The sequence below is a fragment of the Manacus candei genome, unplaced genomic scaffold, assembly GCF_025592945.1.
Source record: "Manacus candei isolate 608988 ecotype Guabito, Panama unplaced genomic scaffold, ASM2559294v1 h1tg000056l, whole genome shotgun sequence".
Taxonomy (NCBI): domain Eukaryota; kingdom Metazoa; phylum Chordata; class Aves; order Passeriformes; family Pipridae; genus Manacus; species Manacus candei.
Genome location: NW_026138104.1, coordinates 10,287,208 through 10,431,386, shown reverse-complemented (window position 1 = coordinate 10,431,386; position 144,179 = coordinate 10,287,208). Strand labels below are relative to the sequence as shown.

The following is a 144,179-nucleotide window of genomic DNA, read 5'->3' as shown; positions in this document are numbered from 1 at the left end:
GTCCTGGATTAAATGCATACTTTTTTCAAGGCAAACTAGGACTGGTACCCATCTATGCCACTGAGACCTATGAGATGCTGATGATGTTAGAGAGGGAAGATTTTCAGAAATAGTGATGGGATTAAAGAAGTATTTTTTTCCTCTCCCATTTTTTAAAGAATTTGGAGAATTATATCTGGTCTGGATACTTGATCACCAATTTTATTAACAGAGAGAAATTTAAATGAGATTTTAATATCACATGCAGAGTAACTATTCTGCAGAGCCATGACTGGGTAGAGGTCTGGTGGATGAGGTAAGAGGGACTAAAGGACACACAGGGCTTCAAATCTACAATGTCTTTAATAACCTTTTACGGGCTGATCTGCCAAAGTGCAATGACCAATGAACCATGTGCTTCAACTTCCTTGCTCTCAGCTCCCAACCCTCTTCTTATATCCTAAGCCTCACATACTCTTCAAGGTAGATCTTTAATCCCATATCATCGAACCACACTCAAAGGAAAGCAGTGCTCTATCACCCCTGCCTGCTGCCTGTTAAGTGCTTGGCCAGCACAAGGGGCACATGGAAAATTCTGATTTTACTCACATTATGCTATGTAAGTTCCAGCTGCTGCAAAGGGCACTGTTTGCCATTTCAAAGGACATAAACCCTAATGAAAAATTTATTATATATCCTCCCCCTTCAGCTGGTGACAAGTCTAATGCTTTCTGGGAGTTCAAAAAATGGAGACTATACCAACTGAAGAACCCATTTCATTATTTTTCCACCCAAGTACAAACCCTGTCTTCACAGCTGTAATGAAGGAAGGAAGCATTCTTTGCCAGGAATGGTAATACTATGGTTTCTGAAAGAGATGAGTATGGACAAATCAGAACACAATTATTCAAGAGGCGTGGGATTCACCAAAGCAGTTGTACTATTCTATTTTTTCTCTGTATTTTGGTAATCTCTTATAATTTTCTACAAACCATAGGAAAACAACAAGGTTGTTGATGTCTAGTGAAGAAGACAAATTTAGAGTACCACAGTCAAAAGGATTAATAGCTTTTAAGATTAATCCATGTCTTCTAAATATAAGAAATAAACGGGGTTTCATAAATTGTTCTCACTGTTCCTTTGTCTTTGCCCATGTTATTCACCACTTTGGTAGGCACCATGACAGAGAAATCAAATTCTAGAGAATTTGATAACTGGAGTGATGCAATAGAAATCATTGTGGCAACTCTGCGACAAAGAGAAAAACTGCATCCCATCATCACTACAAAAGAAAAGAGGATAAGGCATTGTGAGTGGAGGAGAGAGCAGATAAACAAGGAGAGGCAAAATCATACAAATCATGGAATGCAAAACCAATGATCTCTAAAGTTGTGAAGGCATTTAAGGAAGAATTAAATATTATGGGGCAAGAAAGGTTTTATTAGTAGCTATACTTCTTTTGAACTGCTTGAGATGCCTGCTGGACATTGGGAAAGCAACAAATGTATCAGGAAAAACCATTACAGGGCTAGATAGACAGGGTAGAGCTATATAAAAGCTGAAAAGTGACCACCTTCGTGAATGAAATATGGATGAGACGGAAGTTTACTTAGGATGACACAAGCTCTTTAGATGTTGCCAAAAAGTGATTAGTACCTGTCTCATCTCTTACCTGATTTTCTTTTCTTTACTCAGCCACTCCTTAGTGTGCTAAATCAGCACTTTAGCACCAAAGCTTCCTAATAACCACTAAGAACTGCTGCTTTCCCACATACTAACTCCATGTCGTAAGACCTGGCAAACATCCAGACTAGAAAGAAAAAAAAAAAACAGAAGGAAGACTTTTACTAAACAACTAGAAAACTTGGTGAAATCTCTCTACTATATCCTGTGGCCAGCACGGTAAATAAGGTTGGTGAAAATGTGACTGAGGAGATGGAAAAAATTACGTGAATTGCACTATGAAAATACTTGTGCATGCACACACTCCCCCCACGTCCCCTCACTCCCTTCACCTAGGGCAGCACTTACCCATTTATGGGAAGATTAGAAGTCAGGATGGTGAGTCTGTGTGAGATGAGCAGGAACTTCACATGAAAGGTTAATTTTGAAGCACAGTTGTCCCACCCTCTCACCCATCATGAATGATGCATTTACCACTGCCAGAGGCATTTCTTCAGCATACAAAAAAAAAAGCACTTTCGGCCTAGCAGTTTCAGACTGAACTCTGAAAATCAGCTCTGTTCTGTCTATCTCATGTACTGTCACCAACAATAAATATGAGAACTGAGAAATTTCTGTGGATAAAAGAACTAGAAAAAGGGTTGGATTCCTCTCCTCCAGCATTATTTCTGCAGAGCTTATAAAGTAGAGAGAAACAAAATATAATTTTGCCAACAGACTTCAGACATGAATTTGAGTATCAGCATATGTCAAATTTGCTGATTAAAAAGCTGTGTATGGTCATCTTTCTAAACAGAATGACACCTAAAAAATAAATATGAATTTTATAATCACTTAGTGTGTGTGTGTGTGTGTGTATGTGTAGTGACTGTGAAAACACAGTTTACTTCAACAGTCAAAACCTCCAATGATTTTTGATGCATGAACTGGACAAAAAGATATAGCCAAGAGTAATTTTTCAGAACAATAGTGGGAGGCAATCCCATCTTAAACTGATTCTGTCTTTAATTTTCACTGGTTGATAAAAGTGTGACAAGCTTGGGTAGTTAGCTGCAAGAATTAATAAACAAGAAGAAAGGCAAGATGGCAGCTCTGTTGAACTAGAGTAAGTAGAGTGGTAGCTATAGAGTGGTGTCCCTCACCTGCTTGTTCCACATTTGTTTTCTGACATTTAGAAGTGAGGGATCTTAGTTCTGATTCCTGATTCTGAAAGAGTTCCTGCAGAAATCACAGCCTTTTCTGCCCGGTTCTACTATGTTCCCAAAATTATCTCTTCCACTTTGCCACTTCTTTCCTGACTACTTTTCTCGTTTCCTTCCGTGAATAAAGCATCTTCTTCTTGAATTGAAGACAGTCACTCTTCTTGCCTTCAGCTCTGGCTCCCACATCAAACAGATTGACTGCAAAAGGAAAGTCTGCTAAAAATCCATTGTCTAGATGTAGATACTAAGATACAATCCAGTGGTAAGTTTAATAAGGGTTATAAATGATGAAAAGCAACTGAGAATAGAGATTTATGATAAGATATTTCAGACAATGTATGCTGGATGATTTTAATAGTTAAAAATATAAACAAGGTCCAAAAGTGTATTCTGTCTTCAAGGAGAATTGGATGCTTTAGGTAGCGAGCAGACAAATTTTTTTGCATGAATTTGCACAAATTAGCTGAAATAAACATCTAAAACGTGACATTATTCCCAGAGCTTGCTTTTGCTTTTAATTAATCTATCACTATCAGAAATAATTAAATATGATCTTGGTGATTGGGAACAAACTAGAAGGTTTTCAGGTTTTATGCATTTCCAGTTAAAAAGTAAAACAAAATTGATCTTTGGAATTCTATTTTTGCCAAGAAGTTAATATGTATCAGAAACAGAAGCAGAAATATCCTTAACATACATTTCATCTGTCTAGTTCATATAAAATCCTAAACTTGATTGAGACAAGAGATACATTCCACATCATATTTTTTCCTGCAATGAAAAGAAACTTTTGAATTTTGTAACTGGATGAGAGCTTCAAATAATCTAGTTGGACTCCAACGGTATCTTAGGGCACTGAGATCCATCCACTAACCTTCAATCAGTTATTGAGTTCCTCAAGCTGAGCTGACTCGACACAGTCTGTTGGTAGAGACTTAAAAGGTATTTATATTATTTAAAATATAATTGTATAAGCTGTTTGAACCATACCATTTTTTTAATTTTAATTACACTTCTATAGTGTCAAGCAGTGTTTCTGGACTTCATAAGTCATCTTAATAGCCTTTATTTACAGAGTGTGTTACAAGCCATAAAGAACTTTGTTTGAGGTAGATATATCTGACAGATTAATCACTCTTTTGTCCTACAAATTGACTTGCAAATTTGGAATAAAATTGACCTGGAATGCACCTTAAATTCTCAGAAGTTATGTGCTATATTTTCCCAGCACATTGCAAATTAAAATGAGAAGAGCACTTGTGTTTGCCTTAGGCACACTGAATGTCAACAAGTGCTGTCAACTGATGAATCTCAGAATTTAATTCTTTAAAGTGCAGGAGGAAGCAGTTTTAATTCACTTCTCCACAAACACCTGGTTTAAAGATTTATTCAAATATGTAATGTTCTTTTACGACCAAATCAAGATCACTTTTGCTCTGCTGGAGCAATTTTGATGGTTAATTACACCTTTATCCAGATATAGCTTCCTTGTAAGGCTCAGGTTTGCCAATTCCTTTTGCTTAACATGCTTTTATTCCTGGGAAAGACTGGAGATCTAAAGGAGCTGTAAATCATAAAAGAATTTGTAGAGGTTTATTGCACAGATCATAAAGGGAAAGAAACATGGTTAGTGAACTAACAAACACAAATTCCTTACATAAATTACTTTAAAAAATACACTGGTCCTTACTGAGGAACTTTACCAAACTTATTTGTTAGATAAAGAAAATGTATTTGATTTACATGAGCATACTAGGCTTAAGCATCAAACAGAAGGATTCACTTTTTATGATAACTGAGACACCATTTTTTCTCATTACAATATATTACTTTTAAACAGAGTCTTTTATCCTAAGTGTCAAAAAATGTATGTTGCAGACATTACATAACAACAGAGAAGGCAGCAAATATATTCCCAATTAGCAAAGAAAGAACATCCTGTAATTATGACAAAATGGGAAATTCACCAGGATGTTTGGTCTCTGCCCTGGTCTCATGAGACCGCATCTTTAAACACAAATCCTCAGGACTGCTGTTTTGACACATCTTGGCGCCAGCAGAGATAACACACTGCCCTCTTTGAGCACACTGCTTCGTTAAAACAGCAATCAACAGAAATAGGCTTTCTGACACAATTACGTTTAAAACATTTTATTGAAAACACAGACAAACAGAGCTGTAGATATATATCTATATATACCTCATATGCTAGATGATGTGGAGCAGCACTGCACCTTCTACAGACTGAGCCTATATCTTGGCTTTTCCAGACAACTATTTCCACATTTGCTGGTAGGTAGGGATGTGTAATTGTTGCTGCCCTGCATAAGACAGCACAGTCCTGCAGCATTTTTAATCACAGCGGAAAAATAAACTTGTTACAACATGACCTCAATTTAGAAGACTTAGATTACCTCATAAGAATAACTAGGCATAGAAATATTTTTCGTATTACTGTGTGAAAAGAACCTATAGATGAAACTAGATTATTAGGTAATTCTTTTGTCATGTGGAGCAGTTTTGAAGTTGTGTTTGCCTTGCACATCTATCGTAAGTGAAAACACAGCATTGAAATCCCTGAACTGAGAAGTCTTGAAAATGGGGGATGCTTGATTACAGATGGTCCCTGTTAAAATTCATAATATTTCCCCCTTTTTTTAATGAAAAAAGAAGACTTTTAAGGGAAGGACACTGCTATTTTGAGTCTTTCTGCCCTACTAAAATTTACTAATTTAAGAGAAAGGCTCCTCATTTTTTTTCTATTTTTTTTTTAATTAACTTCAAGGCTTTTTGAAAAATTTCCAGTACAAGTCATGATTTCTGTTAGGAAACTGACTGACTTTAGCCAAGCTGTGAGTCTGTACTTTGTTCCAATCTGAAAGTTCATGCCTGGATGTAAGAGGCACAGTTATAAAGTCATGAGACTCTTGGAAATCTCTATAAAAATGGTTCACCTGATGATTTTTGTCTAGACAGAGTCAGTAAGTTTTGACTGATTAAAATTAGATCCACTGTAATAAATTAGTAAAACTTGTAATAAACTAAGCCTGAAAAAACTACTGTGCAGACTTTGTTTTTGTAAATTGGGATGAAGAGGTTGTGAGAGACACCATCCCTGGGGATGACACCAAGAGCCGTGGGCGGCCATGTGCTCTGATCCCACTCGTCAGCTTCCAGCTCCAAGAGACATGCAGGCAATGAGGATCACAGGAACTTTAGCAAACACTGGCAGCTCCCTGACGTCTCTGAACACCTCACAGATGTGGATTTTTTCCTTTTCTGAGCTGGGAAAAGAAACGAAAACAAAAAAAAAATCTCCAAATATCATAGGTTTCTATCTCAACTGCCACTTGAAGCCTTTACTTCACTCTCACTCTCTCGGTTTTCTGTAGCTCATACAGAGCTTGGCTCTCCCCAGCACTGCCCTGCTCAGAGTTCTGCTGGTGGCAGAGCCATGTTGCAATATCTCTCCAAAGACCAGACACGGCTCTTCCTGCCATGACATTGTGATATAATTGACATGGCGACATAGTTGACATGGTGGTGTGGTTGGTCGGAGCTTGGACTCAGTAATCTCAGAGGTCTTTTCCAACCTAGTTGATTTTGTGATTCAGTAATTCTGTGTGGCTGCTCTATGTGGAGGGAACCGGTGCGGCGCCAGGTTGCCCAGGGAAGTGGTGGAATCACCATCCCTGGAGGTGTTTAAGAGGCGTCTGGATCTGGCGCTGGGTGATGCGGTTCAGTGGTTAGTGGTTAGTGGGTGGACGGCTGGACTGGACGATCTTAAAGGTCTCTTCCAACCTTGATGGTTCTACAATGCTGTGATTCTCTAATTCTATGGCTCTATAATGCTATAATTCCACGGTTCTACGATACCAGCCGCAGGCTCACACGGAAAGAGGCCGCGGGCGGTGCCGCCGCAGCCCCGCCCGCCTGAGGGAGCCCCGCCCCTGTCGCCCGCCCCCGGCGGCCCCGTGGGCAGCGCCCCCGCCAGCCCGGGGGCAGCGCCGCGCCTGCGCATAAGGCGGGGCGGGCGCTGCGGAGGGTGACGTCACCTTGACACACACCCCCGGCGGGGCGGGGCGGGAACCGCGGCCGCACCGCCATGGCCGGGGCCATGTTGGGGAGGAAGTGAGCGCGGGAGGCGGCGGCGGCGGCCAGGAAGGAGCCCTTCCCTTTTCCCTCCTGCCGGGGCGGGCGCGGGCTTCCCGGCCACGGCGGCTTGCGAGACCCCCCCGGCGCGGCGGTGCGGCTGCAAGCAGCGGGCGGCGGCGGAGCTGAGCGCCCCGGAGGCGGCGGTGGCCTAAGATGGCGGACCCGGCGGAGTGTAACATCAAAGTGATGTGTCGCTTCAGGCCCCTCAACGAGTCCGAAGTGGCCCGCGGCGACAAGTACATCGCCAAGTTCCAGGGCGAGGATACCGTCGTCATTGCGGTGAGGGGCCGGCCCGGACTGGAGCGGCGGGAGGCGCCGCGGGCGAGAGAGGGAGGGGGTGTCAGGGGTCGGCGGGGTCAGACGCCGCGGGGATGGGCGCGGTGTGAGGCGGGAGGGCCCCCGGGCGGGGACGCCTCGGGAAGGGGGACGGGCTTTTCGGGGTCTGTGGGGGAAGGGGAGGAGGGCAGGCAGAGCTGCGGGCGGGATGGGCTGGTCGGGGTGTGGGCACGGCCGGGCGAGGCGCGGCGGGGGCTGAGGGCCGTGGGGCTGCCGGGACACGGAGGGGGGGCGGGTCGGGAGACCTTTGACAAAGGCTCCGGCGAGACGCCGAGGGACGAGGTGCGGAGTGAAGGCGGGTCCCGCAGTGAGTCCGCCGGCCGGGCTGTCCGGGGATATGTGACCGCTAAATCCCGCTCCAAATGCCCGCGTGGGAGCTGCCGGCGGGTAATGGTCTGCGGAGAGTTTTGGGGAAGAAATGCAGCACAACCGTGCAGGCTCCAGCGCGTTGCTGCTTGCGATCTGTATCCGTCAGCTAACAACTTCTTGTTGTTGTTAAATCAGAATAAACAGACTATTTGCCTTACTTCAGGGTTGTAAATGTGTTTTAACTGAAGTCTCCTTGCAAGGTACGAGACCTGTTATAAAACAATCTGGATATTGCAGAGAAAAAGATAATCCTCTGCTTTTTGTTCACTGGGTCATATTTAGCTACAAAGTGGAACTGGAATATAAAAATAAAGTACAGTAGTTTATTGTCTCGTTTGGTTGGTGTTGGATAAACACACATTACTCCTTATGCTTGTTTTATTTTTGTTAACTTTTTTGTTTTCATGTAAATATTTTTTCTTGAGAGAGACAGTGCTGGTTCTGCATTGCTGAAAGTAATTTAAATGCCAGTTATCTGTCTTCAAATTTTGATGTTTTTTCTGTTTTTTTGAGGCTGTCATTAATAACTTTTTTGCAAACTATCTGAAATTGCAGGAGGTGATCTAATAAAATACTTTTTTTTTAATGAGTTAGTAAATACTAGTGCTTTGGTCTGTTAATATTCAGAAGAATTTGTCAATAAAATATGGAATTCTTTGAGTCTGGAGCAACAAGAATGATAGCATGCTTTTGAAATGAGGTAATTTGGGCTTATTTCAGCTGGCAAGTTACTATCTTGGAGTATATCTCTTCTTCCTGAGGTTGTACAGGTAAACAGAGTAAGGAACGAATCCTGGAAAATGGAAAATTTAACTAGAGCGAATGATCTCATTCTATCAGTGAATGCCCATTCATTGTGACACTGCATAATCTGCTAAAACTCATGGTTTAGTTTAGAAACCTTGATGTTTTCTAGCTTAAAAAATAAATTTTCCACATTTTCTTTCATTAGTCCTAGTATGAATAAAAGCTTATATTTTTAAAATACTCTTTAAGTACACTTTAAAGTTATCTGAAATGTAAATTGTGCCAAGGTGGTACTATGTCTGAGTAGAACAGTCTGATGGTGTGCTCCTGAGGGATCACATGAGGCTTTCTGCTCAGGGTTAATGTTTATTGTTGCCAGCTCTACTTTGGTGATTTCTGCATTGGTAAAAATCACAGCAAAAGATTCCCCAATGGTCCTGGGTCCAGTACATGCTCTGTCTGACTTAGGGGAAAAAATGCCCTGAAGTTATTAGGTTGGGTAGCAGTGACAGTATTTTTGTCCTGTTTCACAAAATCTTACTGAAGTATTGATAATCTGTGATTTTGTTTTTATAGTGGTGGTTATAGGACAAGGTCAATGTTCTCAGAATCATGACTTAATTCTCCAAAACTGTTGAGACAGTTACTTTAACTTGGGTTTGCTTGGTTTGGTTTTTTTTTAGCAAGCTAACTTTTTACAAATTTAGGGACCTTCTAACCTGAGTCTGTAGCCAGCCAGGCTTGTGTTTCTGTGTTGCAGAATTGCCCAAGAGAGGATAGTAGCAGAAACAGTCCTCATGAAACAGTTTCTAAAAACGCTCCCTGATAAGCTTTGTTTGGTTACTTCAGCTGTTTCATTTCTGCCCTTATTGGCTGCCTGTTGAACAGTAATTAAGTCACTTCTGGTTTTTTTATGGCTGCTTTCCTCAGCTTCCTGGAGGACTTGCACCTTCTGTGTTGTCTGGGTCTGGAACAGTGAAGGCTGCTTTAATAATACTTGGGAGTTGCCTGTAATGGTAGATGGGAGGTGAAAACTGGGAGGCAGCGGAAGCAGGGCTTATCCCAGACTGCAGATTTGATTCCTCTGGAGGAGGGTGTGGAGGAAAATCAGTGACTAGAACCAAACCCTCCTCCTTTCTGTCATCTCTGAGCTAGCTATCCTCCCTTCTAGTCCTAGCTTCTATGTAATTAGTGTCATTGTTATCTTTCTGGACAAGTGAGTCATTTTGATTTGTGTTAGATAAAATACTTGTTTAATTGTCACTAGTGTGTAACAGCAATTTGAGGGGACATATGGTGTTGGTCTGTTTTAAAGAGCAGACTCTGAAACAAAGTATTGTTTTTCCATAGGATGAAACTTTTTTCACCAGTAAAGAACTTTTAAATTATTAATTCAAGGTGGCTTTTTTCCATATTAATGGAAAAGTCTATCAAATACTTTTTCCTGGTGATTCTTCCTGTTAATGAAATATAAGGATTTTGTTAAAATAGATAGTAGGGTGACTCATAATGAGTATATGACTTTGATGTTAAACATTAGAAATGTACCTGTATACAAAAATTGATAGCAATTTGCTCATGGGTTTCAGGCTTTTGAGTAAGATGTAACAGAGAGGAATAGCAATCTGATATAGGATTATGTACTTTATTTTTTCAAATATAAAACTACTTGCAACTGAGTAGCTTTATAGTTTTGCATAGCACCTCTATAAATCTTTAAAAACATCTCTACCTAGTCTTGCTCATCTTAAAACTGCCCCAAAGGTAAACTACTGAATACTCAGGGATTTCTGACTGAGGTCTAAACCAAAACCAGTACTATCCAGTGGCTGAAGTGGTGAGGTGCTATGGGCGTTCACAAAAATGGGCAGTATGCCTCTGTTGTCCAAATGTGTTTAGTAGTGATCACAGTATATTCCTTATTTCTATGATTTTTAAGAAAGAATCGTGGCTACCTGTCTGTATTTTCATATTTGTTTAGAGTGCTGATTTTTTTTTTAATGTAAAATGTAACCCCTGTGATCCTGGAAAGAACTTGAGACAATTAGATTTCTTTTTCATGGTCTTTAAAACTAGTGTTGGATCATAAATGAGAGCAAGGCCAGGTTTAAGTTATGTTAGAAGCAGGTAATGAAGATTACTTGCTACTACTGCAGCTTTTGGCAGCAGATTTTTCAAAAGGGAAATGTAAACTATGTGTTGCTGAAGGCTGTGCTGGACTGTTTAAATACAAGAAGCAAGATGCCTTCTTAAAGCAGCTTTTTAGTTACTATTATTTGCTGACATGAAGGAAAGCACTGTTTTGTTAGAGACACGCAGATAAAACTTCTTCATGTCTACAGGGCAACCTTAATCATGAAGGAGAAATTGCAGTCTGTAGCTGAAATAATACTGTTCTTCCAGAGTTATTCTCTAATTTTTTTCTAACTTTATTCCATTAAGTGGTGAATAATAAAGATGCTTTTCAGATGATACTGGTATGATGATTTAACAGAAAGCAAATATTTGATGTTACCTTTATCTGTAAAGGGAGAACTCTTCTCCCTGACTGCTGTGCCACTTGCTTAGAAACACCTCACTCATACTTGTTTGTTTTTTTGTTTTGGTTTTTTTTTGTTGTTCTGAAATTCAGTGACCATTTTTATGCCAGGAGTGCTTGCTTTCTCTTTAGAAAAAACTTTTTACTAAGGCAAAGTTTGGCTGAAACTCTTGTTCCAAAATTATTCCCTATACTGATGCTGGAAATTGAGTTTCTAGTCACAGTATTTTAAATAAAATCACATTTTAGTCATTCTGTAACAGTAAATAACTGCTGTAAAAGTTGATATTTGAGTTGCGATATATGCGCAGAAATAAGGAAAATAGGACAAAGAGAGCTGAGATCCACTAACTCTTCTTTATCAGCTGCACTTCTGTGTGCATGGAGCTAGGACAAGAAGAAAATCCTCTTTCCTTATCCTAAAAATAAAACACTAATTTGTAACTGTGCCTTTTCCCCCCTCTGCAGTGTTGGACTCAGGTATGTCAAAGCAGCAATACCTGAGCTTAGTAACGGGAAGAACTGAGTCAGGTATTTGGCATCATACTTTCCAGAAGTTATTCCATGTGGGATTATTCTTTTAATGTATTTTGCGCTGACAGGGAGAACATTCTCTGATAAAGACACAGAACTTAAAGGGAAAGTAGGCCCATTATAATGTGCTACTTCAGCCTTTCACTGAGAATAAGCTGACATGGGTGGGTATGACATGGGTTTAACTGTCCATTCCAGCAAAAAGCAGTGAAGGGCTGCAGATATATTGTGGTAAAAAAATATGCTACTGATTTTTTTCAAGTAAATTTTCACTGCTGACTTACTTTTTATGCATTAATATCTGAAGCTAAGGTGAACTCAGGTATTCTTAGGAATAACCAGTTCTGTAGTTTATGGGAAGTTGCAATAGCAATATGAAGGTTTTTACAATTTCTTCTATGGAGATAAGTTCAAGTATTTATTTCTCTGACTTTTGAGGTAAGATTTCAGTGTAGTTGTGATTGCAGATTTTTCCATGGTGCTCATTGAAGGTATTGACTTAAAAACTTTTCCAAAGAAACTCATGCATGCTTCAAATTTTGTATAATTTAGGTGGGTTAAGCATCCTTTTATGAGTATAATGGGTAACTAGTCTTCAAGATAATTGTGGAACTGTGTACTTCTGCATAAGCCCTTTATTAAGATTCAGTTTAACTCCTGCTAAATCCTGTTGGCAAATGTACTTTTTTGAGGGCTGTTAGAACACTTGCAAAGTTTTTACTGTGAGACCACACCCCTTCAGTACAGGCAGCTGTAGGAGCTGAAGTTGTCTTGTGGTTGACTATTGACAGAAGAAATGCTAGGCAAGGAGCTAACTTATTTGCAGAGAGGAAGTCAGAAGCTCTGCTTGTTTGCTTGGTATTTTATGTGTTGCTTATAGGTCACGTGTTAAATTGGTAATAGAATTCGAGCAACACCTGCTGAAAAATTCTGGAGTATGTCAAAGCAGCCTCATAGCATGGTAGTGACACTGCTACTGTGCCTGTTGTGGACTCCATGTGGTAATGTTGCTTGGACCTTTTGTGTCTTCAGGTCATCATTAGATTTGATTGTTTACTGCTTGGGGAAGAAAAGGCATCTGGTATAGAAAAAATATCTGGCACTTTAATCTTTCTTGATTAATCTCTTAAAGGTAATGAGGAGGCTTTCTAGGGCATGGTAATCTGTGTAATACTGTTTTGGCTTTGTTTACAGCAGAAAGTAGACTGTAAAGAGAAGTGATAAGACATAGCATTGCAGATGTCAAAGATGTGAAATCATGCTGAGTGAGTGTAATTTGTATTCTTAGAACATAATCATCCTGGAACCTGCTTGTCTAAACCTACTTGGTTAGATACTGATTCGGTGATGATGGAACAGAGACGTGTCTAGTATGGATTTTCATAGGTGTGATAAAAGTACTGTGACCTGGGAGGGAAATATGTAATGGCATTTTTGAGTGCTTTGAGGTTGTATTGTGGCTTCATCTAGGAACCTGTAATACTGAGGGCACATAAACATACACTTTCCACCTGCAAGGGATAGAGAAGTGACAAGTGAAAACAGTACTCCTTGTGAGGATACTTTTGGCCAGAATTGTTAAATTTTGTGGCTATTTTTGTAGCAGTTGTTAACTTGGAGGAAATTGGAGTTTGCCATGTGCCTAACAGCTTTCACTGTATAAATAAACTAGATCAATTAAAGGCATTACTGCCTGAGCAAAGTTCTTGCAGCTTGATTTCCTGTATTTACTAATCCACGGCATTCATCATATGTGCTATTCTTTATATTTACATTCTGTAAAACAAAAGAGACTGTGTGATTGTATGAGATACTGTAATTGGACTCTGTTCTCTTATGAAAGCATTTTAGTGGCAATTGGAGAGTAGATAGTCTAAAAGTATTCTGTGTCTGCAGATTGCTCTCAAATTAGTAACATTTTTCTTTAACACAGAAAAAGAATAGTTCAATTCAGTCAACCTTTGCTTGGCAGAAGAATTAAAAGCAAAACAAACCCCTCTAAATGTTGTTTAAAAATGTAGAGAAGGGAAGCTTTTTTTAGAACCTGCTGCAAATACCTGTAGATTGCAGGATGGTTGCAGATTAGTGCAGGTTATGCTTACAGTTCCTTCTTCCTGCTCTTTGGCATCAGAAATATTCCGTAGTAATATATAAATGTCTATACATTCAAACACATACTATGCAAAATAATGTTTACATTTTAATGTACTTTTCCATTCCCATTGTTGTCATGCTTTGCTGGCAACAGCAAAGATCAGATATGTTAGGATCTATTGGAAATAGTGGGTGTTGTTAACAGTTGCTCCATAGACTGTCAGAGATTGTATCCAGGAACTTTCCCTAATTCTTCTGAAATCAATGTAATTGAAATAATTTTCATCTATATACTTTCTGGAGCAATAATTTGAAGGAGGATTTAAATCTGACAAGCACAAACACACAAATTTCTAATGCCGTGTGGATTGTTTATAGTTACATTGGACACTATCGCTTTTCTCACTATGTTTTTCCAATGTGCAATGGTAAATATGATGCTCCAAAATGGAATTATTTCAGTGCATATCAATATGCCCACTTGAGCATGAAACAGATCTGATTAATGTTTTGTGATGTAGCTGATTGATATCTGTGAAATTGGAGGTTTTTTTAAGCTACAGCTTCTAATGAGAAAATGTGTAGCTGGTGTCATCCTTTCTACAGTGACTTCCTTTTTGTGTTCTCAGTCTTCATTTTCTTACCTCAGGGTTACTAGAAATTGTTAGTTGTTTGTCTCCTGGTGTATGTGATGGCCTCAATTCTACCTGTAGAACAGAGGGATTTGAGATGTATTTGAAGCTGAAATGAGTAATCGAGTTTTGTGCTTTCCCTGCTGTGAAACAAGTGTTCTGACAAACTTCAGCACCTTAGGGATAGTTTCTGCCTACCGAGTCTTGTGGTTTCTTGAACTTATTTATACAGTGAACACTTAATTGTTATTTTCCAAGAGGGAGCTCCTCCATCTGAATTCAAGACCTCTGCACAGATAAATAGGTGTTGAATTTAAAAAAGCTTTGTTTGGTGTGGTGCTAGACGTTATTAAAGACAAATGGAAGGTCAGGCTGGGGAAGGGAAATGTGCTGGGCGGATGAAAGATGGAAGCTATACTTGTTCCTTTGCCAGAGAGTCAGTTCCAGAATATCCTTGGGGGAGGATGATAATGAATTAAATTTAGGCAAAAGGAACGCTTCACTGTTGCAGGGAGTTTAACAATGGTAACTGACCTAGGTCCTTTGTAAACTTTGCCCGTCTGCTTGTCTGCCTACAAAGTCAAGCTCTGAAAGTGCTACAAAAATTTGAACTTTGTAAGATATAATAGTCTTTTTAAGAGCATAATAGTTCGTATCCTAATGGACTGCCAGCTCCTTAGAACTGTTATGAAAATCTCTTTTTTTTAAAAAAAAGCAATATCCAACATTCCTCTCAAAATTCTGTCAGAGCTTCCTGACCACATAGCCTTTTCCAAAAGAAGTCTTTGTGAAAGGTTCCCTTCCTTCAACATGGACTTTTCTTCTGTTTGGGGGGCTTTATTTTAAGGATGTAGTGTATAGCAAAATATTTCTTGTGTTAAACGTTTCTTTTTGGTGTTTTTTGACAAATATTACCAAGATAGATGCTCTGTGTCATGGGGTATAAACTGTTTTTAATAGTTTGGGTTTACCATAATAAACCTGCCACCACAGTAGAAGAGAAGAAGGCGTTCTTGGATGTACAGACCAGGCATTGACTAACCTTGTAAATCAAGTACCTTGAGGTCATGTGGCAGAGTAGTTTTGGAGAGCTATTTAGGTAACACTTTGAAACCAAATGTATTTAATTCAAGGCCTTACTTGTAAGCAAGTGCATGAAGATTTTAGGCAACACTGTATAAGCTGATTTCCTTGTTACAGTCTTCATGTGCTTAAAATAGAAGATTGGGCTGAGACAGTATAGGATGTTTCTAAACTATATGAACAAACACCTTCCAGTTCCACTTACAGCATTTTAATGACTCTTCTATCTCTTTTTATTTTTTTTGCAGTCCAAGCCATATATATTTGACCGTGTATTCCAGTCAAACACATCACAGGAACAAGTATACAATGACTGTGCTAAAAAGATTGTCAAAGGTGAGGTGGAAGAGCAGCTTTACCATAAGAAAATGTCTCATGTTTGTGTGGGTTTCAGTGTTGAAAACTGATACTTCTATTGCTGCCTTTTATCTTCTGTGTGTTTAATAAGTGCCAACATGGATTGTAGCAGTATAAAATTATCCTGTAGTTGAGCTAATAAATCCTGTCAATACTTAACCTACCATTTCAGTCAATTGCAACACTTGATAATGTTTACCTGCTATGTTTTGGGTTGGGTTTTTTTTTTTACAGTTCTGTGCAATAATTGTTTAAAACAATTTGTCTGAAATTAATCAAAATAACGCTTATTAATAGGTTTGAGGTGTGTTGTCCATCTGTCCCCAAAAAAATTTATTGGTGGAAAACATCCTACATAAGATTGTTTGCAGGAATATAAGTGGAAATGAAACTTGTGAAATATGAGTTTTTGCTGTGCATATCAGGGTGTACAGTTTCTCCAAAACTGAATTGTCAGAATTGACCTAGTACGTTTAAAAAATCAAGACTTATCACAAAGAAGGATACACCACAGTAAGTTCCTCTAGTAAGTAACTAACTAGTTTCTTGCAAATAAAATTGATTCATTTCCTGGGGACATCAATAATCATTGACACAACTTTCAAAATGGCTTTACAAAGTCTTGTCAGAAACACCTGAAATATCAACTGCTAGTGACAGGAGAATATGTGGTAAATGTAGGGGGGGGTTGATCATTAGAATCATGGATTGCTGTGGAAAATCCATGCTGCTACAAGTATTGAACCCTTTAATGAGTTATTGGTAATCAGGATTAGATAAAAAGTCTGTTCTTTAAAAACTGGAACTGAACTAAGAATTTTAATGCTGCCCCTTTTCTTACTGTAAAACTCTGATTTCTGTGTGGCATTTCCAGGCTGTGCTACATCAAGTGGCAAATGAACTCTGGTGGGGGGACAAATCGATTTACAGGTCTGATGGAATGGCAAAGACCTCCCCATTGGGAGTATCTTATACCTGTTTTTGGAAAATAAAAGTTTGCTTGCAAGATGTGATTCTACAGTAACTGCCTCATGAACAAGCCAACCCACCAGCCCATCACCTCTCAATCTAAAACTTTGGCTCAGTTCATTCATCATTTGGAAGAGAAGCCTAAGAATAAGATGCTTGACACTTAGGGCATAGCTCATTTTCATCACAACTGGACAATTAAACTTTCCTGAGGGTTGAAAATATGATGGCATTCTCATGGTTTCTTCTTCCAAGATATCAAAGACTATCTGTTCAGCCTGGCAATTGTATCAATTTCCTTTTTGTCCCTGACTGTGAATTCCTGATTTTTCTGGTTGAAGAAACAGGTGCTTCTAATGCAGGAAACTTCTAAGACAGTTGATGATGGCATAATTCATTAAAAGGGATAGGGAGAAACACGTTCCTTCCCCCAAACTCTAGCACAGGGTTCCCAAACATTGAGTGATTTAACTTGCTGGATGTTTTAGGAACTGCCTGCTTGCACTCTATTTAATTTGACTTATCTTTAGAAGAAGGAAATGAATGCTAATGAAAATACTCCTTCCTTTTAGATGTACTCGAGGGATACAATGGAACAATCTTTGCTTATGGGCAGACATCATCTGGAAAGACACACACTATGGAAGTAAGAAATACTAAAACAATTTTCTCTTAATGTCTCTGTCACATCTCTGCGTTGCAAAGTCTTACCTTTCTAGAAATAAGATGTCTGCTTGTTTTCTTCTCGCAATTTTAATTTTCTTTCCCTTTCCATTACATTTTTATACTCCATTATTGTTTTTAGGACTGAGAATGGCTATTAGTGTATTTTTTTCAGCCCTCAGTAGCAGGATGAGAAATGCAAGAATGATGTTAGTAACATATTTTCACTTGTAGTAGTTTGGCAGTGTTCTGAGGCTGTTCTTTACACTTCTGGCAAATGCTGGGGCTAAATGGATGGTCAAGACTGTCCTTTATAGACAGAATAAGTGCATCATATCCACCAGCACTTTAATGTGTTAACTGGAACCAGTTGCCTTGCCTTTGTATACTGTTTGTAATGTTGCATTCAGTATGAATGTTTAATTTTATTGTATCTTTTTCTAATAAGGGGAAGCTTCACGACCCAGATGGAATGGGCATTATTCCAAGAATAGTGCAAGATATTTTTAATTATATTTACTCCATGGATGAGAATCTTGAGTTTCATATTAAGGTAAACTGGATTTTTACTTATTCATTCTGTATTAAAACTGGAAGGTAATCTGTGGGTAAATGGATATTCTGTATCTGTTTCAAATGCCTGTAATTTGGAAACATGATAACCTGATTGTTTCTGAAGTAACTAGTTCTCCTTAGAGAAGAATTATGTTAAGAGTTTAATTTTGTTTCCGTTGAACATTGATGGTAGCTGTCCTGATAACCTGTGGCAGTGCTGATAGTGTTTGAAGCTTTTGATCAAATGTGTTTTTTCTTTAAGGTGTATTTAGTTCAGCTATAAGAACTTGAGCTGGATGTGGTGTTATGTGGGAGGTCATAGTAATCATACTGGATCCTTGTGATCAAAAAGCAAAGCATTTTTGCTTTTTGGTGATGTATCTCTTTTTCCTTTTCTTACTTCTAGGTGTCATATTTTGAAATATACTTGGATAAAATAAGGGACCTTTTGGATGGTAAGCCTTTTATTTGTATTGAACATAGAAAGTAAATTGTTTTGGAGAGAGCTATTAAAAAAAAAAACAAACCCTTATGATACTTAAGTATTTGTTATACTAATAGCCTATACATGGTAAGGGTACATCAAAACACGAAAGCATGGAGCTTATCCTTATAATATTACTAAAACTGCAGTAGTGGTGGTTTCTTGTATATTAAGTTTTTATGAAGTGTTGCTGAGAGGTAACATTTATGACTTGTCCATGCATTGTACACAGTGCATTCATTCATTTTGCAATTAAATCATTTGTGCCTTAGGGTTGCAACTTTTTCTCTTCCAGTTTCAAAGACCAATCTTTCTGTTCATGAGGACAAAAATAGAGTTCCCTATGTAAAGGTGAGCATCAGTCTGATACGTCTCCATCTTGCACTCCTAATACATCATTTACTTTTGGATTGTTGGTGTGATGTTATTTTACAACCCCTCTTTCCCCCCCACCTTTTGTTTTCCAAAGGGTTGCACAGAGCGTTTTGTATGTAGTCCAGAAGAAGTTATGGATACTATAGATGAAGGAAAATCAAATCGACATGTAGCAGTTACAAGTAAGCATTATCTTTTGTTTCCTTTTAGTGCTTTATTGAGTTGCTTCTGGTATGGAAGTACAAAAATAGTATGGAAGTATGGAAGACAAAAGTAGTTAGCTAAACAGTTCAGGTTTCTGAAAGGGTCTGGCATAAGCAGTTTCAACGTGTCTTTCCAAAACAAGTATTTCAATTAATTTTTTGTTAGATGATTGCTTAGACTTGGATTGAAAAGAGAAAGTAAGTGGTCAGTGAGGAGCTCTGAATCACTGGAGAAAAACATGTAGTTCTGCTTTAGTAACAGTGCAAAATCCCAGTTTGGGGAATCTATTTCAATTAACCTGGAAATCTGTAAGTGAGGCACTGTGGCTCACTGGCAGTTTGACCATTCTGTCACATATTCCAAGAGCAGCTGGTCAGAATGTATATTCAGATGTGCTGCAAACTTAAGCAGCATCCCAATGTCCCAAGACTTTTGGCAGTAGCATGCAACTGAGTTGCAAGGAGCCCTGTCACGGGTCTCCAAATTCCCACCAGTACAGGATTAGGAACTGACAGAGGGGTTGAAAAAAGACAAGGAAAGATGAGGTGCGTGCAAAACAATACTTGAGTTCTTCGCAACCAAGGTGACTGCCAGAAATGTCTGAGAGCCAAATCGAGAGTGAGTTTTACAGTGTTCCTGTGTCTAGTTCTTTATTCAGAAAAAGAATATAGAGTCATTAAGAAATAAAAGGTTTTCCTTCTCATTTCTTTGGTTAAAGATCAAAATTAGAAATATGATGTTCCTTTTAAGGAATGATTCAGCCTTGCACTCGTTGCTCCTCCCAGGTAGTAAGGTGGGGACCACACTAAGTAAAGGAGAAGTAGCAGAAATTTGGATAGAAGGGTATTATTCTGTGTTGAGCTGCTTCTGTGGCATCAGTATGCCAGTCCTTCTAGGTGTGTGAGGGATTTATAGTTAAAAGGAAGAAGAAGTAGACAGACATTCTCATTCAGATTGCAGTCTGCTTAAATTTTGTTACTGAATTAAAATAATTCTTTGAGTTCAACAAGTCTTGTTTGGTCTGCATGTTTCATGGCAGAGGGGGCAGTACAAGAAAGGGCTGAAAGGCCATCTAGTTCAAATTATCACAAAAGGATAAAATGTCATACACTGGAAGTCTGTGAAAAGCATTCTGATATCAAAACCTAAAAATGCTTTCAGTTCTAATAAAGTAAATTGGAAGTGTGAACTCCATAGTTGACAGGCCAGCAAACCTGATCGGTGAGCTTGTGGGGTATTAATAGAAGCTCAAGGGAAACTGGATCTTTTGTTACTTAATTAGATGATGCCGTTGGTTTTGCTGCCTCTAGTTCTATTGTCATTGAGGGATTACACTATACAGTTGCATTAACTTTTTCTCTCTCACTGCACTGTGGGAAGGTGCTGTTTTAAGTGAGTTTGGTTGTGCAAATCTTTTTGACAGTGTGTGTATTTTGAATTATAGATATGAATGAACACAGCTCCCGAAGCCATAGTATTTTTCTTATTAATGTAAAACAAGAGAATACTCAAACAGAACAGAAACTAAGTGGAAAACTTTACCTTGTGGACTTGGCAGGTAGTGAGAAGGTAATTATAAGTTTCTTTTTCTACTCTGAAAAGCTTTTTTTCTTTTCAATCAAGTATTTTACATTAGTGTAATACTGATTATTCAATTGTCATCTCTGAGGTGTTAATTTTGACTTTAAAATGTGGTTTCTGAGTCCTAGGCTGAGTTGGCTGTTAGATACTAACACTTTAAGCTGATCTGCATTTCTGCAGTGAGAGTTTGTAAATATGGACTAGGGTGGGGAAATAGGGTAGAGTTGAATTTTGGTATCTGAGAGCACAAAAAACGTCTACAGGTGTGTGGGTTAGTCAGGTACTGGAATAAAGAGTTCTATAGGTGTGGAATATCTGAATTTTCTCATATAGAGATACCAAGTTTCTTAACTTGAAATTCTGATTAACACTGGTTAAAATGACGGCTTGCTTTCCTATGTGAGTGGCTTAAAGCATGGAAAGAAATATGTACTGTAATTACCCTTTCAAGAGTTGGATTTTTGACATTCTTTTCATCTTTGCTTCTGGGTTTATCCCTGTCTTTGTCTTCAGTTTTTTTCATTTGTTTCTGCTGGCTGTTGTCTTTCCTTACATCACTGTTCTATGACCTTATTGTTGTCTCTGATCCTGTGTTTATTCTGAAACATCCTTCTTTAATTATAGTCTTTTTTGCCTTTTAAGGACTGGGTTGCAGATCTCTTTTCTCTGTAGTTCCTTTCACTGTTTATTTCAAACTTTACTTTTGTGTGTTTCCCCAGTCTTTTTGAAATACGTGAAGTTGCCAATGTCATGTCTTGAGTTGATTTAAACACAGGGAAATAGAATTGTTTAGTTGTAGTCATGATCACAGCCTGGTGAAAATAGTAAAGGGGAGGTTATAGAACTGTTAGTCAAATTATGGCCTTGAGGCAGAAGAGCTAAAGTAAATAGAATAGTGTCAGGTTAGATTTTTTTTCACATTTCTAGTGGTATCTGCTTAAGTTCCTAGATCACTCATGTAGGTCAGATTCAGACTCTGAAATCTATTCTCATAAATTTCTGCTAATGAAGACTGTTATGTTTTCCAGGGGTAGTGGTGGTATGTGGTTTGGGTTTTGTAGTTTGTTTTTTATGGTTTGCTTTTTTGGGGGATATAGTGGTGGTTTAGTTTTAAGGGTAACCTCATAATGCTGTTTTACTTTTAAGGAATTCAGTCTTTTTGACAAACTTCAAACTACTTTTGAAGTTGTTCATTTGACAGGAGTTTTTAACTGTAGGTTTATCTTCTATAAAGAGGCCTCCTTTGCAAGGAGAAAATTCACTTCAGTGTAAAATATCAGGAACATCTTCAAACACTGACTTTTGAATGAGAAATTGATAATGAATCAGGGAAAGAGTATGAGAAAGAGTTTACTTATTCTAATGCAACTTACTTATGAGCATTTCTTAAAGTCAGGGAGACTGACTTAAAACTCAAGTAATTTTTCCACTTTTATCTTAAACACAAAAGATGTTTTTTGAAGATGCATTTAATAATGCACTGAAATATTGTATAGGTTAGTAAAACTGGAGCAGAAGGTGCTGTCCTGGATGAGGCCAAGAACATCAACAAGTCTTTGTCTGCTCTTGGAAATGTTATCTCGGCACTGGCTGAAAGCAGTGTAAGTGTCCTCTTTTGTACTTTTATACTTGAAGGTTAAAGGTTTGCATCTTTGAATATGATATTACACAGAAATTCCTACCAATCTCTGTGATATACCTGGAGTCTTTTAAACTACTCCAGTTGCATCAGTGCATTGGAGATGGCCATTGGTCTTGTACTGTGTTGACAGTGAAGATTAATAAGTTACATTTAATGCTGAGGGATCCAAACATCATACTGAAAGTCTTCCTGGGCTCTAAAAGTTGCCAAACATAGAAGTACAATTTTGTCATCCTGTGCATCTTCAGTCCTACTATTTATGAATTAAAGTAGGATTTGATGTCTAATGAAGTTACACCTAGCAAAAGCATAACTCACATTTCAACAAATTAAATGTGTCTGAGAAACCATGACTGATCATTTAACCATTTTCTTGGTAGACGTATGTTCCATATCGTGATAGCAAAATGACCAGAATCCTTCAAGATTCACTAGGGGGTAATTGCAGAACCACTATTGTTATTTGCTGTTCTCCATCTTCTTACAATGAATCTGAAACTAAATCTACTCTTCTGTTTGGCCAAAGGTGAGTAAATGACTTATTAGAAATAAATGCAGAATGAGAAATAAGCAAGTTACTCCATTAAGATTCCTCAACCAAATTAATTAGAATGTTTACTTTCTTTCTGTCATTTTTTGTTGTATTTATGGCTAAGTGTTGTGATCTACCTTATCTCATATTATATAAAAATCCTTAAATTGGGCAGGATCCTCAAGACTGCATTTCCAGGAGGACAGCATATAGTTTGGTTCAAAATGTGGTTTAATATATAATTTTGGAGGGTAATAAGTACCTTTTTTTTTTTTTCCCCTAAGTGGAAGAGGAAGGAAGGAGTTCACTCCTGTTAAGTTGAATCTTTTATTTACCAGGGGAGCCTGTCCTCATCTAGCATTCCAGTAACATTTGAGTTAATACTTGTAAATTCCTGTGTCATTTGTAACTGAATTTTTAAGTACCCATTTCACATTTGGTGTTCTGTTAGGTAGCTCTTTGTCATTCTACTGTTAATGTTACCTTGTTATACTCCAGTTTCTGACCACTTGATTGAATCACTGCATTTTCTGGAGCACATTACAAAAGCAGTCAGTGTTTTGCTAGTCCATCTGATCTTTGATGTTAGTGTACCTCTTCTACTCTAGTTCAAAAAGATAGTTTTGTACTGGTTTTCTCTGATAAGCTTTGTATTTTGGAAAGTAGACTAGATGAATTCAGAAGTTCTTAGAAATCTGGCAGAATATGAATAGTTAGTGAGTGTGGAGTAATCACTGCATTCTGCAACAGTGAAGGTTTTTGGTCTTCTTTTAGAAGGTAGGAAGTCTTTTCTCTTTAGTATTTATTGAATGAGCTGCTGGAAAGTGTCTTCTGGCTGCAGCTGTGTAGTTTCACTGCCTTGTGCTCTTGACTTCTTCAGGAGTTAACAGAGTACACTTCTGTCTCAACCACCATAGTTACTCCAGTATAGTGATTCAACCTTCTAGGGTTTTTCAAATTTATGCTGAAACCCTCAGCTGTAGTAACTGAAGGCTATGTAAATATCTCATGACCCAGTAAAAATATCCTGTGTCTTTTGCACTAAGACTTTGCAGAAAGATACTTACAGGGATTGTACTGTGGGGCTGGAGAAATGTTTGACTGCCATTAAGCTTTTTTCCTGTTCTGATCTCTTGGGGTGGGGTGTTTGGTAGCAGGAGACTATACAGGAAAACTACTGATATAAGTGATGTAGGGCACTAAAGTCAAAACCAGACATTAACTTCATGGATATGTTATTTGTGCCTGTAGTTTTGTCTCCAAAACTAATTGGCTAATTGGATGGGGTTCACCTGACTGAGTGTAGATAATCCCATCTGAAATTATCTAATTGGCTTGTAACACCTTTTTGGTTAGTGGAGATCTAGTAACTGGATTTTTTTGGTTGAAATGAGCTGTTTGTTAGGTAGGCCAGTTGGTTTGCACCCTAGAAGTATTATGCTCTCCGTTGTACAGCTAGATGTGAATACTATCCTTTGTTCAAAGTTGTGCACAACTATCCTGACCTGAATTCTTTCAGGTGAAGGTATGCAGCCGAATTTTTCCAACTCAATCAGCTTGAGATTTTTCAGCCTTCTCAAAGTTTGTTGTGTTGCTCTGTCCATTAACAGTTGTATCAATTGAATTGAAAGAATAGTGACTTGACAGGGAGTAGAAATAAACTTTTGGAAGAGGTGGGAATGTTTACACTTTCACCAGTGATCCGTGGAAATTTTATTTAATAACCTTTGATTCCTCTCTTTAAAAATGAAGCTTCAGAGGTTTTTGCCTTTTCTGTGTAGAGCGAAGACCATTAAGAACACAGTTTGTGTCAACGTGGAGCTCACAGCAGAACAGTGGAAGAAAAAGTACGAGAAGGAAAAGGAGAAAAACAAGACTCTGCGTAACACCATCCAGTGGCTGGAGAACGAACTCAACAGGTGGCGGAATGGTGAGAAACAATTGGATTTTTATTATGCAAACTTTGGTCAAGACAACAGACACTGAATAAGTCCTAAGGATACCAAAAATAGCTAGGGGCGCTATGCAAGACAGTATTAAGAATATTAAATCTAGGATATTAAGTTGACTTTTGAACTTCATGCTTTTCACTTTATTGCAACTGAAACAACTTCCAGTAATCTCGTAATGGCAAAAAGGTCTGAAAGTCTATTCATATTAGATTGTTCAATACTTGGTTTACTAGTAGAGCTAGAGTTACATTGTAAAATTCTTATTTTGGGAGAGAAAAAACTGCTTTTAATTGTAAGTGCAGAAACTGAGTTAAATGTTTCCTCTAGTTTGATTTTCTAATTCAAATCAATATCATAGGATCCTACCCTCATTTAAAACTCAAACATGCTAATAGGCAAAAAAACCACCCAAAACTGCTGACAGTGCAGGATATATGCCTGTTCATTCTTCCTGAATAATTAACTTCTTATCAATTGAAGTTTCTGCAAAATGCAAGTTAATAATGAAGCCATAAATTCAGGAAAAGAGTAACATAGGTCATAATTACAGGTGTATTCTGGAGTTTGGCAGCTATAGAAGATGATTTTGCAATCTTGTAGCCAACTGCACCACATCCTAATATAAATCTGAAAAAAATGGGTTCACTGAAATAAGTTTAGTAGGATGTGGGTGGGTTTTTTTGTTTTTTGAGGTGGTTTTTTTATTCTTTCATAGAGATAGTATGAGACCACACCCGAAATGTTAAGTACAGTTCTTTCAGAATATTGACACGAGATACTGGAGTGTTGGAAAGAGCCTGTGCTTTCCAAGGACTTCATAAAATGTTTTGAACAAAGCACTAAGGAATTTAGTTTAAAGAAGTGCCTCGATTAGCATGTGATATTTTTTTCTATGTGAAGTTAGTGTTCTCATCAGAAAAAACTTTATGAACATAAAAGATAAAACGGTAACTGAAAAAGTATTTTAAAGAAGCAAAGCAGTTTAAAAGTAAATATGGCTACCTAGCAGAACAGACTACCAAGGCAAAGAAAGGATTTTCTGTCTTCTGGGCAACTTCAGTGACTTTCTAGAAGATAAAGTTTGATGTAGCTCATAGCAGAGTAACTGGGTGAAATATAATGTTTTGTGGTAAGCGGGAAATAGTTTGGATGATCTAGGTCTGGTGTTTTGTTTGTTTGTTTGGGGGTTTTGGTTTTGTTTGTTTGGTTGGTTTGGTTTGTTTTTTTGTTTTTGCCAAGTAATCACATGAAGTCAATTGCTTATTAACTGTGGAGCAATACTGTTAGTAGGAAATATGTAATACTTCTCAAGGCTAACTTTGTAGAAGACACTTTATGGCTGACTGTACTAAAACTAAGTGTATTCTTTAAGGGGAGACTGTGCCAGTTGATGAACAGTTTGACAAGGAGAAGGCCAACCTGGAAGCTTTTGCAGTGGACAAGGATATTACTGTTATTAATGATAAACCAGCTACCACAATTGGAGTAACTGGCAATTTCACTGATGCTGAGAGAAGGAAATGTGAGGAAGAAATTGCCAAACTATATAAACAACTGGATGATAAGGTATGGTATTCTTATTTAATGTAAGACCTCTTGAAATTATATCTTGAACCATATTATTGTGTAATATTTAATTTGCCAGTATTCATTTCTTAGTTATACTTGTTTAAGTATTTGCTGAGAGTGCCTACTCTTAGTTCTGATTAAGAGAAATCAAAGTTGCCTTATCTGGTACTAAGTGAGTATCGTTTCTTAGTTGGAAAATAATGAGTAAGTGGGATAAAGAGTAATTTGAAGACAGCAATTTTTCCTTTGAGTGTTATGCTATTTTATTTGAATATAATATCAAATTTAAGCAGTAATATATTCGAAGAGAAAAAAATCTTTTAATTAAATCTTAATTGTTTCTTGAAAGTTAGAACAACTTGAAGAAGAGTTGCAAAAGCACAGGTATAAAACTTTTGTCTTGGAAGCATGGTGTGTTACATGTACATACCAGGTTAAGAGCTTACTGGATCAGGCAGTGAAATAAAAAGGATTTTTTTTTTACTTCAATTGCTTTCAGTTGTGTAATTGTCTCAGAATAGGGAAAAGTTAGATGCCAAACATCTGATGTCTCTTAGATTATTTTTTTCTGAGTGGTATTTGTCAATTTAATGAACACAGTCTTATTTCAACTGCAGGATGAAGAAATTAATCAGCAGAGCCAATTAGTAGAAAAACTGAAGACACAGATGTTGGATCAGGAAGAGGTGAGTTTTGCTCTTGCATCTTTATTTTTGTTTGTCTTTTCTTTAAAGAAACTGGAGGTGTTCTGAATGGGTCACAGTGACCAGGGAGAACGGCAGCTTAACTGCTGCACAGTAGTTCTCTTTTGTGCCTTATCTAAATGCTCTGCCTATTCATTCCTCCCACCTACACTGTACTAATCACTAAGCTTAAACCAGTTTGCTTGAATCTTAAGTATCCGTGAAGATTGAAAGAATTGAAGTATTTTATGCAAAGACAGCAGCAGTTGTTTTCCCCATGTAAAGTCAACAGTTTGTCAAAACTGAAGGTAACTTGATTTACTCTAAGAAATCTGTTGTAAGGTTTACTTTTGGTCACTTGCTGTACAGAGAGAGAAGGGAGAGGAGGGAAATGAAAAAGGAAGTATCTGTGTTTATTTCAGACCATACTTTCCAGAATACTCAAAACAATTTGTATGCACATGTTGCCAGAGATGTAACTTAATTAAATGGGGACAGATGCCTATTAATAATGAAAATGTTAATTTCATTTAGCCAAGATATTAGAAAAAATATTTCTCTACAGCACAAAGATTTAAAAAATAGTGATCCTTGTGTACATGGTAGGAAGGAAGTGGGTTGAGAACTCAGGAAGTTGAAGCTACTGTTTAATCTTATTTAAATAAATAAATTGGATTCTTTAGCAGCTGTATGCTTTGACTAGTTGTTCTTCAGCAGCTAATGGTATTAAAATACTGGAAGTTTAGTCCCTAGCCTGCTGACAATTTAATGAGTAGTGTTCACTGGCTTTTCTGAGAACTTGCTATATTCCATGTGCATTTCCAGTTGCTGTCCCTATGTGTCTTGATTTGTAATCACTTCCATTTTGAAGATACTGTAAAAGCTAAAAAACTGTGAATATAGACAGTAAATTTAATTATTCATTCTCACTGTATCTTTCCTTGGCATCCTTATTGCATGATGCAGTACCTTAAAAATGTAGATGTAAGCTATTTTAGTAGCTAAAAGCAGTAATAAAATTCAAGTTATACATGGAATTTTGTTCATGATTATTTGTTTTTGCAATTTTATTAAATCTCTGTTAATGTTTCAGCTTCTAGCATCAACCAGACGGGACCAAGACAACCTACAAGCAGAGTTGAATCGCCTTCAGGCTGAAAATGATGCCTCTAAAGAGGAAGTGAAAGAGGTGTTACAAGCCCTTGAAGAATTAGCTGTCAATTATGATCAGAAGTCTCAGGAAGTAGAAGACAAAGCAAAGGAATACGAACTGCTTAGTGATGAACTCAATCAAAAATCGGTATGAAATTGGGATAAGAAACTACTGACAGTCTTCAATGTGACTTGACCTTGTTAGCTCTTGTCTTTTTAGTGTCTGTGGTGTTTTACTACCTGAAGAGTGTTCAGAAATATCCTAGATGTCACAAGTTAACACTTTGACATGCTGGTGATCTGATTCAGTTTTTTTTGTCTTCCTGGTGCAGTTGGGGTAATCCTGACTTAAAAATCTGCTTCTTCCAACCTCAAAGTTGCAGTGAGCATGCTGCAGCTTTTCTGGAAAGGAATGTGTATTTGCCTGCTGTATTTATGGCATGTGAAATAATTTACCTTTATGCCTTGAAAAATAAGCAGTTCTGTTTACTTTCTGAAAGGAGTAGTTAAGAACACTGAGGAGATATTCCAGAGGATAGCCCTGGTTAAAATACAGATGCAGCATCAGCCCACAGGGTTAATACCATACACCTCCTTACATACCTGCAAAGTTTCTGAACTGACTGATAGTTAGTTGGCAGACTTCAGTCAGTTTTAGACAGTTAATACTCCCTTACTATCCTAAAATTCTAAGTACTGGAAAGAATCAGCATGTTTGCTAGCATTGCAGACAGTATGTGGTGGCACAACTCCCGTTCTTCTCTTGAAGATGAAATTTGAGTGTGTCTGGGTCTTCTAGTGAATGTGTCTTTCAATTTTCAGTTAGTAAGATTTGACTTGATAGAAAACTGACTCTAAGGTTGAAGTTCACAAGATCACGAAACTTCTCTTTAAATTTCTAAGTGTTCTGAGCTGAGTAATCTGTGTTGGTAACTTCATTACCTGAAGGTTGGCTAAAAGTCAGAGAATCTTTGGTCGTCTTATGAGCAGCATTTAAAATTTGGTGGAGTAGGCTTGCTCTGTGTATGTATGATACTGAAGTGTGTGTTTAGGTTTTTTGTTTGCATCTCAGACTTACTGAAAAACTACTCTAGATTGTGTTGTGTATGAACTCTAGTGGATGCAGTTTTTTGCTTTGCAAATAGGAAAGAGTTACGAGCTCTGCAGGCAAATAAATTGTTTTCCTTTACCAAAATATGGTGAAAAGTGTTTGGACTTGCTGTCCATGTACCTTTTTTCTGTAAACACAATTCTCTGCAATATCTAATTGTATATAACTCTGAATGCTGTCTAACAATGTGGACACTAATTTTATTGCAGAGTTGGAAGATTATATTTTGTGAGCTAAAGGTCTCTGTCCGCAGTACTTTTTAGTTCTTTTGGAAGAAATGCTGTCACTCTGTAAATAGTGTGAAACTAGTTCCAAAAGCAAGAGTGTGTTTTGTTTATTAAAGGGTAACTTTTTTTACTGTAGGTCACTTTAGCCAGTATAGATGCAGAGCTTCAGAAACTTAAAGAAATGACCAACCATCAGAAGAAACGAGCAACAGAAATGATGGCCTCCTTACTGAAAGATCTTGCAGAGATAGGAATTGCAGTAGGAAACAATGATGTCAAGGTAAGGATTTATCAGTGCTTTCTTTAATGCCATGTATTAAACACATTCATTGTGGATAGGTGGGGTCATTTTCTTAGTGTGGTAAAAATTACCACCATAGGAAGTCTTACATATATTAATAATTTGGGCATAAGCTTATCCATTCCTTATACTGTGACTTAATTGGGTCCCAGACAGAATTTGATTATGCAAAGCCAAGGAAGAGCAGGCAAGATATTTTTCTGAAGCAGTGTTCTGCTCTTGTAAAACTGCTGTGTGAAGTGGTCTTAATCAACAGCGTTGTCTTAGAAATGTAATACTGACCTACAGTGACAATCAGGATGATACTTAAATAAAAAATGGAATGAGGAAATGAAATGAAAGAGAAATCTAGAGGATCACTGCAGGGCCAGAATGGAAACAGTATTAGAAATCAGTAGTGAACTGTATTTCCCTCTTCAGGCAACTCATTACCTTAGCACAAACCTCTAAATCATCTCTCAGAAAACTTAAACACCAAAATGTTAGGAGTGGGTTTTCTTTTAAGATCTGTGATTATCTGTTGAGGTGGGGGATGTGTTCTGGGCATTAAGTTGCTCCAGTGCACCTTTAGTTCCATTCTGTTATCTGAGCTTTCTACATGTACCATTTTACACTTTTCAGCAGCCCGAGGGAACTGGCATGATAGATGAAGAATTCACAGTTGCAAGACTGTACATTAGCAAAATGAAATCAGAAGTAAAAACAATGGTAAAACGATGCAAACAGTTAGAAGGCACACAAGCTGAGAGCAATAAGAAAATGGAAGAAAACGAAAAGGAGTTGGCTGCCTGCCAGCTCCGGATCTCACAGGTAAATGTTCCTCTGCAGTATACTTCCTAAATGTTCTTTAAAAATTAAATTCATTAACCTATGAGGGGAAAAAAAGTTGCAGTTTCTTTTTGACTCCTAACAAAGCACATTGTGAGTGAACAGCGACAGGATTCAGCTTTTTCCTCTTTTCAGTTTGGATGCTTCTGAGTAGTTCTGAGTGTGACAGGATGTCAGAATTTCTGCACTCTATCTGTAACCTGATAATGCTTTTGCAGCACTTGTATTAAATACTAGAATCCCTGTTTTCTTCATCACCAGATCCTTTACAAATACAAGTCTTACAGAAGCAGTGGCTAGTGAGCACTTTGCCTGCTAATGCTTCCAGTTGGAAGTGGGAGAGGTAATAATAGCACAGTAAAATTACAGGAGGCTTGTGTAGCAGGTTAAATTTACTTCTAATGCAAGCAAGGCCATTTTATTGTGATTATTAGAAAAGATCAGTAATGTGACCCCTAACACTTCTGAAAATTGTGATCCACATACGCAGTTTTACATTCCTGTATTATGTTTTACATATGGATGATCATCTTTTTTTAAATCAGGAGATGCAGATTTCAGTGCAATCTTTTAAATACAGTGGGCCTCTGATAGTATTTAACATTCAAAACATCTCTTCTCCCAGCCAAAAATATATTTCTTTCCAATCCAGAATAAAGATGTTATTTTATAGGCTATGTTGCAGATCTACTTGAGTAGTCATATTCTTCTTAGAGTTTTTAGTTGGTACCATTTTTGTTTTGAGATGAGGTTACTTCTTGTTTAAAAAGAAGTATGAATCATTTATGCAGATGTAATTCCATGATACCTGGTTCCAAAGTAAATGAATCTTTTCATCCCACAAGCACGAAGCCAAGATCAAGTCCTTGACTGAATATCTTCAGAACGTGGAACAGAAGAAGAGGCAGCTGGAAGAATCTGTGGATTCCCTTAATGAAGAATTAGTTCAACTCCGAGCACAGGGTAGGACTTGCTTCCCTACACCCCACCCACCACCCTCACCATTTTAAGTATATAGTGATAAATAGGGATTTTCTTTGTTTAGATTGAAGGGTAGAGCTATAGAAAGGCTTTTTCCTACTCAACATGGAGAGTTAATCAATGCAAAAACATATTTGTTGTTTGAAAGAACTGCTATGGAGAGGATTAAATTGAGGATGTTACTGATTTAATTGATCTTTGTGGTGGGAGGGGTCTTTTTCCAAATTTTAAGGTCTTGCCAAGGGAAGGGGAAATTAACTCCATCATCCATAGCATTGCCTAGTTGCCTGGCTGAAATGTGTTTTCTCTGTCCCTACTAGAAAAGGTCCATGAGATGGAGAAAGAGCACTTAAATAAAGTTCAGACTGCAAATGAAGTCAAGGTAAGTTAAATTCATTGTCTAAACTAAAAAAAACAAACCAACCCAGATCCCCCACAAAGTGAAGTCTGGTGGCAATTCAAAGCATTTAATACATTGTTTTTTTTCCTAATAGCAAGCTGTGGAGCAGCAAATTCAGAGCCATCGTGAGACACATCAGAAACAAATCAGTAGCCTAAGAGATGAAGTTGATGCAAAGGAGAAGCTTATCACTGAACTTCAAGAGTAAGTGATTGCCATTATTTTAGTAGTGCCAAATGCTTCTGGACTGTGTGAGTACAGAAGCAAAATACAGTGTGAAGGAAGTGGCAAGGGTTTCCTCCAGCAATGTCTTTCTGTCTTGTGTTGTTACTGAATGTGTTGTCTGACAGTTTCACCTGATAAAATATTTACTTTCTGTCTTCAGCCAAAACCAGAAGATGATGCTTGAACAGGAACGTCTTAGAGTTGAGCATGAGAAGTTGAAAGCGACTGATCAGGAAAAAAGTAGAAAACTGCATGAACTTACGTAAGTGATGATGCATAAAACAAATGTGTGTGGCAACACTTATTCTATAAACTAGTGACCTGATATGATGAAATGGCTCTTGCTGTATAGGATGCCTATTAAAGAGAGGGATTCCAGGGCCTTCTTGAACTTAACTTTTTTAAAACCTTTGCATTGCCTGAATATTTAAAATTGGAAGTAACATTATAAAAGATATGAAGGCCACAACTATTTTTTGTTAATATGCTAAGGATTGGAGTAATTAACTTTTCAATTTGCAGATAAGTGTTGTATGATCAAAGACTGGAAGAGGCTTGTAACAGTTCCTTTATTCTTTTTTTGTTTCTTATGCATTTAAGTAGTTTGGTGGTTCTAACTGGCTTATTCTTAAAATGAAACAGTTGCATGCTTCATTGATTAATTGCATGGCAAATGACAGACCAGAAACAATGCAGATTTTTTTTTTTTAATTTAGAGTTATATAAGATGCCTGCAACTACTTTTCCAGAGAGGTCTTGAAAATGGATAGGATGCTGAGATATTGTTTAGAATTTTTTTATTACTTCAGATGTTTATTCATTTAACAGTGAGCTAGCAGTGGAACTGGCTGAGCGAGGAGATATTTTAAGAGGAAAAGAAGCTTTTTGGCTACTTAATAGAAACACTTCATTTTTGTGCAGTCCCTGGTGTTTCTATTCCAACCTTGAGTCATAAAACGAGAAATCCACATTTCGTGTTCTGTCATCTTAGTAACTGCAGTGTCTTATAGTTCTGAGAGAGAACATTTTTACTTGTGTAGAAAATGCTTTCATGTTGCCTGGGAAGACAGCAGCTCTGTACAGTGATAATCACTAGGTTACATACCTTTACACTGAGATTGTTGTTTATGATGCTGGCTTTGGCAAACATGCTGAGAGTTAAAACAAAACAAAGAAAAAATCCTTATCTGTCACATGATACTTACCATCTCTGCTGGTCAGAGCTGAGAACATTTTTAGGATAAGATCTCCCCAAATATTCACTCTGACTCTGAGAGTCTTGTCTTTTGTTATTATAGAAACTTTTATGCATCTGAATGTACTTGTTTGTATTTCTTCAATATTAAAAGTACTTCCCTCTTTTCCTCTTGCAACTCTTGCACTCCCAATCCATCCCATACGGATTTCTGAGCGTGATACCATCCATTGGTTACATCTTTAATTTAAGACTTCAGCTGAAATATGTTGTTTGTACCAGACAGTGTTTATTACCCTAGTTTCCTAAAACATTAAAGTTTCCAGTTTTGCTGGGATGTTTAGGATGACTTTATTGTCTTTCAGGGTCATGCAGGACAGACGGGAACAAGCACGACAAGATTTAAAGGGTTTGGAAGAGACTGTGGTAAGATACTCAGAATAAATTCCAAAGCAAATATCAATACTTGCCTTTTTTTTTTTTTTTCTTTCAGAGTTTGTTCGGGTTGTTTTGTTAACTTCTTATCCTTAACTGTAGGCAAAAGAACTTCAGACTCTTCACAATCTTCGGAAGCTGTTTGTTCAAGATCTGGCTACTAGAGTGAAAAAGGTAATGTGGTGCTGTAGTCAAACTTGTTGTTTCTGAGAACGCTGCATAACTTTCAGTTTAGAGCTAAATTAGGAATTGATGTTTATGCAGTGTAATTTTCTGGCTCAATTCTAATATGCAAGTTCAGATTTATACTCAGCCTCCTTTCTCCCTCCCCATGTTACTGCAGAGTGCCGAGATTGACTCAGATGATACAGGAGGCAGTGCTGCACAAAAACAGAAGATTTCCTTCCTTGAGAATAATCTTGAACAGCTTACAAAGGTTCACAAGCAGGTACAGTGCTTTTAAATTGAAGAATATCCAAGTTAGCACTTTTTTCACAGTATATCAGTCTCTGGGATTCTTGCCTGTCTCTTATGGAAGAAGGATGTAGAAGTACCTATGTTGGGTAGCAGGTTCTTCCACAGTAGCTGATTTTTCAAATAACAGTCTTATTGTCACTGAAGTATAGATTTACTAAAAGCTTAAGCAAAGTTAATATAGGAGTCCTACTGCTTTGCCTGTTTAGGGGTGGGAGGGTATTTAGTTAGCTCTCCCTATGAAGAGAGGGAGGTGCCAAGAAAACAATCAATTCTGGTTTTGTAGCTGGTACGTGATAATGCTGATCTTCGCTGTGAACTTCCTAAACTGGAGAAGCGACTTAGAGCTACAGCTGAAAGAGTTAAAGCTTTGGAGTCTGCACTGAAGGAAGCCAAAGAGAACGCTTCTCGTGATCGCAAGCGGTATCAGCAAGAAGTCGATCGTATAAAGGAGGCTGTGAGATCCAAGAACATGGCCAGAAGAGGACATTCTGCGCAAATTGGTTAGTAAAGAATCCCTTGTCCCCCAAAGCTTCATCTGTCCCCTTTTTTTCTTTTAACCTTTGTGCATATGTGGATCTTTCGGCCCTCACTGGAACTGCATGTGTGAACATGATGTACTTTCTACCATGAGTTACATTTCAGTTAATAGACCATAAGTGTGTGTAAGTTGTGCAGTGTGGTTGTTTGGCTTTTTATTTATTTTGAACGGCTCTGGGAAAGGCTTACCAACCTAGAATTCTAACCTGAATGTGTGTTGCATTTCCTAGAACAAAACAATACACTGAATGTGAGTCTTAATCTGTTGGAATGGAATTGGAATGATCTAATTTCTAAGACTGAGGAGGTATTTCAAGACAAGGAGAAAGATTAACCTGTAGAAACAACAACAAAATTGTCTTGATCTTTTGGAGGAGAGGGGCAGATGGAAACCTACAACATCCTAAGATCCTTAATTACCTTTTCAGTTCTTTGTTCCAAAATGTACAGTAGTCCACCACCCTCTCTAGGGACAAATACTGGAGAAGCAGAAAGGGGTAGCAAGGTGGTGGCAAGACAGTCATATTCCCTGGGTCCTCCACCTGCCATTACACTGTTAGATGCTGAGGAGCAAGAGAGTGTGTGACCTGTGGAGGACTTAACTGCATATTACATTTTAATTGTAAAACTGAAGGACTTCAGTAATCAATACCCTTCTCTTAAATGCTAATACAACTGAAATGAGTGTTGCAGTTAAATTTTGCTCGTATTCTGTAGGTCTGCAAAGAGCTGTTGCAAAATAGTTATAATTTTTTTCTTGGTCACACGAAGTGGCAGCTTGCAGACAGGTGCTTTTCTGTCTTACCTTTCTCTCGAGTGGTCTCCAAGAAAAGAAACAGAATTCTCTAGTGAGCTTACCAGAGGTACACAGCCTCTTTTGCATAAATGTCTAGATGGACTAGTCATGTACTGTAGATCAGCTTCCTATAAGGCAGAAATCAAGAAGTGTTTCTCTGATGCAGCTGCTACCTGCAGGTGCTTTATATCCCCTCTTGCCTGCTGAAACTTTAAATGCTTCTGTTTAGTATTACAGAACTTTGTAAAGTCATACCATTGTGCATGCTCTGTCAAGAGCTAAGTGCAAAACTGATTGAAAATACAGTTTATTAAGTGTATGCAGCTTGTGAATGACCTGTCAAAACTGCTGCGTTTTCACTTCAGTTATAGAGCAAATTTTATTTTTATGTGGTGGTAGGTTGACAAAGCAGTGTTATCTGTGGAGTAATTGGTATGCAGAACCACTTGCAGAGCAGAGTAGCTACTGACTTACCAATCAAACAGCTGTGGGAAGTACAGCCAGGTGTATAATGATTCCTTTCAGGAGCATAACCCTTGTGAGACCCTCTAGCATTGTGTCTTATTTGAGTTCTTATTGCCAAAAAGCAGAACTTTCACAGGGTAATACATTAGATGGAGCAGATAATTCATATGAATTTTTATCAGAAGCTTTGTGAGCTTTAATTCTAGTAGGAGCAACAAAAGCAAAACCTTTTCTATTTTCCAGGGCTTGTTGCAGTTGACACTAATCTGTTAGGTTCTCAGAATACCATCCCCTAAAGTTGTTTTCATATTCAAAGTGCATTCAATTGCACTTTGTGCAATTTGTGTGGATAATGTAAAATAAAATATCAGTAAATTTGAATAATCCAATGTACAATTGTGATGTACATATTTGTAAGCCATGTTTTTTTCCATGCAGCTAAGCCTATCCGTCCTGGCCAGCATCCAGCAGCTTCTCCGACTCATCCAAGTGCAATTCGTGGTGGAGGTGCGTTCACTCAGAACAGCCAGCCAGTTGTGCTGCGTGGAGGGGGACGGCAAGACAAAGTGTAAGTTTGTCTTGTAGGATTTTTTTAAATGTGTGATCAAACTACTTTGTACTAGGTTTATTGCAGTTTCATTTTGTGGCATAAAGTCACTTGGATAGTCAGATTAACTTCTCTTTTTTATAGAATTTTATAGTTAGTGGAACAGTATGCATGTCCATCTGATGAAGGATGCTGATGCTTTTCTTATAAAACTGGTGTTTGTTGTAAAGTGGTAGTTCTGGGGTTGTTCTGCTGGAATAGAACAAAACGTGAAAACAATCAGTTGGAGATAGTTACCAGTCACAGACAATACCTATTGTTAGGGAAAGGAGTGGACATATAAATTCTTTTGGCTTGCTATTATCTTTCTAAATATGGTTTCTTCAGGAAAACATTCAGTGATGAAGTAAAAATGACCCTATTCTTATATGTTATTTATTTGATTTTCTTACTGCTTCATGTGTCAGCGATTTGGAATTATATAACAGAAGAACTCATGTCTTCATCCAGTAAACTTAAAATGTTAGCCTAGCTAAAATGCAGTTACAGTAATTGAAATTAATATATACACTTATTAATCTCCAAAGTATCACTTCTTAATGTGCAGATCTCTAATCTCCAACGTAATTACACAGTGTGGTACTTGATATGCTGAAGTTGCTTTACAGAGTCACATATTTTTAGTTAATGTCTGCTCTATAGTTGGTCTGTTGCTCAGCTAACAGTAATGCTTCACTCTTCATTGTCATCTTCCCTTTTGAACGTGTCTATAAATGTCTTCTAGACATTCCCTTAGTTAAGGTTATCGGCATCTTCAGTTTGAAAGTACACCTAAAATGATTGTGGGGTGCTTGAATCCTGGGTGCTCCTATTCTGAAGGGCTCCAGAACAGCTTATGTTAAACTTGTTTCTATTAGTTTCTTTTTATTAGCTGATTGACTTTCCAAAGCTTTCTCTCCAATTTAGAGAAAATTAGGCTGTAGTACTAGTCAGGGTACCTGGTTCTGTTCAGTAATGTCTCTTAATAAGTACGAGGTTGAAGTGATGGGTACTTTAACTTTGAATAACACCTTGAATGACCAAGGAGCTGGCAGTTCATGGACTCTTGATCATTAACATGTTGAGAGTAATCTTTAGATAGCTACTTTGACTACAAAGGCAATCTAGCTCAACTGTCCAATGTAGAGACATTTAAAGGTATGATTGACCCAATTTATTTTAGTTGTCCTTATTACCATGAGTTTGCACATGCTCTGATGTTGCCTAGAATGCAAACTGAAAAGAACCTATTTAGTCTCATAGTTCAAGCTTTAGAAGACCAGATATAATCAGCGATAAATAGTTAAAATAGGAATTTGCATCTTGCTGTGAACAAGAGCTTTCACTGTTGCTCCTGGAGAATATAAATATGAGACTTGGCACTTTGACTTTTGGACTATGTGTAGGTAAATCATGAAGGAATGCAAAATGGCTAAGGTTTGTCTAGAATGTGTTTTTAACAAACAAACCAAAACATTCCCATGTAATATGCTCACATAATCAGTTGCAAAGCTTTCCTGTAATTCTGCTGATGTCATCATGTCCCCTATTGTGGTAGAGACGAGTAGAGTTTAGCACTTAAAGACGGGAGATTTGTAATTCATTTCTACTTTCCTATCTTATTCTTAGAGGAACCTGTCTCTTATGGAAGCAAAGGAACAAAACTTTTTGAACTTATTTTACTATTAAATATAAACTTGTTCTGAGCTTGAGAATACTCTGGTGGCCAGGATCATTTTTCTCTGTAGTAATGACTATACTTTTTTTGAGGATTAATACAGATTATAAGCACATGAACTTCTGATTAGAGAAGAACTTTGGGTAGAGTTGGAACACAACATACTGTTTAACTTTTGGAGACCACTATTTAACGAATTATTCTGGACACATTAAAGAAATACAGAGATGATAAATTAAAATCATTAATGCCAAATGATGTCTTAATTCCCATTCCATCTTTCCAAAATAGCAAAATCAAACCTTTGCAATAACTGGTGGGTGATATCCATGCAGTTGTCACTAGCCTGAAAAAGCAGCAACAGTCATGGAAAATGGAACTGGGTTATGAGTGGTTTCTCTCTGTAATGTTTACTCCATTAATGCCATCAAGATTGCACACCCAGTTGGTTTGTCATGCTGTAAATGCTTTGTGTTGAGAGATTCCTTATTTTAAAGTAAGTGTTTTATTAGCACTTATCTGAGTAGTCTAAGAACTGGGCTCTTAAATCTATGTAAATAGTGATATGGTCTACTGTAAATATAAGTCACTTGGCATTTTTGGCTTAACACTGTGATTTTTCTCATTTACAGTTGCTGAAAAGTAAATGCGGCGTGAGAAGTATCCGATATTGTGTAGAGGGAGTCATTCCATGACAATAATCTCTCCATTTGGGGACTGTAGGATTATTTTCTGAAAATGTATAAATTATACCTGGCCTGTACAGCTCTTCCCCCTTCTACAAATTCTGCTAACTGATTCCCAAAAAAAAAAAACTAGAGTGCAATTTTGGCGTCTTGAAAAATGACATGTTACTTAAAGTGTAGCTCTGCTTATTACACAGTTTGTCTTTCATGTCTTAAATTTAGTCTGCACTGTGCCAAGCTGAATGTATGTTGAGAAAATCTTAGTTCCAATTTTCTGGCTTAATTTGTGTACATCTTATTGTCTTAGGGAATGTGCAACAGTGTTTAAGTATACTTTCATTTTTACCACTTCACATAACACTACATGTCCCACTGAACTAGGGCGGCACTCTACATCACAGTTTTCTTTTGGAATGCTACACAGAGCATTGGAACTAAATCTATTTGTACAGTGTAAGAATACTGAAGTGCTTACGACAACTGCCACGAGGCACTGCGATCGTACACCACAGATCTCAAGAGTTCAGTATGAACACGGCTGTAAAACTGTTATCTGATTAAATGCCCGGTTATCGGGTGACTTAGAATTAAATATTGTACAGTAATAAGAGTAAACCTAAGTTTACAAAAAAGACTCTGGCAATGGATTATCCCATCTGTCCTGTTCCTGATTCTGCACACAGTACAGTCTGGTGGAGTGAAAACATTCTGCTTCATTATGATGAGCCTGTCTGTCCATTTGTCTGTATCTGTGACGGTTCACTTTCGCTGTTTGTAATAGCGAAATGGGCGCAATCTAAAATGTAACTTTATATTCCACTACATACAGTACTGGAATTTTTGGCTAAAATTTTAATTTTCAGTTAGAAAAATCTTTTTCAGCAACAGGCTAACGAATTCAGATACGTTAATAGAGGACACAACTTTTTAAAACTGGTGTATCTGGATATCCCAGAGACACGTTTAAAATAATAATAAAATAAAGTGCTACCCTGAATTGTATTTGTAATCCATTTGTAAGTAGGTATATGAAATGTCCAAAGTAGTAGTTGTTGAATATTTTTCTTCTCTTTGCAATAAAGTCCTGTAAAGTGGCTAACAAAATGAAACATGGGTTTTTTTGTTTTGTTTTGAGCTCCAGTACTCCCACTGAGCTGAATCCAGGGTTTAAAATTTTATAGTGTAATTTGCTTAACTTATTCATAGGGTTTAGCCACTATAATTTTTAGAACAGCCTTCTTCTATATAGAAACTGGCTACCAGGTCTTTGAGAGAGAAGGAACTTAATGTTACTGGAAGAATTCGGTGAGCTTTCCTGACCTGGTTGGTGGTACCACTTTTTGTTCTGGCTTGAATTTTTTTGCTGGGTATTCATTGGTTATTGTGGAAACAGTAGAAACTCTGCGACTGTTCAGACAGCAAATCACTTTCAACTTTTATATTTTAAATAGGCAAAATATTTATATTTTGATGGATTATAGTCAAATTTTAGACCTTAAACCACTTTTTTCTATTTCTACAGTAGTCTGAATTTTTAATAGTTTGATTTTTAAAAGTTGAGTGTATCAGTTGGAAATCTCACTGTTTTGGAGTTTTCAGCTTTTGAGACGGTTTTGTTCATTAGGGCTGCCAAACACTCCAAACTTACAGTTGTTTTAGAGCACGATTGAAGACAGCATACTGAGCAAAGAAAAATAAAGGAACAGCAAACTATTTTGAATTAAATTTCTCATAATGGAAACAGCACTGTCCATTATTTTTCTCAATGTTAACTACAGGTTTTCAGACCTTCATTTGTCAATGTGCAATCATAAAAACAAAACAACGCACTGAAATGAAGCAGGATTTTTTTCTCATGCCTGTGAGTGGGGGTTTCATTCCTGTAGGTAATTGTCATGGGTTTTGGTGCTGAAAATTGCTGTGTTTAAAAAATTAGATTAAATAGTAACTAGTGTGTAGCTCAGTGTACATCACCTTTTTATATTTAAACTTTTTTTTTTTATTTGAAACCTTTTATGACGTTTACCAAGAACTGCCTCTTAAAATGTAAAAAAATTAAAGAAACAAACACACAACTTTCTTTGCTTTCTGATTTGGCTGTCATGGGTCAGCCAGACAGAACAGTTACTGTATTTTGTAAATTAAAATATTCAGTCTATATGGGGAATGTTCAACACTGCTATTTCAACTTGCAGTCTTTGAATGGTTCTTATTTTTATGTTCCTCTAGATCATATTTTTAAAAGATGGTTTAGGATAGGAACTTGGTGAAATAATATTTATTTCTGGTGAACAACTAAATTATTTACATAACTTAAATGCTGACTCACTACTGTGTGTAACTCTAAATTTGACATGAGGACAAGTCTACCTGTGGAATATGATTTAACTTCAGTACACGTAAGATGCATTAAAACAATTGGTTTGGGGAAGACGCCATATAGTTTTAACTTACCTGCATGCTGTAAATGTATTTGTGTTTAAATAAAGAGAAGAAAAATCTTTGAACTTCTTTGTGCATTTATTCTATTTATTATCTCTACACCTGTTTCTTACATTGTCTCCATATAATGCTTTTCACTTCATAGGTTTCATGACCACTTTTGTCTTTGTAAATTGTGATCACTTGATGTCTCTTAACCTCATATCTGTGTTAGTTAATACAAGTAAGCTTTCCCCCACACAAATATCAATATTTAAATCTTAGTCATCAGAAGACTGTTCACAATAGAAAAAGAGACACAAGCCAAAAAATCCCAAACCAAAGAACAGGAAAAAAAAACCCTGATTGATGCTTATGGAAGTGTTAGACATCAGTTACAGCCATGGTCTATCAGACTTTGCACCCCTCTAGTCTGGGATTACTTTGATTTTCCCAAAGATACACTTGCTATGTAGTTGATTTTTTAATGGCTTCTCTTTGTTGTGGATGTTTTGGTTTGTGGTTGGTTTGGGTGGGGGTTTTTTGTTGTGTTTTTTTTTTGGGGGGGGGTGAGGTTTTTTGTTGGTTTTTTTTAATATCAACTGGTATATCCTGTTAATGGAAGATGGCTCAGTCACAGCAGTGCAGTGCTGACTTTTGAGTGGATTTGTGTCTGCTAGGAGATGACCAACTGAGATGTTTTTAATTGCAGACAATGACTAAGGGATGATCAAAAGGAAAGTAAATGTCCTTTCACGTTGAAGTTTCTGGGGAGCAATGTATGATCCAAAATTACCTCTGAAATTAAGAAAAAATATTATTACATCTCTTGACAGGGAAAAGGTGTGGTTACCTGCACCGACAAAACTGATACGGAATTCATTGACAGACCAAGTTTGTTCCATTGGCTGGCCTGAGCGGCTTCACTGTTGAATGCACCAAGACCTTGTAACACCAATTCAGGAAGCATCAAAATACATCACTCTGTCTAACATGTGCTATGTGCAAAACTGTCACTTAAGTACGTATAAAGTACGTAATAGAACCTCACTAATTAACACAGAAATCACATCTGGAAGATGATTACTGAAGACTGATGGGTATGTCAGAATTTTTGCCCGGGGGGTTTCGAGCTGATGAATCTTTTTGAGTCCCCTACAGGACTGTTCATCGTTTTATCTTTAAGCACTCCTTGCTGGGGGGAATGACGTGGGACTGGGCAGGGAGGGTAATTTGAGCTGCTGCCTCCTTTTAATGTTCCATTGTGAAAGCTGAAGGTGCGGAGGGTATCATTCAGCTCAGCTGTCCAGTATAATGGACAGAGGAAAAATTAGGTGAAGGAAAATACAGTACAAAAGAAAAGAACCTATTTAAATTTGAAAAGGAAGTAAGAGGCTGATGACTTTAAAGTGGAAAGATAGGGGTGTTTCAGGAGCACGTTTCAGTAGCGCACTCCCTGTTGTGGAACAGAGCTCAGTCCATCGAATGGCTTCTCCTACAGTACCAAGGCAAGAGTTGTTCTGTACCTGCAGGAAGTAACAGCAGTGGGAGAGCAGCATAACCCACATTCTCTGCGTTCCTAAATCCACAAAACTAGGCGTGGAAATGACTCAGAGGTGCCCCCAGGCGTGTGTTAAGGAGCTGTTTCCACGGCTTCTATTGCGAGGAACAAATGCATGAGAACTGTCCTGTAAGTCAACTAAATTGTCTCCTGCAGTTGGAGACAAATACACTTCACGGCTGATAACACCATATTGAAGATACTTGTGAAACCACTTGCTGTTTTAGTGGATTCTTGACATGGCTTTTGTCAGGAAATTAAAAGGTTAGAAGTAAATTAACTCAGCAAAGTGTAAATGTCGGTGTTATCCTGTCTGCTTATCTCCTTCATCAACAGGTCCAATTCTCATCAGCCAGGGGGTTTTGTGCTGCCGAGACAGACGTTTTACATGATCACCCAGCATCCTATAAGCAAGTGGGTGTTGGCAGAGTATTTCGTGCTGATCTTCTCCTGAGAGGGTGTAAATGATTGTTTAAACGATTTTACTGTAGGAAATACCTTTCAGCAGAAACCATGACAGAACTCAATCTGCTGCCCAGGAAAGCTCGTTTCAACCACTGCGGGGCCTCTCTGTGTGTGGTGCCGGCTGCCTTGTGACTGTGGTGTCCAGGGCCTGGTTTGCAGAGGGGGCTGCAGCAGGGTGACCCCCCCTTCCTGCTGCTGATGGAAGAGGGAAGCTCCTTTGGGAGAGGGTGTCCTCTCACACGTGCACTGGGGGCTGTGCCCTGTCGGGTTCCCTCATCCTGGTGGGTTGTCCTGCAGAGGCAACACAGCTCCCTCTGTTCACGCCGCTAAGAAGGGAGTCCTGGTTCTGCCACTGCCACCCTCTGCCCCTTCAGCCTGGAGGGCTCCCCTCTGCCCCCCTGGGGACCTGGGCTTGAGTGCTGGGGAAAGGGACAAGCTGCCTGCTTTTCCTGAAAGAAATTGATATTGCTGCTCCTACGGGTCTGCTTTCCTCTGGAACATGAGGCTGTGTGCTCAGGGCCATGCAACAGGAGATGAGCTGAGCCACGAGTCTCGAGTGGAAAGAACACAGGCCAGGCTGTGGTGGAGTAATAAAAGTTTCGAGTTTGGTGTGTGACACTTTCTAGATCTGAGATTCAGCTTATAATAACATGATGAGTTCTTCCCCTGCCATGGCTGAGCTCATCCTCGCTGCCCAGTAAAGCCCCGTTGTGTCAGTGAGCCCACAAGGATGTGATGAAGCATGAGACACACTTGTCATCTCACTGCTCAGGGCAGTAAAAACGGAATTCCCATCTGGGGTTAAAGTTCCAGCTGGTGAGTGACAGCCAGCACTAACCTGGCTGTGGGCACTGTATCGACCCGAGACCTCACGGCCACGAGAGAGCACGGGGAAAGATGGGGCCTCGTGCGCTGGGAACCGCCGATCCAGAGATCCCTGCTCCCTCTGTTCTTCCTTTGGTCTGGAATCCCGGTTTGGCAGCCTGGGTCAGTTCGGGATCCGGTGCCCGTTCAGCGCCAGGGGGCGCGCGGGGGATCCCCTGTGGATGCCTTGGGATCGCGTTTGATTCCCGGCGTTCGGCAACGCGACGGTCGCTCGGATCGCCCGCTGTCACCAACCCGGGGCTCCCGGGCACCGCTGCGCCCCTGCCTGTGTTCCCGTGTCCCGCTGCCACGCCAAGAGCCACGTGTTCCCACAGCTGGCGATGCAGCTCCTTCCCGCCGAGCTGCACAGGATTGCATCCCGACATTAAAATACTGAGGAAAGCTGCGCGTTATGTTTCAGAGCAGGTACCAGAATATTCTCCTAGGCATTTCCCACTCTTTATTTAAACCTTTTTTTCTTTTTTCCTCAAGAAAATACTTTGAAATTTCACAAAAATTTATTTCTTTATTTGAACTGCAAAATAATGGTATAAGATGGAGAAAGTCAGACCTGTGCAGTGGGTGAATCATTATCAAATCAACTCGTAGGTGAAGCTTGAGACATTTTTGTATTTTTCTCTCATTTCCAGCTGACTTGTCTCCACTGATCCACAGACACTTGAGCAGCACGTGAGAGGTGGGAAGAGTCATTCCTGATGAGAAATGGATATTTTCCCCCCACAGTCATTATTGTAGAGGACTGTCAGTTTCCCTTGGCAGCCTGTAACAATGGGCTTGCTCTGTAATAAATGCAGATAGCATTAAATTAATGTTTCATTCCCATGGTGACAAACACTGGCATCCAGTTCCAGGGCAGGATAATTCAGTGACAATACGGCAGCAAACAAGTACTTTGCCTGTTACAGGCTAATCAGAGATGCAGTGTTCAGATTGGACTCAGAGCATCCACATAGCTTGGAGTGAGTTTATTAACCTGGTCACATGCTGGTGAAAATGAGCTGTGGACTGGGAAATGAGAGAAAATGCATTAAAAAAATAAAAACACACAAAAAAAGGTACCAAGATGCATAAAAATAAGCAATTTTAATAAAAAATTTCCTTCTATTCTTCATCCAACTGGAACCTGCACAGGTGTTGTCAGGGGAGGAGAACTGTATGCACACCTGACTGTGGGAGTGTAAGCACAAGTGGAGATGAAGAAGCAGATCCTTGGTTCATATGCTTTTCTGATAAAACTGGTAGAAATTGGGCTATCAGCCTCGAGAATGGTGGAGTTTGGCTTTGTCATGTTCTCGGGCAGAGTTTGGCAACCTAGGACAAGGCAAGGTGACCCAGAAATGTTTGGAAAATATTGCATGAAAGAGCTGTAGCAAACAAGAGCAGATACCCACCACAGAGAGACTCCAAGGGCTGGTGAAGCCTGAAGGATGAAGAGTCCCCCAGCACCCTGCCATGCTGCTGGGAAGGGACCTGCTGGCCCTCGGGCAAGACCTGAGTCTGAGGCTCCTCTCTCAGCTTCTCCTCTGCTCCCTTTGTCCCCCCCTGCTGATGCATAGCTAGTGGGCCTTCATTAGGGCCAACAGTGGATGCATCTTTCTTTTGAAGTTGTAATACATATGGGAAGAGCTCCAGAGGGAACAAGATGCTGAGTTTTTTGAGACAAGAAGAAGAGATTTTGCAAGGACAGGAAATTCAGCCTTCACTATTACAACGTGCCCCGGGGTTTTGTTCTGCACATCAGCAGTTCTGCAGGAGGGAAAGGACCAGCGTCAGCCTGGTAAAACACAGGGTTCCCCTTTCACTTGTGCTCAGCTTTCTGGGCTGTGTGTTTCTGAAAAGGCTGTTTTGCTGCATGTGTTCTCACGGAGAGCAATGCTTCAGTTAGTGCTTGGGATAAAATCTTACGGGTGCTAGTTGCTTTTTACTTTTCATCAGATTAGTTATTTAAAAGCTTTTCATTCATGTCCCCTAGAATTAGTCTGAAGATTCTCATCACACTTGTTTTTTTATTAATGAAAGCTCTTGGAGACACATCTGGCATGTTTTATTGATGATAATCTCATGGCTGGAAGCTCATTTTTGGTAGCTATAGCAACAGAACTTTTTTTTCAAATGTCAACACAACTCCACAAAAAGTAGAGTAAGGGGGAGCAGATCATGTAAATTACTAGACAGCTAATAACTCCTTTTTCTGTAACCAATTCTGAGATTTCTAATTCGATACAGTGAATAATGGATAGCAACAAAATCATTTGACAACTACATCTGCTGTGGAAGCTCTTGAAAGCAAATAGCATGGATGCACATGGTGTCTCAGGAGTCCTTTTTGGTGGTTGTCCATTGCTCCCATCCTGCTGGGTTGCAGGGATCACAGGTGGCTGGGGGCACATACCCTGGAGGAGCAGCACCATGGAGCACATATTTGCAGCCCTCCCTCTGCTGCCTGGACAGGCAGAGGTCTCAAACACTGCCACAGCAGCAGGGCTCACTCCTGCTCCCAGGGGGAAGAGGCACTCCCAAAATGTGCCTGAGGGTTAAGACAAAATGATATAGACTGAAATGGTAACTCTATAAGTGTACTCTGATGCCTAAAGACCCCTGTGGGGCTGGCACCACCAAGCTGTACTTATCAGAAATTTTCTCAGGTGTGCCTACTCAGGCACAAGCCTCCTCTGAACCAGGGGACATTCAGGTAACCTGGCCTGTGTTGTGGGATGGCTCTTCCCTCTGCTTCCAGCTCCGGTGTTTGGCTCTGAGAGCATTCAGAGCCATGTTTCTTCATCCTGCCTAATAGCAGCATCCTGCTTACACTTGAAAATGATGGTGCTGGGACAGCCAAATGAAGTGGTGGGTGGATGCTGTTGCCTCCCTTGCTTTCCCTTAGGGCTTTCCAGCAAGGCAAGTGGAGAACCACCCTCAGCCTCCAGCCAGAGCAGAAATTCAGATCCAGCTCTAGCTGGCTGACTTGTCCAAGTCTGCAAGAAACTACATACAGAGATAAACAGTATTTCTAAAAAATTTCTAGACATTCAAACTTTGACATCATCTTTTCAGAGACTAAAAAAAAAGTAGCCCTTTGGAAGTGCTAGTCTGCTCAGTCCTGAGAAAATTGCAGAGGGCGAAGGGCAGGCTCCTTCCCTGGGGGCCCCAACTGCTGCCCAGGTAGGGGCTGGAAACTGTTCCCATCAGCTCTGTGGTTGGTGGGCAGAGCAAAACACTTTGGTGTCCTTAATGTGTTCCCCCAGTTGGTGATTGCATTCCTCAAGTCCCACTCCTAGTGTGGGAGGTCTCCCTGGGCCACACAGCCTCAGGCAGAACTGAGGTTCTTGGCAGCACTCTACAAAGGGCCAACATTAATATTAATAATAATATTATTATTACTATTATTAAAATCAAGCGTGCGGCTGGCTGGCAAGTCATCATCTGGGGGCTCTGCTGCTCCAAATACCACCTCTGTGACCCCCACTTCTGTGCAGTCCTTCTCCCTGCAGCCCCACCAGCAATTCAACACAAGGCTTTCCCTGCATATGCCCTTTCCAGCCCAGAAACTGCATAGATCACCCTCTCAAAAATCAGCGTGGGTTGGGTTTGAATTTTTTTTTTTAATCATCTTTCCTGGGCTGTGTTAAATCTCCATCCACCCCAGCAGCTGGCTGAGGACGGGTCTAAGTGGCCACTTACACCCGGATGCAGCCCCGGCATTCTTTCCCTGTGCAGATGATGCAGCCGCTCATGCATGTTAATCCCAGCACCAGGTCACTGAGCGGGAACAAGGCGAGGATTGTTCCTCTGGAGTCTGAGAGAAGGCAGGAACACAAGGCATGGTGGAGGGGAGAGAAAAGACACACCACCCCATCCCGGACAGCGGCAGAGCTGTGTTTCTGTTGTGCTGTGGGTGATACCCAGGGCCGGTTGCTGGAAGCGGTGCTGGAAGAGATGCTGCTGAATTAAAGTTGGCGCGGGTTGGCGCTGACTTGGTGAGACATGTTTCCCCTGAGCTGCACCCACAGAGCACCCTGGGAAAGGAGATAACCATCGGGAAAATATGCAGCTACGGTGCTGGCAGGGATTTGACACAGCAAAATACTTCTGCCGTTATCGGTTTCTGCTGGTTAAAATGCAACTCCGTGCCGGGGCAGGTCTCCCGCTGCTTTAGCAGTTAGAAATTTGGGGAGGTGAGGCCAGTGGGAAGGACCAATTTGCCACATGGTTAACTATGGGCTCCCTGAGGTTTTGCTTCCAGTTCAGTAGGTCAAGTGCATCACTGTGAAGGGTTTGAAATTTTATATGGCAAGAGAAAAAACAGAAGAGTAAAGGTACACCCTTAAGAGCAGGTAAAACCAATGTGCCTGGAGAGAATTTCAAAGACAAAATGACCCATGTGGTTGGGGAAAGTCAAGGGGACTTCTTCAGGAAAGTGAGTGTTGTGTTACACTGGAAAGACATAAAGGTGTATAGAGCTTCTCTTTCCTCAATTGAATTTTCCCCCTGCCTTTACATGTCCCGAATGCTATCCCAGGAAAAGTCTTTCACCTTAAGCAAATGTTTTATTGTATTAGCATGAGACCCTCTAACAGAGCAGAGATGGAAGTTTGCCTGGTGCTGCTGCTAGCAGAGGGCAGCATCATTGACAGGATCATCAACAGAAAATTGAGTGTCCACTGGAAGTTTTGAACTTGTACAGACCTCAGATATTTTAGAAAAGATTAATGAGGCCAACTTTTATTTTAATTCCTGTTGTATCCTTATAGCTGTGTGAGTTACACACCACCCACCCGCATCTAAGAGGAGCCTCAGACAACATAATAACCCAATGTTTAGGTGTATCACAGCAACCTGCCCTCACCCTGTAAGGATCTACTTCTATTATCTCCTGCTTTTCTACACTTGCAGACATCAAAGTCCCTACATGTCTGTCACCTCCCAGGACACCACAGCCAGGGAGAGGGGAGGTGCTGATCCCTCTCACACTCAGATTAGGTCTTGGTGGCAGGGAATGTGCTGCAGGACATGTTTCAGTGTTTGGTATTCAATACTTATAGGAGTGAGGATGGGAAAGGGCTTTTCAACCTCTGCTGATGAGTGGTGACCTCTAGGCCAGAGACTCATGCTGACTTGACCCAAGAAATATTTACGGATTCTGTACCAAAAGGGAGAACTTGCAGCAGTGGAGCTGAGAGGGCAACAAGGGCTTGCAACACCTCTGGGAGGAGGAAGGGGCTGGACCAGGGTTTCCCACATCTTGGCTGACTAGTTTAACCACAAAAAAAAATACTAAACCAGTTGGTGAAAGTAACAGCAATGAAACCTGAACCCAGCACCTAAATGAACCAAAACAGAAAGTAATGACTCATGTATGGGTCTACACAGAGGATTCCCTACTCCCGCTTCCCATATACCTTCAAAGAGCTCAAAAACCTCCTCTCTCTTTCAATTTGTTTATTTTTTTTTTGAAGATGAGCTTATAAAGAATATCTGCAAAGTGTTTCAGCCCTCATGGGAAGCAGTGCTGGGCTCTACCCTGCTCAGCAGCTATTCCAGTGTCTGCCCAGGGCATGCTGCACTCCCTGTGCTGGCTTTTCATCTTGTGGGTAGGAACCTACTTCTTCTGCATCCCTCATGTAGTTGGGATGTTATGAATGCTATTAAAAAAATTAAATATCACAGGGCACTATTGCAGCCTAAATCATCTCTGTAGCTCTAGTCTGTGTTTGTAGCTAGTCGTGTGTAATGATTGTAGCAGAACTGTTTTCTAGGCTTGGAGCCTCTAAACGCCAGACAGGGAAGGAGAGCAGGGCCGTGCATTTAGCTGAGGAGTTAGATTTGTTTTCTGTATATGTTACTGATATGATCATTTGTATTTGACTCAGCATTCACTTAATGCACAGGCATTAACAAACACTCATTAAAGTCAGATAGAAGCTGACTACTGTCTAATACACCAAATACCTCAGGCTACTCATAGCACTACAAAAAGGTTACAGTATTTATTCAGGTGCATATATACATATATATATATATACACACAGATGTATACATATGTACATGTATGTACACAAAGATGTGTGTAAATACATGCATGTATATGTATGTTTGGATTTCTTATTCCTCAAGACAGTTATGTTCTGCTGATCCTTCAATACCGAGACATCCTTGTGGATGCTCTCTGGTTGAAATGACCTCACTCAGTTTGTGCTGTGAGTGTGGGGCGAGGCAGGGCCGTTCTCACTGATCATGCAGCCCCAACCCACACAGCCTGAAGTCAGCAGCAGCCCCACCAGTGCCTGGGGAGGCCATGGCTGGAGTTCCTCCCACTCCAGGGAGCAGAGCAGCTGAGAATGAGCATCCCTCCACATGGCAGGAAGGGAGCAGCTACTCTGCCCCAGCAGGGCATTAACTACATAAAACAACTTGGTACAGATTGGGCCTACTACTATTTATATGTCCGCTTCCACGGCAGAGTCTGAGTTGGCAACAATCCTGCATGGTGGGCTCCTTGCTGCCCACTCCACGGAGCAGAGTGAACATTCACCAAGTAGCACACATGGTGCTGGAAATGCAGTGTGTCTTTCTAATGCTGTGGTCACACCAGAAGTGCTGGCAGCAGCAAGGCAGTGGCTGCTCCATTGAGGGGGCACCTCGCTGTCAGGTACCAGCAGTGGCTGCTGCCACTTCTGCACCAGGAGGGTGGTAGGAAGCTTCTTGCTATCACCTCTCTTTCTGCACGAGCATCCCCAGAGCATCAGTAAAGATCTTGTTCTGTACTCCGATTCACTTGGAAAAAGATATGTCACTAAATACTGACTCACTCTGCAGAGACTAATACTTTCCAAACAGCTGCATGTCTCTCCTACCCTCTGAAATATTCTTGTGGGGGAGTGACGTGGAATATGTTCCTCTCTGAAATATGATTTTCATTTGATGTGTGTGCTAATGCGTGTGCAATACTGTCAGTGAGATTACCCCAGACCGTCACGTGTTGGAGACTCTGTACAGTTTGTTTTCTCTGACTCTTACTGCTGAACATTTTAATTTTTTTTTTAAATGAAAAACCAACATATAAATATTGGGAAAGTCTTGCTTCAGATAGAGAAAACAGCTCCTATGGGAAAACCATTTTTATTGTTCTTGGTTTATGAAACACTTCACAGAGGTCAGACTTCTTTTCTGTATAAAGATCACACATGGGGGTACAGAATGATTTTTTGAGTCTGACAGTATATTAGCAGTAGAGGTAGCATATATGTTATTAATTAAGCATTAAATAATTAATGTTAATAACTAAGATGCTGATGGAAGGGCTGGGGTGGTAGGGCTGTGTTCAGACTAAAGCTCCTTGCTCCTAGTGTGCCTCTTAAACTGCTCTGAAGCAGGTGTACATGACATCTTGCCTCTGCCTGTGTGATTCAGCTGTCCTAGCTGAGCTCTGTCCTGGCCCTCCCTATCTTACCTTGCAAAGGACAGCAGGCTTTTTCCCAAAGGAAAGGGTATATTAAAAAGAAAAAACCAAAACCAAAACCGAAAACAGTCCCCAGACATCAGGAAAGGGCATTGTGCTTTGAAGGAAGCCAGCCTGCTCACCCGCTCCCTGGTGACTCACGTCCTTGGTGGCTCTGAGCAGCAGCCATGGCATGAACCGGAACCAGGATGTTGATGGATACCAGGGACAGCTGTGGGCATGTTTAGACTAAATGGGAAGTTTGGGTCTTGGGTAGCAAGGCCGTGGCACACATTGCCATTTCTGCCCCAAAACAGGCTTGCACCAGACTCAACACAGGTGCTTGGGGATACTGTGCTTGCTTTGCAGGCACTTTTTGAGCACCTCTGGCTGTTTGTGACAGTGTCCAGAGTGTCACCTGTGCTGGAGCCATCACCTGTAATTGCTGGATGATTCAGTACCTTCAGAGGTGCAGGAGGCAGGTGACGGAGGTGTTTAGCAGGGAGGAGCCACGGCAGTGCTGCCCCAAGGAGCAGTGACTCAGTGGAGCGTGCTGCCAGCCCTGAGGCACCCGGCTGGCACTGAGCTGCCCCATGGCAGGCATGGGTGTGCGCCAGCTGCCACACTGCTTCCTGGAAGGAGCCTCTGCTGCTGCTCCACTTTAAAAGTTATGAAATTAGCTTGTTTGGAAAAGTATTATTTACAGTCGCATTTCACCTGATAAACCTCTGAGTTGGGTGTGATGCCAGAAAAGGTCTGAGGTCAACAAGCCAGGGAGTCAAAATCCACTCTTTCCACTTGATGGAAGAGTGCATGAATTTCACCCTCACACCATGACTTGGGAATGTACCTCCAGCTGGTCCTCAGCCTTTTACTGGCACTACTTGCCTAAGATTCATTGCAGTTTTATACTTCTTGAATGACTGGCTTGGGTAGAGCAAAATATGTTCCTACCAACACTGTGTGTGTGAACAGGATGAAGTATAGAAACACTCATCAGGACAATAGTAATTAGTTGCAGCTTCTGATTCAAAATGCATAATTAATGCTGTGTCACATACTGAGTATCAGTCATGCACTGAGACGGTTGTGATGGCAATTATAAATTCCTGAGTTTTAAGGCCATTACTGTGTCAAAAATCCTACTCAACTTGTACAAATTGTCTAGGCAGTATCAATCCTTTGTGCACCATCCAGCAGAGAGGCTGCTTGCACCTCACAGTAACCCTATTGCAACCCCACCTCTGAAGAAATGGCAGTTCCTCTGTCCTGGAGCACATTTCTGGGTAATAAAAGAAGCCTGAGCCCAAGTGAGAAGCCAGCTCTCTCCTTGCAAAAAACAGTCAGTGAATATTGAAGTCCTTCTGCTCACCTTTCTTTGCCTAAAGTCTCCTCCTATGCAAACTCCAAGAGCTTTGTCCCTCCTGCATGAGCTTCTTCCCTTCCACAGAGTGTGGGGAGTGGTTGTGCAGCTCATGGTTCCATCAAAGAGCAGGGGCACAATGATGGCAACACCTGAGAAGCACTTCCCTCCACCACAGTCACCACCAGGTTATATGAATTGCACACACCACACTGATGGTGTCTCTCCCTGACAGCACCTGGGAGGAGACTTGTCACCTGTCCTATGAATAGGGAGCATGGAGAACCCCCAGGTTCTGTGCTCTGATGTGCTGGAGGGACTCAAAGATTAAAAGCTTCACAAAACCATGTTTTCTTGCTCTAAACATGCCAGTTTTACAAGTGCCAGCAGCCTTTACCTGCCACCTACTGGTTTGGGGAACAGCTCTCAGACTTGTGCATGCCATCAGAGATGTGTGAACAAAACTGAGCTGTGCCTGTTCAACAATGCTGTCACTGAAAACTCCGGGATATGCAGCTTGTCCATGTGTATCCTACCTCCAATGCTGGATGTCCTACACATCCAAAATACCTGTCCAAGGTCTGAGACACCTTTGCAATGACTAATCTCAGGAGCTACCTACCAATAACATCTGCTGTTGCAAAAGACATCCTGGGCTGATGCCACCATGTTTGTCCTCTGGTCCTGTTGAAGGCTTCTGACGTCACAGAGGCACTGCCAGACACGTTTAATCTGGGGATTCAACCTAATATTTCACAGTATTGGGGTTTTCTCAGTCATGGTGAATGTTGGGGCATTTTCACGGTCATCTCTGAATACAGGGAAAGGATGGACCAGCTGCCCTACTGAACAAAGGGGGGACAAAGAAGTGGTGTCCCCACTGAGGCTGAAATTTAAAGTCACATTGCTTATAATATGCTAAGGCATTTAATAAAAGAGGGAGCTCGGTGCTGGTGCAGACAGCACAGCATGTCCTGTGCCTGTCAGAGGGAGGAGGCGGAGGGGATTAGTGATCTCCCCAGAGTCCCCATTAACATCTCTCCAATTCTTTCTCCTTGATTTTCTAGAAAGAAAACTTGCTTTTGCATCAAGTGCCTCCTTCTTCTATACCCCAAAATCCTCATGGCCTGTTACTGTTTTTCCTAAAGCATTTTGAACTAAATGCTGCTTTCAAGCCTGTCCTGAAGCCCTGCTGGTGCTGCTGGATCATCTGTTTTAGCCTTCCACCCCTTAATGGTCCTTTTACAATATTTATGGTTCACACTTTCAATAATGTGAGATTAATCCAACTCAGTACCTTTTTCACATAGTAATTGTAATTAAATCTCTGAATCCTGATGAAATATTGACCAGCTTCTACCAGCTGCTACAGTGGTAGGGCTGGATCCACAGACCACTGATTTCCTTAATTTTGTGGAAACCATACAGGACTCAATAAGAATTAAATATTATTTTTGCTGTAGCCTTTCCACAGGTCACTAAACCGATGCCTGTACTAACCAGACTGACATTATTATTCTGAACAGGGAGGCAGCCCCATCCCAGCATTATGAACCGGTTTGAGAAAATTACTGATTTTTTTCAGTTTAGCAGCTGAACCAAAATGTTACTAAAAGAAACAAAGAGGTAATTATCAGAGTGAGCAGTACATAAAATTTGCAGGTGTTTCTTTTAGCTAAAAAAAGCCTTGTCCACAAAACCTATCCTGTCTGATCCAAGGCAAAACACTTTCTTTCCTTGTATTTATTTAAAAAAAAAAAAAAAAAAAAAGAAAGAAAAAAGAGAGACTCCATACACAGATTTCTTCCTACACATTCAAGATGCCAGCCAGCACCACGCTGACAAATCCTCCCTCAGAAAGCAGCTGTGCCCCCACTGCACTGGGTGAATGACAAGGCTCTGCCAGGATGTCATGCTGACCCAAAACGTTGCTGCTGTGTCCAATTGACCAACAAATAATGTCTTGTTCAGGGGTGCTTTCCTGAATAGCCGGGTAATCGCTATTCCTCGGCTAAATGGTCCCTAATGGGTGAGGTTTCCTTTGGAGTGGATGTCTCTGATGCCTGCGGGTGAGGGTTTTTCAGTGGTGCAAACTGAAAGAGCCTCCGAGGGAGTGAGGCCAAGAGCATCCTGCAGAATCCTCGCTCTGTACTGGGGAAAATTGTCACCAACAATTAATCATGGTTTTGTTTGTTTGTTATTTTTCCCTACAAATAACTATTTGGGTCAATATTTTACAGTTTTTGGATAACTGAATTTCTTTCAGGGGAGAATTTGCAATTTCCTTCTAATTAACTGCTGAGATCTACCTCAGCAGTTAATTATTATTGGCAGCTCTGAGGATCCTTTGGGCAGGTGGAGACAGTGTGGAAGAGACAGAAGTGAGACAAAATATTTTCCAAGCAAAGATATAATTAGGGATTAGACAGACTGATCCTACTGCACAGAATAATTAGGAGATTATGGCGTGGCATTGGCTGGGATTAGAGTTGACAGAAAAATCTCTACCCTGCTATATAAAACCTTCCAGATTTTGAACTGGAAACCTGTTAAAAAAAGTCCTGACTGCCTTAAACCTGTGTCCTGCTGCTGCTAAGGCTTGCATGTTGAGGAATGAATGGAACCTTGTATGGTCTCCTGGGCAGAGGTGAAGAAACTCCTGACGGGAGGTGACCACCAGCTCTGTCTGCTGCTTCTCCTTCCCTGCATGGAAACCGGTCCCAGCTGAGCCTCCTCTGGTGTCCCCAGCACCGCCTCAGCCAAATCTTTCTTCGACCACCTTCCAGGTGTTGGCACCACGAGGCAGTGGGGTTGAAGGCCCCCTGCTTCTGCTCTGGCTTCTAGACAGGGTTCTGTTGGGATCCCCCCTAGTGTTTTGGGAAGAGGCTTCAAGTGCACCTGTCACCTCCCTAGCCCTGGGCATCACATGGGAGGACAGAACCACCCTCTTACACAGTAAGGGGGGCCAAGGAAGGCACCCTGTGGGCTGGTGGGCAAGGAACGAGAGAGAGAAACCAGCCTGTGCACAGCCCCGGTGTCGCAGTGGTCTGCATCAGCCAAGCCAGACCCTAAATCAAATGAACATGAATAAAACTGTGAGAATCAGCTAAATGGATCACATTGCCTTGTCTCCTACTCTAAAGCATTTCTAAAATCAGTAACTCAAAAAAAATAATAATTAAACTATACCTCTAAATGAAGCAGTAGCAGGATAGGCTTGGTGTGCTTTTGGTACATTAGTTGATTAGTTCTTGTTAAAATTCAATAAAACACTCCAGTGAAGCATCCCCCAAAACAAGCAATAAGACCAATGCTGCCATCCAACAGTAGTATTTTTTGTGGTGCCCAGAGATGTAGATTCCCTGAGGAGAAGAGGGAAGTGGAGAACTGTAGTGGCCCCCTGAAGCTCTGAGCACTTTGCCATGGGTTCGTCATGCTCTGTGGTTGCAGCATCAAGGCTGTCCAGTTCAAACAGCATCTTCTTCTCTCTACCACCTTTTTTTTTAATTTTATATAGTATTAATTCTTCAGCACTGGAGCCACCTTTTTACTATGTTGTATTTACTACCAGCTACTCATGGCAGTGTAAATTGTAAATGTGAACATCTCTGAGTACTTAATTTCCCTCATTATATTCACCAGCACAGGAGGTGGATAATAAAATAATAACTTCATCCTCTGGTCAATTAACATGAGTAAATCTGGGTATGAGGTACATGTGACAAAAGCCCAGTGTGAGAAGGTTCTTCAAGCCTCTGTGGATCCATTTTTTGGTTTTCTTTCTGATGTTCAAAAATCAATATATAGTAAAATTTCAACAGCCTTCACAAGAAGATTTTAACCAAATCAAAGACTCTTTTACTTTTGGGAGCATTGATTTTAACAAGGTCAGTTGTCTTTCTCTTGCTGTGCAATCACAGAATGAAAAATTGCGGAATTTACAGAAAATAGAGAGTCATCAGCACATCATCTTGTCAGACTTGTCAGATTTGTCTGGAGACAAATGACTGTCAGATTTCCTCAGCCTAGGAAGTTAATCTGAACACTATCTGTCATCTAGTAATTGTGTTAAACTTCCCAATACTCACATCAAGCCAAATATTCAGGACACTAAAATGAAGATTAAACATTGATTTTAATCAGAAATTATTCCAGAGCAAATGCTTGGATTCTTAAACCTTTTAAGATATTATTTTGTATTGTTTGCAATTTTATCCAGCATATGAACTAAATCGTTGTGACATACCATAGGCTTGTCTAGTAAATGTAATTGTCTCTCCTCTACATTGTATTTTCCTTGGCCAAGATTATTACCCTCTGGAGTACTTCACTTAGCCTTTTTGCTGCCTGACAAGCTAATTAAAAAGGCACTTAAAGTTGCAAATAAAGAAGTAAAAGAAGATTTAGAACTATAAAAGTAATCTGTATGCTTCTATAAAAGCACCTATCTGGGGGATATTAAATTACTACAATGTACAGTCAGGAATAAAAGATAACACAGTAAATTGGAGCTGTAATTTCATCTCCCATTAAGAGATTAATTAATTTTCTTTTGACAATGACAGCAATTGAACTTCGACATAAGGACACATGATATGAAATCATAAAAGCTTGTTTTAAAAGTGTGTATTGACAGTCATCTGTCTGAGATCCTACAGAATACAGTATATTTTTCCCCCATGTTTGGCCCAGCAGGACCATTAGGTGTTTTGTCATAGGCTAAAGAAAGTTTCAGGAGCTCCTGAAATCGGAATGCATCTCTATTTCCAGAGTGGGTTTTTTGGTTTTGCAAGATGTTGAAGATTTTACTGCCTAAAATACCTGCTTTCTTAGGGGAATTTTAAACGTGAGTCTTCTCACTTGTGCTTGAGATCAATTCACCCTTGGGAGAAAGAAGACTTCTTGTATGTCTAACAAAATGGCCTGAAAAGATCTGTGTTTAAAGCAAGCCTACCAACCTGCCTGACAGCCCAGTTTTGAGGAATAATCCTGTTGCTTGGGGTTCCCCCAGAGCCCCAGGGGCAGCTGGGTCCCCAACACTCCCAAAGATGCCACTTGTACTACAGTGAGGACAACATCGTGCACTGAATTTAGGGGGCCTGACCTTATTTCTGGATGAGTTTCCCTGGCAGTGCCCCCTGGTTTTCCAGCAGATGGCAATAACCCATAATGGGTCAGGAGGAGGGGGGGGGGCCTGCACAGAGTCGGGGCAGGAGCCCTCCCAGCAGCCCTGCCAAATCCCTGCGGTGTGGGGAGAGGGGAAAAGCAGGGAAGAGAGAGCAAGCCAATGAATAATAGATTACTAAGATTTAGCCAGCAAGAAAGTGCATACACAGGAGAGGGGAAGAGTGCATAATTCATCTATAATTGCTCGGGGGGGGATTTTAAATAAAGAAGAGGGACGGGTTGCACATTCCTTTTGTTTCTTCTTTAAGTTTTCCAGCAGTAGAAATGTGTTTTTATTCACCTGTTTTGGCCTTAGGGCTCAAAGGTGACCCAGCTACCATCCTGCCATCTGTCAGGTGATGTGGCTGGTCACACATGGGATACCAAGGCGTGACTGAAGCATGACCTAAAAATGACTGTAGGCACAAAGTGGTGAGCGTAGTGTATGCACCTTTAAAAAGACTGGGACAAAATTCTGATAGCATCTTGTCAGTGGCTATATCACAGCTCCCTGGAGGAATTCCTACCTTGTGATTCATCCTGCTCATTTTGCAAACCATAGAATTTATGTGGGATTGGCTTTTGTCACACCTGTTTAACTTTCTTGTGTTTCTGCAAAATAAACAAGGAAACAGGAGAGAATAACACTGGTTGACTAACCTGGAGTCTATAAAGGATGTTTCCTAGGGAATTGAGCATGTTTGTATCTGAAAGTGATGATTTTATGTGACAACTTACACCCTGCATTTGTCAAGATTAAACACTTCAAAATTCTTATTTTTTTTATGGAAAGTCACATAAACATAAGCCCATAGTCTCAGCTCAGGGCTCTGTTTGTGCCAATATCCTGTCTCTGAATGTTAAAAAAATTCAAGCTCTTCTGGAGAAATAACAAATGAGACAACATGCCCTGGTTTCCTATTCACTGTGGGGAGGAACAAAAGGCTAGTGTCTGCTGTAAAACCTGAGTATTTGTGACTGCTCACAGCTACCTGTGAAAAATGCCTTTTGTTTTCTCATCTTGCTGCACTCCTGGCCTCAGTGAAAGACTTTGACAATAAGTTCCATGTTCTAGTTTGTGTGAAAACCTTTCTCGATTTCTGCTTTGTAACATTTCGGTATCATTGAATGTTCCCTTCTTTTTTCTTTTCTTTTTATGAAAAAGTTCACTTAGAATCTTTTGATCTGATTTGTCCTTGCCATGATGATATATTTTGTTCTTAAAGGATGTCCTTGTACTGGTCTCTTCCAAAGATGAATGTTTTCGATGTCTTTAAAAAAAAAGGTGTAATAAAATGGGAATAATGGGTAATGCCCACTCGTGAAATATGCAGAAAAATACAGAACTACTCTTACAAGAGAAGACAACTCTTCAAATTTCATGTCTCCCTTGCCCTCTTTCAAGAAGAAAATGCAAAGGCTGAGGAAGGCAATTGTTTTGGGTGGGTATGTGATTACAAGAACAATAGTTGAAGACCTGTAACTGTTAAATATTAGTGACTGTTTATTATTTCCCCACTACTGTATCAGCGGATTTATTTTAACTTCTGCTGCCATGACAGCTTCTCAGCCTCCACAACAACCTGTTTCATGCTTGTTCTTGAATTACTGTGCATCCAGCACCTAACAAGACACTCAATTTGTGGCATGCATGGAGTATGTGGTCCAGATTACCAGCTCTGTGTTTATGTTTCTATTCTATTAAGATGATGCAGGGAGGTGAGCACCAGCACATCATTTACTGCCGGATGGACTGGCACAGAAAACTGCACTTTGAGAGACCTGCTCAAAAGTAACTGTCTCGCCCTTTATTTTCTGACCAAGAGTCAGAACTTTTAAGGATAACTTGAGGTTATAATAGCACAAAACAATGTCCATTAAACAGGAGTGGAAACGGATTATGTATTCTCCATTCAATGGTAAAATCACAACAAATATGGCCTCATTCATTCAAAAAGATTCAGATTTGATCTGAATTCATTTGAACGATGCTGCCTAGGGAGAGCAAAGGAAAAGGGATGTCACTGCATTCCCATCACAGAGCTGGGGGGAGGGAGGTGCCTCTCTTTGAACATTCACACTTGGCATGAAAAATGCAGGTTCGGTGTCTGCTTGAAGGGATTTAAGCCCCCTCTACCGCCGCTTTCTCAGTCCTTCACCGCTAATCGCCACACCATTAAGTATTCTGGGGTGCCTGCAATCCTGTTGCTGCTGTTCCACTTAGCATTAATAATTAAATCTTCACTGCAGAGGGACTGAGCTTCAAATATCTTCCATCCTCAAGGAGTGCTCCAGGCTGAGAGGCATTCACACCCTTTGTTGAAACTGCTTATATATTTTCCACACACCAAAACTGTGGCAGTCAGAGGAACTGAAGGTGGCCCATTTAGAGTGACTTTTATGGTTAGGATGCTAATCTGGAAGAGATTATAAACATGATTTTAAATCCAGTTTCTGCTTAATTTGAACTAAACTACAAGGTCTTTGTTTTGCTATAAAAACTATCACATCTAAATTTGTTTTGACCAAAGTTGGGACCTGTTTTTAATTTTGCTTTTCCACCCCCCGCCCTCCCTTGCTTTTTTTGTCTCAGCAGGAAGCCTGAGAACTCTCCCTCCCTTTTCATTAATTGCTCCCTTTTCATTAATTTCATAATGCTAACAAAACTCTGAGCCAGTGAACATCTCTCATTTGGCTTTGGAGTTTATTCATCCCTAAGGTAGGAGCTATTATTTCATAATTGGAAGCACCTTCTAGGGACTCTTTTATCAGTAGTTTAATAGATACTTACAGCTCTGCCACTACTTCCTCGGGAATCTGCCTTGGTGTTAACAGATTTTATCTTGGCTCAGCTGTTTGCAACTGCTCTGGGGCCCCTCCCTTCCAGGACATAGTTTCATCCTGACCGAAACCAGCATCCTACACAGCATCACTCTGTCATTGGGGCGGACAGGTGCTGCATCATATTTCTTCCCACTCTGCAGGAAGAGATCATGACCTCAGTTATGTAAAACAGCGGATGGAGCGAATATATTATGTACTGGTAATGTCATGACCTAGTATACACAAGGCTTCTAGACTTTCTAATTAGGGACTGAGCTAATTAGAACTGGCTAAAATGCCCATATACTGCACAGGCTTTTATTTTATGGCCTTCAAAAGAGCTATAAGCCTCTAAAAATTCAGCATCTATTAAATTGAAACCTGACTTTTCAAATGAAGTCTGTGATTACATGAATCAAGGATTTTGGTGAAAATAAAAAGAGTTTGGGGATTGGCTTAATGACTTTGATAAGGGTAGGATGTTTCCATGAACACTTTAGGGAGTGCCAGCTCAGTGAATGGTGGAAAAGGCAGTAGACAACAACTATGGCAAAGAGGTGCAAAACAATGTCACAGCTAACACAGTCTTTGATTTCTCCCTTTCTTTATCACAGAGCAACTGTAAGGTCAACCTGTGATCTACCAGAAACGTTCCAGGGGATCCTTCATGTCAGTCTGGGGGGTAAACCTATGCTGGTCCAGCCAAAATACAAAAAAAATTCCATTCTTTCTAATCAATCTTCTATTTTACTATTTAAAAACCACATGCAAATAACAAAGACCCATCCAATCCCTTTTTATCACTTTCTTCCATGGTTGCCTTTCTAGTGAAAAGCTGGAATGACTCATTTCTGGCTAGAAGCAGGTGAGACAGCAGAACTAACAGCAGCATTGACTGTGTCACCTATGGCATTATTGCTACGCCAGTCTTCAAGCAATGAAATACTTTACAAGGGTTTCTTTTTGATTTTCAATGGAAAACAATTGGCCAAACAAAGAGCAAGGAAAACCAGTAGAGAACCTTGCAGGAAAGCAAACATAAGACAAAATGTGGACTTGGATTCTTGAGGATATCTCTGTTTGAAGAAGGAGTGACATGATTGGAAAGGGTTTGGGCTCTGAACTCCAGTGACTCCTTGGGAATGGCTACAATATACTGAAATTACTAAGAACTCTGAGCCAGCACATAGTTTCCTTCATACCAGCCCACTCAGAAACTTGAAATAACTTTTTTGTCAGAAGCAAAACACAGAAATGAAAGATAGAAATACAGCTTGTCATGGAAATGTCATGACCTTCTACCTGACTCTGCAGTAGCTATTAGGATACGAGGATTGGGTTTTTTTCCCTTCATGAAGCAGAATTAAATAGAGAAGAGTTGGTGCAGGGGCTATAATGGAACCAAGGAACCGGAGAAGGAAGAACAAAAGGTGACGTCTGTACTAGTCAATTAAACATGGTGACAGGCACTGGAACTTGATCATCTATACTGTGAAATTATTTGAGCAGTCCTCCCCATGGCTTTGGTCAGAGAGCAGCTTGCTGTCTCCCACATATGTCCTGCAATGGGACCTTTCCCAATAAGTAGTTTAGATGTGAACATCTGATTTTGAAGAGGAAGAGCTCTATGACTGGGCTGGTTGGCCTCCCTGTCTGAGAAATGCTCAGGCCTGCTTAACTCATTGGTTTAGGCATAGCCTTAGAGAATTCAGGGACCTTCACTTCCTTCTTTCTTGGACATAGCAACCAAATCACATATTTTGTCTAAATGTATCTAACAGCATCTTGAAATAAGTTAAGATTTTTTCTGATTTTAGTATTCTCTCTGAAGCCATTCAAAATCTACACTCTACTGTTGACGAGGAGTTAAAAAAAAAAGGGTCTCTTCCATGCTGAATGATAAAAAGAGTATTTTTAACCCTTGCTACCACTGGCTACCCTAGTTATTATTTCTATTATAGGTAGAAGGCACCTCCTAATTTCCAACTCAGGTCTATTCACAGCTCAAATAGGAGAGCCACCCTGCACATACAGTACTTTGTGTGGGAGCAGGTTACCCAGTCACATAGACAGCCCTGGACACTAAAGCTGTGTCTGCACTAGTAAACAGAACTGGCTAAGACTGTCCTCTGGCCACAGTGAACTGGCAGCATCTGTCAGCTACACTCTTCCATCCTCAAAACCAGGGTGGACGTATCCAAAAAGCCTGATGGGAACAGTCTCTGGCGTGTGCTAATTCTCAAACTGCTTGAACATGAACTTATTTGGTTTGGCCAAAACCATGTGCCAAAAATATGTCAGGGAGCATGATAACAGTTTAACATGGTGGGTGGCCCAGTTTGTTTACCAGCACGGCCGCAGTCTTAGACTGTCATCTGTGAGAATGTTTACCAAGTTGATTATCACAGTTATCAGATGAAATATTTTTATGAATCACTGGGATCCCTAAAGCGAAATCTCTTCCACCAGGATTGCTCTCTAGCTCAGTTTTCTTCAAGACCAACACCATGGTGACCAAGCAACACCATTTCAGAGAAAATAGCACGCCTATATAAGAAAAGGTTTCAGAGAAAAACTGAAATATAACACGAGTGTCTATTTTTCTGGTGATAGGCAGGATTAAATTAATTTCGGGCAGCTGAAAATTAAAATCTAAGTCACTCTTTTTTTCCCCCATGAATGTGTCTAATTCTTTTTGAACATTTACCAATTCCAGTGATAGAGATTTCCACTGTTTAAGTACCTGAACAGACTCTAGAGTGCAATTGCTCTGACCAGAAATGGGAGCCTACTTTAAAATGAGATTAATTACTCTCCAGACTCCTTTTACTGTAACAAATAGAACTCCACTGAGTCTGAAGGGAGCTTAGACACCTATCTTTGATGCAGATACACACTAACAGACACTCAAAAAACCTTGGGCAGGATGAACCTCTCCCCTGACTCTTTGTTATGCCTGTTAAGCTGAGGTGAACCCCACCCAGTCTATCAATTTTTGCTGTTCCTCATAAAAAATATTCAATATTAACCAGACAACCTCACGTAACTTCACTTTAACTGCCCACTGGGAACTTCACTGGACATTGAGAAGCCTCTGGGGTTGCATGGATCTAGAAACTTGCAGTATGAGTTGGAGCTTCCAGTTTCAGAGCACACATCAGCAAGCGGGTTGTTTACCAAGTCATGCTGGGCCCTTGCACTGGAGCAGATTCTGAACTTGTGTGATTTGGGGAACCAGAAACTCCCTCTTGTATCTTCCTTAAGCCTGAATTTGGAGCAGTACAATAAAATGAACTTAAAAATGAAAAAAATTTAACACGCAAGGTTTTGTTAAATTTTTTTTTGCACAGCTATGTGACATCTTTATTCTGCTTATCAGTGGTTCATAGACATATTTCCTTCCTTTCCACTGGACAAAAAATAATGTATTTAGAAATGAAAGACACTGATGCAGGACTCTCCTTAATTTTCAAGGTATAAATGGACATTTACATAATGCTTTTTTGAATATCAGCATTTTTCATTATAGCTTTATGCCAGGAAAGAGATGTCATTATTTAATGGATTAATTGTGCCTTTTGTATGTTTTGCCTGGTAGCTCAGACCATGATGAAATCAAGACACAACTGGCTGTGCAGAGCTGACTAAGATTTAGCTTAGGCAAAGGTCTTAAGTCAAGGTAGCACAAAGAAAATGTCCCACTTCAGCCACTGTCAGCTTTAGCTATTCTGTCAGGAACTTATCCACTACTGTTCTCCACTTTTAATTCTGTGCTGTGACTCAGAGGTATATTTTTGTGCTCAACATAGAAGTGATATAGTTTGGAACACCATGCTCAAGGAGACATAAACAGTTTAACTTCACAGGTAAGCAGTGAGCCAGGTCCTGGCAAGAGTAGAATTAAAGGATCAGTTTTACCAAAACAAACCCCGCTTTGTTCTTTAGTAATGCTGACAATCAGATAGTTGTAAAAAACTGTCCTTTACTTGCAAACTGAGACTGCTAATACAAACAATAGGCATGTTTGAATTTTTGTCACAGTTTCCACTGGATGATGTGAGAGAGATGTAAATGCTGAACACCATAAAAGCCATGTGGCTAATGAACAGAGCAAAGTAAAAAAAACATGTGTTGGACACTGTCCACTCTGGTTAATACGATTTGCAAAAATAATCTGCTGGCAAAATGGAAAAATTTTACAAATTCCTTGCTGATTTTTCACAGTAAAACAAGTAATTTTCTCTGAACTGTGGATAAAAGTTCCTCCTTAAGGCAGAGAACATTGCTTTGTAGTGTCATGGTGAAAGGAGTTCTTTGCCGAACTTCAGAGGAATCTGGGTTCCTTTTTCTATGTTCTTTACTTTAGTTGTTCCCTTGTCAATTGATTTTCCATATAATGCACAGTTATATAAATAAAAATGGCTCATCTGTTAGTTGAGTCAGGAGATGGAGAGTAAATTGTCAAGTTCATGCAAAAAGCCCACAGCATCTGCACTTTGTGAAAAAGTGCTTTTGTAGTACTGAGAAAGAACAGAAAGGAGGGATTGATTGTATGTCTATGTGTAGGTGGTAAAAGTATTTTTAGATAGAGGTGAGAGGCTGGAAGCTGTAACAAAACCCGAGAGTAGGAGCAGAGTAGACAGGAGATGCCACAGGTAATGTGCTTTATATCAGGCAAATTGAGCCATTTAATAAAATAAATTTTTAAACAGTATTAGAAGTAAAATAAAAATATTTTCTATTTATATCAGAACTATTTGCTGAATTAAGTGCATTTGTCTAAATTCAGAATGGTTTCTCTAGTGCATATCACTGCTGAGATTATAGGATCAAATAGAGAAAAAGTCTCTAAAAAGGAATGAAAACCCAGGGAAATATCAAATGAACAAGGTGGATATTTGCAGTATCTGCCTTTTAGATGTGACAAAGCTTCTTGTATTTGCTTTCTCGGTCACTTCCGAAAGAAAGAATCAACATAGTTCATAATGAGATTAGTCTGTTTGGTGAGGAGGGGTGGCAAACAATGAATAAACAACCTGGGTTTAACACTGATCACGTTTTAAGCAGCACATTTCTGCTGGTTACCTAACATCAGTCCTGGCACTATGAGTAATAGGATAGCAACAGGCACTCTCAGATATGCGTTTCAAATTAATTAAAACATGACACACATCTAGAATTACTGAACTGAGGCATAAAATAATGGACAGCTGAACTTGCAGAGATTTGAAACAGAATCAGAAGAAAAAGAACAGAAAAAAAAGTAACATGGGAATTTGCCCTTCAAAATTAGTAGCTCATCTTTTTAGCCATATGACCCTGGTACTTCAGAACTTTGAATCTAATGAAAGAAAGTAACATTTCTATGTCTAATTCAAACACCAGAAATGGATTTTTCCAAGACCGGATTTTCAGAACTATGAAGATTGTTTTCTATGGATTTGTGTTTTATGATAGATTGTAAGTATCAACTTTTTCTCCAGAATTGCAGCATTTACAATGTCACTTTCTTATGTGGCTTCTTCACCTTTGTATGGCTGATTGCTTTAACAGAATGCGTGGGACCCTACCTGCCTTTAGGACAACTCCTTTTGGCAAACATAATTAAATTTGGACAAAGGCTTTGACAGTCTGGCCTAACAGAACAGACAGGCACAGTTCAAACTCTGACTTTTTGTAAGGAATCTGTTTATAAATACAGAGATTGATGTCATTGTGTGGAAGTTATTATACAGAACATTCAGAATACAACAGATACATGAACTGTAATTTCTACCATAGCTTGCATATGCTACACAAAGCAATGACCGGTGGCAATGTTTCAATCTGAGATTTGTGGGGTCAATACATGTACTGGATGTTTCCAATTAACATATGCATATAGTCCCATCTGAGGTGTCAGTATGACAGCACTCCTGCATCTCCAAGAGAAAAAAGTCACAGTGAATAGAGGTTGTGAACTCCAGCTCCTTCTGCTGCAGTGAAATGATGGAGAAATCCTTCAAAGGCAGAAAACATAACAGATGCTAAAATTGGAACCTGGACTGGACAGTTTATGTGTAATGTGGAATCTTTCATGACTGCACTTGGGCAGGGACTCAAAATTACATATCTTCTGGCACCTTTGGCTCTATTATGCATGTTGATATTGTGTGGGACCATTGGTTCAACATTGACTCAGAGGGAAGAGTGCCTCAGACTGAATCACTAATGCCATATCCTGCAGCACTCTAGTAAAGCCTTGGCAGTAAGGAAGGATAATTACAGTGTGGTTACTATGACTGATTTTTGAGATGCTTTTATATATACCTGAGGCATGTCAGTAGGTAAAATGCAGTCAGCTTGCTCAGAAATAATCAAATGTCCCAAGTATATTATTCTTTACTGCAAAACTGGACATACAGATAGAATCCTACTAGACAAAACCCCTACCCTGAATTACTCTATATCTTTTTCATGTATATATAATTTACAAAAGTGTAAGTATGAATACAAAACTACTGTCCTTCTACATGTTCCTTTTGCCTTTTAATGATAAATAAACATCCATATACAAGATGTTATTTCCCTTACAATAGAAATGCTGGTCTCCAGTTTGTTCTTGAAGACTGTGAATAACTGCTGAAGGAGTAGGTGTGACAGTGGTATCAGCCTCACGACATCAACAGAATTTTAATAATGTTTTCTTGTAAACAGACAGCCCAGAGTCAAATGATTCTTGGTGTGTCAAGGAGACATTCTCAAAAGTATTCAGGCTAAGATACACAGAAGCAAAACTATAAGGTATGTGCAGTGTTTACTACTTGTCTTACATGTTTGTCATATAACACTTGCTATGAGACATCAAGAAAATATCGATAGTGCAAATTCAGTATGAATTGAGGTTCAATATGAAAATAAGTCCACATGTTCAATTATGCCTATTGATGTTATTTTTTATCTTTTCCTCAATAAGAGTCTGTTTCTCTCTGTCTCTTGCTGGAATTCATCTGGTTTCTTGCCATTGCCTTTCCTTCCGTCAGCAAACCTGTTCTTTCCACCTTCTGATGATTTTACTGTCTCCTTCCTTCTTCCGTGTGTTAAAATAACCAAAGAAAAAGTCAGGCCAGCATTAGCCTTCATTAGATTAATGGAGTACAGACAGTTTACAGTCTCCATGCCATTGTTTCAGGATGTTTGCAGATTCATTCAGATACTGCTGTATCAGTTACAGTCAGTTCATGCTTTCAAGGTTATCTTTGCAACCAAGAGAACTGGACACCATTTTTTAAAGGAGAAAGATAAGATTACTCATAATTTCAAAATGCTGTGAAGGCCACCTAAATATTCCCAAACAATGTGTGAATACTTTTAACAGCAAGAGACAACAAGTAAGTTGTAACTGACAAGGACTAATTATTTATTTTATTATTTATTTTATTGCTCAAAAAATATAATTTCTTCAGTTATCCATTATTAAACACTGAGATCGACCCTTACTTGCAGAGAGGAAGGGGTGCAGTTTTTGTTTTCCATCTGCTGTTCTCACTGGGGACAGAAAGGCCGAGATGTTTCACACCAGCGTGTGAATTAGATGATGATGGTATCACTGCAGCGGCCGCATTGGGTGGGTTTAGGGGGGTGCAGTAGGACGGACGGCGGGACGGACGGAACGCCCAGCGCGATCCCCAATTTCGGGGTCCGGGGCCCCGCCGCCGCCACACCCCCCGAGGCCACACCCCCGCTCGGTCCCGCCCCGGCACGTGACGCGGAGCGGTGACGCCGCCGTGCCCGGAGCCGACACTCGGCGGGGCTGCGGCGGGAGCGGAGCGGGAACCGGAGTGACCGCAGGCGGAGCGGGGCCCGGGGCGGCAGGTGAGCGGTGGTGCCGCGCCGCTCGGCCCGGCGCGGGGAGGAGGAGAACGGGGAGCGGGGGAGCGGGGAGGAGCGCGGGGCCGCCGGCGGGACGATCGGGCAGGGCTGGGTGGCCCCGCGGTGGCACCTCCGCGCCCGGGCCGGCGCAGGGCGGCCGCCCCCGGTGCGGTGCCGCCCTCCCGGCCAGTCCCGGGGCGCCGGCGGGAGCGCCCCCCGCGCCCGGCGCCCCGCGAGGGGTCCGGGCGGCGCCGCCCCGCAGTGCCCCCGGCGGCGGCAGCGGCTCCGCTCCGCGGGCGGCGCCGGGAGGCAGCTCCGCACCTGGGCAGTGCCGGCGGGCCCGCCGTGCCCGGGGCAGCCGGGCAGGGCCGCCCGAGCCGCCGTGTGCGGGCGGCCTCGCTCACCTGCGGGAGACAAAGGGAGGCAGCGGCGGCCCCGCGGCCCTTCCCGGGCGCCCCCGCCGGGCCGGGGGGGTCTGGCGCCCTTGTGTGAACTTGAGCGCGGCACCTCGGGCGGGTCGGTGCGGGTGTGCCGCGCTATTTGTGGCCGGCCCTCGGAGTCAACAACTTAACAAAAGCCCACAGAGCCAGCGGGGCCGGGAGGGAGCTCGTGGAGGTGCGGGGTGCTGCAGCCCGGATGGAAAGTTGTCCTGACAGTTGTTTGAAATGCATCGCTTGTTCAATATCTGAGTCACGGGGAATTATTAAATGCTTACTTATTATGCCGTTAGTGTTTAGGGACGTGTGAGCTCCCGGAAGGTAGTTTACTCCCAGGTACTGCTTGATTTCTTAGTATGTTAGTAATCTCTGAGAAAACAGTGAAGGGCTAAGCTTGTTTTCATAAAGCTTGCAAGTTGTCTGTGTTTTGGTTATATATGTTGTTTCCATTTGCATGTTTGCATCTATTTTTATACAACTTTTGCATGCTGTAGATGAACACTTTGCAGGTGGTGGTTCTTACAGGCACCGGTGAAGGCTGGTCTGCATGAAAATACTGGCTGAGGAGTCAGGTGTGCTCGACAAGGAGTGGTGCCCCTTGGGAAGAAAGGTATGAATAGGGTTGGATTCTGACAAGGTTATTGTAGGACCAGTCTCCCAGGCAGTGGCAGTGCAGAGTACAGCCTGAACCCTTAGGAAAACTGCCCAGGGAGAAGCAGAACCATGGAATCTATTGAGCTGTAGCCAGGGTATCTCATCTGGCCTGAACTGTTAAGAATTTATCTTAAATTAGCCTCTGTAATTGAGTTTATTTCTGTATCAGCACTGTGGAAGGGTTCATTTCAGCAGTGGGTGAAGTTTGATGCTGAAAATGGAAAAAGATTACACAAGTCAACTGCTGCTGCTTTATAGGACACTGTGAACAAGGTCACACAAAGAAACTTAAGGCAATGAGTTAATAGTGGCGTTTTTAACAACTTATCTTCTTGTATTATAAAGTAAGTAACAATTCCATAGCCACAGTGAGTAAGGGGTTTTTTTTCCCCAGAGGAAAATAAAAGAAATATCACAAAGTATTTTTAGTATTTCTCAAGTCAGTTACCTGGTTCTGGAAGATTAGAAGAAAATACTCTGTGCCTGATAATCTCAAGAGAGAGGTATGAAATACTTATTGCTTAAATCCTGATTTTTTTGGGGATGGTGGGGAGTCTTGAGTTCTAGGATAATGCTGAAGTTAGGAGTGATCATATCTAATACAATATATGAGCCTACTGTATATATATCATATATGATCATACTTACAAGACTGTGTCTTACGTAAGCGGTCTTGAAGGAAACACGGTCTTGTGTTTCAAGGTAATTGAGTGAGCATCATTCTGCAGTTAAGACTGGATGCTGTAGGGAGGTGAGGGTGCTGCTGCAGGGTTTGGGTTGCCCTAGGAAAGGCTCACCTCAGAGCAGCTCTACAGCTCTCTGAACCCTACCTGTCTGAGGGTGGCTGAAGCTGTCACATCGGGTCTGGATAAACACGGTGTCGTTTAGTGGGGACACACGAAGTCTAGCTAGAGGCAAATGTTTGCATGCAGAATCCCTGGTGCTACGCGTGCACCCGCCTGTGGGGAGAGCTGCCCCCGGGCCCTGAGTGCGGAGCGGGCTGTGCCATCCCGGGAGGAGCGGAGCTGCTCGGGCTGTGCCATCCCGGGAGGAGCGGAGCTGCTCGGGCTGTGCCATCCCGGGAGGAGCGGAGCTGATCGGGCTGTGCCATCCCGGGAGGAGCGGAGCTGATCGGGCTGTGCCGCCCAGGGCAGGGGCGCGGCGGCGCCCGCGGGCGGAGTGCTGGGGGAGAGGGAGGAGCTGACCTCTCGAACACCGAGGGTTGCCAGCCTTACTCAGCCTTAGCTGAGTAAGACGTGGGAACATTTCCATCGGCAGTCGGAGTCCGAAGGGATCTGTGCCTCGAGTGAAAGACCTGCTCGCCTATCGCTTCCCGAACGTGGCCAGGCTGCAGCACCCGTGCGTGTCATCACCCGTGCCCTCTCCCGCGGGACAGGGTGAATGCTCCATGAAAGAAGTGGTTCATGTTTCCACATGGGGATGTGGCCCACCTTAGCTACCCTGTAGTGATTGGGTTTTTCCTCATTAGAAGAAAAGTGAGGCTTGAGGCTGTTTTTTGGTGTTCATGAATAAGTTTTCTTAGGTCTTCATTGCTAGTGAGACCTTTTGTTATTATTAACCTCTTAATCAGATATTGAGACTGTATTTGAGGTATTAAAGCTTACAGTAAATGATTTTTCATACTTATTGTCCTCTAATTAGGGTTCTTCAACCTTCTTTACTAAATTGGGTGCCATCAGCATTACAGGTAATTGTAAAGTTAAAAAAATGCAGTGAGGTTACAAGGTCTGACCAGCCATATCACTTCAGTTGTTGATTAGTAACACAATGAAGTCAGTACTCCAAATGTCAATATTGTGCATTCACACCTGCTTCATTGTGAACCCCTCATAGGGGAGGTCTGATCAAGGCTTCCGTGGCTCTTCAGTCTGTGTTCTCTGAGACAGCTTCATGAAAGGACATTACAATTAGCCATCCTCTGCGCTGCACACAGAGTACATGTGACACAACAGCTGCATTAAAAAAATTCAAGCAAAATAAAAATTAATGCATTTGAATTAAATCAAGGCCATGGTATTTGTTTGCAGACCTACAGGGTTAATTTCCCACCTATACCATAGGTATCTCTTTCTTTTGTGTTGTGGAGGAGAATTAGAGCCTTTCTTGATCCTGATGATGTGATCTCTTTGTATAACTGCTTTGGTGTTCTGGCCAAACACAGAACAGAGCCCGTCTCTTTTTGATCGGATGTTCAACGTTACCAAATGTTTGCTATTGACTTGATAATTTTGCAGCTTGGATGAAAGAACAAAATTTCTGCTGTTTATTTTTGTTGTTTCTTTTTGTTGTTGTTGTTTTGGAAAGGGATGAGACTGCAAAACTGACTTCAGAAGTGGATAGAACTATTTTTGTAGCGGTTCTGTTTTATTTAACTAGTATTTCTTAAAATTTTGTGGTTTTTTAAACATAAAATGCAACTTGTTGAATCTCTCTGTCTTGAAAAAATTTTATGCGTGCATTCTCAATTAATAATCATTTGGAACTGACAGAAGAGAAATGAAAAATTCAAGCTTTTAAACACTTGTTAGCCCTGTGGGAAATTGGAGGCTTATGTTCTGTTTTTGGTTTCTGTGTGGGAGAAAGGGCAAGGACCCATTCACTGTTTCTCTATATTTCAACTTTTGAGGTAGCAGAGCTTTGAGGTAGACTGCAACTCGGTAAGACTTGCATTTTTCTGGCATATGACCTGGAAGCCATGAAAGGTGTTGGTAACAACTTTGAAGAAGTGTTGCAAGAAGTCTGGTTTAGTAACAAGAAAAAAATAACACTTGCATGGCAGAGCTTCCAAAACTAGGAACAGAGTGGGAATGGCTGCAATTTGTTCATGTTTACCTCCTGCTATTGTTGCTAAACAACTACAGAGCTGCACTTAAAAATATCTATTTATGTAGAGCAGCAGGTAAGCAAGTTGTTTTGTACCGAGGCTGCAAATAGACTGTAATAATATGAATGTCAACGTACCATTTTATGGTAGAGAGTAAACACCAGAATCCTGGCATTCTTTTCTACTGCTTTGTGTTCCTGTTGTCAGCTTTGTTGAATATGGTACCATCATTCCTTCTGCCAAGTCCTCGATAAAATTGTAAATCTGGCTTTGTGATTCCATTTAGAGTCCTGTAAGTGATGGTCGCTTTCTAGTTACCTGTGGGAAATGCTTTCTGGAAGTAAAAGATGATGGATACAAGAGAGAGAAAGACATAGATTAAAGATGGGCACTTCTGTCTTGGCATCATACTTTAGCTTTTTACCTTCTACTTTTTCTCCTAAGTTATGTGGCAAATGTATTTTTTTCGAGGCTCAGATCAAATAACAGAAGTGGCAAAAGAAAACTGAAGAACTCTCAGTGGTTTCTGCTTTAGCTCTCCCCAGAAGTTCTTTTTTGTTATTTCTGTCTGTAGTACTGTTTAGGAACTGAGTTCACTCTGCATGTGTGTGCCTGCATAGAATTGCATTAGTTCCCCTCTGTGGCAGGGTAAATGCTACAAATCTCATCATAAAGTCTTAACTTGCAGAGCTACAAGTTTCTACATAACTTTTTTTATTCATTAAGCATGGATTTAAAAATGAAAAGATGTGTTTGTTAATCTTTATAAGATTAAATGTGGCAGCATTTTACTTGAATTTTCCTATGTTCTATGTGAATGCTGGAGGTCTTTCCGTTTACTTTCATGCGTTGTTTTTCAAGATTAAAAATCACATCTTTCATGTTAATTTACTGTGTTTTGTTCAGTGTAAGTTGGCAAGACTGATGCTTATCCACTCATGAATTCTGACATTAATGCTACATGATTAAATAGAGAGAACTTGTAATTCATGGGTGCGGATGCAGTTGTCTGGATTATAAGGTGCTGAAAGTACTTTTAAAAATTTTCATGTATTATTATCCTTTCATTTATTATCCATTTTGGTTTTGGTTCATAGTCCTTTTTTATTACTGTCGAGGTTTTTGTTTGCATTTTCACTTTTAACCCTTAAATCTTTGGTTAGATCAGGTTTTCTATGAGTTAAATATCACAAAAAGCTCTCTTAAGAGCAAACTTAATATACAGAATTTAAACCAATGAAACCAAAATATTTGGGAAATGATTCTGGGTGTTGCAGTTATAGTAGCAATTTAGATAAATGAATAAGAAAAAGTGATTATACCACTTGTTTAAAAGGCAACATGACCTGCAGCCTTAGGCAGCGTGGGTCACGCAGCCCCCGGTTGTCTCCTGCTCCAGTGAGAAGATGAGGAGGCTCTCTGGGGCCTGCAACACGTGTGGGTCAGGGATTGCCAGTACATTCTGAACCTAGTGACTGGGGTGTAGCATTGCAGGAAAATTGAAGGGATTCTGTAAGGAATGCTGAGCACTCTGAAGGGAGTCCTGAACTGAAAGAGGAATCAAAATAAGGGAATAATAGTCTTCTTTTGACTGTTTTGATTAAAATCAGTGTAGTAACACAGTTTCGTGAAGAAATTAAGCCTGTGTGTGAGCAAGAGATTGACTCAGACCAGTCCTCCCACCAAACCTCTGATGATCAATCAACCTTCTTTAGTAAAAGAAATAACAAGCCATTTGATAGCAGAAGACTTGTGTGAGTAGGAGAGTTAAATCGGTGGCTGCTGTTCTACTGATTTTTCTGTTTCATCACCAGGAGAGATATCTGAAAATACTGCAGTTTTCCATCAATTAATTAGTCTAAGGTTGACATAGGCAGGATTATTTTTGAAATTATTTTCTCCTGTAGTTCTCTTAAACAATCACTTTATTGCATATACGCTTTTTCTCTTACAGCTCTGATTATTAACGGGAAAATAATACTGGAACAGAATGTTGCTTACCTTTTGCCTGAAAAGGTGAAATCTTTTCAAACAGAAATGGCTGATAAGGGTGGAAAGATCCTTCCAGGACAATTGTACATTCAAGTGGAGTACGACTATGAGTACGAGGCCAAGGACAAGAAAATTGTGATTAAGCAAGGGGAGAAATACATCTTAGTGAAAAAAACTAATGATGATTGGTGGCAGGTCAAAAGAGATGAAAATTCCAAACCCTTTTATGTGCCAGCACAGTACGTGAAGGAAATACCCCGAAAAGCACTGATGCCACCTGTTAAGCAGGCAAGCATGCTGCCAAATAACACTTTGAAGTTGACACATGGATTACAGAGATCGACAGAAAATGTGAATAAGTCACCAGAGCTTTCTAGTTTTGGAAAATCTCCAGTTCAAGTGTCTTGCTTAGTTCGAGATGCCAATCAAAATCTGGGACCGAACAATACCCCTGGTCAAACTCTTGGTTTGAGTCTGGACCTTACCCAAAACAATGGAAAACTTAACAACGAGTTGCAATCTCCCAAGGTTTCCAATCAGTTTAGAACCATCTCCATGGGTCATTTCCCATGCCCAGAGTTCTTGGAAATAGAGAAGACCAGCTTTTTGCATGAACAATCTTGTGATTCAGCAGGAGAAGGCTCAGAAAAAATTCACCAGGATTCAGAGTCTGGAGATGAACTCAGTAGTAGCTCCACAGAACAAGCACAGGTAAGCCAAAAAATGGCCCCTGTATGTGATTTGTTTTCTCTCATTATTGCCGTAATTGCTTGCTACTGTTTTGAGATTTATTGCTAATAAATTCAGATGAAGTAAAAATGTCTTCTCTCAGCATGGACTTGTTATTGGAATCTGAACAGTTGATGAGTATAGCTCTAGTACTGTGCTTTGGGAATTCCATTTACATTATACAGTGATTGAAAGTTACAGAAACGCTATTGTTCTTTCTTTATTAAGATTGTTTTGATATGACACTGAATTTGGGTTATATTTTCTTTCAGAGGAAGGGAGCCTACTGCTGTAACTCCTCACTACTTGGCTTGTTGAAATAACAGTGCTAGTTACTGTTAATTTTTCCTAAGTGTGTATAGACAGCATAAGAGCTGTAAATTAATTTATGAGTGGGTTTAATAGTTTTAAAATGTTACACTTAAGATTTTCATGGAGTTTAATTTCTGGCTTGATTATTTTATTTGTAGACTTTTTTAATGAGTCAGCCCTGCCAATTCCGCTTCTCACAACTTTACTCTAGATTAAAACTCAAAACATGCGAGTTTGTTAATTAGTATGGAAGAATCTCAGGAATGGTGTACTCCTACTTCAGGCTAAAACTGAGCATTGATGGCCTTTGTCCTTAGTAAAGCAGTTTCTCTCAGTCTTTATTGTTTTTTTAACAGGCCTACCCCACCCCCACCAAAAGATTAGAACTGACTTAATCAGGTCACTTCTGGTACTGGTAACCAAGTTAATTAGTGTGTTGTAATCCAGGTTTGTTCTTAAACCAGTGATGTATGTGTACATACACATAATTATATATGTGTGTGTGTATGTAGATAATTCCCCCACCTCACATCTGCCTCCCCCATCTTTCTGTAGGGAGATGTTAAATTATTTTAAGTTTTTTTTAAATGCTCCCTGGTCTTGAACTTTCTTACTCTGTGGTGTGGAACTGTTGTTGAAACTGTTGTTGCTTGGGTAAAACTGATTTGGTTAAATTCCACTTGGCGGCATGTATTCAGAGTACCAGAGCATCTCAAGTCAAACTTGATGCTAACTTTAGAAATTGAAAATCATTGAGAGCTGTGAATCAGTACTTCACTGATAAGACACAAGACAAATCTGCTTAGGAATGAGTCAGTGCAGGAAGATCTTAAAGATAGAAGATTTATTAGGTGATTTATGTAGTCTTGAACTGTATGAGCTCATATATATATATTTATTGAAATACTCAGAATCATTGGTTTTTCAATATCCTACTATATTCTTGGCCTCATTCTTGAAATTCAGAGTTTGTCTAGTTATGGGACAATACGCCTCTAATATTGGATATTTCATGATAATTTTATTTTAACTTCACTCCCCTGCCCCCAGATAAGGAATAAATAGGATTGCTGAATTTAATTTCTTTTCTTCAATAATGTCTTTTGTATGAATGAATATACCAATTGTATACCAATGAGCTTTCTTGCACTTTCTTTACAGCACTGTCCTAGCTCAGTGTAGTTGATATGAGCCAGTTGGAATGATAGAATGATAATTAGATATTTATTTTAGAAGCATGTGTTGGCCTGTTGACTGCCATAGTAATCGATTGCCAAACAGATTATGAGAATATTAAGGAATGCTTAGAAAGTATATCCTACTTTAAATAGTTTACCACATTAAAATTTGTATTGCATGTTAGGACAGTTCCTTCTTCTGTGTTGATATAATTTGATGCATTTCCTTCTCTAAAGTAGATGGAATTAATATTACATGGGTGTCTTTTGTGAATAATAAATATATGGCCTGCTGCTCAGTTTTCACTGGACTTTGTGCCTGTTGGTGCAGTGACACTTAATCTTTTCACCTTTCTCCCCTCTCCCACCCTGCCTCACTGTACTCAACGCTACAACCAATTTATAAGTTTGGATTTAAACGGGGCAGCAATGCACATACTGTAGACTTCACTGGGTTATGGAAAGTCTGAAGAGGGGAGTTTTCACAGTGCTTAAAAATAAATGCTAAAAATGCCGGATTTGGGCTGTGGAAAACTTGTGGCAGTTTCTGACTGATGTTGCTGAAGAACTTGCCATTACTGCAGTCTAGGGCAAGGAGAGCGCGGGTGCTCGCTGTGCCTTGCAGTTCGTCTTATTTTGTAACTTAATCTCATTGTGCGTAATCACAAGCTCTTTAAATACAATGAAAATGTTTGACATTTAGTAGCCGTGGGGATTAAAGCAGTGGTAGCACTGATGTCACCGTTAGCTCAGTCTAAATATTCGGAGTGCCAGGCTTCTCGCTGGAACAGCCTGGCGGTTTTTTAGAATTCTTTCAATAATGAGCATTGTTTAGTAGAAATCAGCTGTGCAGAAATTAATGGCTCAGAAAGCTGTTTTTATTACTCTTAGTCTGTAGTGAGAACATCAAGTTCCCGGCTTTCACGCATAAACAGGATTTCACTTCACAAGACTTGACTGTGCTTCTCCCTCCCCTGCCTGCTGTAGAGTTCAGTTTTATGCAGTCTGCATTATAATAAACTCTAAGCTACAGGTGTTTTCTCTTAAATTTGTAAGATTAGAAGCTAGAATGACCTTACCAATAATACCTTTGTGTGGGTAATTTTTTGGGGGATATCGAGGTGATAGTATTCAGCTTTAGCCCAACCTTCAGTGTGTTTTCAGAGGAATGCTTCTGTTATGAGATTCTTCTAAGAGGTGGTTACATTATTCCCAGAAGATGATCCTCCTTCTCCTTTGCAGTAATGAAGTGCAGGTTCTGCAACTGTACAGTCTTGAGCTCATGGGCATGCTGGCTGTGGAAATCCTGGAAAATCCAGAGCCTCCAAAGTACTGCATAAAAGAAAGATTTTTTTTTTTTTTTTTAGCAGATGAGATATATGAAATGAAGGATAGAGAGGTGGCAGTGTGAGCAGAAGTATTTGCTAATGGAGATGTGGCACAGGATCTGGGTAAGAGAAACCTCAGGACTGGGAAATGAACATTCTTCACGTTTTATGCAAAGGAATTCCCACTGTTGGGTGCAACTGTGGTGCATAAGGCATTGTAAGAGTCATGTTAGTTTATGGACTAGGAAGGCTGGAGGTAATTAGAGGAAGTAGGGCTTGACAGGAAACAAGTTTCAATTTAACCAGATTTAAATCTCTGGTGGAGACAGTAACTGCTGGTAGAATTGGAACTGAATGAAATGGTTCTGGAGCGAATGCACAGCTGGGTGTAAGAATCACTGTCATGATGGTGTCACTTGAAGGTGTGAGAATCCATGCAATTCAATAAAATTTTAGGAAACTGTTGTCAGGTGTGATGTGCTGATCCCCTGGGAAGGTCAAAAATACTCAGAGATGCTGGGATTGTAAGGGGAAAAGAAAATTTTGCAAGAGGAATTCTTTAGCAGATATGGATAGTACTTGAAAGGAGCAGATGGGAGGTCCCAGCAATATGCAGTAGAAGGAGAGACCTCAGTAATTGTTCTGAAGAAAAAAAGAAATTACATGTTCAGGCATGCCTAAACAGGCAGGAAAAGACGAAGCAAAAGTAGAAGACATTTAAAGTGGTCTTGAAATCAGCCTTGGGCAGAGTTTGCAGGTAAAATCTAATAATAAGTTTTGAGAGAGAAGGTGTGCAGACAGGGAGAGAGTTGGGTAAGTTCAGAGATCATGTCCAGGACATTTAGGTGTTATCTTTGAGGATAATACTTTGGAATAAAGTTGTTACAGAAAGAAATTAGAGTCTGCTTTCAGCAATGCTAATACATGACCTATGGGAAATAACTTTATGTCTGATCAGTCACAGGAGACAGAGTATATATTTAAGAGTAAATACATGCCCGGTCTTAATGTTACTTTTTATGCTTATTAAAAGTTACTTTTAGTAGCAGGCTGGTTTTAATCATTATAAATATAGACAGTGACCTATTTGCAAAGATTGTTCTGTCTTTCATCCTCTTTAGTAATTGACTATTGCATAAACTGTGAAGCACTAAAGGGGATTATCACTAGGATGACTGTTTTGCTTTAATTCTGAATAGTAAAGATCTTAAAGGGCTCTTCCTGTCTTACCTTTGCAGTTTCTGTGGGATTGCTGTAACTTTTTAGTCAAGAAAACAAAATATTTTGTGTTTCTGTAGCTGTCAGAGCAGATCTTCTGGAGACATTGGCATTCTTGGCTTTGTCACTTAGTTTAAGGACTGGTGGCAAATGATTAGTGTTAGGCTGCCTTGCTGGTCAAATATTAAACCTCTAAAATAAATGGCTATCACTGTTTTGTGTGGCCCAGAATTAGTTTGCTTCAATGATAGGAAATTTCATGCTGTTTTTTTCTTCATTCACTTGTTCAAGGGATAAATAATTTGACGGTATCAAGGAAGCATACAAGAACTTTTTTCTTAATAAAACTGAGCATATTTGCAGATTCATGGTGTCATGTATAATGTAATATTTTGAATTATGCTTTAAGTACCATCCTTTAATCTCTTAACTCCCTAAAATCAGTATTTGTTATTCTAATGGTGCTAAATGCTGAAATAAGACTATTATAATGAGGTGAAGAATAACTTTCAATGACAAGGAACTAAAAGCTTTATAGTTTGAGTTTTATAAAACATTAATTTAATTATTTTTTTTTTTGTAATTACAGTAACTGCTGCCGGAACTTTGTAAACAGCTTGAAATGTTTGCTGAGTTACATGAGTAACTCAAAAGTTCTAGGCAGATGACATTAAGGACTACTTTTCCTGGCTGGCTTTGTGTTTCTTTGTTGGTTTTTTTTTTTTTTTTTTTCCTACCTAGTGTCAGCAGGTCTGGATAGTTTCACTTTACAGTGGTGCTGTTTGTGATCAGCTTGGTCTCAGTATTTTTAATATGTAAGTCAGATAGCAGATAGTTGTCCCTCTCAGTCTGAGTGAGTAATTCTGAATTTAGATGCCCTAAAATGAGAAGCCACCCTGTCCCACGAACACTGCTTACAGCCCGTATCCCATATACCCCTCTGAACGTCCCTGCTGCAAATCAGATTGACCTTCTTTAAAAAAGCCCAACAAACACAAGTATTACCTGTGTCAGGCAGTTGTCAAAAAATCGTGAACTGTGAGACAGGTTGGTTTTAATTGTTCTAATGCTGGTGTTTGAATGCTCAGCTGAGTAAGGTACAGATCTGCTTGTTACATGCAGTTTCGTGTTGAGCTTTTAGAATTGAAACAAACATCTAGAGCACGATTAAAATTCTGCAAGTGCCAACACAGTCTTTTGACTTTTCACCCCTATTTCATGCAGAAAACGATAAAGTGGAACTTCCAAGACTTCAACTTATATGAATAAACTTCTGCCTTTCATCCTGCTAGAATTACTTACCAGCTCAAGTGAAGCTCAAGCTGCAGTACCTAAGGAATAAGGGTCATAATATGGAATTGATTTTTCTCTTTTTATCTAGAAAAGTGTAATTTTGAGTGTGCAATATGAGTCTTGGTGCCTGCTGTCCCACCTGCCTTTTCTTTTGAATTAGTGCAAAGTGCCAGACTCAGCAGGGTGAGGACAGAATCTTTACAGGTGGTGGAGTAAACGCTTAAACAGAAAAGTGGCCCTAGGAAAAGGAATGGGTGTTTTGTCTTGCTGCTTACTAAATTGAAAGCAGCTGGAGATACTGGGGACTTGCTTGTTCTCCCTTGGCAGTGCTTCTGTCATTTTAAGTTGGGAACCTGCAGACATAGAAAAGACTTTGTAGTAGATAAAACTCTGTTTGAGGCTGTTAGGGAATATTTGATCATATCTTGCTCTCACGCATAACTCTGGACATAAACAACTGCATTTGGTATGTCTTTACCTAGTTGTGATCTAGGCAGTTGTTTAATATTGCAGTGCTTGCCTATGGAACAAATGTGCTGTTATTCTGTAGAATCCTAAAGAAAGTGTCATTTGTTTCACAGCAGCGTGACAAAACGGTGGGGAACGTATGACTCGGTAGAACAAAATACAGAACACTTTTTTCCTTTTTTTTAGGCAACTCTCTGGAATAATAGACATTAGTGCTTAAAAAAAAGAAAGTAAAATCTATGCATATCTAGTATCCAAACAGCTGATATTTCTCTGACGTGCCCTACCAGGTATGTTTGATTTAAAAATGATTGAGAGAAATGGGTTTTGTCTTTATGTGGAGTTTGTTCTAATGATAAGAACAATACTTTTGGCCAAAGCAGTCTTTTAGGATAGTATGAACTGAAGATTTTCAGATCACTTTTGCGATGGTGAGTAACTGGACAACGTACTGTTAGATTACATGTATCAATTTTGAATTTAGCCTATCTTAATATGGCTTCTGAGCTAGTTCTTGGGAAAGACAGTAGATTTCTAGTGGATTTTAGTTCTATTGTAGTAGATTCTTTTATGAAAGTGCTAGGTTAGTGCAGAGAAGCAATCAAATAAGCATGGAGAATGTCAGTAGTAGGAAATGGAGCAAAACAGAAATGCAGCATGCTAATTCAATGGTATTTCTGAATTCTAAATAGCATGCAGTTGCCAGCTTCTCTCATCTTGAAAAGGAGATAATAGTGCTGAAAATAGTGTTGAAGGGGTGAAAAGTAGGAGCAGAGACATGGAATAGTTCTCTGAAGGCTTCATAAAAACCTTCTGTGATAGTCAGTACACATTTAGTGCTGCATACAGAGGACTCCCAATTTTTAAGTTGTTAATGTGCTTATTGTTGCTGACATGGCTGAGAGATTGTTGAGAACTAAAGCAACCTTAATTTTGGTATTTTTTCCTTTCAACGTTTTTTATCTGCTTGTCTTGTCTTTGTAAATTCTTTTGACAGAGATTTGGAGCTTGTGTACAATGATGCTGTGAAGACTGGCATAGGTGTTCAGAGTCTATATTTTAATTCATTCTAGTTCTCTATCTGATAAAAGTTTTGTAAATGAAAGCTAGAAGTTGAAGAGCTGTCTGAGTTAAGGTTATTGCTTATGTTGGGTTTTGATGTTACATTATCTGTCTTCAACTTCTGTTTGTAATCAAAATCATGATTAGAAACTTACTGGCTCCTGTTTTGAATCTGAAATTATATATTGCATTTTGAATTTAATTAACATAGTTTTAATTGTTCCCTTTTTTAATGGTTTACCTAGGACTTCTGGATGATCTTCAGATTATCTAGTTAAATTAAGCAACTTCCCTGTGTTTTGTTTAAACACAGTGCTGAAGAGCAGAGTTTTATGTATGATTTCTGGACATGTCTAGTGTACACAGTTGCCATCTTTTGTTTTTTGTGGATTATTGTTCAGTTGAGTCACTTTACTGCTCTAGTCACCACCTGAAGCAAATACAAATATTTACCTCAGTACAGCAGTGAGGTGGTGGTGCTGGCCTATGTGATGTTGTGATGAGCATGTCCATTGCCCTTTATTGCAACTTGAGCAGTCATAGTCTGGTGCAAAGTCAGCAAATCTGATGGACTGACTTTTTAGTGTCATTGATGTGATGGGACACACATGCAACAAATATGCTTATGTAAAGACATACTGTAATAAAATGTTGTGTCTGATAAAACCAAAAATACAGTTAACAAACTTTCTACACTCTCAACTGCTTGTTCAACATATCCAGGAGTATTGTATACACTTTTCTTTTCCAGAGGCCTTGAAAGATTGCCAGGACATTGTCTAGAAATTATTCATGCTACAACAGAAACTCTATAGTATTGCACTTAGCCATTGTTTATCTTTTAAGTATTTAGAAGAAGTTTTATCCTGCCTTAAAGTGTTGTAACACTAAATATGAGGTTCTTGAGCAACTTTGATTTGACTGCTTTTCCTGTTGAAATTGAATAAAGGTGCTTTCCCCTTGCCACTGATGATCTATCAACATGCTTGGCACTATCCATATCAATTCTTGGTTATCTACATCCAATTGAAAAAGCTAATAGATGTTAACATGTCATGTCATAATATGTCATGCATAGTGCTTTAGACATAGGGAACTATATATGTGCATGTGTATATATGTATATACATATATTCTCTACATACAATTATATATATGAGATACAAAAAAAATCAGGGGTTGTTGTTCTGTTTCTTGATAGCACTTTGATCTTGAGATGCACATCATACAATGTGGCTACCAACTTTAAGCTCCTTCATGAAAACCCCATGAGATGTACTCATCAGTACTCTCTTCTGTCCTCCAAGTAAGTCCATTTGTCCTGGCTGTGACTTTGTTCTTATCATCCCTCCCAGGTGCTGCACTCTAACTTTCAGTGGCATTTTCACGCTACCCTGAGGCTCTGTACTTTTCATACTGCATGTAATGTGTTACTCCTTCCTGCTCACGCCCCCGGGCTTTGCCAGAGGATGGCATCGCCTCCTCCCAGGCCAGCTTTTCACAGCCAGGCTCTGTGGCTGCCTTGCTTTAGGCAGGGAGCTGAATACTGAGCGCTTCAGAAGAGGCAGTGTGGCCCTGCCTGTGGCCCAGTGGTCACACAGCATTGTCCTCCCGACCCTTTGCTCATCTCTCATTCACTCACTGAGCTCATCTGCTCGCGCTTGTGCCCGTGGCAGCTCCTAAACCATCGCCCAGTGCAGCCTTCTCAGTAACAAGCTCCAGCCTTCAGCTCCACTTGCTTTCCTTCCTCTTGCCTTTGCCAACCTGAAGGTCATGTGACTGCCTGAGAAGACACAACATACAGGATGAGGGAAGTAAAACTTCAGATACTTTTTCCTGTTATTTTTTCGTACTTCAATCTCAGAGACACCTGTCTCTGTTTCCCAAGGTTGAGAGCACTTGTTCCTATAGCAGGTTGTGGGTTGTGATGCACCAAGGTGTAAGTTTTAATTTTTGTTTACTTTTCAGTTAATTATATATATAAAAACTACATGTGCTTGGGCTTGGGGTTTTGGTTTGTTTTTTTTTTTTTTCCTTTGGTTCTTTTATGGAAAAACAGAAAAACCCAAATCCCAAGTGCTGAGGTAAAGATCTAGCTCTAAACTCTTTTATTATTTTCTTCTTATGTAAATCTTCTTACGTAAAGCCTCAGCAGATTGTGTCCAAACTTAAGGTGTGATGATACCCTGTACAGCATTTGTGGGGGCTGTAAGACAGTGCTTTCTAGCTGCTGCAGGTCTTTGGTATGCTCTTTATTAAAACAACTGAAGAGAACGCTGTGGGGTAAGATGATACTACACTGACAAATTCTTTGCAGTTGATTTTCTGAGGAAAGTTTTTGACTGTAGCGTGAAGAGCTACATTTAAATTCTGTGCCTAGAGGTGGTCTCAGGAATTCTAGATGCTTATCCTGCTCTCACATCATCTTCTCACAGTGGCTTCTTACTCTCTGTCCAGAAACTGCTGCTTTGCTTCTCAAAGTATTATGTTTAACAGCGATTTGAGTGCCAAGCCAGGCCTCTGCGTTGTCCTTGGTATGGCTGGATCTGGGCTTGAGTACAGCCTCAAACTGTAAAGTAAATAAAATTCCACAAATACTAAGTCTTTTTGTGTCTTCTTAACTGTCATCTGAAACAAAAATTGCTGGTTTAATGTCTAATTTCATTGAGGTAAAGTGGTAGTTGCAGACTTACTTTGTTTTAACATCTTTTTTAATGTTGAAACATGAAATAAAGTGACAGAGGGATACTTATTTGCTTTGGAAACTGAATTGCAGAAATAGCTGTTCTTAAAAATGAAAGACATTCTTGCTAGTGTAAGGAAAATAAAGGGGAAGAAAAAGTGGAGAAATGCATGGCTGAGTGTTTCATGCTTTCTTCCCTGAAACTGGGTGCCAACAAACTGTCTGCAAGTAGAGAGAAACAGACTGAGAAATACAGCCAAAGAACAAATACTTTTTTTAGTTGTAGGGGGGAAAAAGAGATGAAACCTGGTTGAGATTCCCATAACAGTTTTATTGCTTGCTTAGTTCTGCTGCAAGCAGTACGAATAGCCTATGGCTGAGTATTTCTGGGGTTATGAGATGTCTTCAAATGTACAACGGTGTACTTACTTGCCTTCAACATTTAAAAAAACTCTCAGAAGTGATCTTCAGATATCTCTAACTTCTTGAAGTTATGCACAGTAGGTTGGATGTATTTCTAAAAATATTCATCCTACTATTCGATATACTTTTGTAAAACAGGATCCTAGTGTTAGAAGTAGAGTTATTGTAGCCTATTTTAACTCAGTTAAAAGTTGAAAATTAAAAAAAAACTCAGAAGCACCATGGCATAATTATGTACAGGCTTTTCTCTGCGTGGTCTTAAACAGCTACTAAGGAAAATATTCCTACTTTACTCAAAATTTGAAACACCTCTTATATAAATATATAAATGTGATGTATATAAATATGCCAACTGCTGACACTTACTTTGTTCACTGTATTATGTTTTTTAAGGCATAATTTTAAACTGAAGTCTTGATTTAGTGTTCTCTGTATGTCTTCTCTGGCATGAGACTTGGCTTTCTACTTTATCCTTCATTAACAGACAAAAATGTTACACATGATGTAATAGTAGATCTTCTTTGTCCTAAGTCATTAAAATACATGAGTTTGAGGTGGTTCAAGCAGCCCTAACAAAACTTGAAAATTTTGCTTGTGTGCTGGAGCATATATATTGTGGAGACAATGTCTTGTGAATTTAGAATTACTTGTGACATTTTGTCTTAATTCTTTATATCTCTTTTCCCTCCAGTCTAAGTGATAGATGCTAATATATGTGGGATTTTTATGGTTTATTTAGAAACTTCAACATGCAAACTAAACAACTGATGGAGGTATGTGTACTGGAGGTGACAATACGTAAAGAGCCTGTTAAAAGCCCAACTTGTAAAGGGAATTTAATTTTAAAATATTTGTCCAGTGGAACTGTGAACTTCATTTCCATAAGTGCCAAAATCAGAAGTAATTTTTTTTCCTGGTCAGAGGAGTTTTCAACACAAAACACATGTGAAGTATTGGAAAAACAACAAGTACATTAATTTTAATGTCAGGCATGTTTTCCATCTATTGCTTTTTGCCTTAAGGTTTGATTGCTTCAGGGAGGCCGGTGAATGTCCCATTCCAATGTACTGGGAGACAGTGAGGATGTCAAAGAAATGCAGTGTCCTAAAATACCAAAGACTCCTTTGAAAATGAAATTGTAATCTCTTCTCTAAGTTTTTATACAGTGACTGTCTTGCACCTTGTACAAAATCTTGCTGTCTGTCACGGAACCCACTAATTATATTCAGTGTTACACAGTAAACATGTGAGAAGATACTGGATCTGAATGCAGATTTAAGAAAGGATAATCTAGTACAGGGACTGGTGGTTTGTAAAGACAGGAAGGTTTAATGTGTTGACTGTTGGTTGAAAGCTGCCAGGTGAAAATGAGTTTTGATTTTAAAATAATGAAATTTTAGATATCTATTTTAATAATGAGCTAAATGAATAAGTGGGAGCATGACATCTAATTTTAATTTAACAATTTAAAAGATTACTTGTTAACTGAAATTATGTTTATATATGTTAAAAATGATGAATAGTGTGTGAAAATGTCTTTTTTATCATCTGTAATCTTCACTGTTTCTCAAGCAAAGATTTATGTGGAGAAAGAAGCGTATGAAAACAAGCTGCCAAAACCATCAATCAGCTTCTTGGTCCAAATAATTTGTTGGGGGAATCTTCTCATAAGAGCATATTATGCTAAGAATCTCATTAAGGGCATACTTTGTGACAAGTGACTTTTTTTTTTAATTGATATTTGTAATTTCTTGCTGCTGCTAGATGCATTTTGTCATGGTATGCCAGCTAGTACGGCCAAAAGCTCTGTGCTGCCATGGCAAAAGGTGGCATAAAACTTCAGTTTCGGCTCAGAAGGGATGAATCCATATTTTAAAATGTGAAGTAGGTGTTCTTGGCGGAGGTTAGCTGTTTAACATCTCGCTGTGTTCCTCTGAGGGGATTGATGGCTGCAAGGGTCATCTTGAAGCTTGAGGCTTCACTGTAGGTTTGTTACCACTGCTGCACTGTTGCTGTGCCAGATTGCTTGCCCGTCCTCTAATCCCCTATTTCAATGGCAATCTAAAAAGCACGGCTATAACACTTCCAGTAAGTGTTATTTAGAAGATACAGCTAATCACCCTCTCTACTCAATCGCTGCTCTTGTGAAGACAAAAGCATGTGGAGTAATCTTAGCCTAAAGCCTATTCAGGTATTTAAATTTTCCCAATAAGCTTTATGTTTTTAATATAACTGTTGTACTAGATGTGAGTGAACAGCAAAATCTTAACAGTCAACAGGAAGAATAAGCTCTATTAATTGACAGCTGTGCTGTAGAAAACTCTCTGGGCAGTGCACTGATCAGCTTTCAGCACTGTTACTCTACAGACCCTCATGGGACCTGGAACCCGGAGCTCCTACAATGTCTGCAGTTGCTATAATACACCTTTTGAGAGGAGCTCAAAGGAAATGTTGCTAGAAAACAGCATAGAAGTCAATGACAAAATATTCTTGTATACAGTAATTTTAAATACATTTGTTTTTCTGGTTGTTCTATTCATGGCAAATTAATTGTTTTTCCTGAAATAGAAATGCTTTAAATGTCACTTGTTTGTGATACTCTGTTTTAGCTAAATCATCAAACAACACAACGGATATCTAAAGGTGTGTCGTTTACTGATGACCACTGTAGAAAAATAACATGCCCTTTGCCCTAGTATATGTTTCTCTTGGAGATCCCCAGAAATTTCAGCTTCCATTCAACCTGTGTTTTCTGAAGATGAGCAGCTGCTTTCTGTCAGCTTTCAAGAACAGCTTCATGTGCTCGACTTTACTATATGCTCTAGGGTAGAGATTTTTAAAACATACATGTCCTTAAAAGCATTTTTTTTTCCAATAGCTTGGCAGATAGTGCTGCCATACTTTATTATACTTGTAGTTTCAATGAGAATGTTCTCTAAAGGCTGGTGGCTCCAGCTGATCCGCTGAATGCTGAGCACAGAATTATAATTCAGCAGCGTGGGGGAGGGCTGCACTTGCAGTGGCGAGCACAGGGCACTGCTGACTGCCTGTTGCTTAATCAGCATGAAACTATTAGCAAATTCTTGCTATCTCAGCTATAATGTACTGCTAATAGGTCTGCTTTATTGCATAGGACAGTCAAAAAAGCCTGGAATGTTTTAGTAATTTTGAGTAGCATAACATTCCTCTTAATGAAGTTTGACAGCATTTTCTGAACTCCCTCATGCTGTATAACGAGTACCATAAATGCATTCCTGTGTACTAAGTGCTGATAACTTGTGTCTTTTCCTAATGCAAGTCTTCTTACGTGAAAGCTTTTGACATAATTTTAAATTCTAACGTTTTATATAAATTAGATTCCTGACAACAAAAACATCTGTATAATTAGTTCATTTAAACGTACTCTCTAAATTTTGTCAAAAGTTTTACATTTGTCAGAAGACTCTGTAAGGCTTATTTCAGTTGAAAAATGTCACAGAACTTGTTTGTTTGAGGTTTTTAAATTTAGATTACCTTTCAGCCCTGATATTTTAGAATGTGCTTTGTAATCTGGAGTACACAGTGCGCAGGGGATGTGCGTGGGGTGTGTGCTACTGTGGCCTCTTTTGCTGGGATCATCAGGAGTAAGTTTCAGAGAGGACTGGTGTCAGGTATCCAAATCTGACTTTTTCTTTTGCCTCTCTGCCTTTTGTTTTAGGAGCAGTATTTTTTTTTTAATGGCAGTTTAATAACTTCTTCATTTACTGATAAATCAGAATGGATCTTTGATATCTGGGGCTTGGGATGATTTTCAGTTTTAGTTGTCAGCAGTGAAAAATGGTGTTGCGTGGCAGAAAGACAATTCAATTATGTCAGTTTATTGTGCTTTTAGTAAGTTGTGAATTTGTCTTTATAATCATGGGAAAAGTGGGAAGGGTCACTGTTTTCCTGTTTCCCAGTTTGGTACTGGGCAGTCTGCACAGACAGTCTGCATGGTGGGCTGGGATGTGAGAGAGATCTCAGTTTCCTATTTTTATTGCAGGGTCTGGTTTGCTTACAGCTGCTCTCACTCATTTCTCTCTTACATCTGAGAGTCTTATCTCGTTCCCGGAGCCAGAATTCAAGAGGAGTTTTTACAGTCTTAATCCAGCACTGCTGCTCATAGTCAGAACGGCTCTAGCTTGGCTACGGTGCCATCCCTGGGAAGACATAAAGATATGATCTTTATGGTCAGTGCATCTTTAGCAGACCTTGTCTGGATTGATCTCACTGTGACAGCAGACCTTTGGAGACAGAGTCTATTTCAAATATCAAAATACTTGACTCCCTCCCCACACACACCACCTCCTCTTTTCTGGCAGGCTGTACCTCTTTGTTTCAGCTCTTCATAAGAGGTCTTTCATCCTCAGGACCTGCAAACAAGCAGGGGGATTTCTGTTAAACATTTAATTACAGTAGTTGTTGATACTTGTCTGTAGGAATGAAATCCACACAGAAAGCTGGAGTAAGGCTTTTTTTGTGTGTCTGTGTCCCCTGTTACTTACACAGTTGACTTCTACATCAAACACAGCATTATATATTGAATAGATAGTACCAAGCCTTTGAATTGTTTAGTCGTCCATGCAGGGTATAAGGGACCATTGGAACGTGTTCTGACACCTGTTTTGTAACACATACCAGTGGACTTAATGCAGTAATTTTCTGTGTGAAACCTGTAACTGTTATGTTTAAGAAAGACTGTTGAAGGAACAGAGATACTCAGATCTAGTTTTGGCTTTTGTGGGTGGATGGCTGTGCTGAGCTTTCGGGGGAATTGTTGAGGAGCCCATCTATTATTATTCTTTGAATCTGTGGCACACACCACTTCTCCTTCCCCCCCTCCTTTTTTTTTTTACCTAAGTTTCTAGACCATGACACCCTGCCTTAGTCCCTTCCCAAATTCTTTTATTGAAGATATAATAGACATGCTGTATGTAGTATGCATGGATGCTATTTTGTGGTTCTTTCTCAGTTACTGTAGCATACAATCCACAGATTTTTTTTTTATCCTAATGGCCACATAGAAATTATATTTGAACTCCAAAAATTACAACTAACTGCTTCTGAATAGGTAAATATTGAATTTTAGATTGCACTGCAGTTACTCAGAAGTGCAAAGAAGTTATGCAAAAGCCCCAAAGCCCAGTTCACTTAGTTTGCAAGACCCCTATTTTGTATTACAAAATGCAACTTGTTTCATCATTTGCTTATTTGCAACTTCTCAAGGAAGACAAGTGACTTGAAAATTTCCTGTCAGTGCTGCAGCTGTATAAGTGAACCAGGGGGAAATGACCACAGGTGCCAGTAAAACTGCTCTTCATTAAATGTGTGGTTTGCCAGCTCATAACAGTTTGGGGTTATTTTTGCAAATTGTACCTGGAAATTAAGTTACTAGCTCTGATTCTGAGGGCTGTGAAGTGATAATTCACAGTCAAAGCACAAGCATTTCTATTTGTCTGGCACATTTCAGAATATTGCTTTGGGTGACTTAAGTTCTGTGCTGGAAAGCTTCTTAGTATAGAGGTGATTTCACTGCCTTTGTGATCATCTCTGAAGACAGAAGTGGATTTGTCCACTGTTGAACTTTCTTGCTCTGAAAAAAATGTATGTATTATTATAAAAAACATATGTATTAATCCCAGGAAGTATAGCACTATGTATATTTTCTTTGTTTTGCATATTACTGATTTTTTTGGGGGTTAACCACCTCGATGAACAGGACAGGAGCCACTAGAGGGTCAATGTGATTGAGAATGGTGGCATGTCCTTATTTTTTCTGAAATCTGAGAAGCTTGATTCTCCAAATTTCATCCCTCAGATTTGTGGGGATGTCTGAAATTGGAAGAATGAGTGGACCTGGTGGAAATTTCTTGCTTTATCCATGTCAGTTTTGCTACAGGTTGAAGAAAATTGTCCTCAGATTTTTTCTTTTTGGGAAAGGTACGTGAGGGGAGGGGAGAAAAAAATCTCCCCTTCCCTTACTGCTATGTTTTTATAACACTTCTGGGTTGTAACTTATTTTGAGTGTTGATATACCCTGGTGGTTTGCAGAGGAGAGGAGAATATAGCATCTTTTCTTGCTTAAATTAAGATATTCCCACCATTCCTAACCCAGATTTTTCTACTAAAATTAATGTCAGTAATATTTTTTTAATTTTTTCAAGAAGTGACAATAAGCACTCTGAGTAATGCACTGTTCCTATTTTTCTTGAAAACAAAAATTGACAGACAGTGCAGCATGTAGTCCTTTGCCTCCATATGTTTTCCATTCCATCTCATTTGATGACACTATGGCAAAAGTATCCCTTTTCCTTCTAGTTCTGTAAGGTTATATACTAGATGCAGACTGATGGGCAGTTTTCTTTGCTTGTGGAAGCCCTTCAGCATTGCCAGAATTGGTGAGTGCCCTCACTGGTAAGCACTCTCACTCTAGTCTGTGCCACAGCTGAATTCCCTAGATGGGCTTATTTTGCAGTTACCTTGGTTTGTGTGTTTCCTGAAATAGTCATAATGAGTAATGCTTATCATCAGGTTTTATCAGCCATCAGTGGTGTGTCAGCCATGTATGGTACCCTTTTTCTTGTGGTTGGAAGGAAGGGTTTGTGTGGCTGTGAGGAAAACGTTTTATTTTTTAGTACATATGTAAAGTGTTGCATGTGTTAAATTTTGTGTTGAAATAGTTTTTCTCAAAATGCTAACAGAGTTCAAAATTTTCATTCCAAGTGGGGGACTTAAGCTAGTAAGCCAAATGATCTTTCTCTCTTCGCCTTTCATCCTACTGCTGTGTTCAGTACTCTGAGGTGACAGGAATAGCTGTCCTTGTTCATCTTAAGAATCTTTGTTATTCTCTGCATGAGTTACTTGGGTTGCATGAGGCCTCTTTAGCTTCAGGTATGTTCTTTAATGCTCCAGTCATTATGGTACCATATTGCTCGTTCTTACAGACTGTTAATTTTTCATGAGAAAAACCAAGGATTTAAACCCAACCTTTCTGTTGAGCATACTTGTACAACAAATCAGCTTCTTACTATACACTTTTAATAGCTTCTCCATTTGTTTCTAACTTCAAATGTGAATGTGCTGCCTTTCAGGATTAAGGATACAAATGTGTGACATTGTGAGAGTAAGAAAAATAGAGAACAACCCATTGTGGTTCTTTCTCACTGCATAGAGACGGGAGCAAGAGTGCCAAAAGTGCTGTTGAAAGGTGTGGACTAAACTGCACTTAAACTTTCAAGGAAAGTTCCCTGTTTTACTGATCAGGCTGTTGCAAAGTTTAATTCCTTGTTTGCTCTGTATCTTAGTATTTTTTTTTTCAATTTAGCCTTTTTTGCCCTGTCCCTGGGAGAAATAGACAATTATTTACTTGTTATTGTTTCTATAACTGATTCTGTTTTAGATACTTGAAGATAATTCCTTCTCTCAGCCACCTTTGGAATTTATTTATGCACCTAAATCTCCTTAAGAGCTGACAAAGACGTTCTGAAAGAAAAGGTCCTGTTCTCCTGTCACCTTAGTCAGTCAGACACTTAAAAGGTGTCACTGGCTGACCTTGCAGTGACCTACAAATACCTAAGGAGTCTAAATATGGGGTTTTTTGGTTGTTTGTGGGGGTTTTGTTTGTTTTGTTTTTAAAGTCTCAATGGGGTTAATATATTGCCATTTCCCTTTCTTCCCTTTCTTCCGACAGTTTGCTGTAGGGTCACATTGGCATCACAGGGGCAGAGGGCAAGAGAGATGGGACTGCTCCTTTTGATGGCTGGTGGCCAGTAGACCAGCTTAGCTAGACATAAAAAACACGTCAATAACCTTTCATTTTCTGAAACAGATAAAATTTGTGGTTTCTCTTGTTTACTAAACCTGGAGTTGTTGCCTGAGTCCATTGAACTATGTGCTTTATTAATCTGGTGACATGAACTGAATTAGCAAAAGCATTTGCTGAACTTCTGGTCTGGTATAAGCAGAAGTGTCAGTGTGGCTTCTGCCTTTCTGCACAAAAGAAATTCTTTGCTTGTGTGCATGGGTAGTTAGGGTAACTAACTCATTTAAAATGGCAAGTTACTGTTCTCTTGGCTTCCCTTTCTACTAAGATGAACAAACCAGTTTTTCCAAAAGGAAAAGGAGAAAAAAAGTTTTTTATTTTGTTTTTTTTTTAATAGTAGATATTCTGATGTGTTAAAAAGGATAGCTGTGATAAATTTGCCTGAAATTAAAAACATGGACTTTGTTTGTACAGACTTAAGAACATCCTGAGATTCTTATTTCCTTAACTCAAGTTTGTTTTATATTAGAGTATGAATACATTACTTGATGAACAGGTTTTATCATATTTTTTTTTTTACTTTGGGTGTGTAATTTGATTTTTGGTTTGTAAAGGTCTAGAGTTAGCATGACAGCATATAAAATGTAATTCTTCAAATCATATATTTTGAAGTTGTATAGCCAGTCGGGATCCCTAAAACACACTCTTCAGGTGTTTTTCTCTGTTTCTAAATTGGGCAGTGTTGAAACTTGTTTCTCAGATTGTTAATGTAATATTTACGGAAGTTAACGTGAATAGCTGCAGCTACACTGGCTATTTTCTGGAGTTTATTCCTGAGGGGGACATTCTAATCAAGGAAATTACCCAATGGAGATTTGGGGTGCATGAGTAGTGTAGTACCTTGTGAATGGTAGTTGCAAGTAATAACTCAGGGAATGCTCGGAAAGGCAGATGGAGAGGGGGCAGCGAGGTAGAAAGTGACTGGGTGTTCAGGAAAGGATGGAGTCTACCAGTTACATGACAGAATATATTACTTTTAATATATTAGTAAGGCAAACCAACAGATACCATTCCAGTGTCTGGTTTGATACTGTACCACAGTTGCTTCCCACACCAGTTAACTGATCTTCACTGGGATTTGCCACCTTAATTCCATTATGTATTTCCAGTATCCCAGTAAGTTTGCTCATACTTTAGCATTGCTTGCACTGTTTGAATACCGGTGGTGTTCTGCAGCTGCATATGTTATTAAAAACTTCTAAGTACTGCAGTTCATAAGCTCAAGGAGATATTTTGAAATTATTCTAACACCTAACAAAAGAATACTAACATAACAAATGCTTGCAGAATTTGCTGCCACAAGCAACATTTAGCGAAGCAGAGTTTTACACAAGTGAAATTTGCTGTTACAGCAGAGTAAAAGGACAGCAGCTGTAAATTGTGTGGGAGTTCTGCATTTTCTTGTCAAGTATTTGGAATTAAATACCCTTTCTAACAGAACACAGATTTGATGACTGCTCTGTTTTAGAACGGTCTATTGAAAATTGTTATTTTCTCTATTTTTGAAAAAAACCTTCAACTATATATTGTGCAAGTGAGCCATTAATATACACATATATAGTTTTAAAATTCTTTATGGCTCTGGCTTTTTCCTTCTCTTTCAAATAGTAGAATATTACAATTTTTCTTCTACTGAACAACCTCCATGGTAGTAGTTAGACTTCATTCTGTTTCTCAAGTGGTTCTCAAGCTGTCTTTTTAGGGTTTTGAGCTTGCTCAGTAGTACAACTTAAGTAACTTTTGAGTAACTTGGGAATTTTATCAGAGGTGATGTTTACTTTCCCATCTGTACTTTTCATGGGCTCCTGGCTTTACACTGCTTTGTGTAAGCACTGGACCTTCAAAAGTACACTTAAAGGCTATGAGATCTGTACTTTTGAAAATGTAAAGTGTAGAAAAAATTGCTATTCAGTTTGAAGTGACTATAATGGAAACTTTTCCACAACCTTTAAGCTATTATGAGTTCAAATAACAGCATTCTACACTCCCTTCCCACAGTAATATTTTGTAGGAGCTAACGTTTTAGATATGCTGTGGTCCTACATGGAGACAACATAGAAGTATTCCATGAAGATGTTAGTAATCTGTCTTTAAAAATACTTTGACATCTCTGAGGCAAATGAGATGTACATTAAAGCAGTTAAAACAGTAAATGGCTTGATAAGCGAGGGCTCCCCACTACTTCTGAAACTTTAAGAGATTATTCTGCTGTAACAGTTCTAGAACAACTGAAGAGCATGCTGTGCTCTTGTGATACTTCCTGTCTGAAAAGCAGTATCTATTGGCATATTACAGGACAACTTCCCAATGGAGAAAGCAAGCTAGGCTTTTCTTATGTTTTCTTAGTGTGCTGTCTTGGTTTTTATAGCAAATTATCCTTGAGAGACATCACAAATTATTCCCAACAGCTTTATTCTTCACAAATCTGCACTCAAAAACGTACTACAGGTTTCACAGAGCTGACGAATTGTCAGCAGTTGAACTAAAATGCAGAATAAACTTGTTGTTTCTGCTGGCGTTGTTGAAACATCCTTATTAGAGAACCAACCTGAAATGAACTTCCATGAAAGTGGAGGAAAACTAAATGTGTAAATCTCCTTCTGCATGGCACATCCAGATTCAAGATGCTGACTAAATTTCTGATTTAGACTTCAAATACTACATTATGTGTGTTGAAAGTATCAGTGTTTTATCTGGTGAAGTGGACAGGGTGAAAAAGGAGGGAAGGAAGTTTGCTGTCTGACTTTTCAACATTGTTAAATTTGGCCACTCTTTCCAAATCAGGGTAAGCTTGCTGTGTAAGCGTGTATGACGTAAAGTGTTTCATATGGTATTGAAATTTTCTACTATAGGAAAAGCAGCTTTGTCTATATCCTTGGACAAAAGCTTTTTCATGGAAGGGAGAAGCTAGATTGTGCAAGTGGCAAAGTACAAGTAGGGTAAACACTGTCATCTTTGTGCATGTTTTACAAAGGATCCCATTGTAAGGTCTTATTTCCGTTTTTTAAAATATTTGACATCACTGTTGCAATCCTTCAATATACTTTCTTTTATTGCTATAAATTTCCGAAGTTCCTATGTAATAGTTTGCTCATGCAGTGAACAACTGCAGAAATGTGAATGGGAAATCTGCACAGCATGCAGGAAAAAAGGTTTTCCATCAACTTTGTTTGATCGGTCACTTACAATGAATGACCTGGGAGTGGTCCCTGGTACTCTGAGGCTCAGCCAAGTGCTTCCTCCTGTGGCAGGCTGTGTGGTACCAGAGAGCCCTCCTGCTGCTGCAGCCAGTTTCCATTTCTGTTCCCAAGTGCTTGTAAATGTGCCAGAAGCAGCCACCTCTTGGCTTTTTGTGCTGCAGGATTTTATAGTACAATTAAATAAATCATTGTCTTGACTAGTATGAAAATAAGTCACTTCTTTTGGGTTACTGAGGAAAGGGAATGTATTTAGTTTGAGAGGCTTTTTGCTATGCATTTAGGTATTGATAAGGCCTTACAGCAGCACTAGAAAAAGATTTTATATTTTTGTCAACCTTGTTTTGTTTTTTTTTGTTTTTTTTTTTGGTTTTTTTTTTTTTTTTTGTGTATGTCTTATGAGAGAGCTAAAACAGAAGGGAACTCAAATGGCTGAAATAACACCAGCACATTCTGGCAGACTCTCATGCCCTATGTACTAAGACTTTTTGTTTCATAATCTGGTTTCATAAACCAAAATATTAATAGAGGTATATATAAAAATTAATTGTATGCAGCTATTTCCAGTAATAGAAGGGGTAATATCTCAGTCTATAATTCAGTGCAAGCCAAATGCAAAATTTACTGAAAGATAAAAGTAGCGAAGGTGAATCAGATGCTTAATTGTTTCCAGGCTGATGGAAATTTACTGGCTAACCATTAAAAAAAATTACTTGGAGTCTATCTGCTTAGTTTTTAAATGGGACACTTAGAAAATTTAACTGTTGAATGGCCGTTATTAGGCAGATATATTTGAATTACTTGTATGGGATGATTTTAGTTCTGTATTGTTTTATAATGTCATATTTTTGCTTACCACTTTATAATGGCAAATCAACTGAACACCACAAGAATTTCAATGCTGTTAAATAACATTTGCATTGCTAGAGCTTATATGAAATTTATAGTCAACTATTAACAGGCTTATATTTACTGTCATTGTTTTATGTGTTCCTTAGACTTACAGAGTGAATTATCCAGCTAAAGTTGGAGAAGGTTAGTGCATAAAAAATTGTTTGGGTTCCCATTTCAATTTGACTTGTTAAATTAGCTTGCTGTTGTCACTTCTGAGGCAGTAGAGGACTTGCTGAAAAATCTTCCTCATGGATTTTTGGGTATTACAATAAACGTTAAATATGCCTGTATCTGTTAGAAAGAAAATAGAGTCCAGAACATGTTTGTAAAAACATAAGCCAAGGGCAGAAAAGGAAGGAGAAGATGAGCTAATTATTCCAGCTGAAGATGTCACTTTGTGAAAATGAAACTGTAGAGTTTTTGAGATTTCTTTTGTATCACTTCTGTTGAATAAAGCTGGTATTGAAGTCCCAGGGCTTCGTAAAAGGACAGCGGCAATTCCTTGGCAAGAAGCTCAGTTGTTGAGGGAACTCGGATGCTTCATTCCCTGGCTCGGGATGCTGAGGGATGTGCCTGTTCTCCTTTCTTCAGCTTGCTGCTGCGAAGAGACAGTATTCCCTTGCTCTCCTTCAGTATAATGCTCTTCTTTCGAATGAGTATGGACAATCTGTTACTCGTAACTTCATAAAGAGTATTGAGATTTACCTTTAAATAAGCCAAAAGCATTTTCAGGTGCTGGTTAGGGAAGACATCTATACTTCTCTTTTTCTCCCAGAACTGAAGACTTACCCTGCTTAAGTCCACTGAATTTTTTTTTTTTTTAGTTTACTTTAATTTTGAATGCTTAAATAAATACTGCCATCTGAAAAAAGCCATTTGTATAAGGTAACATTAAAATTTAAGGTAACCTCTGTGAAGCTGATAAGCATTTTGGTAACGAAAAGTATGTTTTGAAGAAGGTTTGCTTTTCATTGCACTGAGCTCAGGTTTTCAGAGGCCTGATAGCATATCTGTGGCCTTTGTTGAAAATGTTGACTGTTCATTCATGAATGATTAACAGGTTGTTTTATTTAAAGGCACGTATCTGCTTCCTACTGTGCCAGTAGAAAATCTGTGTTCTGAAAATGCTCTGTGTGCAGTCTCTGTTTGAAGAATGCTGTGTGTTGATCCCAGAAACTTTGTCCTGCTTGCATGAAACTCTTTTACTTATCAATTTGCGAGGATTTAGTGCTAGCAGACTTTTCTGAGAGACCGAAGTTAAACGTGGCAGATTTCTATAGTATAATAATACAGAGCATTGCTGAGCTCTGGGAGAGGTCCTTATGTTCTTGAAGTTGCCAGATTGCTTAATGGGGTGTACAACTTTCATTCGTGTTGTAGTGTCATAGAAGTATTTCTGTTTTCTAATTTTTCTTTATCACTTTTCTAGCAAGAGTGCTTCACTGTTCTTAGAAGAAAGCAACATGAAAAAGTCTGAAATCCATACCAAATAGCAAATGAATGTTGAAATGTTTGGAGTATAAGTCATTTTGTGTGTGCGTGCATGGGCACGTTGAAGGACGTGTTCTTGTGATTCTGATAGTGAGAAGACAAAGAATCTCTTTTGGCAGATTTAATTCCATGTTTATGAGCATTCAGAGTTTGTTAGTGCAAAAAAGAACCTCGGGGGGTGAAGTTCTAGCTGGAAGTCTTGCTTAGTGTTTAGCATATATTTAAGTTTCCCTTAACTGCGTATGTCTGGTTTTGGGAAAACAGCCATGGAAGTGGTCAGAAACTATTTTGATCTAGGTAATGCTTTGTCTATTTGGATTTATATATTGGCAGTGAGTAATGGTTTAGGTAAATGAAAGGAATACAGTTAAATTAATCCACTTTTTGGCTTGGAACTATTAAATGTTTTTGCAGAACACAGTCTTGAACTCAAAAAATGGTCATCCGAAAGGAAAGGGGGAGGTGATGCAGGGCCCTGGAGCTCTACAGGGACATCTACTGGGACCTGCCTCTCCAGGACTCCCTTCCAAACGTGGGGAGGTGGGGGCGAGGGGGAGATTGACCTTCCTGCCAACACTGGCATAGAAAGTACACTAAAGTTAATTTCAGAAAACTTCGAACTTTCTAAAAGCTATTTTTCTTATCAATAAATAAGAAATTCTTGACAAAATTGGCCTTGATAAGGTTGGGTGCTGTTGAACTGAGCGTAATTGTAGACACAACAACAAATCTCATCACATGGCTTGACGTATGAGGAAGTATTGTTGTGTGCTACGTGGTTATTTAAAATAGTTCCTGATAAAGTTGTATCTCTCAAAATGTACTTAAACTATGTGTTGTTTTCAGATTGGTGGTTTTGCTTTTTTTTTTTTTTTAAATTCTTTGCTGAAAGGAGTAACTTCCAAGGGCCTTTCAAAAATCTTGCAATTCTCCCTTAAAAGTCTGTCAGAAGAGAGAACAATAGGGAATGAAAGTAGCTGGAGGATTGACTGGATTGTCTTGTTGCTTAGGACAAAAATTCTGACTTTTCCTTGAAAATCAGAAGTTGGTATATTGAGTTTGGAAGCACTAAGCATTCAGAAGAAAATCCCTTATTATACTTTCATATCATGTTACTGTTTTAAACATCACTAATATGCTGCTGGAGTCGTGTGGCAGTACACTGGCTGTGAGCTCCCAGGATTGGCTTAGCACATCCACATCCTGCAATTTCATCTGGAGTTGTGCTGGTTGTGTTCCTATGTGCTACTTGAGAAAACGTTCCTAAAACTATACCAAGCATTCTGTGTCACAGCCTATATAGAAAACACTTTTATTAATACACAGAACTGTTCTTTTAATGATGGCATCCAATTAAAACAAAAAAAGCAACTGGCAAGTGCGGTCCAGACAGAAAGCCTTCTTTTTGTCTTTTGTGGAAGAGGAGTTTCAGGAGGAGGTGAGAGTTGTGCAAGCCACCAGCCTCCCACTGCAGCAGCCAGGGTGCTTAGAGGTGCCACTTCCTTGAAACAGGGGAAGCAGCGGAAGGTTTGTGTGCTCCGTGGTGCAGGTGTGTGGTGTCATTTCAATGACAAGCCCTGTGGTTGTGTGGCAGGATGATTTACACGGGAAATGCAGCTCTGCAGGCTATTGGGAAACCAGAGCAGGAACTGCAGTCTTGCATGAGGAGACATCTAGGTTTCTGCCCCAGCATCCTGGGAAATCGAGGATCGTCCCTGAAGGATGATGCTTTGTTCATAGTAGCGCTCTTTATGCTGTCAGTGCTCTCAAGATCAACTCTACCAAAGGCAGCCATTCTACCCTCCTCACATAAAAAAAAAAAAAAAAAAAAAAAAAACAAGAAAAAAAAAGGCAGGCATGTGTGACCTGGATAGTAGAAAAATAGTCTTTTACTGTTCATCAAGTTTTTTAACAGATTTTTCGTTTGAATTAGGTAGAGGAGGGTACTAATTAGTTTTGGGTCTCTGTTTTTGCCAGTGCTGCATTTTTTTTTTTTTTTAAGCACTTGTGGTTTGCCTTAAATGTACTGTACTTGCTATATCTAGTAAGCTGTGTTTTCTCTTTTAAAGGCATGCAAAACAAGTCCATACCCGTTATAATCTCATTAAGTTCCTCTCTAGCTGTTTCCCCCTTTGGTTGTGGATATTGCCCATATTTGGTTCTAGCTGTGGTGCAATCAGTTTATATCTGATTGTGTGGTATGATAAGCTGTCTTGCCTGAGCAAACCCTGATAATTTATGATTAGATGTGGCCTAGATTAGCATCTTATGATTTTAATGTTTAAAAGTATTTTATAAAAGATCTTTTATAATGCATTAGCAACAAGAGGCACAAGGACTTGCCTACAGCAAAGCTTCTCAATTCAAACCAAGGGGATGGTATGAATTATATAGTTTGTTCCTTTAGAGTGCCTAAATAATGTGCCCCAAAGTACGGAGATGCTATTGCATTACCAAGAAACTCTTCAATTTGGTTTAATAATTATCTGCTTTCACGATTTTATAATCACAGCTCTTGTGAAAACACATGCTCTTGAATTCTGAATTGCATGTTTGTATTATACTTTAAAATTTGAACATCTGAAACTTTATTTCTCTCCTAAGCACCTTAGTGGCTTATTTAAAAGTACTCATGGTTTCAGAAAGTGCTGTGGACTTCTAACCATGATTTCTGCTGGCTGTTATGTTATAAAGTTATTTATTAATGAGAAATTGTCAATGTAGGTATTTGTTGTTCTTCTTTTGTGCATGTATATCAGGTGGGTAAGAACATCCACTTAATTTCTACAAGAAGAGAGCAGTAATCAAAACATTTGGTAGTGTTGCCTAAAATATTTTTAAATAAGCATCTGTTTGGAAAGGCATACAGGTAAACTGTCCAGGTGTTTTTCAGAGTTTCTTAGTCACAACATTGCGCTCATCTTTCCAGCTGAGCTTCCTGTTTAGATCGTGCTGAGAAAATAAAAGTGCTACTTAACATTCACCATCATTTTATTAGCAGTGAGGAGGAAAGGTTGAGGAACAATCTTTGCCTAACAAGTGGCATCTGAGAAATGCTACGTTTTTAGTTTTTTTTGAACAAGATCACTTTACTTACAGTTTCTAAGCAATACTTGAACTGTAAAGCTGAAGTTTTCCAGCAAGGCAAGCATACAATTTTTTGATGATGACTCCAGTGTATTTCAAATCCACTTTAAGACATAATTATCAGCTGTCATCTGGAAAAATGCTGAGAAATTGGTTCAGCATTAAGTAAAGAGAACTTGTGATATCTACCTTAGAATTAACAATCTAATGTTCTCCCGCCCCAGCATCTTGTGGCTGTTCTTTGTGCTTTTGTACTTAACAACAAAAAGAGGAGTTTGTTGGTTTGTTTTGCTGCTGTATTCTGATTTGTAAGGGAGCATTCAAAAATTCATTTGCTCTTTAACAGTACATTTCTTCTCTCAATAGCCAACTACTCCACCAAGCCAAGGGAGGCCTGATTCACCAGTTTATGCTAATTTACAAGAACTGAAAATATCTCAGTCTGCACTTCCACCACTACCTACAAGTGCTCCGGTCCAAATAAATGGGGAATGGGAAACCCATAAAGATACGACAGGACGCTGTTATTACTACAACAGAGGATCACAGGAGCGAACCTGGAAACCTCCGCGGTGGGCCCGAGATGCAAGCATTAATAAAGGGGATTCCCAGAGCCATGCAGATCATGAGGTAGTTCCTTCTGAGATCACAAGCTTGAGATTGTAATGCATATGAATGCTCTTTTGTTGTGGAATTTGGTATCTCTGAGTTTCAAGGTGTCAAGGAGTGTCTTAGTTTCTCTTTTTTGTTATGTGTCTTGGTATGAAGTAGTCAACAGTTTCACTCTTCAGTTACTTTTGTGTACAAGAATGTGTACATGAACTGTGTACAAGAGTACTAAGTTGTAAAAATGCCTGTAAAAACAGCTCCTCAGCAGGTATTGCAGGTTTTGACTAGATTATCTTCAGACCATAAACATCTTTTTTAGATATATCAATGGATTTCTTTTCATTATATAAACATTTTGCTTTTGGGAAAGCTTTACTGCCAACCTTGCTTAAGAGAGCTGAAGCTTACTGTGAAGTTATTTGTGTTAAAAGATAATTTGGGATAATATTTGAGGTGTCAATTTATTCTGTGCAGCCAGTTGGTAGGGAAAGCCAGACAGTGATGTCTGTTTATCTGAACTGCAATGGTTCAGATTAAGCAAAGGAATAGTTGTGAGATGTATATTACTATTTAAATATGCTTAAAATAGTGGTCTTGTGTTCAAACAGTACTTAGGTTAACCAGTTTCCTGATTGAAAGAAAAAGCAAATACTTCTCAAGAAATCTTCTACACACTTCATTTTTATATACCCTTTTCAAATATATATAGTTTAAGTGGATTTTTTTCCTGGGCCAATATATTTATATAAACTATATATAGCATATATAGTTTATATATATATGTATCTCCCAATTGTGGACTGATCAAAAGTTTTTGGTTGCTGGAAGCCTGTCGTAGAAGTCTACCCCTGGAACAGTAGTAACAGAAACAGGAGAGAAAGAGAAAAAGGAAACCTTTCATTGCCTTTGGCAATGGTCTTCATAGCAGCCACGACATCCTCAAGCATTTAAATAGCCAAATTCTCTTGCCACAGGCTAATTGCAGCAACAGATAAACAGGTGAAATGTTGGTGCCTTTCCCTTTGATATCTCTGGTGATGGTCTGTTAATTTATCATTGACTGTCCTTTTGCTGGATAAGATTCTGATTTTAGTCTGGATAAGGTGATTACTTTTTTGAGTAGTAATTCTCCTTGTAGTAAATGTAACTGGTTTTCTCATTGCCATCATTCTTCCTTCTTTTCATGGAAGGTCTTGTAAGAATTCTTTCTCCCTTCCCATCTGCAAGTGATTCCTTTGATTCTTCCTCATACCTCTGTACCATGACTTCATCACATGGTTGCGTCTACAGAATGCTTGATTTTGTTAATTATTTTTTTTTATTGCCCATAACATCTTTCAGCTCAATTCTTCTGTTTATTTGTGATGCTTGAGGTATCACAGATTGGCCTTCAGACCGTTATATCTATCAAGTTTTCAGTCTCTGTGAGACCAGTGGATGATAATACATGTTTTGATTTTTAACTAGACACTAATTTGTATTTCCAGTAGCATAAGCTCCTTAAGTAATTTGTGTCTTGAATGGATTATCAAAGTTTGAGTCTAGGAAGATATGTGTTGCAAAGTCATCTCAATCCACTTACCAGCAGTCATGTGTTGATTTTGAAGCTGGGTTTTTTGTTTGTTTTTTTGGTTTTTTTTAGATCTCCTTTCCTCCCACTTACCTTTTCTGTTCTGCATTTGAGATTGTACATCACACTCCACTGTTTGTGTTCCTTTTTGTTTTTGACCAAAACTTAAGATTTGGTCAAAAGTACTTAAAAAAACAGAGTAAAGGTTGAGATCCAAGCCTAAGCTACAGTAAAATATAGGGCATCCCAAATTTTGTCTGATTGTGAAGAATTAGAGCAAATATGTCCAAATAATTAGTAAAACTAGATTTAATTTATTATAATAAAGTTAAGTTGTTTTTTACACTAGTCTGAGTTAGGCTCATTTAGTGATAAAAGAGCACATGCAGGAAGGTAAAATCCTAGTTGTATCTTTACTGGTTTGTCCTCAGAGGAGCTTGTATCATATTAGGTAGCAAAATGTCAAGGTGATGTAAAAATGAGAACTTTGAATGATCACATATTCTAATATATGTGTAATATGTTAGAACATGAAATAGTTTGTAGTCAGTCTTAGAACTTTATGGTTAGGAAATTGAATTTTATTGGCTAATTAAGAAGGGACAGAATTGCACCTAATTTGTCAAAGAAGTTGGTAACAGACATGGCACAAACAGTTGTAGCTTATGACAGTTTTATGGTTGTTATATGTTATATGGATGGGGTGTGGGAAAGCAGTGAAGTCCTATCGACAGGGCCTCTAGGAAAATGTATAAGATTTTGGAATTGCAGATGAAATGTATTAGAGGTAGTGACTTTCTAATATATTTGAGGAAGGAGTGTTTAACAGTAACTGGGAGAAATTTGTCAAGCGAAGTGATTTAATTAAGTTGGACTGTAAAAGGAATGAGAATGTCACCATATCAGAGAAAGGCAAACCTCTAATACCCAGCTAGGAGACCATAACGTGAAGCAGACATCAATAAATTACCCAACAAGCTGTAGAAAAGCAAAGGAATTTCATTTAAATTCAAAACTACATTTAAAACATATGACCAAGGTGCAATTTCATTCCTTGGTTTTTTTTTCCAAAACAAACAAATGGGAATATAGGGATGCTAGCTTCTTTAGTTAGTGTTCTTTATTATTTTCACTTTTAGAAGTAGTAGTGACTTTAAAAATTAGACTAGTTAAGTGATAGAAGAGAGACAGTAATTGTTCCTATTAAATGCATGGTGATGAACTGGTCACCACCCCCAAGAATTTTCCATGTAAATGGAAAAGAGCAAAGAAGTGATAATGTGGGGGACCTTTTCAGTAATTCCCTTTAGTGTCACAGCAAGTTTCTTACAAGGTGAAAGGTTGGGCAATTGTCTGCTTAAGATGGCTTTATTTAAGTGTGGTGTAGTATAGTTGGGGATGGGACTCTGGGGAAAAAAGCATGGATCATACTTAAAAAGCAAAAGCATATAGGCAATTAATACAGAAAAAGTGTTGAAAGTGAAATTGAAAGCTGTTGAATGTGGTTTGGCCAGCATTCTCTAACCCCTGTCGATGCAGCTCTAGCAGTTGTTCCTGCTAGCTGAGCGACAAGGAATGCCTTGGCTTGGCAAGCTTTGTAACAGCTCAGGAATTCTGTTGAACTTTAGATCTGCAAAGGTACAGGACATGAGTTAAACCTTGAAGCATCTAAATATCATTGTATGGATGCCTTACAGATAGACACATTAACAGTCATTCTTTCTGAACAGCAGTGATTTTTGTAGGAGAATTTTTGTTTTTAGGTCTTCTGTTTAGTTTTACATGTGTAGGGTGTTTCTTCAGTATCAGGAGTTGCTCGAAGAGGCAAATACAAGTGCAATATCTTATTACAATCCCAGCTGATAGTAATAATAAAAATGTCCAAAGTCTACTACTTTAACCATATGTCAGTGCAATTAATATTTAACCATTAAAACAAGGTAAACAAAATACATGTATACAATATCATTCATTCACCTTTGAGCCTGCCCAGTGGATTTTTTAGGTGAGACGAAGCATGCGCAGAACTGGATCCACCCTTTAACCCTAAGGTTCATCTGCCAGGGCCAAGTGAGCTTGGATGGTGGCAGCGAGATCCTTAGGACATAGGTTTAATTAGAGTGACCTTCTCTTAGATGGATGGCCTTACAGGGCTAAGCGAGCTCCATCTACCTGGGTTTGGAATTAGAGTTGTCTTTCTCCTAGGATGACTGCCAGAAGGCTAGCGAGCTCATTCTACCCATATATACAATATAGTTATCTTATAAAACAGTAGTTCAAGTGGGGCCAATATCAGCAACTCCTCAGTCTTAATTCTGCAAGTATAAAAATGGGACTGAAGACTCCCCATAGTGGTTAGAAATTGGCACATCAGAATTTCTCATTATCCCCCGTGCAAGAGAGGTAGCGTTGGTTAATCCATAGTTTACATGCTCACATTCTGTAACTGTGGAGGACACTTAAATTTTTTCATGTTCCTTTATTAATGATCTGAAAATTTCCTATGGGTTTTGCTGTGCTTGTTAAGCTGGCTCGTGTCAGTGGAGGGAGTTTGTCACACAAGTGGTAAGGTACTCAGAAAAGTAACACCAAAAACCTGTGTAGTAATGATTTGGAAATGTCACTAAATGTGTAGTCTCTAAACCCACTGACTTTTAAAAACCATTTCTGATAACTGAATATTTTTTTGTAAGATTTAAGTTTTTAGGAGAGGTTTTTTCCTATTTAAAACTGAAATCCTGTTGTTCTCCTGCAGTCCTCTCCTTACAGTTTTTCTCAAAACTCTTATGCTAGTGTTACTGAACAGTAGTCAGTATTTTACTGCTGTAGTTTCTGAGTAGCAGGATGTTCCCTCTGAAGTGTTAATGCCTCCTGCCAGCTGAGGATCCAAGACACTGTGAAAGGCAATCTACATTGAATTCCTCAGGAGACCATGGCATAGAGATATTATGGGAGATGAAAACAAAGAGATTTTTTTTTGATGCACGGAATGGATGCTTAGACTAAGACTACAATACATTAGCAAGGAGACGAACAAGGTTTACAGGGAACAGAAATTATTTGACGTGTGTGCAAAATCTTTTTTCTGTATTGCACACGTCAAACTTGTTCCACACGTTATAATTCACTTCTATCTTCAGAGAATAAATTTTGCATCTCAACTAGCTATGTCTGGTAGAAAGCCTTGCTTTTGCATTGCTCTTTGTCACAGGTGTAAGAGTTGAAAAAAGGACAGTGGAAATTCCTGGTATTTTAGGATGAATGGCTCAAGTACTGTGAAGTGTGGGGGCATAAAAAGGTGCAACTGGAGTTTCAAGTTGTCCTTAATGATAATTGTGTTTCCAAATGTATTTGAAAAACAAGAAAGGATTTAGGTATGAAAGTTGTGATATTCCAGAAAACCAAGTTAGCAGGTATCCCAGGTTTTTTGAGGCAATGCAGATTACTAAAGCCAACTCTCTTCATCATTCAGTAATGTTAATTTGTAGGAATAAGATTTAGATAAGCAAAGAACCCTGGAGTTTAAATTTGAGTAGATGAAACTCGGTATAGTGGAAATAAAAAAAAAGATGGATCAGTATAAACCAGTTGTTCTGAATATACTTTGAATTGTCTGTACTGTGAAAATGCATCTCATTCTCTGATGTAAGATATAAAATGTGAACTCCCTGAATTCATTACTATTCTCTTTCTAGTCAAATAATCTTTGATCTTTCAGATTTTAAAGCACTTTCATTCTCAAAACTGCCTTATATGTTTCTGACTACTTGTAGCATCTTTCATCAGAAGAAAACGACCACAGTTCTTGTTACAGCCAGTCAGATAGTCAGTATGGTTCTCCTCCAAAGGGTTGGTCAGAAGAGTTGGATGAACATGGTCAAACCCTATATACCAATGACTATACTAATGAAAAGGTACTTTTTCTTTCTTCTCATCACGTGTTCTAAATCTTTTCCACTAGTTCACTTCTAGAAATGAAATCTGCATTTCCAAAAGTGAAAAACATTCCTCAGGAGTATCTCCTTTTGTTTTCTTAAATATGCATGAAACTTTAGCAACTGAACTGACTTTTTTTTGTATGTATGTTCTTTGCTATCTAAAAAGTTTTCTTATTTCCAGTTGCGTATTAGATGTTATTAAATGAACATATTATGTATAGTAGTTGTAATTTCCACCCTCCCCCATCCTCCTGGTTGTACTTCAAGAATGAACTTCTTGCTGTCCTTTCAGAGCTGCTCTTGTCTACATAGACCTTCCAGTCAGGATGGTTTTGAACTGAATATAATATAATACAACTTTATCAGTTTCATGATTTCCTTTATCAGATATTTCCGATACTGCTTTCAGATTTAGACAAACTTTGTAATTAAACTACAGCCTTATCAGCATATTTGTGCTCTATTCTTATTGTCTAATTGCTACAGACAACTTACTGTTATTCTGGGCATGTCATAAGAAGTTCTCCCACATAGGATAACGAACAGTAGTTGCCTATATTTGCAAAGCAGTCCATTTTTCTAATTGTTGACTGAAGTTGCATTTTGTTTTTAATCGTATTATAGCACCACCTCTTCTCCAGTTGAAGTATGCAAGTTTTATTTGCAAGAAGTTTTTAAATAATTGAGTTTTATCTCAATTTTTGAATTTTATTCTGTTTAATCTGTTTCTGATAAACATCTGTAGAGAGCATATCTCTGTTTTAGCAAATATGCTGACATTTTTTTAAATTGCACTGGGATTGATAGAGAACAGTGTTTCTTATCACATTTTATTGGAAGATGATTTTGTGAAACTTGCTTGAGCCAAGAGCCTTGCTGTGAGTGTTTCTGTGCGTATTTTTCTGCAATATTCTTGTAGATTTTTGCTCATCACAATTCTTTCCTTTCTGCATGACCAGTCCCAGTTGTCATGGGTTTACCTCTTTGATTGTAGGAGTTGCTTGTAGAGGTTACAGGAATTATATTGTCTTCGTGTTTTATCAAGGAACTGCATCTCATGTTCCCATTAATGTTTTTTAAAAGTTGTTCAACAAATATCTCTTAAATTATCAGCAGTTGCTGGCTGAGCTTCTTGTAATTTTATGTATAAGATTCTGACACGAATGTGATGGAAAGATTGTGCCTCCTTAAATTGAGAACGTAATGGTGATGAGAATGATATATGCCATCTTAAAAGAATATCTGTTTATCACAATCTCTTGTATGATATTGCAGGACTGTTTTCTGAGGAGTTACAGAAAGAAAAGATATTAATGAACCCAATTCAGGATGTTGTTCTCATTGCAATCTAACCTTGGTTAATTAATGTAGGTTGTGCATTAGACACTGCTGAAGTGGATGGCACTTTATTAAAAATTAACTTTAAATCTCAGGTCTCAGAGATTTTGTTTCAACTGTCACTCTGATTACATTTTGTATCATCACATTTCTTTCTGCAGTGGATAAAACATGCAGATGAACAAGGTAGACCATACTACTACAGTGCTGATGGTTCCCGATCAGAATGGGAGTTACCTAAGGTGAGTGACCTAAAAAAGAAACTTTAACAACTTGGGGCTTTCCCCTCCTCCTGAATACATGTTCTATGGGGCCTTTAATGGGACTTATTCACCACAAGAGGACTTAAATATTGCACTTTGTTGTTTATTGCGTTTTTGTGTAATTTTTGATGGTGAAGAGGAAAAAATATACTCGAGGACATGAAAAATGGATGTATGTAATTATTCAGATGTCAAAGGAGATCTTGTATCTCTGCTGAACTGAGCTTTTCATGCAAGGCTGCAGAATAATATCTGTGATTTTGCTGTGATAAGGAAACCTTTATAGGAAAAAAGAAATTTTTTTTGCTGAAAAATGTCCCTGAGAAACTGGTCTATTTTTAGTAGCCTTCTAAATGCTTGTAAGACAACTGTTGAAAAACAAAAGTTTCAGCAGAGTTCTGTGGTATCTTTGAGGATGACACAGTTCCACAAGATTGTGTTCTGGTATTTATTAATTTTGTAATGAAAATAGAAATTTACAGGGAAGTGACAGATCTAGGGACACTTGGTAGTCTGAAGGTGTACCTAACACTATTTCATTCTCATTTTCACTTTGTAAAACTATAGGGCAATTGTCATAATGATATTGTTGTATACATCTTTTCTCCTATTAGGATGCTTGTTCAATGCTACATAGTAAGGTGTGACCAGTAAAAAAATCGTGTTTCACATGGACTTGTGTGCATAAGTGTATGAAGGAGCATGTTTCTTCATTATTGTTTTATCAGTACAAAAATCAGTGTCCTAAGTCACTTTCACTTTTAAAGGAGCAACCTTAATAGATAGTGCTTTCATAATATTTGTGAGAAAACATTTACATTAAAGTTTATGAGTGAAGTTAAATACTGAGCTGTTTTGTTATGTTAGTAGAAGAATTTGTATCTGAGTCACTGAAGAGTTGAGTTGGGTTTGGGAATTCTCCTGTGTTAGTCTGAGGGTAGATAACTTAAATTTTGTAACATGCATAAATGTAACAATATAATCTGTACCTATTGTTTTATAAGATATGTAGCTATTGCTTTATTATCAGATTTATTAGACGTCTGAAAATCTGATAGACCAGGTTTCACCAGAAGCAATTATTGGTTCAGTATATATAAATGAAGTTAATTTTGGGGAAAAATATCTTGGGTACTTCTTTCTATGACTTCTGTAATGCAGAATGTTTTGACTTGGAAGAAACTGGTTTTCATTAAAATGGATTGCGTTTGGATTTGAGCTAAATAGCAAATTGCCTTTAATCCAACTAGAATAAGTCACAAAGATAATCTAGTACTGTTACCTGTGTCTTATTAGGATTTATTCTAGTATTTATTAGTGCATGCTATTTTAGTGATTCTAAAAAAATCTGAGTTCTGTTGTATTAACAGCCACCTCCAGAATTAAACATAACCTTTGTTTTGGAATTAGTGATCTGATATGCTTTAGTTCTTGTTTATATGAAAGTCATCACATATTACTGTTACAAATTTTCCTTGAAAATTATTTCTTATTATTCATGTGGGCAGAATGTACTTTTTAATTCCTTCTTGAAACTAGAAAATCTTGACTGGCAGCAAATGTGAGGTTAACAGAAGAAAATGAGCGGTTGACTCTTGGATTCATGATCCAAGAGCCTGTGTATTTCCAGAAATCCTTAGATTTTAACTTTAAATGCTGTGGAATAGATTAAATATTTCAACAAAAGATTTTGGCTAGTTTATATAGCTATATATTTGGAGATGTTATTCCTGTAAGTAATTAAGTGTGATTGAAGATTAGTCTCAAAGATCTTGCTGAAGCTGGCTCTAAACGTACTTAGAACAAATGAATTGGAAAGACAGTGCAGACCACAAAACTGCTTTGAAGAAAAATAATCTATATTGAAAACTCTCATGAGTAATGAAAGAAAACCATAGAAACACTTTGGTGTTATAACACTTGCTTAAATGAAAAGTAAGTTACTGAGAAAAAAACCCTACTCTTGGTCAGTTTTAGATCCCAGTGTATTTAGCTCAAATATTGCCTTCCAAAACTTGTGAAATAAAGTGATGGAATAGCAGGTCATGTAGTGCTGTTAAACCAGAAAAAGAAGATAATCCTTTTGTTAGATGGTTCTTAATAATCTGAACTTCTTTAGAACTAAAAATGGTTCAGAGGTTTCTGGAAATAGCACACTAGCTGAGCTAATACTGTGACATTAAAAATCTTCATGGTAATAGCATTAACTGTAAATGTGCACATGCTCGGGAATAACACAGTATTCTTGTACGTGTGTTAAAAATTATGAGGGTATATGTTGGGAAGGGAGGGCAGTTACAAAACAAATTACTTTAGACAGTCTCACAGAAAGCCCTCCAGTCATGTGAATTTAAATAACATCTAGGAATAGCTGAATGCCCCTGGCTGAAACTGATGTTTCAGATGGAGTAGCTTTGACAACTGCTGCAAAGTCTATTAAGGCTCATGATGAGTGTGACCCAGCTTTCTGTAGTGGAAGAGAAGAACATAGTGAATTAATCTTTAAAATGGGTAATAATATTTTAACCATGGTCTCTACTACATCTTACAAAAGACTTTGAGTTTTCTGCTATGCAGCATTCTGTTGGTTTTTGCCAGTTATTAGAAAAACTCAAAACAGCCAAACAACAAAAAAAACCAACAAACCAACTAATAAAAGTTCATTCCTGTGCAGATCACTATGATAAAATATTTTTATTTCCTGTGTAGTGAATGAACAATACCTAAATCATGCTGAGAAGGGCTACAGCCCTATTCCAGAAACCTAGTTTTCTAATATGAGTTTTATGACTTTAGCAAATGAGAAATCTGTATTAAGGGTGGGGGTAATTAAATTGATCTCAGGAGTGAGAACACTCTAATTTCTAAAGTTTTTAAAAAAGTTAATCTATCAAAATGACAAAAAAAGTGAGGAAAGCTATGTAATAAATAATGAAAAATAGCTCAAAGGGGAGTTAGAGAGGACAACCTAATATAAAGTAGAGATCAAAGATCTCTCTGATTTTTAAAATGCATTCCTAAGCCAATACCTGCCCTCCTCCGAGTGAGCTTTCTGATCCGAAAGTAGCCTTTGAAAGAAAATAAATGTATACTATAATCCTCTGGAGTGAACTCATAGTTTTGGTGTTGATATTTACAGACTGTGACATTGCAATTGCATGTTTTCTTCTCACAAGTGCCTGCAGCATTAGCTCCCCTTGCTGTATCCACAGGGGAAGCAATAGGTGGAGGAGCTTAATTTTTAGGAGTCTTAATGGACCAACACTCTGTTAATTCACTCTGTGCGCTGTCAACATGGGGTATGAGCTCAGGGGCCTCAGTTCTGGTACTCGGGGAATGATTTTCCTGTTGGAGACCCGAATGCTGTCAGACAGAGCATGCTAGCTGAAAAAATGACTGTAAAACATGATGCAGGTCATGTCAGGAAGATATCACGAAATCATATGGTGAAAGGAAATAAAGATGTGAACATGTAAAGAGGGCTTGGTTGTCTTCTGGTAAATTTGTCTTCTTCTGAGCTGTGCTGTTCCTTTTGAGGTTACAAACTGTGTGTGTTGGCAGTTGTATCTACTGCAAGTCGGTGTACTAGACAGTATCATTGGCAATACTGAATCAGCTTCACATTCTTGTCCTAAAATTTTGGACTGCTTGGTGGAAGTTGAGACAGTCCAGCTGGTCCAAGGATCTAAATTGTTTTTGATGGCACAACAAACCTGCGATAAGTATGAGAAGACAGATTTCCCCCCCTCCTCCCTTTTTCCTTTCTGTGGTCTTCCTCATTTGTCCTGGTGTTTGGTGGTTCCCACCTGCCTTCCCTCTTCCCAGATAAGATGAGGGAGGAGGGGAAAGTGCCCCCAGCTTTTGCTTAGGCAAGCAACAGGACCTGTGGCAATCAGTGCTGACTTAGAGCTGCTCATCAAAGATGAGCAGTCTTGGTGATCCTGAGGATTAAAAGGTGAAGCAATGGGCATCCAAGACAGCAAAGCAAACAAAGCAGGTTATCCAGAGGTATCTTTCAGTCACTTGTATGTTAGAGCTAGAGCTGCTTGTCCCAGGGGTCTCTTCATTCTGTCTGGGTTCTGTTCCTTCAAGTGCAGCTGATGCCTCCAACTGCTGCCACTCAGGCATCCTATGGCATAGAATGAGGAATCACTTTCCCTAGAGAAGGAAAGGGAATGAAGTCCTTAAAAAGATAGAAGTATTTCTTATTTACTTATGTAGGTAAAAAAAAAAAGTATTACTGATTTAGTTGATAAGAAAAGCATAAGCTGTAATGTAGGTGTTTATAACAACACAAAAAAAGTTTGTTCAAAGCCAATGACAGTAGTAGCACTAGAAAGTTTTGTTCTGAGGCAACATTTAATTTTTTTGAAAAAAAAAGAATCTTCTATTTCAGGCAGTGTATTGGGACAACTGCCAATAACATATGAGGTGCTAAAGGATACTAGGATAGCACAATAATTTTTTAAATGCTGCTGTTTTGATCACTGATTGCGTGAAGGTAAAATACTTGACTTCAGGTCTTTACTGACTTTCAGTACCCATTGCTTCCCAGGCTTTTCTCCCTTCACTCACCCAGTTCCTTTCATCTGACTGAGAATTCGTCAACACAAAGCAAGAAGAATATTTTTTCTTTCTTAAAGCTGACATATCTGTGTCATCTCTGTAAGAATGGGGACAACTGCTACAAATAACTTGGAGGTGTTACGTTTATTTCAGCCACAATTGGGCTGGGACAGAGCCTTGAGCCATGCCACGTATCAGGTTAAAATTAAATGTAAATCACTCAGCCAGTTGAGAGGGTTAGAAAATTTTATACCAAGACAAAGAAAGCCTTTACATAGACAGTGAAGGTATTGAACAAATTCAGCAATGAAAAGAATACTGTGTGACCTAAATTTGTACCACTGATGTCCTTAACCTACACAAAGAGCTGTTACAAGAAGATGTCTGTTTTACTTGGTGTGTACATTCAGAGAATGAATAAATTGCTCATGTGCTCACTTCATGATAGGAGATGCTCCCAATGAAATGGGGAACAAACTGAGGTTATGATGGGTTCGTGTGATGTGACAAATTTGAGTTTGTGGAGGATTTTCAAGGAGCATAAGTGTGTATATTTGGAGTTGTGTGCCGCATTAAAAAAATGCTTTAGAATTTGGAGAATAAAAATTCTTAGAATTGCACCCTAAGAAGATGCCATTAAGGCACATGGCTGTAGCAGAGGTCATCCTGCCAGTCAATGTGTAGTCTTGGATGGGTCAGTTTTATTGCAGTGTAGGGCCCTTGCCTGATCTAAAGCTTACTCCAAGACTTAGGCCTAGAAAGCCTTCTTAGGGTTATGTAAAAACAAGATTTCGTGTGAGGGGAGGCAAGCCCAACCTAGTTGCTTATTTTTGCTGGTAAACAGTGGTAAATATTGTAAAATGCATGTGGGAGAGACAGCAGTTCCTCTGCAGGTGGGTGTCCTGTAGAGGGTCAGTAAGTGAATCAGAGCTGAAACTGTTCTGCAAGGGCTTTTTGAACTAAGATTGAGCCAGAGCAGACCAAAGAGTAGAAGGGTGGTGTCATCCAACCTGGTGAGGCTACTGGCTCTGGCTGCTTCCCTCTAGCCAGTGGACTCTGCCTGGTCTAGAGGATGGAGAGTTCTATTGGACAATGTGGAGTCTGGAGCAGTGTCTGAATCTCACTCTGATTATCCTTGAAGATCACAGATCAGCTCATGTAATTTAAAAGTGGAGGCTTGTCTTGACCCAGAAATATATAAGGTTTTTATTTCCACATCACTTCCCCCCACAACCTTGCCAGTTTTACTATTTATAATGAATAAAACAAACAAATGAAAAACAAACCCTGCATAAAGATCTGAGCAAAAAATGTTTACTTGAGTCCCCATTGTGAGAAAATGGGGCAAAAATGTCAAATGTTCACTTTAAAGACTTGTCAGTTTACTAACACTGTTTGTATCACCAATGCAAATTATTTAAACCGCTAAGATGCATATAACTCAGCGTTCCAGAGTTTTTAGCAGAGCTTTGTTGATGAGCTCCATATACTGTTGCTTTGCTTTCTTGTTAAATATGTTTAATAGAACTTGAATTTCGTATTACAAGTCCTTTCTCCTTCAAGATGGTGTTGTCTGTTAGATAAGTTAACTCCTGATGTCTTGTGATAGTATCAAAGGCACCTTTTAAATATAAACCACTTGTAATTAGGCTTGTGCCCATATCCTAACATAATTTAAGTCTATGTTGAGATATGGGCACATATCTGAACATATGTTAGGATATGTGCCCATATCTTAGCATAGACTTAAATTCAAGATACATTACTTTAAAATACATCTTTGTTTAAACTTCAGTTCCTCAGGTTACTCAAATGGAAAGTGCACTGAGGATTTCCATAAATAATGTACACCAGTGTCACTAAAGTGTAAATCTATTTCTGAAATAAGAAGTTCTGTTTCACAGCAAGAAATGTGTTTGAATTGCCTACTTAAATAGGTTAGAGCTGCTGCAGGGAATAATGTTTGTTGCAGCCATTTGTGACTTAGACATAGTTTCACTGAAAATTGTTTAAGTTTTAGTAGTAGTACTGATGGGCAATTTTGTTGTAGATTGCTCAGCTTGCTGCTGCAGTTTGGGCTGTGGGAGCATCTGCAGAGTGGGTATTTCCATAACAAGAAAGTAAGCCAGTATTAGGGCCCTTGCAGCATGAATGATGGTTCAGCTTTTGATTTAACAAGGAGACTAACAGAGAGTTGCTTGAAACCTCACTATTGTAAGGAAGCATGTTGCCATGTGAGTGTAAATGTGCTGAACCCAGTACAAAGGCAGTGCAGGCTCGAAAGTGAATTTCTGCAGTGACAGCCAATACATTTGTCTGTACATGAGCTACCAACTTTTATTCTCAGTACTGCAAGATCCATTCACCAGGGAGTATTTTTCTCTCTTATGCCTATTGAAATAATTTAATGAAACATTAGAGTTATTTAGCTTTTAAGCATCTGTTGACTTATTGGAGCATTAGCTCTCTTCATAGTGAAATACAAAGCTAACTCAAGCATCGTGACTACCATGGCAGTAGTAATGCTGGTTCTTTATTTGGGCAATAAATATAATTATTATGCAATTTAGCTTAGATTTAGCATTTATGTTGTTTAGGTTAAACCTTGGCATACTTTGTTGTTATATGCAGGTATAGGTTATTCTGTCTGAAGACCTGAGGCTCTGAGCTTACAGTAGAAATCAGTAGCAAAATCATAGAACTCAGTGTGCTTGCAAAGATTATTGCTTTAGCCTTCTCAGATAAAAGGGGCACTTTTCCTTGTTACTTCTTACCTGGTGGATTCTAGTGCTTTACAGGACTCCAAAAATGCTGCCTTAAATTTCTTTCTGTGTGTAGATTTTAGTTCAATATGACTAGAAAGAATGAGATTTTTTTTTAATGACTTAAAACCCCCATATGCTGATGTTGTCTTTTCTTGTTTGCATTTTCAGTATTAAACTTTGTTTAAAATATTTTTAGAACTTTTTATAATGTATTGATTGTTATGATGTAAAATGTCAACACTAGTAATGATAAGTATGCTACAGTTCTGAGATCTAATTAAATGCTGTGCTCTTCTGATGACCTTCACATTTTCTCAGTCTCTATATCTTTGCATGAGTTACTAGAAAACCTATGTTATGGTGAATACAGTCTGTCCTTGGCTGTTACAGCTCTAATAAGTCTTAAAATTATTTCCTGCTAAGTATTTATTTTCCGTGCTTATAGAATGTGTAGATTTGTACGTTGTGTGTTCGTTCCACACCAGAAAATTCTTTTATAAGTACTTTGGTGTGTTTATTCTGAAAAAGCAAGTCCTCACCCTCAAGTTTTCTCTCCTAGACATCCCAAATCTTTGGGTTAAAGAGGATTATACCCAGGCAATTTTAAGAATTTAAGTACCATACTGCAGGATAATAGAGTTTTCTTTTTCTTACACATGAACTGGACAGGTGCTATAGTACTGTCAGTGCAATATGAAGAGTGAATGATTAAATCTTATATTTATTGTGATTTCTTGGTGGTTCTCAATACCCTGTTGGGTTGCAAAATCAGCAGTAAGCTCTTGCACAAGAAATCGAATATCTCTCTGCCAATGGAGAGCTATCCCAACAGGCCAGTCTTAGTTACTGCTTCAAAGAGGACTAAAGGAGAATGGAGAGTTCTGAAGACCAAATGCAAAATAAAACCAAGGCTGTTTTCACATCCTTGGTGACAGTAGGAATCTGAAAGTTTGCACTGTTTAGGCATGAGTGGTATGTCCAAGTCTTGTTTGCATGAATCAGATTCTACTTACACTTTTATTTTTCTCTTCTTTAGTATAATGCTTCACCACAGCAGCAGAGAGATATAATAAAGAGTAGGAGTCTGGACAGGAGGCTACAGGAACCAATAGTTTTAACAAAATGGAGGCACAGCACAATTGTGCTGGACACCAACGACAAGGTAGGAGCAAGCTCAACAGCATGCTGAAATACCAACTGTTTCTGATGTGTGAAGTATTTAATGTAACAGAAATGAATAAGCATGAATTCCTGAAATTTCATTTGTATGTTCTCTTGTATGGTGTACAACGTTCAGCAAAACCAAGGCCTGTTCAGTAACTTTACTACTGTTACTTTGTGAATAGTAGCTCTTTTCTTGTTGTCCTTGAAGTATTTTAACTAGTGTTAGTTCAGGGGTTGGCATGTACAGCGATTTTACTTATGACTGTGAATTTCCCAATTCAGTTTAAGCTATGAATTGTAATTAGGGTTTGTATTTGAGAATTATGGATGTGGGCAAGGCTCTTCTGTAAGGTACAGTGATATTTCAAGCCTGAATGTTTTAATTGTAAGAAACAGCAAGTAGAAATACACTTGAAAGATTGTAGATGAATAATTGAAACATACATAGAATTGAAATAAAAGTTGCATTTGCTAAAGTAAAAACTATAACATAAAGATTTAAATAGCAGTGTTATATAGTATATTTATCTTTTTAATGATGGTTCCATTGAGTGCCACTGTAATATCTCGAGAAAAGAGGAAAAGCTGTGTGTGGTTATTGCAGAGTTTTAATGTTGTTATTGAAGGGCAGAGACGGTACTGAAAGTGCTGAAATGCTTGGCTTTGATCCTGTCCAGAGCTGAGCTGGTGTTTAGTCTGAAAAGACAAGACCTGTGGGTCAGTAAAAACAAAAGCTGTTTTCTGCCCCTTTTAGATAGTCTGTTTTGGGCTGCACAGTAACAGATTCTGCTTAGGCCAACAAGGAGATGGGACCTCTCTCTCCTTTGTTTCTCCCTCTGCCTGTCTCTCTTCACTTTGACTTTTGTCCCAGCCATTTCTGCTTGTGCTGGGACATTCTCCTCACCCACAGGCAGAGTTGATGTGAGCTGAGGAGGGAGGAACTGAAATGGGTGGTGTAGGGTGGTGACTTGCTGGTTTCTTTACTTCACTGCAGTCTGTCCCAAGATTCATGGAAAATGAAATACTTTGTGATGCTGAAATATTAGTACAGACTACTCAGAATGAGATACCAGGAAATGGCATTGTAAACTCCATTTTCCTAAAGATACAAAAAAAAAATGAAATTAATGTAGATTTGGGAGTGTAAGGAAAAGCCTGTGAGTGGGCTTGTGCAATCGCAGATGTCAAAAGCAAATTTAAATGGACAAAACACAGTAGTTGTAATGAAAAGGGATCTGCTACTCAGAACTTTACTTGCTTGGCTTGTTGTTTCCAGTACATTTTCATGGACTTCCTTTTCAGGAGTTGACTTAGGTCTTCAGAATAGGATTTATTGGATTTGATCTTGAGCTTTTGAGTTGTCAGTTTAGAATATATCCTATGTGGTGTTTAGGAGGCAGTGGACCATGGTTGGCTGGGAGTTTGCACCTGTACACATTAGTTTAGCTTGAGCGATTCTGAGATCCCGCTACTGCTCCTTTCCCCTCCTCCTCCTCCTCTTCCTCTGCCTTACACATCCTTCTGTACTCAGTGTGTGTTGTGGCATTGCATGAGAGACAGCCTAGATGGAGCCCTGATAAATCAAAACTGAGTAGACACTTCTAGCTTCATGTGCAGTTTATGCCTCACAGGTATGAACAATTTTGTTGCAGGTAGCTTAAAGTTTTGGCTTTGCTTTTAAAGTAAAACTTTTTAATTCTTGGCATAAGATTTACTTCTGTTTTGAAAAGACCTTCATGTAGTGGTGCACTGAATGAAGAAGCTTTTGTAACACATTGAATAAGTGGAGATGTTTACATTTCTTCAAGTTGCAGTGTTCAGGTATAAAGAACTTGAACACAGTGAAGCAAAGATGAATGTGTATAAATCCTAAGTTTAATAACCAAAAGAAATTGTATACGTCAGCCTTATTTGTAAAGCCTAAGGCAGCAGGCTTACATTCCTTTAACATCTTCAAAGCATGTAGGCAGCATGTATTTTTTAATGGTAAAGAGACTTATAGTTCATATAAAGCACAACATTAATGCTTTGAGAAAGTTAAACATACGTCGTGGAACATTAAACTGTTTTGTGGAAAGACAAATAATTTTTAGTGCATTAATGTACCTGTTTTATTACCACTAGCGGGCACACTGTTAGTATATTTGCTTTAAATTAGTATGTGGTTTGTTACCATAAATACTGGGTTTCTTGTTCCAGAGTTGCTTACTGTGTGAAAGCTATCCCACATCCAGAATGAAATAGGAAGGAAAACAACTGGTATTTGTCTGGGTAGGCACATGAACTGCAAGTTTGCTTTTTAGCTGACTCCTAGGGAAGCTATCTTCTTTTTACTTATTTTGTTTTCCTGGAAAAACAACACAACTCAGTTGTATGAAAATAGGCCATTCAGAAGAGTACTTGAAATGTGTCAGAGTGAAAGTATGGGTTGCTATGGCTCATGAGAATTTGATGATACCAAACATACTTATTAACAGTTTGTTGGCTGTGGCACATATCTTTGTATACCCATCAGCTAGAAAATTTCATAAGCAGAGGAAAAAATACCTTCCTGGGAGGGACAGTGCTGCTTTTCTTAAACTGAACAATTTTTTTGTCTTTGCAGACATCTGAAAATATGGAACTTTTAGGCTGTTCTTAGGAGTGCTAAAGCTCTCTGTTATTATGCTACTGAAAACTAGTGGGCCACTTCTGTAGGTAGATTTACAAGTGAATTTTAAGGCACAGGTTTGCAGAGTGTTATGTAATGCTGCAAAAGCAAACTGAATTCGGGAGAGTTATCAAGGGAGTTAAAAAGAGGGAGTGGGGAAAATATGTTAATGGTGGCAGAGAAAGTGATGTTTTTCTTCCATTTGAAATTCTTTAACAGATTTTCAAGCAGCATATTTGTTCAAAGTAATCATTACTTCAGAGGAAATGCACATGCCTTCGGTTTTTTTGCTCCAGATGGGCAATTTTTCTAGCTTTCAGAGATTTAATACTTTATTTTTATAAGTGGTTAACATTTAGTTTAAAACAAAAACCCAAACCTCTAGAGATTTTTAGTGTTTGATTATAAGGAAATTAATGATCATGACTCACAAAAATTAATAGAATTGGTATATGTTTTTCTACACATATAATGATTTATTATACTAATCTTATATTTACTAACCACACAGACATATTTTGTTCTTTAAAATATTAGTATTTAGTATGTGATACCCTGTAATAAGTAAATATGCTTCATAATTTGAGAGCAGTGTCATACAAAAGATCTACCCCTTAATAAGGATGAAGGTTTGCTTTAAGCTGATACAGCATGTATTAACATTTTTTTTCAAATGGTTATGTATTAATTAACCCAATTTGAGTGTTGTCTGTAAATCTTGTAAGGACACTGTTTAGTTAGCAAGTTTACAATATTGCTATCTGAGAATGTCATGAGTGATGAAAAGAAGTACTTTTTTTCCTAATGTATGAATATGTAAAAAGAGAGAGGGAGAAAGTATCTTTAGGGTTAAAAAAAAAAAAAGAAAATAATTGTAAGAAAAATAATAACTTATACTGACTATTTGAATTTTATAGGAATCATCAACTGCTTCTAAGACCAGCTTTCCTGAAAATGAGTCCTCTCCTTCTTCACCAAAGCATCAAGCCACAGTCAGTATGCAAAGTGTTTAAATAGATAAGTAGATGTTGTAGAAACTGGGCTATTCATGACTAGGGATTTGAGGGTAAGCCTTCTTGTTGTTGAGAAAAATAATGGGATAAAACAATTTGAAGGCTTTACATTTTAAAAGGAATGCTTTACATCCAACTCTGCTTTCAGGAAAAAATGTGAATTTCTTTGGTTTAAATGCAATTTAGTAATACGAGATTGAATTAGAAATTCACCATGGAATAAAGTTATGTCTAATTATGTAGAACTTGGTTTACTTTCTCCAACAGTCACCTCTTCTCATCTAGCATCTTGAGAGGTAAAAACAGAAACAAATTCCTCCTCTTCACAGTATCCCTCACTGTCAGTAGTCAGTAATAGTTTGTAGTATTTGATATCTCTAATTTTGACTTGATTCAGTCTCCTTAAAGAGACAGAGGACCTGGCATAAATAAACTCTGTCCTTTTGATTTAGTAAAATAATTAGTGGGTGAAAAACCTAAACCTGTTAAACCTGTTATGAATGTTTAACAGATTTTTTAATATCAGTTTATATTTTAAACGTGATTCCTTTTTTAACAACAGGGAATAATTAAAAAAAATGAAGGTTTTATCCTTTTTATTTTGGAACTGTACTACAGCAGTATTGAAATAAGTAACTTGATCAATTTTACCAGCCCTTTAGTAGGAACCTCAGGGCATTAAAGGCACAACTTCTCTAGTTTCATTCTTACTCTGCATGCGGGGGAATGGTTCTCTGGCTTATTCATGATAATCAATTCTTAGAGCTCTTCAAACAGTTTTTCACAGTAAAATAAACATTGTTTATTGAGCAAGCATAGTTGATAGCCTTACAAAAAAGGAACTATTGCTGCATGTGATCCAATTTCTTTAAATATGGCTCAGACCTTGCATTTCTAAACTTGTGTTTTTCAGAAAGGCTCACTACTACTTTAGATAATAGAAAAAAAAATCCATATTTTCTTTAACTATCACCTGGGATTTAAATATTCCAAAGAAAACTGGTAAATTTTTGAGTATTTTCATCCTTAACTTGCTTTCCACTTCTTTTTCCTGATTACAATAATTTTCCCGTTAGTACCCCCTAGTGTTGCTGCTAAGTAGGGCATTATGATACTTTTTCTGAATAGCTCTTCTGTGGCGCATCCCCACTGGTCCCATCATGAGTAATTTATTAAAACCATAATTTATTTCAGAAAGTACAGGTTGCTCAGTCACTGCGAAAGATGGTGAAAGGCTGTTCTGCTTATTAAAGCCAAAGGCCAATGAAGATATTAATTGAGTAAGAGTAATAGTTACCACTGGACTGAAATAACACCTGATCCACCAGCTAAACACCTTTGTCCTTTAACACGTCCTTTCTGTATTTAATGTGCTGGGTTTGAAACATGTAGGTAAAATTTTTAAAGTTCATGAAAAACAGATCCATGTCTCTGGTAAGAGTGTTGTCATGGTATTCCAGCAAAAAAAAGTTCTTCAATATAGTATTCTGCAGTCAGGGTCCACTTAAATTTGAGATTTAGAGGAGAATGCTGAAGAAGATTTATCTTGTGTTTTCATTTTATCTAGAATTGAAGTCATTTTTTTAAGGATAAAACTAATTTGGATACTTTCAGTAGTTGATTGTTTCAACTAATAGCTTAGTTCATAAATGAAGTTAGAAGCTGTTACTGAAAAGGAATTGATTAAAAAAATAATGTAATAATCTTTTAGCACCATTGACTGGGATGACAGGAGAAAATGATAGAATGTGATAACTCCTCTTGAGATGATGGTATAAATGAATGGTTTTACTTTTTATCCTAGAATGCTTTTTCAAATGTTCCGTTATATTATTATTTTTGCACAGAAACTAGAAATACTCACTCCAGCTATTTGAAACCTGCAAACACCCTTCTTGTTCAGCAGTGTTCTTTTTCCACCCGTCACTGACTGATCTCCAAATTTTTTAGTAGGCATACTAATATAGATGGTTTTCTTCAACAAGACATAACTAAGTAGTTTAAAATTCTAATATTTTCCTTGGGGATAGGAAAAAAAAAATCAAAGAAATGTTTCTCTCATCTATTTTTAACATGAATATGTTAGTATTTTCATGCACTTCAACCATGTTTTATTTAAAATATGAAATTGTGTTAAAATTACTTGAAGAATTTGTCAGGGAATTTAGGCTGTTTGTCAACCTTTTTTAGTAAAGGACAAAAACACTAATGTGCTATTACACAAATAATTATAAATTTACGTTCATAATTTCTACTGTTTTCTATCACAAATTATTTAGTTTAGCGTGTCCAAATAACCTAGGTCTTGATGAAGGAAAGCTTTTTACCCTCTGAATGGTAATGAGTACTTCCCCAGAGGAATTTTGATTTTGCTCATCTCTGCATATTTAAATATGCTTAAAGACAGTTTCTTGAAGTTATTGCATGGGTAAAGATGGCTCCTTGCCAGCAATTGATTATTTGGGGGTTTGAATTTGGTGATGTGATGTTAATACAATCAGATTTTCTTTTATATTTCTTATATCTTACTCTTACAGGGCCAAGAAAAGTATGGTTTATTAAATGTGACAAAAATTACAGAAAATGGGAAGAAAGTTCGGTAAGTCTTGGACTTCTAGAAGTGCAGGTGCTTAAGGTTTGTGTAAAGTCTTTTATGTTAAGACAGCATGCTGGGATTTGCAGCTTCTTACTTTTTGTCTGAATTTGCCTTAGAGGCTTTCCTGTAGGACACAGTGTTAATCTTATCCCATGTGTTTCTCCCAGTGAGCTAAAGAAAATGGACTTCAGAGAGCCAGAGGCTCATGTATACCAGGACTTCACACAAGGCAGGGAATTCATGAAGGTGTATTGAGGAGCTTTTTAAAATGAGATTGATCAACTGATTTAAGAGAAAATCTGTATAGGATATAGACTGTCTTCTTCCTTGGATAGAATTGGTGTAAGAGGAGCTTTCAGAGTGTCGCTCCATGTCCTGTAATTTCCAAGAAGTGTACATGCTATGTGCTCCTTAATTCTTCCTTCATTCTGCATGTGAAGGGTTTGAAGCAGTGTAACACCTGACATCAGTCTCCCTGTAGGTGATGAGTGACCTCATTTCCAACTTCCTTTCTCTGCCTCCCAGGCAGGCATTTGCACTAGAAATCATAATGTGTAATCAGATAGTGCTGGCTAACATACATTTCTAGTGTTTTGCAGAGTCAATGAAAAATACTGCATAAGTGTGGCACATCCTCAGATTTAATTTAGGTTTACTTTTTGCCTTTTTTGCCTTTTTTTAAAATTTAATCTTTTAGATCTAATATTGTGTTACCTCTAGTTCAGTGTTTCTGAGACTTCTGGTACATGAAGAATGCTTTTCCTGAGGATTAAATAATCAACAGCCAGCTGATATTCTAGAGCCACCCTGACCTAGTCCAGTGGAACTGAACAGCACATCTGACCTCCAGTTTGGTTCCACAGGGATGCTCCTAAGAGCTCAGTAGGACAGAGTGGACAGTGGCTTATGTAAGCTGCTACTGGTGCAATATACTGTCACCATTTCTGTTGCATCTGTTGGAGTCACTGGTCTGGATTACTGCTGCTGTACAGAAAAATGCAACATGTCCACCCTGTCACTTTGAGAGCTGCTGAGTCATAATTTATGTTTGGGTAATGGGGATAGATATTCAGGGCTTGTCAAGGCTTTCTTTTTTTTTTTTTTTTAAAATGACCTCAGGAGGACAGATCCTCAGACATAAGATCAAATAGACAACTGAAACAACTCATTTGTTTCTTAATTTCCTTAATGTTTTTTAGATTTTCAGCAAATATTTTGTTGCCAGTGTAAATGAGCTTATTACATAAATATGGGACACTTGCATTTGAGATGTGATCAATGAATTTCAGAATTGTGCAGTACTTTAACATGATCTGTTAAGTACACATTAGGCTGAGCGGTCCAGATTAGCCCCTTTGAAATTATAATTGCATGGTGTTTCTCCTGGTGAACTGCTTCCACTACTAATTAGCTTTGTTTGATTTAGACTTTGATGGTCAGGCTGGGACTGTTAACATACATTCCCTTCTACAAATATGATAGTAATTAAGACTTACTGATGCCACTAATGACTGTATATGCGCTTAAGTATATTAACATACAGGTCAGCTGGGCAACAATGATGGGCAGTTTAAATATCTACTTTCAAAGTCAATTTATTTTGTTTGTTTACAATTATTTACAGAAAGAATTGGATGTCATCATGGGCAGTGTTACAAGGGTCGTCACTGCTGTTCACTAAAACCCAAGGAAGTGGAACTGGCTGGGTAAGCTCAGGAACAACCCCCACCCTCACTGAAGTGTTAGTCATGTAAAGCACAATAAATTAAAATTCTCTTATTTGTATGGCCTAGATACCAATATATATACACCTAATTTAGAAAAAATAAGAGCGTGTAAGTTGGCAAAAAAATAGTTTAACGTAACAATTATGATGTACCGTAAGAAGGAAAACAGTTGTACTTCTGTGTCTATATTTGACAAGTAAGAAACTGATAAAAAGGTCTTCAGGTGCCCTGTAGGCTTGAAGTTTTTGCTCCAGAACAGATATTTTTGTGTTCCTTATTAATGTGTTTGTCTGAACAGTTTGTTTGTTTTACCCTTCTTGGATATCTTTTCATAAACTCCAAGTAATTTTGAATGTGACACATGTAATAAAATAGTCTGACACTTGGCTTCTTGTGTTGGCCTATTTGAGCAATGTCATATTGTTGTCTTATAATTTAGTCTTTGTCTTGCTGGATTCCATATCTTGGTTTAGATCTGCTTAGAGCATGGCAAATGCTTGTTTCTATTTTGTTGTCTGATGAGAAACATCACATTGAAGATGATGATTATTCAGTTTTTTATGTCACCTCTAGGGTAATAGCACAATAATTAAATTGGCTATATTTATCCAGCTACATTCCTACAATAATAGGTATAGAAATGGCTTTTTATCTGTGCCTTACTTACCTACTTTTGAAGGTCTGACATTAAACTCTGTGGATCTCCTGCAATAACTAAAGACAGGCCAGATTCAGTGTTGGTTATTTTGGTGTATTATCATATGAATTCCAGCAAAATTGCCTGTTACAGATAATGCTATCTTGCTGTTCTTTACTGATTTTTCTACTTGACTCACTTTCTTCTGCTCTTCATTTTGGGTAGTGAATTGGAATTGACAATTCTTTTCTATAGCATTGAGTCCATTTCAGAGCTGTAAACATATTCTTTTTCCCCTTCTGCAGAAAGGGTGGTTGAAAAAATTGAGTGAGGATGGATAAATGAAATTTGGAGTAGAAGAGAATAGAAAGGGTAAAGTTGGCCAAGATGGTCAAGCAGAGGGAAAAGAAAGGAAAGAAAAAACGTAAAGATGAAAATCATGTGAGAAGGTAAATTATGCTTTATGGTAGGAAGTGGATTTTGGTGACTTCTGCAATTTACTTTTATAGCTAAGGATCCAAAAAGTATTTTAGTTTTAGAGGTGTAAATATGCTTGTTTAGAAAGTAAAACATTTTGCCTGAATAACTAGTCAAGTTCCAGAGTCTTGATTACAGCTACTAATAGTCTTCATCCAAATGTAGCTGTAGATCAAAAAGCCTTTTTTTCAGCTATGTGTTATTATCATTAAACACACAATGCCAAAGTGTTCATGAAGGTATGGTAATGTTATGGGTGATGTGTGCCCAAATGAATTATCCATAAAAGATAACCAATAAGCAGAGTTGTATGGTTTAGGGGCACCAGTGTAAGTTGTATTACACCATCCAAGTGTAGTCATTTGGTGGGAAAAATAAAAAGGCATAAATTCTTTTCATGATTTGAGTGGCACAAAAATACCATAGACACAATATTTTTGTGAGACTCTGTCAGTTATGTGTACTATGAAGTATTAGAGTAGGGTCAGCAAAATGAGTATCAACATTATAAACAATAAAGTGAAGCTGGAAATATTAAGCGAGAAACTCTTTCAAGGACTGAGTGTTGTGTATCTGCATACTCAGTTGGCTTTGTAAATAATTAAGTATTCAGCACACACTCTTTTTTGCTCTCTGTAGGAAATTTTTTTAGGGTATTAAAAATTCCACCTCCCCTCTCAAACTTGGTTCTGTGTGCATATTTTAATAAGGTGACGTCAAGTCTAAGTTTGACATAAAGAATTACATTTCTTATTCATCTTACAAGCAGAACATTTATTTAGCATTCGTCTAGTGATTGATATAACCATATCTTCTTTTTTTGTGCATTGTTTTGTGACTTCATCACTTTTCTTCCTTTTTCTCATCAAGTCATTTTGCCAAGTGGGCTCAATTCCTGAGCTCTTGCTCTCGCTGCTTTCTTCTTGGAAAAATGCTCTCAGTCGTCGACCTGCTGTCACCTATGTAAACTCTGCCCAAGTTTCAGCTATCACTGTATGTGCTCTTGTTGCATGCCTCGTGTCGCTGTAAGGCTATTTGCCACTAATCCTGAAAGTAAACTTGAATTTTTCCAAGATTTAGTTTTGACACTTCATATAACACCTCACATATCTTGTTTGCTGTTTTTGAAAGTCATCCAAGGTGAAAATTAACACAAGTGTATTGCAATAATCCTGTAATTGTTCTACTGGAACAAAGCAGAAAGTGTATCTGGTTCATTGGTGCCAGAATTATAATCCCAAATTTGCCTACTATTTGAACCACTAGTGCCTTGACTAAAAAGTAGCATGATATGGTTAGTTTTTTAACAGATATTTTATGTCTGATTCTTTCTAACACAACTAATTTAGAATCTTTGTATGGTGCCTATGATAACTTTGATACAATGATGTAACTGTTGTTTGATAATTTTAGCTATAATTGGAATATCCAAAAATGTAAATGTTATGCATAAAGAGATGAAAGAAAAAGAACACAGAGACATTTTTGCTGTATTCCACATATAGAAAGCTGATGTAAATTTTGTAGGGCTCTTTTTATATATAATTTAAGCATCTGTAGTTATGTTTTGAAGTCTAGATGCCAAGCACAGAAGCGCTGCTTATCAGAAACTCATAAAATGTTGGTAGCTAATATGGTAGCTTGTTGCTCAAGGTGAATGAGGAGGAATTTATATATTAATACTAGTGTGAAAAGTAAGTTCTGAAGCTCCCTTACCAGCCACAAAGGAGTATCTGTCTCCTCAGCTTTCTTTCTGCAGTGCATCCTTGGGTGAGCAGGACTTGGAATTAAAACATTCCACCCAGCTCTAATTAGAAACAGAATTACAAGAAAGCCAGGTGTCATTTGCACATCCAAGGTCTTTGCATAAATAACATCCAGTTCTGTTTCCAAAGAATGCTGGAGTATGTCACAGTACAGACTGTGTGGCTTGTCCTGTGCAGGCGTTCAGGACTTAGAGAAAATCCTGAAAATTATCCTATTTATTGTGTCAGTATACATCTGTCCTTAAGCTGCACAGCATCTACTATATGCAAAGCAAAGAAAACACCCTATTCTTTCTGAAAAATAAAAGATATCTCAGCATAAGCACATCCTGTGACTGTTTTTTTCTTTTTAAAAAAGGCTGTCAGAAGTGACTGTAGGGACAGCTTCATATCTAAGACAGCTGGCAGCACCACATGTAGACTTCTCTCTCTTTCTGCCTCACACTGCTGCCCTTTCCAAACTTTCTAGACAGCTCAGAAGAGAAATCCGGTAAGGATAAGGTGTCTGACTGGTGCTGACTGGGTAGTACACTCTGTTTGGAGAAAGCAGACTTAATGTCTGTGTGGCAGCAGTTGCAAAGGGAAAGGCTTTTTTTTTTTTTACTTCTGTCAGCACAATCTACTTGCTTCAGGAGGGTTCAATTGCCTGTAGCTGACCTTTGTAAGAAGAGTGTCTGAGCAGCCCTGTTCAGGACTTGCTCCTTGAAGCTTTCAAGGAGGGAAATAGCTGCTGGCATCTCATTTTCATAGACTCACAAACAGAAAAGAGCCTTGACAGTAAAGCTCATAGGAGAGCCTGCATAGTAAACTTAAAATGTCCTGGAATAGAAAAGTTAAGTTTCTGAATAATTATGTAATATATTGGTATATCAGAAGAGCTTTGCAGTGAGGCTGAATTATTTGCATGGGTTTACCTATCCTTGGATCTCACACAGCAATTTGGCCACCGTTTGAGTTAAGAAGTGGGGGGAGACTTCTTCTTTTTCCCTCTTTTTTAGCTTCTAGTTTTTGCTTTCTTCTGTGCTTCTCTGAAATGCTGGAGTCAGGCCAAAATGATGGGTGGAGTGTAAAGGTGTTGGAGGTAGTGCTGCGATCTCTCAGTTGTGGAGTTCAGCAAGCTAAGTATTGGAGGGCTTTCCTTTTGGTCAGAGCAGCAGTGACTCGTATTTTTGTTGTTGTTGTTTGTTCACTTCACCTGCAGCAGGTCCTCTCCTCCTCTCCTGTGCTACTCAGCATCATCTGGGTCGTGTTTTTAACTAATCACACGCAAACTCTCCCCACCCACAGTCCCACAGTGGACTTTGGCACCAGCTTCCTGCTCTCTCCAGTGCCAAACTCTATAAATTGATTTGAATTTTTTTCCAACACGCAGCAATATTGATCTAGGCTGCCAGGAAGTGCGTCTGGGACGCTTTTGTTGTGTGTGCAGCAGTTATGTGACATTCTCTTGAACAGGCAGCTGCTGCAAGAGCCACAGTGGCCCAGAGATTGTTCCTGTGGAATCCGCTGCTGAGCTGGGACTCTCTCAAAAGCTCTACTATAATTAACAAGAAATGTTCTTAGATGAGATATCTGAGATTTAAGTTAGAAAGGGAAAAGTGGTGGAGTTTTTTTTCCAAGTGCTAATTGGCATTGGGTAAATTAGGAATACTCCCCTTCTCTGATATTTCAGGGGTAAAATAAAGAACTTAAGATGCTACTTTCCATTCAACACTTCATTGCCCTTAGGACTCAAGGCAGGGAGATTTTTCAGTGGTAAACAACCTTTCTAAAACACAATTAGCATTAATTAACATCCATGCTGGGAATTTAATCAGAAGCAGCAGATTAGTCCTGTTTTCTGAACCATTTTTTTTCTCCCCTTGGATATGGCTGTTCTTGTACAGGCTGGAAGCTTGTGTTTGCAACAAGGAGCTTGTCCTGGGGCTTAGGTCCCCCAGAGCTGTCACAGGAGCAGCATTCACACATCAAAGACTTCTTAAAGGAATAGAAAAGAGCCTTTCTGATGGAGCAGATGCTACAAGCTTTCCCTGGAACTACAACATTAAATTTCTGTGCTATAACTCAGTGACTTACAGCTTTTCCTGTTCCATATTTTACTCACAATTAAAGCTTTTTGTTCGTATGGGCCACTGAATTGCATTCCTTCAGGAATTGCATTTCAAAGCTATGTGGTGTATGTTGAAATCCTAGTGAAAGTACTTTATTTAAAAAAATTTAGATAGCTAACATAGATGTAAAAGTAGTAGGTAAAAATAGCTCCCTGATGTTTGCTTCCAAATTCTTTGAAGGGTTACTTGTGGGTTAAATGTTTCAGGGTTTTTTTTGTTCATTGCTTTGGTTATTTGCTGTTTATTTGGTTATTTGCTAGTTTAGTAGCTAGACAGTGAGTTCTGTTTACTTGGTAAGATATGCCCTAGTATTGCAATGGAAGCACTACAGAAAAATATAAAAGCATTGGGGCGTAAATGTTTTTAAAAAAATAATAAATAAAAATGTATAGATAAATGTAAAAACTGATAGTGCTCTTTCAGTGTGGAGGGATGTGATTTCTGTCTAGCAAACCCACTGTCTGGTTTGATTTTTGGTTTTATATACAACCACTGATTAAGTGACAATGTTTGGGGTTTTTTTTGTTCAGTTACTTATTAGCTAGTTTTGTTTAAAGCTTGTGACTATCTTGATTAAAATCAAGCTACAGTCAAATGCTGTTTGGACTTCTACCATTTCTGATAGGCAAAAAAGCTCTGCTGGAATCTGATCAGCACTTAGTTATGGAATTTTGAAGGCTTTAATTTGAGCAGCTTGTAATAGATATGCTTACAGGGTGTTCAGTGTAAGGTTTTTTGTTTTCCTGGTATTATGCCTGTGGATTTGTGGCAAAGTACTGTATTTGGGTTAAGTTGTATAGACTGTAAATAACAGTGTTGTATTTAGGGGATTGCCAGATTGTGTATCTGTAAGGAATTTCTTTGTTTTTAAGTTTGACATCATTGTTCCTGTTTTTTTCCAGAAGTTTGGTGTCAATCAGTCTAAGCCAGAATTTACAGTGGATCTCAAAGGGGCGTTGATTGACTGGGCCTCAAAGGACAAATCCAGCAAAAAGAATGTTATTGAGGTGAATTATTTCATTTAAATGAAGAAATCTATGCACTTCAATTATTGATGTAAGAGGTTTTTCCTAAATTAAAATCAAAACCTCAAAAAAATGTTTTTTTTATCCATTTCTACCAGCTTAAATGTGTATGGTATCTTTAGTACTTGCAAGAAATGTCCATTTTAAATATTTTTATATGGGATATGCCTTTCAATTTTAAGCAGATTGTTATTTACTGTTTTCACTGGTAAGTGTTCTTGAGTGGCTGTGTATTATCTAAGTTATGCCAGGGAGAAGTTTAATTTGATTTGGATAATTTCACTTTTGAATTGTAGTGTGTTTATTAATTCTAATGGTATCTGTTTTTATTTCTTTAAAGCTAAAAACCCGCCAAGGAACTGAGCTCTTAATTCAATCTGATAATGACGGCTTTATTAATGAATGGTATAAGGTTCTTAACTATACCATCAATAATCAGGTATGTATTTGAGTCATGAAGGCTCTATTTTCAAGGTAATATTATTTAGTAAACTGATTGATGTAACAACTCCTGATGCTCCGTGTACATCTTCATTTACTGATCTTCTTGAGAGTGAGCAGGAGTTTGAGGATATGGTGACAAGTGAAATATAATTAATAGTGGCAGAGGAAGAACGATGGTCCACTGGATTAAGAAAGAGAAAGCGTGGGCTGACCTCCATCTCAGAAATGAACTTGCTTTTGTGGCCAAATACTTGTCTGTCTGAGTGACCTGAAAGGTTCTGACAGAGAGGGAATGAAGCAGGGAGTCTGGCTGAGGGGATGCTTCGTGACACATTTGTCCTCATTTGATAGTGCTGTTCACTTAGTAAGGCTGCACTAAAGTGCAAATTAAAAGCCCTGGCAAAATACTGTATTATCTCTTCCTGTCTGACAGCATAGTGCTAACTACTTAAATATCAGAAAATGCTTGAGCATTTGATCTAGATATTGCCAAACAAGAAGAACATTTTTTTAATTCAGAAGGAGCAGAAGGAGATTTTGGAAAAAAAATTCCTCTCATACCAAGTTTTACTTCATATGTATTCTTATTTTTTAATAGTTACAGATTGGCTGCTACCCATTATCTCCATTTTATGTTGCTTTCAATGCCACTCAGTGGCCTTCATTTCTCTTGGCTCTGATGTTTTTCACACATGGCTGTTTTCCACCAAAACACAGCAGGCTAATATGAGTAGTTCAGTTTCTTTCCGAGTGCTCATGGTTTAGACTTCTAATCTGCTTTCTCGTGGTATGAAAATGTCATGACCCCTTATTAGCCAGGGAAGGCAGTGACTCAGCGACAACCTTCCTTCTGGCCTGTGTAACACCACTGAGGCCACTTCTTTCCTGCTTAAATGCAAATGGAGATGAAAAGGCTGAGATATGCTGAGATGTGAGTGAGATACTACATGTTAGGTTGAGGAAGTGATAGTGGAATAAGAAGAGTTTATCAGCACTCTGGAAGAAATGGTGATGTATTATTACTGCTGGTAGCTGGTAGCCAAGAGACCCAAGATAACAAGGCATAAGTTAAAGCACGTCAGACTATGTGATAACTTGGAGCACTGAAGCTTTGGGTACAAATATCCATCAGATCTAAAGCCAGCTTTTAATTTTGGAAAGCTTATGGTAATAGTAGCTGTGAATATTTTTCCCATGATCAAGGCACTAGTTCCTAGTGTGATGAGATCTTCCTCAAAAGAAGGGGCAGATGAGATTCTGTTCTCTTTGGTCCTTTGCTGTTGTGGCAATATACTGTGCAAGAGGAATAGCTGCCTACAAAGGATGTGACAGCTCTTTTTTGCATACAGAAATTTCCAAGTTATTAGATTAGATTTGTTACATAATATAAATTAGATTCCAGGTGATTTTTTTTTTCCCCAGAACAGTTACTAGGTTTAAAATGTGTGAATCCTAAAGAGCTTTGAGGCCTCATGAGGAATGGCGGAGGATCCTTGGGGACATGAATTGGGCAGTTGAATAAATTGGTCTTTGTGTAAAAAGGCTATCCAAAGTTTTCAAAAAGGAACAAGGAATGAAGGTGTTTAAAGCCAACACCTGCCCTTTGAGTTAAAATGCAACTTAGTGAAGTCATGCTGCTACTCACTGAATGCTCTGTAGTACACAACTGTCTTATTTTTAAAAGGTCCTTCCTTGTAACAGAAGGCACTCTATGGTCAGATTTTGGTAACTGTGTAGGCAGTCTAGTTTACAGTAAAAGTGAAGTAAGAAAAAATGTGGTTTTGAAAGGGAATATGTTGTCCTGAAACCCGAGGAAGTTTCTTTTCCCATCTCCTGATGTGCAGTCACGCACATAGCATAGGTATGAGGCTGCAGATGTACAGATTACCCGCCTCCACACTTCAATGTGATCTACATTTTCACTTGACAGTGTTGAATGAGAATATGCTGAGATAGCAGTAACACAGGACAAGAATTTTAGGCAGGGGTACATTTAGTTTTTCAGAGTGAATTCAGTGTATGTTTTGATGGTAGTGAAATTTTCCAGTTGGTAACCCTGATTTCTATAAAGGAAATTTTAGTTACAGAGATAAGAAATTAGGTAAATGCTCTAGAAGTGTTCAACTCTTATCAGTCAGGCATTTTTATAGCAGACCATTAAATAGCTTATGTTTGTCTATTGGATTTGGAAAATAAACCTAACCAAAAATAATTTCTATTGTTTATTGGTTGATGTAATGAAGTGTTATCATGAAGGACTGGTTGTACTTTGTTCAGTGTCCAGCAAAACTTTCTTTATTGAGTCTTATGATGAAACAGTGTTTCTTGAAGTAATTCACTCTGCCAGAAATGGTATCATCTCTGAAGAGACATTTAACACCTAGAGTTCAGGAAAGAACCAACTGAATATCATTATGGGAGGAAAAATGATGTATTGTAGAACTGTCTACAGGAAACCTGTGTGTTAATGCTATATTCTGTGAACTGGCAAACTGATCACTGTGTATCTTAAATCTAATAGGTAATAGAACCTGATGAACCATTAGAAGATGAGGTACCAGATTCTCCTGGGGTGGAAAAACAAGACAAAGAGAAAGAGAAGGAGAATAAAGACTCTAAGAAACTTCGTTGTGAGTTGAAATTTTTCCATCCATTTTTTCTAGCAATGCCAGTTTTCATTTTCTGCATCTTCATTATTACGTGTAAATAGGGAAGAATTCAAAAGGACAGATAAAAATGAAACTACTCAAGTTTGGAAACAGCTTTTATATAGTTCATTCTGCATCCTAATGCCATTTGGTAAATTTTCTTCCATGTTTTATTGATCAAATTTTTTAAAAAAAGTGTGAAATGTCTTTATCTTCTACTGTATAACACATTAAAAATGGTAAAATAAGTGGCAGTGAAATGAATTATTTTTGAGTGTCAAATGCACATTTGGTGTCAAATGCACAGAAGTAATTAGGTGTTTGTTTTATCTGACTTTTATAAATAGTTTTGAATAAGAATTCTTTTGTTGATCTACTGATTATAATAGTTTTACTTGATTTTTATCTGGGGCACGGCATCTATAAATATTTGCACTGTTAGCTTAAACTGCAATTACACTAAGTTAGTAATGATGTATTGGCTGATTTAGAGAAACTAAACATTTTTAATTACAACTTCAGAATTTTGGAGCTAAATTTCTTTAAAATGCAGAAATTAACTTCCTGTGCACAGAAAAATTAATCAGGCAGACTGTTTTTTTTCCAGGTCTTATATGTAATTTTCAAGAAAATATTTATTTCTTTCAAAAATAGTTAACCTAATGAGATACAAGACAGGTTTGCAAACATAGCTGTATTTTTAAAATCCCACATTGATTCCTTATGTAAGCTACCATTTAGTTGGCTTTGCAGGTTTTTTGTGACAGGGTTGTCTTAGTGATTTGAAAACTGGATACTATTTACAAGGAGTTCCAAAAAGTTAAGGTAAAAATTGTGGATGCATTGCAAATTTGAATAGCTTTTTAATGTATCTTGGAGCTTAATCCTTTTTTTCTTTTTTTTTTGTAATGTTGGTTTCTTGGCTGATAAATGCAGTGTTGGTTCTGTGGCTAGTAATGCTAAATGTGTTTCTCTTTTCAGCAGTGAAAGCACCTAGCAATATAGATTCCACAGATCAGAAAAAGACCAAAACGAAGCTCAAGAAGTTTCTTACACGGCGCCCCACGTTACAAGCCGTCCGTGAAAAAGGCTACATTAAGGGTAAATGAACCTTTTTAACAGAGGAAATAATTTGGAAAGCTGAGTTTTGTAGTTCATGTGTAAAATGGGGGTTAAAATGGTCTAGTTCCAGAGTAAAATACATGTGTATAGTTTGTTTAACAAAAGTCTTGGATGTATAGTGGAACTGGTGATTGACTGTTGTACTTCTTGAGCGGTGCTATGAGCCATTAAACTGCACAGGGGTTTATGAGCAATGAGCTCTCCTTCAGCTCACTGCTGGCAAAACTGCAGTGAAAATTGAGGGCCTAGGAGCCCATTTGGACTTGGACTCTCTAGCTAAGAAGCACTGCATTTCACTCTTCTGAGCTGTGCATATAAGGGAAAGAAAACCTTTTGGGTACAAAGCTGGGTGCATGTGCTCACCTGTTTCACAAGGGTGCTTTAGTCTGTGTGGAACCAGACAATTGTGCCATCTCATAAGAAATGAGATATTTAGGCAAACCAGGACAAGGTTAAAGGAATCCTACCTTAAAACATTTTTCCCATAACTTTTTTGAATGTATACATTGTTTTGTTTCACAAACAATGGATCTTACAGATACTCTTGAGTGAAAGTTATGAAAGAGTTGATTTCCTTTTGTCACGCTTGTAGAAACTTTCAGAGAACAGTATTTGCACAGGTTTAAGTTGATTTGTTTGTGTAAATTATTGACTTGGTACTCACTGTAAAACTTCATTTATTTATTTATTTGTATGCTTTAGCAGGACTTGTAGATGGTGCTCTACTAGGGTCAAAATAGCATATGGGTAGGCAAATACCAGACCAAATCCTACTGTAATTTGCCTAACTACATACTTTAACAGGTGTGCTTCTGTTGCATGTGGTGTTTGATATATTTGTGTATCTGCAAATATAATATAACTGTAAATGATGGAAATTTTGTTTGGGATAAGGAGGCATTATTCCCAGACTTCAACATTTTACTCTGCTTTACAGCTTAGTATTCATGTCATGGCTCAGTGACGTAACTTTTGACATTAGCAACAGTAAACACTAAGCCAAGTTTGATTTGTACATGCGTGCTAATGATTGGATTTTTAATAAAGACATTAAGGAATTAAGAGTTTGTTTTTATTTAAAAGCATGGTGTAAATTTTAAAAGTTGGATCTGCACTGTACAGTTTTACATTTGTTGTATGAATGAAGAATACAGAAGTCTTTATTTAAAAGACCAATGTACTTTTGTGGCTGCTACAGAACAAGCTTAGTAAATGGAAAGCTTGGCAAACCCAGTATGAGCAGAAAAAATAGTGAAAAGTTCTAGAAAGTGCATGCTGTTTCAAGTGGATTTTTCTAAGTGGAAAAGTAACTGTGCTAAAGTTTTTTGTCACATGGAAAAGCCAAAGTACAGAAGTTACTTTTGAGATAAGAAGAAAAAATATTATTCCTGTGTATGTTGAAATTAATAAAGTCAAAGGCAATTGTAGCAAATTACTTTGTTACATGCTACTATTTTCTTCTGCTACCTAATCTGCACTGCTTTACCTGCCACAGCTGCATGCTAACCTGGCTTTCTACTGTGTGCACTTTTTCAGTCCTTTGCTACTGATTCTGCTTATACAGCTGGCTGCGTGAGTAGCTACAGCAGGGCTCCAGGTGGTTTGGCCTTATATGTATATGCTAATAATATCATTAAATGCCCATTTTCATACTGTATAGTTGCTTTGGTGTGCTGTTTGGATTTCCCAAAGCAGTTGTCAAGATGCAAGAGTTGTTAACAAATCTACTTAAATTACTAAACATGAAAAATGGAAAGAAGTAGATACTATGCATGATGTAAATGCAAGAGCAGTCTCTGCAGAAGCTCTGAAGTAAGATATGCTTCATTCTGGGAAGATGGCCACTTACATACCTTATTTAAAAGGTTAAAAAAACAACCAAACAAAAACCTTCTTCCCTTTAAGAGTGTGAGCTTTACTTCTCTGTCTCATGCCTCTGAACAGAGGAGGCCGTCTATTATTTGGCCATCTTTGATGAAAGCCATAGAAATGGGTCTATTAAAGGGTTTGGTGATAACATAATTGAAATAAGAGGAATCAACATTGCTGAAATTCAGAGAGATGTTGCAAGATTCTCTTCTCTGCCCAAGCTGTATTTCATTTTGCTCGTTTATGATAGAAAACACTCCCCCTGGATTCTGTAGTTTTGAAAACAAGACTCAAATTTATCTTTGACCATAAATATCTATATTTAGATTCTGACCTTGCAGAGAGGTTGCCTATGCATGGTCACATTTGTATCCATTCAGAGCTCTGTTAAGGTTTTTTTACAAATCTATATCAGAACTTAAAAGTGCTAGAAGACTATACATTAAAGTAAATTGATACATATTGCTGTGTTAAATAGTAGGTTCAGTGAAAGAAATTTTACAGGGTTTTTCCCCAAGGAGTACCTAAAGCTTTCACTCTAGTTAAAGCTTATTATCTCTGTTCACATTTTTAACAAAGATTACAATAAATATATTTTGAAGTCAGAACAGGAATGGAGTGTAACAGGACACATTTGAATCCATTGCAATTCTCATTATATTATTAACTGTATGACTCTTACAAGTACCACCTGATGGGTTAAAATGATTTCAGTAGCAAAAGTTCCTTATTCAGAGGTTCACATTTGTGTAACTGCTGACACTCTTTCTTACTGGGAGCTTTTTCTCGCTGGGAGCTGCTGCAAACTCTTTTCAAAACTTTCCTATTTCCACTCCAATACCGTGACAATTGTATCCAGTAGTCTTTGCCCTTTGTAGAGGTTTGTTTTAACCTGAACTAGTTCTGTCACTTGATCCCTGTTCCACCGTAAATCAGTCTCTTTACTTGGTTCCAGATCAAGTTTTTGGTTCAAATCTCACCAGCTTGTGTCAAAGAGAAAACGGCACGGTGCCAAAGTTCGTGAAGCTGTGCATTGAGCATGTTGAGGAACATGGTATGGTTGAAGTTTTTTGTTTTCAAATCTCTCTTGCTCACCACTCTTACTAATTTGGAATGTTTTAATCTTAAAATGCTGTAGAGTTATTTGGGGAAAATAATCTGAAACTTGTATCTGTAGTTAACGTTGGGTTTTCAAGAATGGGGACATCAGTGGAATCCAAAATGGGAAGAGGGGAAGAAATCTTATATCTGAGCAACTGGTCTGCTTCGGTATATTTCAAGCTGATGAGAAGGCAGAGCAGCCTCCTGGCAGCAAGGCTCTAAGGAAAGAGGGATTACAAGAAGTAATAATCTTCTCAGATTAAAAGAGAGAAACAAAATGCAACCATTCATTTTTTGAAGGTTTAAGCATGCTAACAATCACTTCTGTTAAAACTTCCTTGAAACAAACTTCTCAGAAGAGGTTGTGTTCCTGCTCTGTATACACATTGACTGCCAGAAGATGAGTCTATCAGTTTGATGCCCTTCAGACAGTTACACCGACTGCTAAATTTTATGCAAATCTGGAGATTATCAGTGCCCACACATTGACTCAATTTTTCTTTGCTTTCATTGCAAATAAGTGTCTCCTACCTAATAACTGAGAAAACTTTGAAAGCTACATGTGACATTCTGGGTTGTCTGCTGTAAAGGACACCTTCAGTCTTTGTTGAAAATATGTTGGTTGTGACTCCTGACATGGCTGTAGTCTCTGCTGGTTTTCTTGCTTGTTTCTTGCTGTTGTCATTGCCCTATCTCTTGGAAAAGATGACTGAGAGGGGATTATGGCATCTCCATAATCATCATTCAGATATATTCCAGTCCGTTAATCTGAGAACATTCTCTTGAGAATCAGGGTAAGTGTTACAGGGGGAATACATGTGAATTCTAAGGCATCTTCATGGAAACTTCATTTAGGATTTTGTTGCAGCCTGTAGACCTCTTTCTCAATGCTGTTATCTTATGGCCTGGGAGGGGAAAAATAACTGCTTCCATTGCCTTACTGCAGTTTGACAAACTGCCACCTTGCCTGTGACAGCAGGTTTTATTCCACCTGTGATCTGCAGGTTGTAAGAAAGAGGTTATTCTGCTTTGTTCCTTTTTTTTTTATTTCTTTTTTATTTTAAAGACAGGACTGCAGTGAAGATAGTGAAGTTTTCCTTTTTTAAATACCTGAGGGGAAGCTGACAGAAATGAACAGCTTTTTCCCCCCATTTCTCCAACTCTTCTTCCTACTGCCAATACACTTCAAATCAGTTCTTTCTGTAAAGGAATGACTAGTGGATTATGGGGAAAAGGGATATGTCAGATGGTGCTGGTAACTGTGCTCTGTTGCATCAGACAACTCCGTGAGGAGCTACAGGGACTTGCAGGTATTCTGGCAACGCTCACCTGCTCAGTGGCACTGACTCACATGCTGCATTCAAGTGACTCTTTAAATAAATTCCTTACCTCCTAATCACTGCTGAGTAACTGCAGTAACAACCACAGAGACACAGTTTTCTTCTTTTCCGGTTGAGTGTGCAATCCTTTAAGGCAAGGGCTACCCATTTTAGTGTTGTAGACTGTTGGGTAGCTCTGTGCATGCACAGCTTTCCTTCTCTATGCAAACCTGGTCACTTGACAACTTTGAGATGCTCTCTATGCATGATTTGATTGGATTTCTTAACCATAGGTAAAATAATTGAACATTGTTTCCACAAAATACTTGGTTCTTGCATGTTGGACTCCCGTGCATTCCCTGCCCACCCACCAAGAGCATCTTAAACAAGACATAATGAGTCTCACTGGGGAAACTTGGAGCTGTTGCCTCATTTCTGCTTGCATAGGAAGTTCTAGAGACCACTTTGAACTTGGCCCTACCAAACCTGTGTCAGCAAATTATACCTCTTCTTATAAACCCTGCCCATCAAAAAAAACTAGTTTAACTTTTCCCTCCCCTTTGTTACAAGGTGGGTTTCTTTTGTTTTTAATTTTGCTGAGTAGACCTATAAAGAAGCAGCCTAATGATTTCAGAATTCAAATATGTGTGAGGTATTAAAATGGATTTATCTCTTTGTTTCAGGATTAGATATTGATGGCTTATACAGAGTTAGTGGCAATCTTGCAGTGATACAGAAGCTAAGATTTGCAGTCAACCATGGTAAGCTTCTTCCAACTACATTACAATTGCATATATTTTCAGATGGTTGAAATTCATAGAAAGCTCAGGAAAAAATTTTCTCTATAATTGTAGTATATCATGAGAAATTACTACCATCTTCAGAGTAAAGTTACTTCAAAATTGTGGAACTGAGTATGTAATATACACCACTTGAAAAACCCAATAGCCTGGAAGCTTGGTCTCATGTGGAGCACAGAGGCATAACTAGAACAGAATTCTAAGGAAAGGTGGTAATAGAATTTGAGGAGAGGGGATTATTTCAGGCAAAATAACTCCATACCTTATGGAAAAACAGCAAGCATGTTAACCTTCCGCTAGCATTAAAATTGTAAGTTAATGGGTTTTTTTTAGTAAGATTTGCTACTACCTTTTAGTGTGGAGGGGCTTAACTCCTCTTCACCGTGCTCTGTGTAGAAAACTCTTTCATCTGGCAAAATCATAATGTTTTGTTTGGTACAACTAGGAAGGGGACAGTAGCCCATCCACAGTCTGACCTCTCATTTCCTAATTGACAAGAAAAAATTTGTGTTATGTCATCAACTCCTGTTCCCTTCTGGAAAATGCCCTCAGTGTAGGGGAGCTGCATGTAGTGCAGTAGGCAGAGTTTAGCCATCTCTGCCTGTAGCGATTGAGGTTTTGTATCCCTTTTTGTGCTGCCACAGCTCTATATCCCAGAATGGGTTACAAAAGGGGCTGAAGTGAAGCAAGTCTTCACTGCTTTAAAAGCAATAGGTACAAAAGAATAGTTAAGTTTATTTAAAACAAACAAAAAAAAGCTTTTATAGTTAAATTATTAGCACTAATTATTCATTTTTCTCTCTCAGATGAGAAACTGGACTTGAATGACAGTAAATGGGAAGATATTCATGTCATCACAGGAGCTTTAAAGATGTTTTTCAGAGAATTGCCAGAGCCACTGTTCACTTACAATCACTTCAATGACTTTGTCAATGCAATTAGTAAGTCTGAAAAATGTGGACGTGGTGTTTGTACGAGTTCTACTCAATTGTTTTAATTATTTTGGACATAAAAAGAATGTTTTGATTATAAACGGCGGTAACTACCGTGGAATTGCCTGTCTGCAATGCAGGGGCCGGTCGGGAGGTGGCAGTGTCCTATCTCATATTGCCACTGCAAACCGTGGCTTTTATTCCCAGCCTGTTAAATTTTATGCCAAAGTTTTAAACAAAAATACTGAATTTTTGTTTGTATACCTCATCCTTTTGCAGAGCAAGAGCCAAGGCAGCGTGTCCCTGCTGTTAAAGATTTAATCAAACAGTTGCCAAAACCAAATCAGGACACTATGCAGGTACTCTTTAGACACCTGAAGAGGTAAGTAAGAGATAGAAGGAAAGACTTCGTATTGCTGACCCTCTCTTAAAGCTAAATAATCTGATTGAAAGTACTAGATGGCTGTTTCCACTGCATTTTTATTTCCTATATTGGACTTGTTATGAGCAATATGTCAGTCTGTTTTTATGTGAGCTTGCAGAGCACCAAATAGACCTTAGACAGTATGCTTCATAGTTGTGATGTTTACTGCCAAGCCCTTATGTTTGAGGGATTGTGAGAGGACCAGGAATAACATTTCAAAACAAAACTTTTGTAGAGAGGGAAATTACAGCAGCTGCATGTCCTAGTAACAAGACTACTCATTACAAAATACTATGACTAGTCTTTGGCTTTGGATTGTGTCTTTTTCTGTCATCCTATTAACACTGATAAGTCTCTTTTTGTGTATTTTTTTCTCTTTCAGAGTTGTAGAAAATGGAGAAAAGAACCGAATGACCTATCAAAGTATAGCGATAGTTTTTGGTCCAACCTTATTAAAACCAGAGAAAGAGACTGGTAACATAGCAGTCCACACAGTATACCAGAATCAGATTGTAGAGTTAATTCTACTGGAATTGAATTCTATCTTTGGACGCTGATGTTTTTCTTGAAGTAGAAGCTGGAAGTGATGAGTTGGCAGCAGTACTCCATCAGAAGGAATTATTTTATGTTTGTGGACCAAGCAGCAACTCATTTTTTGCACTTTTGGGGGGGGGAAGAAACAGGAGAAATGTTTGACCACTTTAATGCAAATTAAAGACAACACTTTGGATTTCTTTGAGAAGTTCAATGTAAAAAATGAATTGAAAAGTTTATAGTTTGCCTTTTTCAAGTAGCATTGGAAAAATGTAATATAGGTTCATACACTGGAGTTCTTGGAGAGTAAAGCCATTAATCTCAAACTGGATAATCTGGAATTTAATCTCAAAATTCTTCCACTTGGTAGGGAAAAGTCATGCCAAATAGTATGGAAAAATTCAGTGAAGAAACACCTTAAGCTTGTGTATTACAACCTACTCAGATCTCTATGACACTTTTCCAAGGGGTTTCTGCATGTGGTGCCTGTCTTGGACTTGCGCTAACAGTTTGGTTTAGTTATTCAAATCTAGTGCTTCACTTGGTATCTGCTGCCCCTTTTCCTTCTTTTTTTTTTTTTCCTTTCCCCCCCTTTTTCTGTTGGTTTTTTTCCGCTTCTCTTTGTTTCCTTTTTTTCCCCAGCAACCTTTCTAGAAGTTCTTAGCTGC

The 144,179-nt window shown here is 38.6% G+C and overlaps 2 protein-coding genes across 16 annotated transcripts; both read left to right on the top strand.

Annotated features, from left to right (window-relative positions):
- The first annotated feature begins 6,960 nt into the window (after positions 1 to 6,960).
- KIF5B (kinesin family member 5B) lies at positions 6,961 to 41,506 on the top strand. 2 transcript variants are annotated; one of them, XM_051802324.1, is made up of 26 exons: positions 6,961 to 7,298; positions 15,602 to 15,689; positions 17,252 to 17,325; positions 17,791 to 17,895; positions 18,304 to 18,352; positions 18,677 to 18,732; positions 18,851 to 18,938; positions 20,405 to 20,529; positions 22,038 to 22,142; positions 22,564 to 22,709; positions 24,497 to 24,645; positions 26,040 to 26,233; positions 26,854 to 26,922; positions 28,013 to 28,219; positions 29,546 to 29,689; positions 30,335 to 30,520; positions 31,384 to 31,501; positions 31,840 to 31,901; positions 32,014 to 32,123; positions 32,305 to 32,406; positions 33,705 to 33,765; positions 33,877 to 33,948; positions 34,118 to 34,222; positions 34,535 to 34,751; positions 36,488 to 36,617; positions 38,946 to 41,506. In XM_051802324.1, exons 1-26 carry the CDS (start codon positions 7,173 to 7,175, stop codon positions 38,950 to 38,952), a joined length of 2,895 nt encoding a protein of 964 aa, XP_051658284.1. In that variant the 5' UTR covers positions 6,961 to 7,172; the 3' UTR covers positions 38,953 to 41,506. The 2 variants fall into 2 exon arrangements, with proteins under 2 accessions (XP_051658284.1, XP_051658283.1); XM_051802323.1 differs by having other exon boundaries at positions 30,332 to 30,520.
- Positions 41,507 to 68,862: 27,356 nt separating this feature from the next.
- Positions 68,863 to 143,650, top strand: ARHGAP12 (Rho GTPase activating protein 12). 14 transcript variants are annotated; one of them, XM_051802356.1, is made up of 19 exons: positions 68,863 to 68,975; positions 69,919 to 70,019; positions 74,863 to 75,611; positions 102,470 to 102,733; positions 108,056 to 108,196; positions 109,720 to 109,800; positions 118,189 to 118,314; positions 121,884 to 121,958; positions 124,517 to 124,578; positions 126,200 to 126,281; positions 132,196 to 132,300; positions 132,659 to 132,757; positions 135,284 to 135,392; positions 136,392 to 136,511; positions 139,357 to 139,455; positions 141,505 to 141,582; positions 142,428 to 142,562; positions 142,833 to 142,935; positions 143,360 to 143,650. In XM_051802356.1, the coding sequence occupies exons 3-19, from the start codon at positions 74,946 to 74,948 to the stop codon at positions 143,532 to 143,534; spliced, it is 2,520 nt and encodes an 839-aa protein (XP_051658316.1). In that variant the 5' UTR covers positions 68,863 to 68,975; positions 69,919 to 70,019; positions 74,863 to 74,945; the 3' UTR covers positions 143,535 to 143,650. The 14 variants fall into 14 exon arrangements, with proteins under 14 accessions (XP_051658316.1, XP_051658318.1, XP_051658315.1 ...); XM_051802355.1 differs by having other exon boundaries at positions 68,881 to 68,975; positions 69,904 to 70,019; XM_051802357.1 differs by having other exon boundaries at positions 68,890 to 68,975; positions 69,935 to 70,019.
- Positions 143,651 to 144,179: the final 529 nt, after the last annotated feature.

Excerpts from the sequence above, each read along its gene's own strand:
- KIF5B (XM_051802323.1), top strand. The coding sequence starts at position 7,173 with ATGGCGGACCCGGCGGAGTGTAACATCAAAGTGATGTGTCGCTTCAGG. Across the intron at positions 22,710-24,496 it reads ACTCTTCTGTTTGGCCAAAG|AGCGAAGACCATTAAGAACA; the intron begins GTGAGTAAATGA and ends TTTTCTGTGTAG. Across the intron at positions 34,223-34,534 it reads TTACAAAGGTTCACAAGCAG|CTGGTACGTGATAATGCTGA; the intron begins GTACAGTGCTTT and ends CTGGTTTTGTAG.
- ARHGAP12 (XM_051802358.1), top strand. The coding sequence starts at position 74,946 with ATGGCTGATAAGGGTGGAAAGATCCTTCCAGGACAATTGTACATTCAA. Across the intron at positions 121,959-124,516 it reads CACCAAAGCATCAAGCCACA|GGCCAAGAAAAGTATGGTTT; the intron begins GTCAGTATGCAA and ends TTACTCTTACAG. Across the intron at positions 142,936-143,359 it reads CTCTTTAGACACCTGAAGAG|AGTTGTAGAAAATGGAGAAA; the intron begins GTAAGTAAGAGA and ends TTTCTCTTTCAG.